This window comes from Pleurotus ostreatus, assembly GCF_014466165.1.
Source record: "Pleurotus ostreatus strain PC9 chromosome Unknown scaffold_7, whole genome shotgun sequence".
Lineage (NCBI taxonomy): Eukaryota > Fungi > Basidiomycota > Agaricomycetes > Agaricales > Pleurotaceae > Pleurotus > Pleurotus ostreatus.
Genome location: NW_023503162.1, coordinates 1 through 134,403, shown reverse-complemented (window position 1 = coordinate 134,403; position 134,403 = coordinate 1). Strand labels below are relative to the sequence as shown.

Below are 134,403 nucleotides of genomic sequence, written 5' to 3'. Positions count from 1 at the left end.
TGCATTGGTTGAAGGCGCCGCCGGAGCACGACGCGCAGTCGGGGTGGCACGGCGTGCATGTGCTTGACGGGGAGGAGAGGGTGTTTGAAGGGCAGGATTGCACACACTTCCCGTCTGAGGTGGCGAACTGGTTGTTCGCGCAGGAGAGACAGAACTTGGGGTCGCCGGCGCAGGAGGTGCACGAAGAGTCGCATGCTATATACGGAAGAAATCGTGAGCATCAGAAGCAAAGATGAAGGGGAATGAGGAGACGTACGAGTGCACGTGAAATTGTCTTGCGAAGAGACAACTGTCCCAGCTGGGCATGCGTCGACGCACTGTCCATTCGATAGGAATGAACCCGGTATGCACGCTGTGCACTGGAGCTTGCTTGCGATCGATGCCTGGTCGAAGTTGGGGATCCGGCAGGCAGAACACTTGGCAGGGCACGCTAAACAACACAAACACGAACCAATCAGCTTCAATCCACCACTGCGAAGCTCCACCTGGTGTGGATGATGGCGAGACACGTACCATCGCACGATCTCTTGTTGTTGTCCGCAATGCGCGTCGAGCCCTCACACACGCCGTCAGAGCTCGCGCGCACGCAGCCGCCGTTGAACGCGAACGTGTCGGGCGCGCAGACGGTACAGTCGTTTGACGTCCCGCCCGTACATGATTGACACGACGGAGAGCAGGGGGAGCAGGTAGCCCCGTTCGCGAAGCTGCCTATACACGAAAGTCAGTGATAGGCCATGGGCATGGAATGAAATGCACGATATACCTTGGGGACAAATAGTGCCGCTGGACGTCGATGTGGGCACCGGTGTGCACTTGGTGCGGTCATTGGCATCTTGTGTGAAGCCCGACTTGCATGCTAGACACACGCCAGTGCCGTCGGCGCATCGATCGCAGCCGAGTTGGCAGACTACGATCTGGATTAGCGGATACATTCAATGAGAGACAGGAGGGAACTTACGTTTGCAATCGCCGGTAGACGTCTGGAAGAACCCGTTGTCGCACTTGGCGCACGCAGTACCGTTGTCCGCCTTCACGAACCCGGCGTTGCACGCGCACTCGCCGTTTGCGCCACAGACGCCGTTGAGACAGTTGCACGTCGCGGGGGCATTCTTCACTGGGGAGTCCAGGCACCTGCCCGACCCCGCGATCCCCTCATCACACGACGTGCACCCAGCCTCACAGCTCTGACACGTCGCACCGAAATGCCCTGGTGCGCAAGTTTCGCATGACGCGCCTGTGAATCCAGGCAGGCACGCGCAGGTGCCCGAAGACGAGCACAGCCCACCCGTGCTCGAACATGCAGGCGAGCAAGATGCTGATTGGATTGCGACGAGCGAGAGGGACGAAGTGTTGCCGAACGGGAGCTCGCGCATGTCGGGCACCGAGTCCCAGAGCACGACGCGGTTGTCAAGGGCGATCCATATGTTAGATGAGAGCGCAATGGATTGGGTCGTGGAAAGTGGCGTCGAAAGGGAGGAGCTTGCGGAGATTGGGAGTGGCGCAAAGGCAGATTGGCCTGCATAAAGAGGCTGAGGGAAGACGGCGATGCCTGGATCCAGCGCAAGGTCCAGCGGGAGGTTGATGTTGGTGGCGTCCCCGAAACCAGGAGACGAAGATAAGGATGATGAACGAGAAGTAAGGATGTTATGGAGGAGTTGGGGGTTTGTCGTAGATGTATATTGTCCGGGCAGCAGCTGTAAGGTTGTCTCCGAAGATGATATCGTGGCGCCGACTTTGAGAAGTGAGCCGTGATACGTTTCCTCGAAGAGAAGAACTTACTGGTAATATTCGAGTACCCTTGAAGGCACTGTCCTGGCGCACAGACTACTACCGGTTGCGACTGTGCATTTGTGAGTTCTGCGAAGTGAGGTTAGCTCTCGGCGTCGTGAAGTATTATGGAAAACATACCGATAAATGTGCAGAGAAACGCTAGGATGCCTGGCGGCAAGAGGTGTAGATTACGGAGCATGGTGATGATGGTGAAGAAGCAAGAAGCGAGGAGTGGCTCGCATGTCGTTGTCGGGGGTCTGACCGTTGCCTTGCCTATTGTTCACAAAGACAATAGAGCGAGCGCGTTGTTGTTGCCTATTTGGCTTCTAAGTTAGGGGGTGGCCAGCAAGCGCCCAGAAGCTCACAAACTTGCAGTAGGACCCCCAATAATGTCTATAAATGTTAGATCCGAAAATGCCCGGTTTTTACCCAAAAGGGGTGGACTAAGAATTGCCTTATTAGGAAGTACGGAGGGGTGGATAAGAACAAACCTCCCAATTAGGAAGCGGAGGGGTGGACAACTAGAACTAACATTGTAGGGCTTAATAAAATCGATAAAAATGAAAGAAAAATGCTAGAGTGTTCGTTCGCATTATATATACTAGTTCTCGCTATTATCTAGCTCCTCTGTATGCTTTCTCCCCATCAGAGTCTTTACAGCCTGTGAGACGAGCCCCTCCCGCATATTCAGGGGCCGAAATACCGAGTTGAAGATTGTAACGTCGAGTTTTATCGAGCTATCCTCCCGTAAAGTGATTGTCTTCGCCATGAGTGCATATAGAAACGCCTTCGAGTGCACAAGTCCGTACTTTGGAAGGCCAGCTTGAGTCAAAGATTTGAATGAGTTTGGGGAGGAAAGGGGCGTCCAAAGCTGCATCGAAATCCACGAAATCGTGCCGACTGATGCGGCGTTCGACACCCAAGAGTGTTTACTAGCCTTTTCCCCCCCCTGTTCATAGAATGTAATAACTAAAGAACAGGTTAAAGACGAAGCAAGGTGATATTGATACTAATACACTCACCCCGCCCAATCATCAGCTTCTTCTCGTAGAGTGCAATTGAGTAGACACCGTTTACAAGCTCAAACAGCGAGTTGATATTCGCGGTTGCTAGTGACTCCGCATGTGGCAGTGCTGCGAAGATCGCCTGGCGGGATTTTATTGCCTAGTATTTATTCAACCGTTAGTTTCTCATTTGATACACGAGTTTGTGACGGCTTACAGCATTAGCACGGGAGGTCGCTGCCCTCTTGGCGTTTGCTGAGTTCCCAGATGTCTCCTTGTCCGCCAATGACATCACATTCACTTGTTTCGTCCATTGTACTTGTCGTGCCAGTCCGGATGTTTCTCCTTTGATATTGACACCAGAGAGCCTCAGGACTTCGTGTATCTTCCTTGTGAGCAATTGGCGAGGGGACTGTTCGACGATGAATGGAATTTGGGTGGGAATGTGTGGTTTAGGACCTCCTTTGGCAGGGGTAGGGGATTGCTTCAGCGGCCGGCATGCATCGCTTGTCTCCTTGCTTTGATGCACTCGTCGTTCGTCCACAAGTATGCTGATGTCGTACTGCGATATGCGGGAAAGAATTGAACTTGAGTCTTCTTCTTCGATGATCGTGTGTGCAGATGGAGGAGCTGCCGCTTCATCTATAAGTTTCTTGACGGCGGCCTCACCTACGGGACCTAGAGCTGAGATCGCTTCTAGGATGGGCTTCAGTGCAGCTTGGATTACTTCCAGTGCCTCTGGATCGTCATCTGGAAGGCGATCACTAACGCAATAGAATATTCAGTGAAAGGTCGAAGCAATCATCGTAAAACTCACAGATATCCAATATCTCGCATGTTGAGTGCCGCTGCAGCTAGTCCGCACTCGTTGATAATCTCAATGGCACCCCCAGGTAGGTCTGGACGTTCTGACGGTGGCAAGGTCGCGAAGGAGGCGATGTGTAACGCTTCATCTAGGAGTTCGCGATCAGATGGTACATCCATCGCTGACTCCTCCTGTGGATCCAGTTCGTCCAGATCGTCTACGTCTACATCGAGATCAAGATTGGCGGTGGCAACAGGGACATGTGAGGCAGACGGTGTCATTGACGAGCTTGTGAAATAGCCTAATACTTCCCAGATCGCGTTGGCTTCCGTCCATGCCAGATGAGCCACTTGTTCGATGACTTCTTGTGGTGGAAAGTACGAAAGGGTGTCTAGAGCAGCTCCACTGCTATCGAAATGGGTGTGAGCATACCCAGCGCCGCCTCGTTGAAGACTTGCTGCGTCGATCTTGCGCCTGCAGGCCGCTAGTAGGCGTACGTCGAGTTTAGGAATCATTTGGAGGGCATCGACGATTGTGAACTCTGGTAATGTGCTGCGAAGAAGGCCGAATATATGTTCATTTACCTCAGTACCATGCGTCCAAGGCAGTAATGGGAATGGATCGAGGTGATCGCGGTGGATGATGATTAAAGCAAGGAGTCCGTTTACCAGAATATCGAGGATATTGTCGGCATCTTGCGAGAGAAAGTGGCGAGAAATGGGGTATCTGTTCTCTGTAAGAAACTGTTTCCAAATCAACTTGAAGAAGAAGGCGAGGAGAACCATGTGGATGCGCTGCGTGTGGGATATTGTTCGGCTTTGGTATGCATCACAGGCTTCTCCGAAAATAAATAGAAAGATTGCCAGACCAGAATGGCCGCATTCAATGGCGTGCTGGATACTTGCCGCTGAGAAGAGTCTAGCTGCCGCACGATCGTCCTGGCGGTCTAGCTTGTCGACGTCGCGGATATAAAGTGGAGAGCGATCTTAATTATATGCCATAGATCGTACCTGCTCGTAGTAGATTAGCTCCCTTCCTAGTACCATCTGCTTGGCGCCAGTAAATAGATTATTGCGACAGGTCTTTCTGAAGTGCTTTGAGTCTTGGATGATGGCAAGGCGACGTGTCCCGATGCAAAGGAGTTCGATCTTCAAGGGCCTCTGCTCTGCTGGATTTGGGTGCGAGATGTGAGCATACTCAACTGCAGCAAAGCCCGATTGAACTAGAATTCTACGAGCCTTGCGCTCGACGATCATACCATCTGATCCAAGAGAGATAATGTTGACAGGAGGAGAGGTGTCGATGAGAAGCAGCTTGAGAAGCCGCTTTTCTATCTCTGCGAGATAATTGGCCGTGTTGCTCTCCGATATTGCCATTATTGCCATAATAAGAGGTGGAATGTCGGGGAGAGGGATCCAGAGAGACCATAAGCGGACCTTTTTGGCCAGAGAGCCTGACACATGTTTAATGAGTTCGTTCAGCTGCTCGATATCAGCGACTACTATTGGCTCTCCTGTTGCACCAAGGAGGAACCAAGTCTTGCTTGAACTGTTGTAGTATGGGCGTAGGGAGGGGTGGAGCTTAGTGTCGTCGACCCCGCAAGCAAGTGGGGCAGTAGATGGGTACTTGTAATCCTCGAGATACTTCGTCACACGGTCGAGCGTAGCTGTGCTAATGCCAAGTGTCAGTTTCGGATGGGATGAGCGAATTTTGAGCATGCTCTGCTCCGTTCGACCACCAAATGTCGATGAGAAGAGTCGATACGCCTCTGGGCGGATGCATTGGAGTTCATGGCAGAATTGATCGAAGTCTGCCGCGTACCGCATATTTTGTAATCCATGGCCTCTGGCCTGACGTTCATGGCGCGCAAACATCACTTTGAGGAGTTCGATGAATGAAGGGTTACCATCAAACACTCCTGAGGCCAGTGCCACGGTGAAGTTGAGGAGAACGTCGCCTTTTTTGCGTATAGTCTGTAATAAGTGCATTCAACAAAGTCCAATAGGGGATAGGGGGCAGGGGCACGTACGTCTTTAACAAACCTGCCCAGTCCCTTATTCTTAGCGTACATCTTCCCTGTTACGATGCTTTGGTAGCGAAATGGTATATATTTCCTCGTATCGTCGGGTGTCACTGGCTTTGTGATCGCCACCAGGAGCTTATGCAGTTTGAGAATGCGCAGGCATTCTGCACAGGCTTGTAGTTCATTAGTGTCGCTCTTGCATTGTACCAGCTTGAGGCATTTGCAAGAGAATACTCGTGCTTCGTCGTGATCCAGTTCCCACTCGCAGCTGGAACGATAGTGGAGGTCTAGCTCGTCTTTCTCTTGTTTAGATAGGGATGGGACCGTCTTGCCAAAGTGTTGGGATGCTAATAACGGTCGACTTGTCCCTCCAGCGTACCGAACCTCAGTACGAGAGGTGTAGATGGGAATACGACTGTCGTTTGCCTCGGTAAGCCCAGGACAAGGCCGCTCAACGAAGTTGTCCACTTTTGGCACGGATGCTGAGCGGTCAAGGTTGAACTTGAAGAAGCCATTGATGGATTGGATGTGAAGGCGGCTGCCCTTCGCCTTACACCTGGAAAGATGTTGTTTGAATTGATACGTATTATATGGCTCCGATTGCTTGACGATCTTTGCGCACGACGAGCAGCGTGCCAGGCGAATATGTTCCGGGCTCTCGTCATAGACCTCAACGTGTGCATCCAGCTGTCAAAGCTTTGCAACATAGTTGTTCCAGCGTTGAGTGCTTTTGACAAGCAAGCCACTCGCTGCCAGCTTATTGTTCTGCTCCTTCGACACCATAGACTTCGATTTACGGATCTTTATTTCCTTCAGTGGTGCTGCGTCGGGCTGATCGTCCATCGGAACGATAGAGGTATCGTCTTCAGGCAAGGGATCACGCCTAGCGAGGTTTGGTACCACGATCACATTCAGGTTCAATTGGCTGCCTCGACGAGGACGTTTAACTGTGATACGAGAAGGGCTAACAGGGGCGGATAGCATAATTGAATTGCTATTGCGACGTTTAGTGGGAGGGCGAGGGGGGCTAACAGGGGTCGATACAGGGTGCGGGGGAGAAACAGGGGTGGTCGCTGATTGTCCAGTTACTGGTAGGAGTGACAACGGTGGAATTAACGGCGCATCGACAGTCTAAACATAATTGTCAGTGCATGAACTCTTGGGTAGCCGTTCGCTTACATTTATGTCCATGCAGAACTCCATGCACGACAAGAATTTGTCGACACGACACTGCTCTCTCGTCTTCTTTGTCCAATAAGGGTCGCCAAAGATTTCGTGCTTGAGCGCATTCACGGCGACAATCCCACAAGAGTAGGAATCATGCTGCGATGCGCAGGGGAAGTGACTGTCGACACTGACAAAACGCTGCGGCATGTAATGTTTGCTCCACAATCTAATCCCTTTCTCCAGCGCCCGGGGAACCTTTTTCTTCATACCATCACCCCATCTTGCTTGTACACGACCACCTGAGATAGTAATCATCAGGAATCCCCAATGGTGTTCGGGCCAGTACGCGACTGTAGCGATGAGCAGGTCCTGCTGAGAAGTCGCGATGAAATTCCCAATATCTGAGAGTGCCGAGCTGCACAGAAGCTGGTCGACGGGGCCAGGCTCTAATCCAAGCGAATGAAGGCGACTAGTGAATATCAAAGTCGGAATCAATGTGATTTGTTTCTCAGACTTGAAGCCTACTTCGTCGTGGTATCTAGCACGAAGACGCAGTAGCATGGCATCGATATGAGACGAGGAGAGCCAAGAGGTCGAGAGAAGCTCCGCCATATGCGAAACATGAGCAGAACATCCAAGTTTAGAGATTAAACCGCTCCATGAGATGGATCGAGTTATTGCGGTGATGCGAGCATGGCAAGAGGCTCTGTTTGGAAGGAGGGCTTTGTTTGCCCATCTCAGCGCCGAGTTCCAGCCTGATTTAGCTTCTACCGTGGTGATTAGCTCGTACCAAAATCCGCAGACTTCGAATGGAAGGTAAACGTTGGGTGCACCCCAATATTTAATTGAGATACATCCGTCGAGCATTGCCTGACCCGCAGCCGCTCGTAGATGCGTCAGAAACTCTCGAGGGGGGAGTGCACGATCGGTAGAGAGCAAATATGATAGTGGTGTGTTTGGGGGGACGTCCGAGAATGAATCCTGTGGGTTAGGAAAGAAGAGAGTCGTTGTTAGAGGTGGTAACTGGGTAGCAAGAAGTTCAGCAATAGTGGAATTGTGGGAGGGAAGCATAGCTCGAGATACGTCAGACAGTGACGTCCTAGCCTTGAGCTCTTGAGATATAGTGTCCGGGATGTTCTTATAGAGCTTGCCAACGCCAATCCATTGGCTTAGATCGACGACTTCGGGTGATAAGGTGAGATCAATGGGGGCTGACATTGTGCTGGTTAATCTACACAGTCGAGCATCCTACTTATACAATGGCGTACTTATCTATCACTTTATCGCTATACTTGCATGCATATGGTAGTATATGCTGTTCTGCATGGACGAGTTACTGAACTCGAACAGTTGAAGTGTTTCAGGGGAGTTCAGGGGGTGCACAGGGTGCGCCGCGGAGTCTCAACGGCTTGAACAATGTGGCCATTTTGTCTTGGCGCTACCAAATCACTAACAGCTATTGTGAGCGGGAATGGGATCCAGTACTGACCAGTTTATACCACTTGACAACACTTTCTGGCACTTGCTGTGGCCGCAACGTACCACAAGTAACATTTTGCTATCCGGGAGGGTTCTCAGGGGTGGATTTAGGATCCGACCTCGCGTGTGGAACTCAAAAAGGGGTGGAAAAAATATCTGACATCGAAATTTTCGCCGAAATATGGGTGGATTATTTGGGCGCTTGATCTAACATTATTACTATATAAGGCAAGCTGAGGGGTGGACTTTGATCTAACATTTATAGACATTACTAGCGGCTAACCCGTGCTACGCACGGTGTAAGAACCAAGTGCTTATGACAGTTATGCATATACAACTAAGTAATAAATGAATATGTGTCGAAAACTGAATAATAGGACATAAGGCGTAAGGGGAAGACCGTGTCTCGTCCGTGTGCGTGCTAATGAGTATGTACGCTCGTAGCCATCGTGCACTCGCTCCTACAACATTGAGGTCAGTTGCATCTATCTCGAGGCTGAACGAACCTATTAGATATCCCCCGTGTAGGCCTTCAGACCCTCAAAGCTCGTAGCCGTGCAAGACCCGATGCTTGCATCAGTTGTCAGCCAGATCATCGTAGTTCATGCAGCGCCGGTGCAGTAGTTGTGCCCAGATTCAAGGATCCGCGCCCAAACGTGAACCAAGTGGTCTGCGTTGTCGCGCTTGTAGCGAGATTCACGCTCGCAAACATGATTATAGCCTGATGGGGCCCTTATCCGTGCTGACCCCGATGCTGCCCGCAGTCGTTGTTATGATCGCACTTACCACATGCGCAAGCTCGTAGTCGAGTACCTGACATCCTTATGCACACGGCCCTAAGCGCATCTGAAATTGAGATATTCGAAGAACCTGAGTAAGACGCACATTGCCAGGCCATAGAGGCGTCCACGATGTGTAGAAGCCGCATAAGCCTGAGTTGACGACCGTGTTCGCAATCATAACCGCGCGGGTGTTAAGCTCTCGTGCTCCTGCCTATTTGATTCCAAACTGTGTCATAGAGATGGGCCACAATACAATGCTCACCCCTCAGAGCAGTTCTCGTGCTCGTGCTCGTGCCCAAGCTGGAGTGAACCCTGCACCACTATCGCGTACCCGGCTGAAGAGAGTGAATTGAGACGGACAGATGACATGAGGCAACACACAACTGTGGCCTATGTTACCAGAGGCGACCATTTCCCATTCTGGTTGACTGTGTCCGGGTAAGGGTCCTGAGCAGCAGCCGGAGGTATTTGGATACGCGCCGAGGATACGCTAGGATAAGCAGCATTGCAAAAATTGCTCGTGGCCACGACCGTTCCCGCGCTGGTGCTCATATTCATGGAACCGCGGATTTCGTACGCCCGTACCGGTCTGCTTACAGTCGCAGTGGTTATCCACTGCACACAGGGCCTTGGAGAGTGTCGGATGTAAATTAAGAATGTGCGCGCGCGATATAAGCAAATCGCACCTAGTAGAAGCCATAAAGGCGTGCGCGTGAGCCAAAGGTCCCGTTCCGTTGACTTTCAATTTGCGAATGGTTGTCTCGAATCGTTGAGCGCGAGAGAAAGTCAAAGGGATAGCCTCCGTGGTTGTTGAGAGATGCTGAGCGCCAGCAGAGAGCCCAGAGACAATGCGGTACTGCGTAGAGTTCCAGAAATTTTGACGTGTCTCAAGATCTCAAGGCACATGATCGCAAGCTGCAAGAGGGCGAGCAAACGGAGATACATCCAAAAGAGGTCAGAAATGGTCTCGCCAGCCAATCAGCGAGCTCCTTTGTCTCCGTGGGAAAAAATGCATGCTTTTTCTTATATAGATTGGGGGTCCTCTTGCAGTGCCATGAATCGCAACGATATATCATGTGATTTGGTCTGTATTGAGGTGGTGAGAAAAATCTCATCTTTGCGTTCTACGTATTGCTGTAGATCAATAATTACAATGACCTTTGTAAAGGTAGACATTTCCTATTTGCGGAGGCGACGAGGGACGTTGGGGGCGACGAGATGCAAAAGGGCACGATCTGCAGCGAGCTAAAGACCTAGACTACGACGGAGGGGCTACTGCATTTCGATCTGTTTGCAGCTACGTGGCTCAGAAAATGAACGGAGGACTGGGACATTCTTGGCGCCAGTCTAGTGATCAAGATTAGTATCTAAGGTTGCGGGATCGCTGGAACCACTATGTCAGACGAGAATGGGAGAAAGACTGTGATAGCTGCTTACTCTTCCAAACTTTGCCGGCATTTCAGCCAACTTTCGTATTCGTGAACGGTCTTGTCAATAGCAAAAGATTAATAGCAAGATGGCCGCAGACTAAAAGATAAATACCGAAACGATGCTCGACGTTTTGTCTCTCTGCGCTTGGAGAAACTCATTTGTGGCCGTCGGGTCCCCTGCGCGTTCCAGTGCCTCCAAATTGTTCCGCATCTTGACTATGTCGTCGCTGTGGAAGAACCGGCCGGTTGAATGATATCCGCAGGCATAACCAGCTCCGATGGAGGAAGTACAATCTATCCCATATTTCCGTAAGTGTCAGTCTTCGCGCCAACTCAGTTGCTTACAATGCGTGTAAGGGATTAACTCTAAGAGCATCGGGTCGGAGCCAGGGAAATCTGTATTCAGGTCCTTTTCAAACACGAGGCTATAGAATGTCACCTAAATAGGGGGACAAGAAGCAAAGATCATAAATGCCTACCCAACTCTCATGCACCGCAGGCAGAGACGCCGTCTGAGACCAAAATCGATTCGATAAATGTTCCTCCTTCCACAGTCCTACAAGGAATATTAGGGCGGCGTCGTGGGCTTTGCGAGTTGAGGTACGTACGTAGCAGTTTGGCGCTCCAAACAGCAAAACAGCATACGCGGGCTCCGATAGGTCTGCTGGGCATCTTAAGCACCCCTCAGCGTTGAGCGCTCCCTTCCACACTGAAATCGACCTCCTCGACAAGAGAAGGCCCCTGAATTCTTTCGAAGTTCGGGACAAGGCGATGATATCTGTTACTCTCAGGCGTGCTAACACCTGTTTGCGAACGCGTGTTGCAGATGCAGAGATGAAGAGAGTAGAGAATACGAACCTCCATTAGAACGTCAAATGGTACCGCAGGAAGGAGGCTGAGGCTTTCCTTGCGACGCGCGGAAGTGACACGTCTTTTGGAAGACACCTCAACCTCAAGCTCTGTACATTTTGCACCTACGCAAAGTCAACAACGGAAGGTGAATGCAGCGACATATAGAGGCAGCGACATACGGTGAGCAGTTTCGTCAACCTTCGAGCATTCCTCTCCACTCAGCTCACTCTGCTCTGATGACTCGGCCTCGCTTGGTTCGCTGGGTATAGGCTTCTGTGGTGCGGCGACTCCAAACGTTCGTTTTCGACCGCTTCGACGCACGCCAGAGCTGGTAGATTGCTGCGCATCGTCCATATGGTAGGTTAGATGTTGACGACCTTGAATCAGTAGTAACTATCGATGAAGGATATCGTAAGCAGGTATGCACTCTGCACGATCAGGGGGAGGCGCATGGGCGCTAATGTAAGTCACAATAGCATGGCGCAGGGATAGAAGAACAGGCGCTAGTTCAACATCGGCCCGTACATTCCTTCCCATTGGTGATGTCCTAAAATCTAATATACCTCTCTTTCATACCACCATAGAGATCAATGTGATAAAAAATCTCATTTCAGACGTAGTACAGTGCGGCTAGTAAGAAACATCACATTCCATGTGCATCGCCCAAGTCCGCAGTAACATATCGTGAACCAGACTATACGTCCGTTGATTACAACCCGCCGCGAAGACGCAGGACAAGATGGAGCGTCGACTCCTTCTGAATGTTGTAGTCGGAAAGAGTGCGCCCATCTTCGAGTTGCTTCCCGGCGAAGATGAGACGCTGTTGGTCGGGAGGGATACCCTCCTTGTCCTGAATCTTCGCCTTCACGTTGTCGATAGTATCGGAGGACTCGACCTCGAGAGTGATCGTCTTGCCGGTCAACGTCTTTACGAAGATCTGCATTCCACCACGAAGGCGGAGAACGAGATGGAGGGTGGATTCCTTCTGGATGTTGTAGTCAGAAAGAGTGCGACCGTCCTCTAGTTGTTTGCCGGCAAAGATGAGACGCTGTTGGTCGGGAGGGATGCCTTCCTTGTCTTGGATCTTAGCCTTTACGTTGTCGATGGTGTCCGAGGACTCGACCTCGAGGGTGATGGTCTTCCCCGTGAGCGTCTTGACAAAGATCTGCATGCCACCGCGAAGACGGAGGACGAGGTGAAGGGTAGACTCCTTCTGAATATTGTAGTCTGAGAGGGTACGTCCGTCCTCAAGCTGCTTTCCGGCGAAGATGAGACGTTGTTGATCGGGAGGGATGCTAGAGATAGAGATCAGTTTCAGCGTCGTATACAAACTTCACTGCGTTGGAAACTGTACTCACCCCTCCTTGTCCTGGATCTTGGCCTTCACGTTATCGATCGTGTCCGAGGACTCCACCTCCAGCGTTATAGTCTTGCCGGTGAGCGTCTTCACGAAGATCTGCATACCGCCACGAAGGCGCAACACCAAGTGAAGGGTCGACTCCTTCTGGATATTGTAGTCGGACAGGGTGCGCCCGTCTTCGAGCTGCTTGCCGGCAAAGATCAGGCGTTGTTGATCGGGCGGGATGCTGTGTTCGCCATGCGCTTAGCCACCGGGTTTGTGAACAGGAAAGAAGAAAAGACTGCGCACCCCTCCTTGTCCTGGATCTTGGCCTTGACGTTGTCGATGGTATCGGACGACTCCACCTCGAGGGTGATGGTCTTTCCGGTGAGGGTTTTGACAAAGATTTGCATGCTACAACAAGGGCTAGAGGTCAGTGAACGCACACGTCGAGAGTTCAGAGGCGGGCGGCTCACGTTGTGTAGCGAGAACTGCGCTGGTGGAAGAGAGATAAGAACAGCCTCAGTCGCGCAGACTCGCAATGTGAGGCGATGTCGGAGTTACCAAGGTTTGAACTCCCGCGCCAGGGGCACAGGGGGATATCTCGCGCTGGGGAACGGCCAGAGGTAGGCGACTGTTCTAGGCATGTTCCCCTTCCCCTACGACTCACGAGAGGGCTGATTCCTCCGACTTTTCATCGACAATGCAGTACTCAAACCCAGTCAATGTGTCCATCACTAATATCATCACCATCTAAATACGTTCACGGCGCAAACACACCTCGGTATGCGTTTTCATCCAATGCGGGATGGTCGTTCGAATTTCGCCAAGTTTGCGACGATGCGCTCAGTCGTTGGTGAGTACCATTCCTCGGTTGAGACGGTAGCAGCTAATAAAGGCGTATTCCTAGGGTCCATGATACTCAATCTGTAGCTATGGATGGCTTTTGCAGCGGTGGATGTCGCTGGTTCGAGGGCGTTTGGGCGGTAATGGTGCCCTAGTCGACTAGGTCCGACGTCTGCAAAGTTCGAACGACCTGAAGGCAAGATCGGCAGTCTTCCCACGACCTTCTCTCTTTCACGCCCGCCATGTCGCTGCTGAAGGTCCCCTTCCTGGTGTCCATCATGGGGTGCATGCACGCCGTAATGACCCCTCCTACGCACACCCCGCCCAAATCCGAGCAACTCCCGCCCGCAGGATTCGAACTCGTCGCCCCTTGGTTTCCGTATATACCCAAGGTGGGACATTGGACGTCAAGAGTCGCGTTTCTTTCTCTTGACTCTCCCAACGCTCCGCTGATGCATTTTTGCTTATAGGCCATCATTCTAGGCCTTTCGATCTGCGAGATCACGACCATTGTCGCCTCCAAACTTCCCAGCGATACCGCGATCCGAATTACGGATCTAGTGGCGTTCTCCACACCTGCGGCGGCTCTCAGCCTCGGTACCACGCCGATCTTCCTCTGCGGATGGGCGCTGAATCTGGCTGGGACCCTCTTCCGCGTCGCGTGCTACCACGCACTGGGCCGGCAGTTCACCTTCGAGCTCAGCATCCGCGAGAACCACAGACTCGTTACCACGGGCCCGTACGCCCTCGTGCGCCACCCATCGTACACTGGGGCCATTCTCTCGGGTATGGGCGCGCTTCTCGCGCATCTGTCGCGCGGGTCGTGGGTGATGGAGTGCCTGAACCTGCATGCGCTCGGGGTGCGGAGACGGTGGATATGCGTTGGCGCGGCGTCCATTGCGGCTCTAGCCCTTGTTCCGAGGATGAACAAAGAGGACCGCATGTTGAAGAAGCACTTTGGAAAGGATTGGGAGGATTGGAAAAGCGCTGTACCATACCGTTTATTCCCTGGAGTCTATTAATAGTCATCATCATCATGCTGCGCGTTGGTAAATTCACTTTGGTCAACAAATCACAGTCCCGCGCGGTGGGGATAGCGGCAGGGGTAGTGGCATTCGCCCAGAGTGAACGGAGTCCAGCTTCGCATCCTTCAGTAGCGCGATGAAGTCCAGCGACAGTTGGATGTGGGGTATATCCGACTATGTACGCGGGGATGGCCATTGTTTTCTTCTTCATTCTGTGGTCCACGCTGGGTATAGAAACATTCTGCAAACACATCAGCGGGTTTGTCGAATTCAGTGTCAAACTTGTATGTTTCCATACACGAAATGTGTGCAAGGATAAGAGCAAGAAGAAGGAAGATTAAATTCGCACACTCGCACCATAAGTTCGTCAAAGATTTCCTCCCCGACTACGTAAAATGAACGAGAACATTCCGCCTATGTGTGCGCAACGCGAAGCTGAATGCCGAACTCTGCCGCTCGGCATACACGCAAGCCAGGACGCGAGTCGTCCACGGTGACTACTGTTGTCTCCTGCTGGCCCCTCACATGGTCCCTAGCGAGTCCATCGGGACTTGCACTATCCATCTCCGGGCGCGTCAATGACACTCAGCGTGCCTGTATGGCGTGCCCTCGATTTCCTGCCCCGTGTATACGGCGGCGGGAGATAATACTTAGAGGGATTTCAATAGCGTCTCTTTCGCCTGTGAAGAACAGCTCCGAGGACTTGACTGCCTCCTTTCTGGCTCGCAGGTCCTCACAGCTCACATACTGCGGCACCAAATGACGGCTGCTGTGTCGATGCACACGATGCGTTACCATAGGGTCAGCGGAACGTCAAACGTAGTGCGGAGCGAGCAACGCGTCATCGTTCAAAGTTAGATCTCGATATAGATATCCATCCGTCCATAATCAACACCAACACTCGGAGCATGAATACAAAAGCACGTCAAGCCTAGTACGGAGAAGTTGGGTACGCCCAATGAACTTGCGCAAAAATCGTCTTCTGCCTCTCTGAGTGTCCCACAATGACCAATTGGCGGAAGTGTGCATTGATCAGCTGTCGGAAGACCTGGGGTCCGGTCATATCGGGGCGCTTCTCCTTTGGAGACACATCAGCGCGTGTCAAATGATGGGGGAACGGGGACGCAGAAACATACTCGGAGAGCGCGCAACATGTTCACTGCGATATGACGCATAAGGGAGGCCTTCGACATCGGTTCACCATGGCACTTGAGTGCCGCAGCCGAGAAGACACGCTCACGAACCCAAGGCAGCAGCTGCCCGTAGCGCACAAGTCAGAACGGTGACATCGAATACAAATAGAATCAACACACCGAGAAGGAATACACGCAGGTGTTGTAGTCTTCCCCGAAGGGCTCACTGAGGGTGACGGTCAGGTAGTCAGAGAAATGCACGATGAGATCCGCGAGAGGCAGCCCCCATTCGGTGGGCGTCCTCGGAAACTGGATCACATGGTGGGACGGCTTGAATTTGGGATCATCGCCGCGATACGGCCAAGGAATCATGCTGCGAATGTCGCCCAAAGCCTGCCAGAGCGTCCGTTAGAAGTTTGAATGCTGAGAGAGCGGGCAAGAGACTCACGGGCTGAGCCCAAATACGAGCAACGGCGTAGTTGCAAGTGTCATTAAGATAAAGGCAGTCCTGGATAGTCGAGTTCGATCATGTAGGCCAGGGGAACAGTAAGCTCAGATACGCACGTCCCCTATGCGCCCATCGGGCAAGCACCTTGAGTCCATACGCAGCTTTTGAAGTTTGGCGTATGTCTCTTCGAAGATGGCCTAAGAATCGCTGAGGAATCGTCTCAAAATGGAAGGCGACGAGGAAACATACCGCCATGCGGGTGTCAACTACTGAGGGGTCTTTGTAGACGAGTACCATTGTGAGTTAACGGTATTAGGAAAACCGGGAAGAGGTTGTTGAGAAGCTGGTGTGAGTTCTCGCCGTGCTTATAAAGACTTAGCGGTGGCCTGTGGCATAATGTCGGGGTGTGGCCTGCGGGTCAAGTGGTGGCCATTTCAGTTTGCGGACCGGCAAACAGTGAAACAGCTCATTTAGCTACCAGCACAGTGGCCATAATTTCTCACTCACCCAAGGTCGCGCAAGGCGTTCCAGCGCTTAGATAGGACTTCTCTAGACTCTAGGACGTGTATGAGATTGAGATTGCTGAATTCAAAGGTCGCCGCGCTATTTAACATGTATATGTGGAAACATCAGCCGGCCTAGCTGTCCCCTTCCATAGGTCCCTACCCATTAGCACGGCGTCCTCCCGTAGATGCGCAAAAGCACGCGATCCGATCCAACATCCAACATCAACCGTGCGGCGTCCGCGTCCGCGTCTGCTCGCCTACCTCAATGGCCCCGCGATGTTTCGATGTGCCCATGGCTTGCACTAGTTCTCGGCCGTAGCGTGATGTAAACTTGACTACGCATAACAAACTCGCGAGAAAGGCGGCGCCGGCACAACGGTATGGTTGCTTCTTGTCGAGAACAGCTTGGCGTACTCCTCACTGAGCTGATCCAGATACCAACGGAGCGTCCTGAACAAATGGGCAATTTTGTAGATGTGCTTTTCGCGTTCGCTGACGAAGGGATAGTAATCGAGGAGGGAATCCGCCACGACGTAGATCATATCTGTGAGCCGCTGCGAGGTGACCCCGTTAGTGCGAACTTTTCGTGTTCGCTGACGAAGCCCTCGATTGGAGTCGAGGAGGATGAGTCCGCCACGAGCCTGTGTACTCATCAGGACGTACTCCTTCGCCGACTCGTACCTCTGTCCTTGCATCGCGTCAATCTTGCGATCTTGCGATCATGTCGCGAATCGGATAGCTGTCTGGGTTGGGTTGTATGCATCATAGGCGTAGGCGGGACGAGGGGACACCATGCGGGCGGCGCGGACCATCCGCGGGGGTCGCCTGCTCTGCTCGTACGGGCTCGCAGATCAAATGCGCAGAGACTCCGTCCTCGGTGTTCAAAGTTCAAATGCTGCTGCAACTCCTGGTGCCGCCTCGACAACACGAACAGGAAGTCCGTCTCCGTCCTCTGGAGAAGCCCACCTATGTGATGCGCGTCCATCGATGCGTATGGCGTCACATCCAATCCCCTCCAACCCTCCAATGTGTGCAGATTCCACCCGGGGAATGCCATATCCAAGCCATCTGCGTTCTGCGACCCAACCCCAGTTTGCGGGGCTGCCGTGGCGGAACGATGGTTACGGCATGGGAAACGAGCTCATCATCGACGCAGGGCAGCTGCGAATGCAGAATCCCGATCGTCAGCGGGTTTCCTGCGCGCGGAACCCCTTCACCAAGAATTCATCTGGCCCGTTCGCCAACGCGATGTGGGGCATCGTCGTCGATGGCCCACGTCGTTTGGAGTGGGCACAGAGAGCGTGGCCTTGTCAATGCGGAGTGTGAGAGAGGGTATTGGGAGGGCAGGCAGCGCTGGTGTCGTGGCAAACACATCCAGCGATTGGAGTTCGCCCGTCGACAGTGGCACCATGTCTGATAATCGCATCATCTGGACGTGGCTGCATGAGGCGGTTTGTATATGGCTTATTCCATTGCTACAGAAAATCCACTAGTCGCTCGATGGAGTTTGGGAAGCTGTTGCGAATCTTTGAGTCTTTGAGTATGTCCAAGTGCGGACAACGTGCCGGATGACGTAATGCGATCAGCTTTCCAGCTGCAACACTTAGCGTCGTTTCTGTTGTCCTGCCACCATGGCTCATATTACCTCTCCTCGAAGACCTCTCACATCTGCTCATAGTTTCATATCAAAACCCTATGGCTCCGACACAGTGTGTAGCGTTTTCCGTGAAGAATTAGCCGGCAAAGTCTCTAAAGATGATTCTCTGTTTTCAAACGCCTCAAAATCGACCTAGCGCCTGATGGATTGGTTGACTCCCTTTTCGACATATCCATCGTTCAACATCGATGTCTCTTCGATGCCCTTCATAATGTCGTGGCAGCAGCGGCAGAAGCCCCTGCCAAAAAGGTTGACCATGACACGCACCTCAAACAACTGGCGAAGGGGGATAGTTGGAAGGTGAAAATGTATCCACCGCTCGTGAGTACACAAATTTATTAACTCTTTTGTAGGTTCGACCATATGCCCTCATTAGCAACAAGTGTGTGACCACATCGTCGATTTCTTGTACCGGAGCGAGCCCAAAGCGACGAGGAGGATCAAGATCGCTGCGAACAGGCGACTCAAGGGTGCAGAATATACGGCCAGCTTTCCAAACGTTGCTCCAGACGGAACTGGATCCCGCGTCCTTGAGTGTGCTTCCTGGCTGGATGTTGACTGGTTCATGGAAATCAAACCCAAGGAAACCCAAGGTGTTGCCGCGAAAGATACAACCATTCCCGAGGTCGTCTGTCAGGCTGCTGATTACGCTCGACTCCATTTATCTTGTCGCCCTTTTCAACTTTTCTCAGTCGGCCTTCTCATCTTCGGGCGCAAGTTCATGGTGGGCATTTTCGATAGGGATGGCGTCTCCCTTTCCCCCATATCCGACTTCTGCGACGGAGGCGAAGGCTTTAAAGCCTTCATCAAAGTGATCTACAGACTCGTCGGCCCGCATCTCTCGGATATTGACCTCGGACACGACCCTACCGCTGCACCTTTAAGCCCCTCGGCTGATCTCCGCGCAGCTCTTCGTGAGCTCGCCATTTCACGACAGCTATCGCCAGATTTCCCGCTATACTTGGTATTATGCCCGAGGGAGCACACGACGAAGGTCCGGGGTGCGACTTTGACAAAGTGTGTCCAGGATACGTGGGTGACAGTTGGCCCTCCCATTTGGGTGTCCCTATCCTTTATTGGCCGAGGCACGAGCATCTGGCCTGTAATTCGGGTTACAATGGAGTCTGGCGAGTGGACCATCGCCAACGGTGCATTGGTCTCGATCCTCAAGAATGCGTGGCGCAACAGCGGACGCACTGGAGAAGCTTTCATCTACGGGAGCCTCAATTCCCCTCCCCCTGGCGTAGCTCGCTTCCTACAAGGAGGCGATGTCCTGTTCGATGTCAAGACCAACATACCGATCTCGGTGCACAATCTGCGTAGTCACTATCCGTACGACGCATTGCTCCATAGAGGCGAGGAGGATGCTAAAGCTAACGCTGCGCCTGCGCCTGGGACTACGACGACAGTCCTCCATCGCCTTATCCTGCAGACCATCGGGCGGCCGTTGTGGCATTTCGTGACCTATCTCGAGTTGTTAAAAGCGTTCCGTGCGGCCATCGTTGGTAGGCACCAGATCTCCTCCATGCCCGCTTGTTCTCAGTACCTCGTTCGATAGGCCATCAGCAGCTCGTTGCTCATGGAATCCTCCATCGAGATATAAGCGCTGGTAATATTATGATATCCGCCTCGAGTAACCCCAGTGCAGGTGAAGACGGGTTCTTGATGGACTTGGAGTTTGCGAGTATTGTTGAAATCGTGCATGTTACGTCGATCAATGGGGTTCCACAGCGTACGACGTGGAGTCCCCCGAGGCGCGGTGTCCAGATGACCGTACGAGTTCAGCTTGTGCTGATTGAGGGGTTTTACTGATATCGAGTCCATTTAGGGCACCGTGCAGTTCATGGCCAGAGACATCTTGCAGTCCCTCGTCAACAAGAAGCCGATTGAACATACAGAATCGCACGATCTTGAATCGTTCGCTTGGGTCTTTGCCTACGTCGTGCTTCGCCGTCTACTTCGCGATTCGGGAGATGAGAGAAAATCGACACTCACAAAGGACGATCGACTCGCTATCAAAACGACGTACGACCAATCATTCGGCGCTCTGAAGCTCGATACCGTGCTGACCCAGCGTCGTTCACTGGGCGTGTTCGACTCGAGAGTAAACAGGATAGAAGGACTTGTCCCGACAGCTATCGCCGACTTCATGGACTGGTTGGGCATGATGGTCGGCGCAAACGATGTAGGCGTTAAGCCCATTCCTCTAAGTGTCGCCGGTGCAGTTCCTCAACGGGTGCAGAAGAAGATGTCACACGTGGATGTCATCCTCATCATCGACGCCACCATCCAAAGCCTCGCCAGCGAGGTGCTGATCGACGGATGATTGCTTTGTGGGTATCAGCGCGACATATTCTGCTGACTGAGGGGACAGACATAAATACAAGAACTATGTAGTAGATATATTGCCTGGGGTTCTCGTCGCATACACCGACCAACTTCAGCACACTACAAGCCGTCGAGTAGCGTCGAAACTCGCCCGGGGCCCAGGGGACGACCATCGTGACCATCGCCGTCACGACTTGTCACCGGGCGATAAGGCGGATGCCCAGACGCCAATGCTGGAAAGGTGTAAACTACACAGCTTTTCCTTGTTCGCGACCGACCGTCGACGCAGGACTGCGTTCGTAAATAGCTCGCATCTGTTACCTGACCTCTAGCCCCCACCAAGACGATGTCTGAGGGCCCTGGAGACGATAGATACATATACGACTCAGTGACTAACAAACTTGCGTCTATGATGGACTTCACGATCCTCATCCACGCTCATCGAGAGGACAAGGGGTGCTTTCCCCAGAATAATGGAAGGTAATGCGATGACCGGTCAATTACGCTGCAAATATAATACGGCACATCCCTCAGTCTCTCGTTCTTGCCGCGATCTATCGAATCCGTGTCCGGATGAAGCAAAGCCATCCGCATACGCTTCAGATATCGTAAGGGCACACAGGAGTATGAAGAGCGCCAGTACATCAAGGAAACATTCGCTCTCAAAGTGCACGACACAACACGGGACACGGTTAGTTGGTCTTGGGGGGATTTGGACTGGTGCTTACAATCTCAGATGACTTCTATTATGGGGAGTCGCGCTCGCGAATACGGCCCTCTGTATCTCTCTGCCCCGCAATCTGTTACACGAGGCTGTTGCTTTTACAGAGGACTCCGCGCCGGCAGCAGAGTTTCGCTTGAGACATGTTCAGATTCAGAGGTCTTGGCCGCAGTATCCTTTGAGGATATCTACAAACTCGCCAACGATCTGCTGCGAGACGCGCCGTGGATGGCTGGCCCATTGACGGTAGATTTCAGGAGCGGCATGTCCTTCTCAATCGAGCTTCATGCTCCTCAGACTCAGACCACCTACCTCCCGTCACAATCTCGACGTGAGTACGGGTTTACGTTGATGAACCAATCTACTATTGGATTTCAGAAACGTCGTCCTCGGAACCACCGCCCGGGGTACATCGCGTGGGATATGGTGGGGCGTATGGGGTTTATGGGGGAGGATACTCTTCTTATGAGGGAAGGCCTTCTGAGTCACACTGGTATTGTATCTTATGCATCGAACTCTCCTTACGACTTCGACTCGACACCTGCGAAAGGAACCCCCTACAACTTTTACAGTGCAGCACCTGTGGATACTGGGAAGATTCTCTACAGCGTCGTAAGACTGAGCCGCTCAATCACTGTTCTCTATAGCCTCGGCGACGATGCGAGCTGCCATGTCGGAGCGGGCTACGATGTTGCATGCAAAAGGCTTCGGTTGACTGCGTACATCAATAATATGAATGAAGTGACCGACGCGTCAATTAGAGACTCTGCACGCGCGTAGTCTTAGAGGTGAGTCCTTACCTAGATATCCCTTTCTCAAATTCCACCGGCGGCGTGATCTCCGTGCCGTTCTCATCTCGAGCCTTTGAGATACGGAGGGTCGAGAATATGGTGGCGATGGCGATCCATAGACTGGCGGTAGCGAGGTGCCGTCCGGGACAAATTCTACATACGAAGTAACACAGCATGATCGTCAGCTCCTGGGGTGTACTCTAATGCATGCCGAGGAGAGGAATACGTGTGGTGCCAACATACCTTCTCCCGTATCCGAATGCCGCGTCGAAAGGCGGCTCGCCGTTCCCGCCTGCTGACTTTGGGAGGAATCGAGCTGGGTTGAACGTGGTCGGGTTGGCGTATATTTTTGGATCGAGTGACATTCCACTAAAACAATTAGACAGGTGAAGCAAGGGAAACAGGAGAAATTAAGTGTACGTTTCGTTGAAGATGATGTATGATCCTTTGGGAATGAACATTCCCCGGTATATGTCGTCGTGGGTTGAGCGATGTGGGATGCCTGATGGAACGAACTTAACGACGTCTGAATATGGATTTTCCGAATACGTACCGAGAGGCGTTACTGGATGCCACCTAATTACAAGAATTTCGTCGTGAGGAACTGATGCTATGAGTATACAGGGAGCAAGGATGGCACATACCTCAAGACTTCCTGTATCACGCAATCAATGTACGGCAGCGAGTCGCGATCATCAAACGTAGGGAGTCTGTCTTTCCCGACCAGGCGATCAACCTCCTCCTGCCCGGTCTCTTGACATTCAGGATGAAGTACCATTGCTAGTAGGAACGTGGAGATCGCGGTCCAAGTCTGCCATTCGTAGTCAGTCGCCTCAAGTACGTGTCTAGAAGCTGACCGCGGGGGGACTGCTTACGGTTTCGGCACCAGCAGCATAGATGATTGCGGCTGTCCCTTTCATATCCTCTATTTCTTCTCCTGTGAGGGCGCGCCCTGCGGCTGCCTCCAGTTGCATTGAGAGGACAGAGGGTTTGGCCAACCCCTCGGCCTGCATCAGTGAAGGTATGTATTTGATTTTGACGAAGAATGACAGGCGACGCACCATCTGTTTTCGAACAGAGTCATATGGGGTGTCGTACAGCCTTCTGATAGCCCACCTCCACGCGCGAGCAGCGTTCGCATAGTGCGTGCCAGGGAACCACGAAGGGAAATGCTGTACTGGATCATCGCGGCGGAAAATACAGATATGAGTACATGAGAGCCGAGGCATGGAAACGTGGAAAAGGGAAGGAATGTTGTAGGGTTGGCGATCCAACCAACGTCGGATATACGGTCTATTGTCAACGAAAGCACTGTACGTTTACTTCCCATTACGACGGCCGGAGCACTCGACACGAGCTGCTGCGCGCCGGCTAGATAAGTATCTGGGTGTCTTTCTTATGTATCCCTTACCTTACATTTACTTACTGAGGAATGCTGATTCCTCGTTTTAAATTACTACTAGCCTCGTGTATTGTTGTATATAAAGCTACGGTACTACGATCATAATAACACAGTTACCTCTCTGCGAGTCCGATTCCGAGTCCACTAGCGCACGCGGCGTTAGTAGGCCTTGTCTCTTTCCGTCCTCTCACGCGTCTCCTCCTCTACGACCTAACGACCTCGTTCCGTCTTTCGGAGCATCTCCCTCCACCCTCGCTTCCACGCTCGTAACCGGCGGCGTACCTACAATTTTGGAGCCCACCGCGAGGGATCCAAAAAGACATCAATTCCATAGGTCAAGAAGGTCACCATTGAGCAAAATCGAGACAGCAGCCCCCGTCTTCGACCAGCGGAGTGGACTTACGACTTTCACGACTATCGCGACGCTACCACACGTTCATCAAGTACGGGATCGGTCGGCCAGATAGCCAGTCCAATTGGATCACCAGCCTCGCCGCACCAGTTCATACCCCTTCCAGAAAGTCCCGGACCCCGCCTTTTCCTTCCCTCTCGGTCGCGTACCTTATCTCCGGAACCCCACAACTCCTTCGATCGATCATTAGAGCCAAATAGATCACTCACCTTCTCTCCACAGCGCGCCTCAACACCAGTAGTCAAGATGCCAGAGTATACGATGCCAGACCCGGGCCAGAGCAGGGCGCCGAGCTACACCGGAGATCCTGAAACACTGGAAAGGTTCTTTGACGAACTAGACCGCCATGCAGAAAGGATACCGGACATAGATGACCGAGCAAAGGTAATGTATGCGTGCCGATACGTTGGAACCACTGAGTATAGGACATGGGCCCGCATCGCAAAGGAGCACCTCGACAACTGGAACGAATTCAAGAACGCCATCTATGAGCAATACCCGGGTTCGCGGGACAGCGAAACAGCAGACCTCTCAGAACTCCTCCAACTCATCGAAGAAACATCCAAGATCGCAGTCATGACGGTCCCGAAGCTAGGTCAATATCAGCGCAAGTTTACTAACCTCGTGGTAACGTTACAGGAATCGGAAACCGTTAGCACCCGCCAAGCGGTCGACTACTTCCTCAGTCCGTTTCCAGAAGACATCGTCGCGAAGGTAGACAACATCCTTCTCGCCTGGGAGCCCAAGAAGGCGCGAAAAGAGGTATACACGCTGCAGAACGTCTACAAGGCGTTACTTTTCATCTACAACGGCGGACTAGGCCTCACGAAAGCATCAACCGTCCGCTCAGGAAGCACACCGCCACCAGCGATAGCCGTCAAAACCGAACCTGATTTCCAGCTCATGATGCGGACTGCAGTCCAAGAAGCGATGTCCCAGTTCGTCTCTCAACTCTCTCAGCAACGAGTAGCGGCGGCACCAGCTACTCCATCGACTTCACAGGCTCCGCAACAAACAGCGACCACGGCACCAGCATTACGACCCCCACGACCATCAGGATGCCTCTTTTGCGGCGGACAAGATCACTATCTGCGATTCTGCAATGAGGCACGTCGGTACGAAAGCGAAGGTCTGATGAAACGAAACGAGAACAATAAGTATGCGACGCCGACAGGAATAGAAATCAACCGCGCCATGCGAGGAACATTCCTCAAAGAACAGATCGACAACTGGCACATCGACAACCCTGGTCACCGAGCAACTTCTACGGCAACGGCGTCATCTAATATTGTTACTGTCAGCCACGTACAAACAGCGGATTCGGACACTGACGCAAAAGTAGCGGAACTAACAAATGCGTACCAGTTATCTAGCTCCGAGGTAGCAAATCTACGGCAAATACTTGCGAACGGCGTCAATCGCACCAAGAAAGAGTCGCGAAACCCGACAGCATCGGCAACAATCACGCAAGACACGGCTACTAACCCTCGTACCTCCCACAGATATCAGTCAAGTATTGAAGACCCGAAGATTGTAGATGCGGTTATTCAACGAGCGCTGCAAGGAACGGTCCAGATGGACATGAAGGAGTTGCTAGCCATAGCCCCCGACGTAGGCAAGGGCATTCGAGAGCAACTGCAGCCCAAGCGAGTCCCCCAGGAGGCAACGGTCACCATCCACACCTGCGAACACTGTAAAGCGCCAGAAACGCAAGACGAAGACGATGACGCCGGCATCGCATCACTCTATCAAGTCGATGACAATGTCAAGGTCCCCGTCGTCCAGTCCTTTCACAATGCTATTGCCTCGGCCCGCTCAATCGAACCCTTGCGAGTAATCTATCCGGTCATCGAAGAAAAGCTGCGCGTAGAGGCCATTGTTGACTCAGGATCTGAGATAGTTGCGATGCGGCGCGGCGTCTGGGAACTCCTTAACATGGGGGTTTCTTTAGACGAAGGATGTACTATGGAATCAGCTAACAGCTCTCGGGATAAGACTTTAGGTTTATTCAAGAATGTTCGGTTCGATGTCGCCGGCATACGGATATACGTACATTTCCAGATCGTCGAAAACGCGCCATACGACATCCTCCTCGGACGACCATTTCACTGTGTATTGTCGGCTATCACCCAGGATTACCCAGACGGACGTAGCGACATCACATTACGAGATCCAACGACAGGACACCGGCAGATGATTCCGACAGGCTTACGACTGAGACGACCCCCAGAGCCAGTTGAACAGTGCGAAGCTTTTCACAAGTCGATGAGCCTTTAAGGGGAGACAACGCACTTCACCAGGTTTCGCAACAGGCAACAGGTAACTTCGCAACGGACTTAAATCCACCACCACCTACCACTCCTTCTGTACATACATTCATTCCATCCACTACCATGACATCCCCCGTCCAATTCCTTTTCCCCGCGCATGACGATAAAGCCCCTACTCAGACGGCCATATCTGAAGGATATGTGCTGATCACCGAGAATGGTGTTACTCGGAGCGGATTTTATACCGAGTTCTCGTGGAATGATGTCGATGCGCTAGCTAACCTTTTTAGTTCTATCTCCACCGAAACCAATGCAGCGACTTTCATTTCGGCAAAGAAGATCTATAAACCGGCAGCCAGACGTGTCAAACCGGTCGCCACGACACTACCTGAAGAATTCCGAATCGTACGCAAGGAACCACCCAACATTCTCGACGATTTCCGACCGCCGCCAAAGAATCCACCAAGGTTCGAGCCAGGATCACGGTATACTCAAGAACGGCACGATAAACAGAATATCGATCCAGAAGGCTGGCTATGGCCAGACGAAGTCAATCTCATCCATCACATCATCCGCGCAAACGAGATGGCGTTCGCTTGGGATGAATCCGAGAAAGGAGCTCTCAAGGATGAATACTTACCCCCCGTACTAATGCCAGTTATAGAACACGTACCATGGGTGTTGAAGAACATGCCCATTCCCCCCGGTCTTTACGAAGAATTCATACGAATCATCAAGGCGAAAATGGCAAGCGGCGTATACGAACCATCAAGCTCATCATATCGGTCGCGGTGGTTTTGCGTTCTCAAGAAGGACGGCAAATCTCTGCGGCTCGTACACGATCTCCAGCCGCTCAACGCAGTAGCTATCAAGGATTCGGCGTCTCTACCACGAGTCGAGCCCTTTGCTGAGTCCTTCGGCGGACGAGGATGCTACGGTCTGTATGATCTATTTGTTGGGTATGACCAACGAAAGCTCGATGAGCGATCACGCGACATGACTACGTTTCAGACGCCGTTAGGCGCATTACGACTGACGAAGATGCCAATGGGATATACTAACTCCCCACAGGTTCAGCAAGGCGACATCACCTTCATCCTCCACGACGAAATCCCTCACGTTACTGACCCATTCATGGACGACATTCCAGTCAAAGGCCCCAAGACACGATACGAGTTACCTACCGGCGGATACGAGGTTCTTCCCGAGAACCCAGGCATTCGACGGTTTGTATACGAGCACCTCACGAACATGGCTCGGATAGCTCATCGGTTGCTCAAGTTCGGTGCCACTATCAGCGGCATCAAGCTTCGAATGTGTTTGCAACGCGCTGACATTGTAGGGCACATATGCACATATAATGGCAGAGAACCGGACGAAACTCGCGTCCAAAAGATTAAGGACTGGCCCCCGTGTACTACGCTAACAGAAGTTCGTGGTTTTCTAGGAACCTTAGGCGTCATCCGCATCTTCATCAAGAACTTTGCTTCATATGCGAAGCCCCTCGTACAGCTCACCAAGAAGGATACGGAGTTCGTATGGGGTCCTGAACAGCAGAACGCGATGGACACGCTGAAGCGACTGGCAATCACCTCCCCCGCAATCCGTGCGATCAATTACAAGAGCGACAACGAAGTCATCCTTGCGGTCGACTCATCAAACATTGCGGTTGGCTACATCCTTTCGCAAATGGGCGACGACGGCCGACGATATCCCTCACGGTTCGGCAGCATCACCTGGAATGATCGCGAAGCTCGTTACTCTCAAGCGAAGCTCGAACTTTATGGACTCTTCCGTGCCCTGAATGCGGTCAAGTTATGGATCATTGGCGTTAAGAATCTTACGGTTGAGGTCGACGCTAAGTATATCAAGGGGATGATCAATAACCCTGACATCCACCCTAACGCGACACTCAATCGCTGGATAGCAGGCATACTGAACTTTGATTTCAAGCTACGCCACGTACCGGCTAAAGATCATGCACCAGCAGATGGACTATCACGACGACCACGAGCTAAAGAAGATCCACCAGCAGATGTAGAAGGGTATATTAGCGAAGCTGACGGTTTTATGTTCGTCATACAGGATCAATCTCTTCCGCCGCCACAATCATGGCGGCAAAACCTCGATATCCCAACCCCTTCGATCTTTTCAACGACACTCCCAGCCGACACGACAACCATTCCCCGAATAAAGCAAGACCTTGAACAGGACCAAAGGATGATCGACGTCGAAGAATTCCTGCGAACTCACCAGTTACCCAAGAAGATATCGACTCCAGTACTCAAGACACGGTTCCTCCGAACGGTCCTCGACTTTTTCATTCGCGAAGGCAAACTCTGGAAGAAGTCAATAGACGGCAAGCATCGGATCTACGTACCTTATGGACGACGACTCGAACTCTTACGGCAAGTACATGACGAGCTAGGACACAAAGGAAAGTTCGTAGTCCGAACGCGGTTACTGGAACGATTCTGGTGGCCAGGACTCGACAGAGACGTGAAATGGTACCTCAATACCTGCCACGAATGCCAAGTTCGCTCCATGGCCAAGTACTTTATTCCACCAACACCAACAATCCCCGCCGGCCTATTCCACCGCGTCCACATCGACACCATGCGCCTCCCCAAGTACAATCAGTATGAACACCTCGTACATGCGCGCTGTTCGCTTACGGGATGGCCTGAATGGCGGCCTCTTCGAAAGGAGACGGCGAGAGCAATAGGATCGTTCATATTCGAGGAAATCCTCTGCAGATGGGGAGCTATCTCCGAGATCGTTACTGACAATGGCACACCTTATGTCGCAGCTCTCGACTGGCTCGCCAAACGCTACGGCATCAACCACATCCGGATATCGCCATACAACTCCAAATCGAACGGCCTCGTTGAACGAAGACATCGGGATGTACGGGAAGCGTTAGCTAAGATGACGAAGCACAACGAACGGAAATGGCTGGACGTCGCACCAGCGGTATTTTGGGCAGAACGAGTAACGATCAACAAAGCAACAGGCTACTCGCCGTACTACATGGTTCATGGGACGGAACCAATCCTCCCACTAGATGTACACGAAGCTACTCACCTTGTTCCCTTACCCTCGCAGGATCTTACTACCAACGAACTCCTTGCTCACCGGGCACGACAGCTACAAAAACGACCCGCCGACATCGAATTAATGAAGCAACGAGTCCTCAAAGCTCGCCTTCGAAGCGTCCAAGAATTCGAGAAGAAGTACGCCGAAGTAATCCGGACATTCAAGTTCAAACCAGGCGATCTCGTCCTCGTCCGAGACGCCGCGCGCGACAAAGACTTGTCGGGAAAATATCGCGCTAGATACTTCGGACCATTGCGCGTCGTTCGCCAAAAAGCAGCCGGCACCTACGAGCTCATGGAACTAGACGGCACCGTTTCCAAACATCGCTACTCCACCAATCGCCTCGTTCCCTACTTTCCACGCAACCCAGATCAATTACCTACCCCCATTCCATCCACCGACGAACTTGATTAATTCGTAAAACCCCTCTTCCCCTTTCCCTTTCTTTTTCTTCGCTCCCCTGTTCTCTCTCATCTACGTACTACATCATCCATCCACCTTTTCTCGCAATCTCTTCGTCTCTTCTCTCCAAACCCCACCTCATTACTTACAAATCAAAAACACCAAAACAATCATATTCTACATAACATAGATATAGTTGTATATGTGTTTCTCCTTGTTCGTACTGGATCCCTTTCTTAATCCTGCCCCCCCTCTTACCTTACATCCATCCTCTTACCCTTCCCTTCTCTTCCTAGGTCACCCCCGTGCCTTGACAGCCGGTATTACACCACGTCAAGACTCCTCTCGCACAAGATCGCGGTCCTTTCAAAACTATGGTCAGGCGCGACTCCGGGAATAACACCACCACCAGTTCACGATGAAGCTAGCCAGCTAGGCTTACGCATCAACGTCGAACGTTCCCAGCCCTCTTACTCGCCTCCACAACGACCGTACTCTTTTCCGAAAGCGACCGCAGCGCAGATCGAACCGACTGCAACCATCACGAGCAGTACCCGAGACGACGGTACTCCGGCTACCACCAAGGACCAGCACGTCGAAAACTGTAGACGTTACTGGTACAGTACCGCTGCCGTCGTCTTCAAACATCATATCCCTCCCTCCCTCCCTCTCACATCACTCGCGGCTCGCATCGCATCATCATATCACGCGAACGCGGTTAACGGGACAACAATGGGATGTTCACGGTATTACACGCTCACGACCACATCACGCATCGGTTCTATACGCGCACACTCCAAACGAGATGGAAGCTCGAACGCTGGTTGAACCTGGTGTTGACCACGGAGGGTCAACTTCTAAAGGACCCCGGGAGATGTAGGGTTGGCGATCCAACCAACGTCGGATATACGGTCTATTGTCAACGAAAGCACTGTACGTTTACTTCCCATTACGACGGCCGGAGCACTCGACACGAGCTGCTGCGCGCCGGCTAGATAAGTATCTGGGTGTCTTTCTTATGTATCCCTTACCTTACATTTACTTACTGAGGAATGCTGATTCCTCGTTTTAAATTACTACTAGCCTCGTGTATTGTTGTATATAAAGCTACGGTACTACGATCATAATAACACAGTTACCTCTCTGCGAGTCCGATTCCGAGTCCACTAGCGCACGCGGCGTTAGTAGGCCTTGTCTCTTTCCGTCCTCTCACGCGTCTCCTCCTCTACGACCTAACGACCTCGTTCCGTCTTTCGGAGCATCTCCCTCCACCCTCGCTTCCACGCTCGTAACCGGCGGCGTACCTACAATGTACATACAGATAGGGAACGCGTCTATGGCTGTTGCTCCCGGTAAGCCCCCCGCACGGACAGCGGTACCCATCGTGTCGAGAATGTCAATGTACTCGTCGTCGTCCGAGACTATTTGATGACCGTACGCGATCCTGATGGCGACGGCGGTGGTGAATCTACAAGCAGGGGCAGGTACTCAGCGCTGCGACCTAATGTGATGCTAACAAAGTCGAACCTAGCTAATAGCTGATTGTGGTTTCCTTCGTTCCTCATGAGCCCATGGACAAGGAGGTGGGCGTTGTGTAACTGCACGGGCTGGAACTGGAGACACGACTTCTGCATAAAGTACGCGTGGAAGAGCTTGCGGTGCTTCCTGAAGCGCTGACCGTACGACATGAAAACAACATCGGGGTCCCATCCCATCCTGCAGGGAAGCAGCATTTCGTGTTAGGAACAACTCAATTTTGATGATACAACAAGAACATACAAGTCGAAGACGAGGAACCTGGGCCTATCGCTGTAGAGTGCGCTCCGCTTTTCCAGAAGATCTATAGCCACTTGGTGGCTATCTAGAACGATGATAGACCGCCCAAGCACGGAGAGGTGGATCACATCACCTAAATCAAGATGAATCAAGATCATCACTGATTACAAAACTCGTCGCCAGAAAAGTAGCTTACCGTACTGCTTCGACCATTCATGGAATACAAGTTCTGGATTTTCTGAGGGAAACCGAAGTAGGTGGCCAATTATAGGGTCTGCTGGGGGACCCGGTGGAAGTGGTATCTTTCTGTTTGATTTGGTGAGATTCCAGGCTAGAAGTGGTATAGATGCTGCGAGAGAAGCGTAGAAGAGGAGACGGCTGTTGACGTCCATCTCTCTGAGTCGTTTGGGGTAGTGGGTATTGGGGGAAATAGGCCATTACTCTTGAGCGCTCCTCTCGTAACGGTACTTACCTTCCCCGTGGGACGAACCGAATAGGTCTTAGATCTTAGGGCCAATAAAATGCTGACGGCGAAAATTAGGTTTGGCCGTGATGGATTATTGTGAGAAAGAGGAGTAAGTAGAGGACCAGCGAACTAAGTACTGGTTGTCCACGCGATGGGGATCTTGCCTTTTATTTATCTAGTTAGTCTCGCAAACATGCGTGTCCGCTAAAGCTCTGCGCCTATCTATGTTTATTTACACTGTTCACGGGTGCGGCACTCTTTATCGATTCACCTTGGTCTGGGCACAGGCTTCAGTGCCTTCGAACTACACAGCTGGAGTTTTGCTGTGCCAGCCACGACGGGGTAACCTCAACCGTCTCCTTTTCCACTCTAGCCCTCGTTCATGGCTCCTTTTTCTGCGCTATTATCCCCCATTGTAGGTGCGAAGTCGTATTCGCTTGTGTGCATGCGAGGACTGGGAATGGGTGGTGTTCCCACCAAAAGCGAAGTGAGAAGGAACGAAACCGAACGCCACGTGACGAACGGAACGGAGAACGGAACGCAACCAAGCAGCGCCGCGTGCGACTGCTGGACTCGACTCAAACGCAACGCAACGGAGGAAAGGGGAAACTTCTTCTTCTTATTATTGTAGGTAGATATGTAGGTACTATATATACTTGTACTACATGTAACTAGACATGCAGAATGCGCATGTGTAAGTAAGTAATCTAGTACCTAACATAGAATGCGGCCGCAGCTGATGACGGACCGAAACAGGAAGTAAACGAAACGATAGTATACGTACAATAAACCATGAATCAAGGCTTGAACAGGGTGCCAACCCTACACCATATTACACGCTTGCATGATGGGCTTACCTCACCAATGCACATGATGAGTACGCGGCCTATAGCCTTTCGACTTTGGCCAGAAAGGGGGGAGAGACATCGTGGTCCCGCCGAGAGTTCGGAGAAGGGAAGGCCACGCACGTTGCTCTCTGCGTCCGTAGTCATGAACTTAGTGCTCGCTTCGCCTCTTCTCCTCTAAGCAGGAATCGGCAATCCTGGCATCGTATTCTCTGGTTCGATTTTCAGCCGGATGGCCAGCTATCCCGAGGGACGCCGAATCTACTTCTCTCGATGCCTGGATGGGGCGTGGAGCATCCACCCAGCATTCGAAAGATTGCCCCTTACCCACTAGGGGAAGTTCGTGGAAGCTTGCATTACCTAGTTCTATCTCATTTATTGGTGCTTCTCGGGGAATGGCGTCGCCAACCGTACGACCTACAATGCACGTCATGGGGAAGAAAAGACGATGTGGAGTTGTTGCGCCTCTGCCGCTGCCTGCATCCGTACAAAAGCTCCTACTCACGAGTCGTTCCGGGTGTGCGCGCCTTTCTCAATTAAGCCTCACAGTGTAACTTCTTCGTCCAGAATTCTTCAGCCTTGTACAAAAATTCAACTAGAAGCCGAGTTGTTCCACTATCATAGAGTTATGTGAAAGATCGCAGGTACAATTGATCGTCAAAAAACGTCCCATTCCCCACGAGAAGAACCAAGGAAGAATAACCAGTGGAGCAGGATGGCGTTTCAGTGCCTACGGGTTCGTAAATAGGATTAGACCTATACCGAGGGGACCTGAGCCCAGGCGGAATGATTGCATAGCTAGAGGGTTCGAAGTCATCGAATGTAAGTGACGTTTCTAGGTGGAATCTGACCCCGCTGCACCTTCTTCTATGGCTATATGGGCAATCTATATGTGCAGAGTTCCAAGTTATGTCTGTACGGATTGGAGGACTGGTCGGTCGTCAACGGATGAAATGTACCTCTGCGCAGTTGTTAATCTTTTTGTCATGAGCACGAACGAGGCTCGGGGGCACGTACGACCTCATGTAAAGGAGTTTTGTAGTTTCTTGATTGCGAGCTCTCAGAGTTTCTTCCTTTGAAATCGGGAACCTAAGAAGTATTCTTCGGTAAGAACAAGAAAACGACAGCCGGGGAATATTTCACTCTGCGCAGAAGATAAGTACCAGAACTTGATTGGCGACAGCGACGACTTGTAACTCATTCCTGATTGCGAACACGGCCAAGTTCACCTTCTTTCGAGTCCCGACGCCTATTGGAATCACTGTGAAGGACCGGCGGACCTCCACTTGATAAGGGAATTCTCACAGTCTATCCAACTTGGTTTCTTTTTCAGCAGGAGAGAAGCATTATGCCGCCTTTGTAAGTTCTTCCACTTCTCGTCACAGAGTCCAGCTGACGCCAACGTGAAAACGTCAACATCACCCTCTATGTGACCACCACGTCTACATATGAATACTGAGTTCAGAGACATATTTGCAGAGATGCGGAGCAGAAGAACGCAGGGAGGAATCAGCCGACGAAGTGGGGTTAGAAATATGTGTTGCATAGCATTATGCGAAGCTTGCGGAAGGGGCGCGGCCGGCATATTTTGTTCCACACCCGGGTTGCCAGGGAGTAAGCACCCTTCAATGTTCTTCAACCCAGCCCGATCGTACTTCAGTCCGTCCTCGAGACACGCGATGATCATACCGATAAGTTAATCGGAAGCGGGGGCCTACGCGATTGCTGTTGAGAATCAAGGGATTAATCTCTTCCTTCTATGATCTGCATGATAAAGTGGCCTGCATTCAATGCAGTATTAAAGTACCTTACCTGCGGTTGAAGTTGAGTGGAAGTAAGGACTCGGTGGAAGGAAGAAGGAAGCTACGTCGGATACGAATGTTTGGATCAACTTCCGCAGCGGCCAAACAACATCGGTGGGCGCTACTTCAACATAAGCCCTCCACCAATACCACGGCCAGTGTCATTGCCCGAACACCCCTTGGCTGTAGAGAACAGAATCGTCGTATAGGGCCGCAGTCCAATTTCCGTGCCTGGTTACTGCTCTCCATCGGAATCTAGCCCAGCGCCGACTATGGTCTGTTTCCTTCCACCGCTCTGAGCCCACCATAGAGTATAGAGGGCTCGACAACGGACAATCGCTTCCACAAGTCCATCACTGCTACGAATCCGAGTCCTCTCATCAGTGTTGATCTACTTCAAGCCTGGGATGTGAATGATGAAGCAGTGTCGGTTATATGGATGTTTTCACACAACAGGCAAGAGTCGCGAATGCCCTCCGGTTGCTGAAAAGAAGGAGAACGGAGAACGAACGACGAAGAAAGAGCAAGGGGAAGCAAGTAAATCATGGGTCCGGGTGAGGGAGAGCTTAGGGACTGCCCTGGGGCTTTGAATCGCTTTTCCGCCCTTGACTGCTGGCGTGGTAGACAGTGAGCAAGCACGACATCGATATCTTCAAGACAACTCGAATATACGAGCCCGGCCGAAGCCGATGTTTCATGGTTTACCAATGTTAAAGTGATGTAGGCAGACAGGTACTTTCCGGGAGCGAGGCGACAAGGTAAGCAGGGAAATAGTATCTACGTTCTGAGGATTTCCAGCACTCACGATATTCGATAGATCTATGCATGCAGTGCTCTACCATCCTCTTGCCGTCTGTGCTGTACATACTACATTCTACATTTGACCTCGGGATCCACTAGCACATCTCGAGCAGGTCCGCTCACAACGACGTAGGTCATAGAACGCTGCTGAGGACGGCTCCTGCGTTGATTTCTGGAACAGAGGCCCTTGAATGCGTGTGTGTGCAGCACGGCTTACTGGTGGCGCATTTTGGACGGTGTCGCGACGGTGAGTAACTCTTCGCTTGACTGATTTGACTTGATTCTAGAGCTTGACGTCTCTTTGTGCCCAGGACTTTGGGGCTCAGCTCGAGGCCCGAGGCTGATAGGCGCCTCTACGAGTCATTGATTACCTCCAGAAAACACTTTAGATGCGGTAGAAAGGCTAGTCTCTCCCGGACAACTCATTGTCGGTGATTGCTTGTCCAACGGCGGGCAATGGCCTCGGTATATTATATTACCACATGCAGTAAGTGGCCAATTGCCACTGGCCAGCCGCGGAGTTGAATTCCACAGTGGCAGAGTTCGTTTGTCCATCCCAGGTCGTCCTCGAAGCCACTTTCCCGTCCTCTCCCTCCTTCGCCCACCCACCATCATATTCCACAATACCCGTGCCCCAGAACATGGCTGCAAGCAACAGAGATTTGCTCCCTCTTGCATCTTCCCCGGTGCCTTCGCTGCCACAGACACCAGCCTCACCAGCGGTGCTCCCCACAGACGTATGGTGCAACGTCCTCTCGCATCTCCCACCCACCGAAGTCATGCGCGTCCGGCGCGTCAACTCCCTGTTCTACGCCGTCGCGCTCGACCACCGGTTCCACCACCTCCAGATCGCGGGCATCGCCGACGACGAGACGCACAAATTCGACGCGCTGGTGCGGTTCGTCGGCGCTGCGATGTAAGTACTCCGCGCGTAAGGCCCGTTGTTGTTGCGCACGCTCACTAACGCGAGAATGTGTACTTTGTACTTGGTTTTGGCAGGTCCCCCGAGCTCGCGGGGCGCATCAGACACATCACGGTCTGCATGGACCAGCTGGAGATGCTGCACACGTTCTACGCGTGCACCGATATGGGCGCCACATCCGCCGGCAACGTCGCGATCCCCTTCGACCGCACGCGCGCGCAGGAGCTCGCCTATGCTTTGTTCTGCGTCGTCGAGCGCGCGCGGGCACTCAGCAAAGTCCGGCTCGTCCTCTGCGGGACGGCGAATCGCTACGACCGCTTCGAGCGCAGATTCACGCAGGGGCTTTGGCACCGCGTGCCCCGCCCGCAATCTGTTATTGCGCTGGAGCTCGAAGTGGACGTCACGAAGCTCGAGGTGCTGCTGGACCTCGCACCCCATGTCGCCGCGCCGTGCGTGAAGGAGCTGTCGATCGTGGTTGTGCGGTATTGGCGCCGCTTCCCGCGCAAGAAGGTCGACTTCAGGAGGATCCACGCGCTGTTCGCGACGCTCGGTCCCGCATTGGAGACATTGACGTTCAGATCCACGATCAAGCGCCTCACGACGTCTGCGTTTGCCAACGATGGTGAGTCGCGCTTGCGATTCTGCGGGGGGGCACAGCGCCGATTCTGACCGTCGAGATAGTCGTCATGCCTGCGCTGCGCACGCTCGCGCTCGACGTGCGGTTCGGGGATCTCAAGCCAGTCGCGTCCATCAACGCCAACTACCCCGCGCTCACGGAGCTGTCGCTGCATGTGTGGATGCCCGCGACGACGGAAGTGGGCGCCCCGTGGTTCAGCTTCCTGCACCTCCCGACCCTGCGCATCCTGCGCGTGGAGCTCCAGGCGACCGCCCACGCCGCCCAAGCTGTACAAGCTGCACAGGCCGACACGGTGTGGGGCGGGACGCTGGACGCGCCGCGGCTGGCGGAGCTGCGCCTCGCCGGGTGCTTCACGCGCCGCGCGACGCCCAGGGACCTCGCGCGGGTGTGCGCCTTCTTCAGGAGCGCGAGCGTGCGGGTTTTGGATATGGAAGTCGCGGAGATTGACGATGCGGCCATCGATGTGCTCGCTGCGGCGTTCCCTGCTGTGCGCGCCCTCCGCGTACGGGCGCTGAGGCGCAGGGGCAGGGTGAGTCTCTTTCTTGTCCTCTTTCTCGTCATCTTGCTCTTGCTCTTGCTCTGTGTGTCTTTACGAGGATGCTGCGTACTGACCCTTACTTTTTCCTTTCCCTTTGCATCTGCTTTTTCCTTTGCATCTGCATTTTCCTTTGCATCTGCCTTTGCGCACAGGAGTGGCCGCACGAGCCCGCGCCAGCGCCGCTGCGCGAGTTCCACGCCGCGTGGGGGATGTACCTGTGCCGGGAGTACTTCCGCGCTGATCTGCGGTGCTGTGAGGCAAGGGTGGCGACTGTTTACTCAGAGGACTCGGACGCAGACTCGGGTTTGGACGCAAAATCGGGCTTGGACGCAAGATCGGACGCGGACCCAAACTCGGGCGCAAACTCGAGTTCGGGCTTGAGCTGTGTATACTAGTAGTGTAGTGTAGTGTGCGGGAATGACGGCGGTGACGAAGACGGTGACGAAGACGGTGGCGTGCCCGGGTTGCGTGGACAAGGTACACGGGACGTGGGGGACGTTGGGCGATTATGTGCGAGGGCTTTGACTTTACGTGTACATTACTTTAACTTTAACTTTATATGTACGATGCTTTGAGTATGTAGTCCCCTGATACAACTCGGATATTGGGTACAGTGCGAGTTTCTCTGGCCTTAATGCCAAATTGGGCAAATGGCGGGACTCGGCCCTCGAATACTCCTTGTTAACGGCGGGGTGGTGCGCCCCCTTGACTGGTAAAGAACAAAGAATCAAAATTCACTCCTACCTAATGAAGGGGACACAGCGGGGCTGTTCTGGGAGGATGTATGGAATATACTGAGTCATTGTCATAACCTGAATGTTTTGCTAATGTGTCGAGCTCAAACGAAACAAGTAAAGTGGGTTCTCAGCAGCCCAATGTTTGCAACTCCAATTATTCCAGGAAGATTAATAGCGCGATGTGTGCGGGTTGCAGCACCGACATGGTGTTCGGAGTCCAAAGGGTGTTCTGCGCCGTTCCCGATCTCTATTACCCAAAGCGGACCCTCGGAATAATGGTCGACCGCGCGGAGTTGTATCAGGGGACTCAAGACTGCGATGCTTTGTATCTATATCTACTAGCAGCTAACCCATGCTACGCACGGAGAAGGTCATTGATCATTGATCATACATCACAGCAAATAGATTGTGCTTGCATAATTACCAAAGTTGTACAAAATAAAATTATAATAAGCTAAAGTACTACTCAGAGGAAGTGTCGGATAATGAATTCAAAGGCCCCGTTATAGGCTTCATGCCACCAAAGAGACTGGAGCCAGTATCACCGGACAATCTGGCCTTTTTGCAAGGAGTCTCCAGGTCTTTCTCGTCGTCGTCGTCATCATCATCATCGTCAAACGAAAACTTGAGTCCTTGCTTGCGTTTGCGACAACTTCCCTCGAATGGAGATTTTCCTGTTGAAATCATTGAGCTGGCTATTGCAAGACTATCACACCATATCAAAAACCACATACCAGGTGTTTCAACGGGAATCTGCGAACACCCCAGGAAAACAACATGATCCACTTCAATGTAGAAGCGATCAGGAATGTTGTTTTTTTTGGTGTATCGCGAGAGAAAGCCGCCTAGGGTCACATAGGTGTTTGGCTTGGGAATGGGCTTTTTCGCGTAGCGGGGTGTGTCGGGAAACATGGCTTCAATAGGCATTGTGGACGGGTGACCCGTGTTGCGGTTGGCATGAGTGAACTGCACAGCGTTCACCTGGAAAGTGCCGCTATCTTTTGAGGGGATAATCGCTGCTCCCGAGACTGAGATCCAAGGCCGGTTACGAAGTTGCTGCTTAGTTGCTGACACACGAATGAGCTGCAACGATGATTTCAGGGAGCGGCCACATGTAGAACACCAGAAGTCGACGTACCCAGATGATGTCCCCAACAACATGATATTCCTCCGGTTTGATATCAAGGCTACCTAATTTTGCGCCTTTCTGAGTTTTGGCGATCTAATTTGGTACATCGTCAGTTCAATTGCATCACAAAATGAAGCTGACTGTTGTTGACGCACCGTCGAGCAAACTACATACTGCCCCATTGGATCGAAATGATCTCCTTTAGCATTGTAGTACCGCAGCTGCGCTACCAGCGTGACATGGGGAGCGAGATAGAATTGTGCATCAAAGACAAATGAGTTGGATTGTTTGGTGTCGTAAAAGCGAGGGTTTTCCAATACAGCAAGCCCAGTGATGGTGGCAGAAGCTTGAGAGGACATGGTGGACACGGAAGGTGAAGAGTTTGAAGCACGACTCAGATGTGCGCAGCGTCCGACCCGCAGCGGTTTTTATCGTTTGGAGAGGTTCTCGAATATTCGGTTGATTGCGATGAGACTGTCGTCATTGTTGAATGTGGTGAGCATCAGCGGAAACAGCGAGAAGGAGAGTGGAAATTTCGAGAATGTTGGCTAAATCGCCGGCGGTCATGGTCAGGAGCAAGCAGTGCTTGCGCCATATCAGGTAACAGCGCCAGACACGCTCTCCAACTCACTCGGTTCTCATCCAATGACTTGCACAATTGTATAGAAGATTCTATATGGAATGACAAAACAATACTCTAATCCATGAGAACTTCAGGATACACAATATTGATTGTTCGCGACTCCATGGCAGTTTCTGCAAGGAGAACCTTCACGCGATGCCGGGATGTGGCGCGGGAGAGGGCCACATAGAGTTGCCCATGCGAGAATACAGGTACTCGCAGATCCAGGCCGACAAATCTGACAGATTGTCCTTGAGCCTTGTTGATGGTCATTGCGAATGCAAGCCTCACAGGAAATTGACGCCGTTTGAGTGAAAACGCAAACTCGGCGTCCTTACCCGAGGGTGTGAGGGTAATTCGAGGGATGAACACAATCTCACCATGAAATTGCCCGCCAATCACTTGAGCCTCCAGTACGCGGTCTCCCGTGCGACGGACGATCATCCGAGAGCCATTGCACAGTCCGCGGTCAGGAGAGAGATTGCGAAGGAGGATGAGAGGGCATCCGGGTTTGATGGAGAGGATGCCCGGAGGAAGCCCTGGTGCCATCAGGGTGCGAAGGTACTCAATCGGGATCTCGTTCACCCGTTCCTCCTGCGAACCGTCTGCATTCTCGATGGAGTCAGCGCTCACGTACGTCCTCGTTACGCCAGCCATCTGTTCAAGTATGGCCTCATTTAGGTCATCAACGTCGGTATTGCGTGCCGCAAGGATCGTGCGCTCGAGAAAATACTCCGGCGGTGGGGTAACTCCATCAATTCCGGGATAAACGAAGTCAGTAAGGTCTTTGATGTCAGCACACCTCATGTCCTCGGGGATTGTGATGGTACCGTCCTCAGCAATCCCATGTCCATGCCCAACCTTCAGAAGCCATTGCGCGAACTCGGCCTCTTCAGCACCAGCATCAAGTCGCATGTTTTGACGCAGTCGGAGTACACGATCAACCTGCTCATCCCGAATGAACCGCCACAGGTATGATCGAGGTAAGGAAGCCGCAATGATTTTCTCCTGAGTACCTTTCGGAACTACTGGAAGTGTCTGCTGAAAATCGCCGCCAAACACCACTGTGATGCCACCAAATGGACGATCACAATTACAAATGTCGCGTAATGAGCGATCGAGGGCCTCGTGGGTGAAACGATGTTGCATCAAGGCCTCATCCCATAGGATCAGTCTTGTAACACGAAGGAGGCCGCCCAGGTGACTCTCCTTGTTGATTGAGCAGACAGAGCCGTCGGTCAAACCTTCAATGGGGATTTTGAAGCGCGAGTAAGCTGTACGGCCTCCAATCATGAGCAAAGCGGCGATGCCGGAAGAAGCAACGCAAAGGACAATCCATCCCTCGCTGCGTATACGATGGCAAAGTGTGTTGTAGATGAACGTTTTGCCCGTACCACCCGGTCCATCGAGAAAAAAAGTCCATCCGTGATCCTGCTCGACTGATTCCATGATGCAATCAAAGGCGACCCGCTGGTCGCCATTAAGCTGCTGGACTCGAGCCTCTGCTTGTAGCTGCTCCTGCTGACGGTTATAATTGAGCTGTTCGGCGATCAATGGGTTATCTGTGAGGCGAGCCCAGTCACCAGTCCAATGTGGCATTGTCTCGAAGTCGCGCATGTAAGGGGACACTCCTATTTTCCCCTTTTCCCCCTGTCCTGTCCCCTTCCTCCTCGTCCCTTTCCTCTTTCTTTCATTCCCTTTCCTTTCCTTTCGTCCCCTTTCCTTTCCGCTTCCCTTCCGTTCACCCCCTTCGCATCCGAGCCTCGTCCGGTGACTCCGAAGTCTTCCCGCGCTTCGGACGCCTCGGACTCGCTCGGACTCGCTCGGACTCGTAGATACACTTCGGGGCTCGTCCGGGCTACCTCTATCCTCCTTTCCCACTTCATTACTCCTTGTCCCCACTCCCCCAGGTCGCTGGCACGGCTCCTGTACATTCCCCTTCCACTTCATTATCACATGCCCCCTCGTACCTTGTGATATTTGTTCGTACCTGTGGCTGGTGTACTGTACAGTTACCCTTCATTCCTCCCACGCTACTACAGTATATACTTCGCTTCCTAGCATGGAGAATCCCCATCCTGTTCTCTTTGGATTCTCCCTCTGCTAGGTGAGCAGCTCTCTCATGTATTGTAGTTAGTCTTATTCATCTCTTTGGATTCTCCCTCTGCTAGGCTTGCACTGTGCGGCCATCTTGAGGTTGCCCTTACAGCGCAGGGAACAGCCGGACTGCTGGAGAATACGGTCAAGGAGGTAGAGGCCATAATCATAAACCTCTTCCTCAGATGCATTCGCCCGTCCAGCCAGAAGCAACCGGTGGCGCAGGTCATCACATATGTCGTGTTGAAATTCATCCCAAAGGCATTCTGGCTGAGTCGGATGGCAGAATAGAAGGAGAGTGGCAAATAGATGTCGAAGCCGAGTTCCAGTTTGCATCACTGCCGCCTCTCGTAGACATGCCCTCCATCCGCCATCGTCCTCCAACAACCCACGCGCAAGACAGGCATCGCGGAAGTTCGGATAAATGATTCCTTCAAATGTTCGAAGGTCTTCAAATGACCTAGGGCCCTTAACAACTGTCAGAAGAGTCCGAAGGTAAAACCGTTCACCGGCAGAAGGCGAGACGAAGTACATGCAACCAATCGCATGGGGGATACCACAGCCCGATTGGGGATCATTGCAGGTCTGAGCTCTAAGCAGCTCAGATCGTTGCAATTCCCAGCGTTTGGCTCGTACTTTCCACACAAAATGCTCTGGAAACTCCTGGTAGGTGTACTTCTGTGCTTCCGCCCCTCGCAGTCCAGGGTCTCGATTGGCAGCAAAAAACTCAGTCAGAGTTGTGCGCTCCTGTGCCGCACGCTCCATCACTGCAGCGACATCCTCGTTCGGATCGTACGTGACCATGTGCTGTCCAGGGAGATGAACCTGGAGGCGAACAACATTTGGCTTCTGTTCATGGATGCTGAAGTGCAGCAGACGCCAAACTGCCTCAGACGCAGCGATGTATCGGCCCTCGATATAAGTCTTGATCTCGTCATTTTCAATTTCAATGGTAGCTCGATCCCCGCCTTTGTGGATGTACTTGAATGGGTATTTGACTGAGCGCAGCATTACAGCACACTCGACATTGATGTGGCAGTCGAACTTAGCTGAGAGGTAAGGGCAGTGCGGGACGATCCAACAATTGTTGACAGGGATCTGATTGTGCCCATCGTTGCGGCGCCGATAAAGGGGAAAGCCATCCTCGTCCATGCGCATAAACGGTTGAAACGCCTTAGGATAAAACTTGGTGCACCGACCATTCTCCATGCACGGCGCACTTGGGTTATGTGGGCCACACGGACCATGGACCATGCATTTGCGGACCGTTGCGAAGAGCTTTGGCTGTGTGACGGGATCGGGCCACTCCGCAGATATGCACGAATCAATGTCTTCCGGAGTGAGGAGCTTATTGTGGTTGGCCAGAAATATGAGGATGTGCATGTGCGGGAGACCGCGTTTTTGGAATTCGATGGTATGAACGTGGGCTACAGTCTTGCCAAATATGCCGTTGCTTTGAATCTCCTCCAATATCGCCCGCTTCTTCAACTGAAAGACACGTGCTACCAAATCAGGTCGGTCGTAAGCCGTCTGACTGGGTAACAGCTCACGCCGGATCTCTTCCCATTCTGGATTTGCGGTGACCGTCATGAAGATGTCGACCTTGCGAAAGCGCCGTGCGATGGCCATGGCATCCTGGAAACGTTGCTGCATGTGTCGCGGACCACCAATGTATGAAGAGGGCAGGATATAGCGCTTCCCTAGCTGGGTCAGATCAGGGTCAGCCTCTTCTCGGACCGCGTCTTCCAGCCCACTGTAAAGAGAAGCTCGAATATCGTCTTGATTTTTGGCAAGGAAACGAAGCCGGGCCTGGTCAGCGCTTGCCCACATGTCTACCAACCATTGCTGGAATAGACGTCCTCCTCGCAGAAGCGTTGAATATTGTCCAGGGCAAACCTGCATGCGGTATGCGGCGAAGCGTGTCTGTGAGATGCGGGAGCGGAGAGATGCACCAGTAGTACGATCAACCATGCGGAGTTCTTCTTGCCACCCAGGCTCACCGAACGGGAACAGCAGGACATAGTGAAGCGGGGAGTATGCAGGGTGGCCCTCATGAATGCAATAGAGGCATGGCCCGTTTACGGCTCGCCTTCGTAAGATGATGTCGCGGTAATCAGTGGTGGTGCCATCGCCGGGTAAGACCATGGCAACCTTGTCAGCAGTGGGTGCGTTGATACGGCGCGGGTGAATGCCACGCGAGGCTTTGTCAACACGAAAGCGGACCTCGAAATCGGGAACATCGCCGTGCTCTCTCATGACTTCGAATGCATGCTTAAACATGGCAGCGTATGGATTGTGCGTAGTGAGCATACTCTGAAGGCTACCCATGGTATCTGCACGAAGTTCATTGTTTCGGTGCATACGCTGCTGCAGCGCAGACTGGGGATCATACAAATACAATTGCGCATAAGATGGAGCTCGGCCAGGCGCAGGCTCTAGCACCCCCAATTTATGACACAGCTGGCCAAGGATACGGAATACATATGTAGGACCACCTCGTATTCTGTGGGAGTTGGTGGGATCCCGGTTGATGCTATCGTCCGTCTTGACACCAAGCGATGTAAACGCAAGGGCAGCATTGTATGCACGGATGTTGGTTCTGAACTCCCGTGCAGCAGCGTCGTCGGCCTCAAGGAGAGCACGAAGAGTTGCAGGAGGATACCGCAGGGGGGGTAGCGCAACCTTGCCGTGATTGCAGCAAGCCCCAAACTCTGGGGTTGCAAAATGACAGCTCTTCGCAGTGCGTTCGGCATCCCAATGCAAAGCCCCGCAGTACGGGCAAGCGATGTTCATACGCCCAAGGTCATGCCGTGCCTCGGGGTCCAGATACGGCTGCCGCGCAGCTGGGAGCAACCTACGCAGAGTGATCCTGGGCCTTGACGCCCGTGCTGCACTTTCGTGATCACCCGATGGCTGTCCAGAGACAGAAGGAGGGTTTCCTGAAGAAATACTTAGTGCGTGAGCCTAGAATACCACAATACGAAGACTCACCGTGCTGCGCTATAGGTGGCGTCGGCTGCTGCGCCCGTGTAACTCTGGGTCTACCCCTGGACCGCAATGTCGCTTGCAGCGTCGGGGACGGGGGCGCAGGAGGCGACGGTTGTACAGCTTGCAAGCTGTGGTTTGCCTCGCGAGAAGCCTGTTCCCGCGCGCGCCTTGCCTGTTGGGCTAAAGACCGGCGATTTGGCGGGGGCATTGACACCGGTGAGTCAGGTCGGAGTTGCAGCACCTGCGTCTGTGGCGGCGTGGGGAGCGCGGAAGGTGGTTCCATGGCAGGCACCTGTTGTACTTCTTGCGGAAGGTGGTTTGTATCGCGAGAAGCGCGTTCCCACGCACGTCTGGCCTGTTGAGCCAAGGACCGGCGATTCGGCGGAGGCTGCGACGCCGGTGCATTGAGTTGGCATTGTTGCGTCGGCGGTGGTGTGGGCTGCTGTGGTCTGTCCGTGCAGACGTGTAAGTCTTTAGCGGCTCGTTCGCGAGCACGCCGTGCTTGTTGCGCCAGAGACCGCCGATTGGGTACGGGGTCAGACTGTGACGGATTGCGGGGTTGGGGAGTTGGTGTCTGCTGGGTGTGGGTATCCTCAGGTTGTGATGGCGTAGTGAATACGCGTTGCGCTGGGGCGGATTCTGTTACGGAAATTTACTTCTTCTTCTGACTATGAAGGCGAGAGAGATGGAAAACATACCGGTGACCTGTGGCACAGATCCGGACAAAAGACGTACTGCCGTCAAGGGTAGCGTTGGTAGGGCATTATATGTGTGGACGGCAGAAAGCGCCGGCGTGTGCGGCTGCAAGATATTGGCACGCTGGGACGGGGTCAAGCATCCTAGGGATGGTAGAAGCTACAGGATGTTAGTTGAGCAGACAGAGGTGATAGAGTACTATGCTTACCGGAGATCCGAACCGCATTGACGCAGGTAAGAACGCGTTAGCGTCACTCTGCGCGTTGCACGTCTCGGATGCGCTGTTGAGCGGCGGCGCGTTCTCATCATGGCGTCGCCGGTGTCGAGGACTTTGTTGGAGGGTGTCTCGTTCAGCTTCAGCGCGAGTGTGCTGGCGGACTTGCTGTTGGTGTCGAGTCGGCGTCATTGGTTGTTGGGCGCCATTATCCCTCCTGTGAGATCGTTAGCACATGAGAGCGTTGTTGATGCTGTTGAGGAGAATTACCTTAATGAATGAGCGTTTGCCATTGGCTGATGGGCACGTCGCGTGTTCGTGGAATGAGACAGTACACACGGACGTTGATTGGTGCTTGCGCGTGCGTGTCAGCTAAACAGGGCAAGCCCGAGATGACCGGTTTGTCTTTGTCTTTATCCCGTGGGAAAAAAGGCCGTCTTTTATAATATAGATATCAATGGACTTGGGCTTGAGGGCCGATGCTAGGAGCACGGCATGTACGAGACCGTCGAAGACTGGGGCATACTCAACACCTGGGCCACATGTATTTGAGTCATGTTCAGAATTCCCAATTGCAACTATCTGAACTTTGGTGCTTCATACCTTGTTTTGTGGCATCTTGCACTGCACAAGGGATGTTGGCAACTATTGTAGGCCATCCTCACAATAATTACTCTCTCTCAAGCTGTTCTAAGTGCTGCATTGCAAATTGGGCCTCATCGCCCAACCTACAGTTGGCCTCATTTGGCCCCTGGTTAGTTTTGGGTGCCCTCTTTATGCCCTTTGCTATCAGGGGCTATAAAGGGGGCTCACATGACCACTTACTTGTAGCGCCCTTGTCGTAAAAAGTCTGGCGATGTTAGGCGCTCACTCCAGCCAATCAAAAGAGAAAGTGCTTTTTTTCGAGCAAATAAAGACAAACATCCAGACAGCCAATAGCGGGCTGAGAAATCCCGGCCGAACCAATGAGATCGCTGTTCCTAGCTCCTCGTTGGACCCTGTCCCAAAGTTTCAGAGCACTTCATACTAACGAGCCTCCATTCCACTCCGGTCTCGTAATTTGGATTTGGATTTGGAGCAATTCGTTTAGATGAGAACCTTCGCTTCGAGGGCTACGAGGGCTGTGTTGTGCGTACTCGATACCTTACCCCACACTACACTACACTCTACCGACTACCATGTGCTGGGCATTGTATACTGGCATTGAATATCTGGATAGGCGGATAGGCGGATAGGTGGATGGACGGATATCTGAATAGGTGGATAGGCGGATGGGCAGCGAAACGTCACCGAAGATGAGAAGGGGGGATGCGCATTGTGTTGTGCGTTGTATCGTATTGTATCGTATTGTGGGTCGAGGATTGAGCATTGAGGATTGAGCATTGGGTGTTCAGGTCTTCGGCTTCAGGTCTTCGGGGCCAGGGCGTCCGACGCACGACGCCCGATTTGACGACGATGGCGATAACACTGGCGCTGGGACAGCCTACGGTCCCAGTCCTAAGATCCTAGTTCTAAGGTCCAATTCCCAGTCCCCAGATCCAAGATCCAAGTCCAAGTCCTGACCACCGAATATAGATACAGATGGGGATCAAGAGCACCGAGAGCACGGGTGTCGAAGGTCGAGAATGGGTGGATGGGTGGATGGATTGGCGGGTCGACGGATGGATGAACTCGTTAGAAGGTGGAAGATATCGCGCCCCAAGCCCCAAGCCCCAAGCCCCAAGCCCGCAGACCGTCCGGCGCCGACGCCGGCGTCGGGGCACGTACCGACCTACGTCCTACAATGCACGATGCACGATCTACACGACAGTCAGCATCTCCTCTGCACCAGCCGCATCCACCGCACGCAATGTAGGCGCCCCGCTCCCCTCCCCCTGCCGTTCTCGTCCTCCCGCAACACTCCCGCTCCTCCCGCTCCCCTCCCTCTTCTCACAATATCGGGAACGGACTGTTTGAGGGAACGGGATGTGTGTGCGTTCCAGAGGAGAACGTCGGGGCGTCGGGAGAACGTCGAGAATAAAGGGGTGGAGAAAGCCGAGATGCGCTCGACAGACCACGGGGGTGCACGGCGGAGTGCACGACGGAGTGCGCGAAAGGGGGTTGGGTTACGAGGTTACGAAGTTACGAAGTTGCGAGGTTACGGGGATACGGGGATACGGGGATACGGGGAATGCACTCACATAATCAAGCTCAAGTATTCAAGCTCAAGTATTCAAGCTCAAGTATTCGAGTATTCAAGTATTCGAGTATTCGAGTATAGTCGGAGGATAGTATCGTTTTATCATTTCATCGTTTCGACGTTGACGTTGATTAATGATTGACGATTGATGATTGACGATTGTGGGCCGTACGCGGGATCCCAGCCCCCGATATCGATATGGGGGCGCTGTGCGTCTCGAGATCACGTTGCGCGTGGTGAAGAGTGTGTGATATATGATATAGTGTGTGGTGCGCTGCTTTAGAATAAACGGGTATGATGTACGCGGGATGCGTATATGCGGTTGTGGGGATGTGGTTGTGAGATGTGGGATGGGGTTGTGGGGATGTGGTATGCGGGATGCGTATATGCGAGCGTTGACGCGTGACGTTGGGTGTGGGCGATTTAAGCCAGACCACCGTGATGTACTGGTAGATTATTGTAGATTACCGGCTGTCGATTGTAGATTGTCGATTGGTCGGCGGGTGAGTGAGATGCCTGGTGAGAGATCGACGCTCTGGGGCCGGTGAATGCAATGCAATGATATGATATGAAACGCAAACGCACGACGCGGGTGGATGAGGGGGGAGAGCAGACACGTGAGGTGAGTCGAAGTACACGGTCGGTAGGCTAACGTTTTAACAGTTAGCGCGAACGACTAGAGGGGACTCACCGGGACCACGAAGACCGCCAAGCCCACCAGCGCCTGCGACCCGAAACGAAACGAAGACACGAAGACGCGCAGGGGCGAAGAACACTGGGTGCCGGTGCACCGGTGATCTCTGATGGATGTGCTCACAATATGGATATATGGCCCTTCAGCGCTGAAGCTATAGGCATCAACGGGGACTCGGGACTCGGAGACCAGTGACAACAATGGCAGAGTGGCAGAGTGGCAGAGGGAGGGAAGAGGTGTTGTTGGCGAGATGTGGGGATGGGGCAGGGTCGACGCAGAGAGCCGGGGGGAGGCGTTCGGAGGCGATGCAAGGAAAGGTGGAGGTAGGAAGAGGGAAGAGGGAAGAAAAGAGGGAAGAGGGGAGAGGGGAGACTGACCGTAACACCGAGTAGATGACAACGCTCTTGCCCACGCAGCGCTCGATGCGCCACGGATAGAGAAGCCTTGGGAGGAAGAGCCTGGGTGCGCGTCATCATCACTAAACGCCCGGACGAGATCCAACTTGGAGAAGACGAGGGATGATATCACCATAGGCTCATAGGCTGAGCTTCGACGAAATTGGGTGACGAGTGACGACATGGCGACGCTGTGACGAGCCCCCAGTCTACTTTCGAGTACTTTTCGTCGACATCGTTGTATCGCGGGAGACGTCCACGCAAAGTCGAACCAACGTCAAACAACGAGTGTTTGGCGCACATCCCTGGGGCAAACAATGTTGAGATAGACAGCTTCCCCTGCGCCACCCCAATCCTCCTTAACGTTTAACCTCCTCAAGCTGCTAAATTTTCAATTTTAAGCCTTACGTGCATACGCGCATACACACATTCCCCATCTCCCATCCCCCGTCCAATAGTCCATGTAGCTATATTATAATACCTTGTGGATTCTCCAGGGAGACACATTAAAATGTGTCTGCTTGTTGAACCCCCTCAGTCCACATTACAATGTCAGAGTCACTAGTACTTACCTGAATTATAATTCCGCCTCCTGGTTCATCTTATAATGTGCGCCTCCCTGCTGTAGGCATTATAATGTATTCTGTCGTTGAATGACAACCCTGGGAAGTCTTCATGATGCCTGTAAATTCTCGGTAGCAGCCTCGTGTTCCGTGTTCTGAAGAAAACAAACATTCAGGTAGAGTTAAAACGGTCTGGCAGCTGCAGCTTGCCGGGGTTCGTCCTGTGAGAGGGTGATGATTACCAAGTAGTTACTGAATATGCTGAAGGTCGCAATCAAGTACAATCCAACCCAACCAGACGCACCTATACCCAATATTTTCTGTTCTGCATGATTTTGGAGGAGGATCAATGAGTGCCATATGGAGTGTAACCATTGATTTATCAAACATTTCGGAGTAGGGTTCAAGAGAACGGACCACGTTGATTGAGAGCAGAATCCTCCAGCGGCAGCCAGTTGGACGGGCGTCAAATGTGCGCTTGGGGGGAAAACCGAACTGATGTGAACATATCTAGGGTAAAGGACAATATAATGCAGATCGGAGAGCTAGAATCATAAGAGAACGATTGGATGACCATGCTAATATAAAAAATCAGCACGATCGTGCTCTCGATGCCACTATTGAAAAGGTCAGACTAATGCGCTAAAAGGCGAAGCATTCAACTCGTGCAATTGGTGCATAATGCCATAAACTCACTTTCAACTCACTTTCAGCGCAGTACAATCTTTTTGCATAATCTTTTAACTGAGTGGACAAGTAGCCTAAACATGTATATATTCATGTGCTACCTGACATTAAGTAGGTGTATGAGGAGCCTGCCGCGGCCTACCTCAAGGCGTAGTGCGACAGTGTGCCTCAAGCACAACCCAGGATTCCCCGTAGTCGGAACCAACTTTAGAACGAGTTGGTTGGTCTTGCACATAGGGTTAGACTATAGGTATCAAGCTTATTAGTAAGAGAAATATGAACCGTGAGCTCAACGAGAGCTACAAATACAAATGGCCTGGGCGGCGGGATCCTGGGAGTTGAACAATGTTGAAGTTCCGAAAGCTGGGGTACAGTTGTTGATATCTGAGTGTCAATGCTTGTTTCTTGTTGCTTCGCTACTTGACTGTTGGCCCAGCAGTCAAGAACAGCAAAGGGCGGAGGAGGGGGGCGTAGCGGGGAAAGTGAGAGTGCTGATCCGAATCATTGAGTGCTCCAGTGTACGATAAGATTAGATGCAATGATTATAGCCACACGATCAATCAATCAAGCATTGCGTCACTGGCTTCGACATTATAATTCACATTATAATACCGCCTACAAACCATCTATCCGCATTACAATACCTCCATGGGGGGTTTTACATAGTGGCACATTATAATACCTATCGCTGGATAATCCACTAGGTATTATAATGGGACTACATGGACACCTCCCCCGTCTCCCATCACCCATCTCCCGCCGTCCGGTGTTCTCCGCCCCTCCGCCCCTCCGCCCCTCACTGTCTTCATTTCGCAGGCTCTGGAGACCTGCGACGTCGGGCCGTGCCGGTGGGTCCCCTCCTTCTACCACTACCACTATCACTATCAATACCAAACTACCAATACCAATACCACTCCCAATTCTTATTTTTTTTTTTTTTTGAATCCTCGTTTAACCTCCGTTGTGGCTTCGCCATATGTGGGAGGGTACACCTGTACAGTACCAATATCTACAATATATCCTACTTCGTCCTAAGTCCGTATCTGCACAGCGGCCTGGTGTCACTTAGTGACAACCTGGCGGTGAGTACCGCAAATAGTAGGCACCCCTCGTGGTGTGCCATGAAGTATGGTGACTATATGATGTTAGAGTATGAAGAAGTGAAAAGAAATGAGATATATCTTGTCTGCTGCCCTTGCCTCCCTATCCTACTCCCCCTGCCCTCTGCCGTTCCCTTCCCCCACGTCCTCCCCCTCCCCCTGTTCCCGTGTGTTCCATCGGATCCTTCCCGTCTCGTCGACATACTTAGCTATTGTTTTGAAGTGCTTCGGGTTGGCTAGCAGTTGGTTGGCGTGTGTTGCTGCTCTCCCTATCTTCGCTATCATCCTGTCCCTTGCTGCGCGATACGCCGTGCACTGTGCCAGGAAGTGTGTGGGGGTTTCGTCGTATAGGCCACATCGCTGACACCTTGGTGATGCTGTTTTCTTGATCTTGTATAGGTATCGCGCGAGGGGGATATGTCCTGTCACCAGTTGCGTGATTATGCTGGCATGCCGTCTTGACATCGTTCCTAGCGCATCCCGCAGTTGTTTCGACGGTCGTGTCAGCCCTACCCTCGCCATCCTGCTGTACCTGGGTGATGCCTCCCATCCCTTTGCCGCCCTCTTTCTCAGCTTCGCATCAAAGGCCTGTAGTGCTGCCGATTTGCTCTTCCTTATGGCATCCTTCGCCTTCAGCACACTCGGTATCCTCGTCAGGTCAATCCCTCTTCCCTTTGCTGCCTCTTTCGCCTCTCGATCTGCCCACTCGTTCCCCTCTACCTCTGTGTGCCCTGGTATCCACCTCACCGTCAGTCGCAGCCCCGTATGTCGCTTCCTCGCTTTGATGAAGACCTCATGGAAATAATCTAGGAGGTAATGGCCTGGGCCTGGTCTCCGGGAACTTAGCGCTCGGATGGCTGCCTGGTTGTCGACATATATGGTGGCCTTCTCAACGTAGACCTGTCTGTGAATCAGCTCCATTCCCATAGCTAGAGCTGCACACTCCCCGTTGTACACTGTGCATCCCTTGACCGAACCCAGCTGTAGGCGTGCTGCCTCCTTGCGTCGCCCGTTTTCGTATATCACCGCCGCTGCTCCAATGCCTCCCTCGTACCCCGATCCATCCGTATACACTCTGAACCGGCTGTGGTCGTTTCGCTCGTCTGCTACTGCCTGCTCCTTCCCGCTTGCGATGTGCCATTGCACCCTTGCTCGCCACCTGGTGTCCCATCGAGTAGCCTGGATCTTTTCGAAGGTCTTGGGTGTTATACGGAAATCATGGAGTAGTGCGTGTAAGGGTGTTCGATGCCGTCGCACGTCTCGCACTGCTGCCCTCTGCACGTGCTTGAAGAGTGGGTGAGTCTGCGGCAGAGTTGCCAGCCGCAGTGCTGCCTTGTATCTGAATCTCTCCACCACCAGATGAAATGGCAGATACCCTGTGATGATCTCCAATACATCGCTGGCTGTTGATCGCATGCCGCCTGTCACCATCAGCATCGCCTGCCGTTGGGATGCCGCAATCTTCCCCACAATCAAGCGCTGTGCTCTCATGCCCTTGGTACGCTGTTGCTCTGTGGGTGCCCTGCGTGGAGGGGTTAGGAATACCTCCGCCCCGTACATGATTCGTGGCAGGGCGATCGCCTTGTACAACTGCCCTGCGTACTTGGCTGTAATCCCTTGAGATGGTCGGGCCAGCCTGGCGAATCTTGATATCCATTCCCTCCCTTTTGCTAGTGCCGCTGCTCCCTGTCTATTCCACCGTAGTTCTCTGTCAAAGAGTATGCCAAGAAAGCGCACCTGTTCCGCCGATATGATGGTGTGTTCGCCTAACTTGAGGTTCATGCGTGGCAAGGGCACCCGTCGGTTAAGCATGAATGTATGCTGTACGCGCTTCCTTGTCATGTCCAAGAGCTGAAACTTGTCGACACCGAACTCGCAGTTGTGATCCTTCGCCCACTTGAATATACCATCATCGCCCATCATGATTTCTCTTAGTCGCTCATGCGTATCCTGGAAGTTTGCACCTGTGACCACGATTGCAGCGTCATCTATGAAGAGGAGCCCTAGCTCTGCCTTCGTTCCCCGAATCGACTTGAGGATCCCGGCATTGTAGAGGATGTATAGGATGACTGATAATGGGTCGCCCTGGTCCAGGCCGTTAATGACTCTGAACGGTGCTGATCTGAAGTCGTCGAACGTAAGTGTCGTACTGCGGTCTTCCAATCGGCGTAAAACCCATATGATGTACTCCTCTGGGATGCCTGCCTCCCGCAGATTGTGTTCTAGACGATCTATGGCCACACTCGGGAACACTCCCTTGACATCCAGGAAGAGTGCTGATGCTACCTCGTTTCGTCGCCACGCGTCCATCACTGTCTTGGTTAGCAGGTGTACGGAGTCCATGGTCGATCGGCCGGGCCGTCCTCCAAAGTGGTTCAGGGGTAGGATCTGGTGCTTTTCCACGTATGCGACTAGGTCATCTGCAAGGCAAGTGTTCAGTACTCGGGCTAGCCCATGCGATAACGTTACCGGTCTCCATGCTCCTGGTATGGTGTAGTCTGGCTTTCCTGGCTTCTGGATGACTACTGTCTCCGTCTCTGCCCACGCCTTTGGGTAGTATTCGAGGGTGAATGTCGCCCTGTAGAGGGGGCCTAAGTGTGGGGTGAGCAAGTCCGCGCAGTGCGTGAATACACTGTTTGGGGGTGTTCCAGGTTTCGTTGCCTTGTATGGCGCTAGACGATAAATGGCGGCCTCAATCTGGTGGTTCGTGATGTTCTTGAATGCCCACTTTGGCTCCGGGTATTCCACGTCTGGTGGTACTGATGATCTGAGTGGTGGCGGTGGGTAGAACAGCTTGTAGAAGGTGTCTGCCTTCTCTGCGTTGCTTGTCAGTCGCCTCTCCATATTCGCTACCTTCACTCTGAGCGCTGGCATTCTGACTGCGCCGCCGTCGCTCCCTGGTCCGTCGACGAATCTCCTGGCCACAAAGACGGTGTTGTTGTCTACTCCTTCTAGGAAGTCCTTCCAGTGTTTGCGCTTCGTCTTCTTAACCGAGTCTGCCAACTTGTTCCTCGCCTTGCGGAACTCCTCGTGAACTGGGTGCCAGGGCTGGTGCCGTTTCTTGCAAGATGCCCTGGATAGTCTCCCGACCACCTTTCGTTGCTCCGCAAGGTCTGCGTTCCACCATCTCTTGCAGAACGGGGTCGGCTGCGATACCGGCACGATGTCGTTGTCTTCAATTACCGCCTGGATGACCTCTTCCAGTTGCACCCGTCTCTGCTCGAACTCCTCTATCGACCTGATTTCCGTCGGCCTCCCCACCTCGTTTAGTGCCTCCTCCAGCTTTTCTCTGAACTTGCCCCAATCTGCCGCTCGGAAATTCTTTCGATTCCTTAGTTCGCGCTTCTCCAGTTCGACATCCAACTCGGTTACGATTGGGAGGTGATCGGTCTTCGCTGGTCTCCGACGTGGTTCAACATCGCACTTAACCACCGCCCCCTGTAGTTCTTCTGAGCACCATACGTTATCGACTCGCGTGTAGTTCCTGGTTCGCGTTGCCTGCAGAGTCGGGGTCCCCTTCGCCAGCTTCATTACCATCCCATACCTGTCGGTCATCTCAATGAGCCGTTCTGCTGCTTCGATGTTCTGTCTGGTAAAGAGGTGTAGGTTCCTCTCTTCGTCCCATGTCCAGTGGTGTCGATTGAAGTCACCCGCCCATATCATTCGCGCCTGTATACCAGCCCTCCCCCTCTGTCTCTCGCTCGTTAAGAACTCGTCAATGGCCCGCATGCTATCATCATGAGTACAGTCGTTGTAGATATTGATGATCCGAATCCAGGTCTCTGGGCTGCATTTGATGTCAATACCAACCACATCTGGTGAGTTGATGGGTAGCTGTACATAGTGATCAGAAGCTATCTGCGTGGAAAGAAAGGTTACCGCTCGGGTTCTGTCTTTCTGAGTATCGCGCGTGATGGGGTAGATTGTATTGAACCGCCGGATCGCCCTCGACCAGCCCTCGCGGTCTATCCATGGTTCCTGTAGTAAAATGATATTGTAGTTAGCGATAGAATTGATGATGAGGTTTTGTCCCGTTTGAGACTTGTTCATATTGAGCTGAAAAATCCGGGGCGTGAACTTCGTCAATTCGTCCTCAGGCATCCGCGGAGTGGTCAGCCCTGGGTGCATCTGTTTCTCCTTCGTTCGCCGTGCTTGTGCCGCTGCTTGCGCCCTCTTGGGAGGGCTGCCCCGCCTGTGCTGTGTGAGATGCCCGGCTCCTCGACCTCGGCGCTGTTGGGATCCCGGTCATGTCGAATCGTAAAGTGCCTCGGTGGTCCCGGTATGTCCGCCTTACCCCTGGCACGAAGCCTCTCTGCCCAGCCATTGGCCGTTCGCCCTCATTTGCGTCCTTCAGCAGCCTTCGTCCGGTCGGGCCCCAGGCTTCTTCAATGAACTCCAGTTCCTCCCATGTCCTGGGGTCCTCATTGTCCAGGAAAAACCTGTACCCTGCCTCCGGGTTCGCCTTTCGCCATGCCTCCAGGCGCTGTTGTCGCGTTTCGCAGCTCCGATCGCCTGCCCCGTGTCCTGGCTGTCTGCAGTTCGCACACCATTTTTGGTGCGGGTGTGGGCACTGCGCCGCCCTGTGCTCCTGTCCGCAATGCCCGCACACGTCTTTCTGTACGACTGTGCAGTTATTAGCGTAGTGGCCGTCCCCGATGGAATGGCACCTGTAACAGATCGGCGGTTCTTGCACGTCCTTTCGTACTGTAATAACCTTGCCGCCAATGAATAAACCATCCCGTATTGCCTTATTGGCCTGGTCGCGGTCCTCGAACTTGATCTTCATATGTGCGTATTGCTGTGTTGGCGAACGGCGCTCGACAGGTCGGATCCACGCTGCAGACTTGATACTCCCCCTCTCCAGGCCGCCCTCTTGCTCGACGCTAAGGATGGCACCCTTCTCTGTTGGATTAAATGACACCGGAACGTACTCCGCCACAACTGTTAGCATAGGTGTCCGCATCTTTGACGTACCATTAAATCCTGCCAGGAATGCTTTCGCGATGTCCGACTTGCTGAACCAATTCCGAGCCTCTGCTGAGTTGAGTATCAGCAGCACGTCGCCGCCTTTCAACTTCCTCGCCCCCAGGAACCTCATCCCCTCTGGGTACCCGTCGATCAGCTGAATGCCTTCCAGCGCGATATTGGCTTTCTCTACCAGCTCCTTCTCGTTTAGTGTTGTGAGGTTGTAGTCCTTGAGTTCAATGCCGTCTGCCTTCTGTATGATGACCTGCCGCGATCGGGTCTCCTGCCTATCCGCTACTGCTGCCACCTTGGCTGGTATTGAGTCCCTCTTGGCGGCGTCTGCGTACGACTTCGGTGGCATGTTGGTGATGGTCGATATGTCCCGTTTGGCGGCCTTGACCGTCTCTGCAACGTCTTGCACCTCCGCCAGTGTTTCCGTTGTTCGCTGTTCCATGTCGGCCGCGCGTCGAACCAGTGTCCGCATCTCCCCTACTATCTCCCTTATATCCTTCGTCACGATCTCTGTGATATCGTCGACCATTCGCTGCTTCGCCATTGCCTCCACCACGTCCGCCAGCGCCTTCAATCCCTCGCTCGCAGCTTTTGGTGTCTTCACATGTGCTGCGATCGTCCTGATTGTCCTGATCACCCATTTTTCGTCGATGGGGTCGCCCTCGGAGCTGTATCCATTCTTAACTAGCAATTCCCTTCCATTCTTTATCGCCTTTCCTATTGCGTTATTCATCAGAACGTTCACCGTCTGCCTCCCTCCCTCTTCTGTGCTTCCTCCCGCTCCTTCAGGCATTCCGCCGTCCCGGTTGCTACGTAGTGTTGCGTCGCTCGTTGATTCCGTTTCGGTGTTGTCGTTGCGTATAATACTCTTCTAATTCTAACTTGTCCAGCGTGCCACCCCCCACCGAACCGTGGGAAAGTTGCTCGTGTTGGTGGTGTGAAAAGAAGAAGAGTCCTCTCCCAATTCTTATTATCGGCTCGGTTCGCTGAAAAGCTCAGAAAAGCCAACCGTGCGACTCGCCACGGGATGAGGCGTATGCGACGCGACTAGGTCTCACCACCTCCTCCACCACCACATCACCACCACCACCACCACCACCACCTCCCTCCTGCTCCTCCTCCTGCTCTTACTCCTGCTCCTCCTCCTACTCCAGCCCCGTCGCGCATGGTGCGTTGGCATGCACGGACACCCCAAATTAAACCATCGATTTCGCGGCAAACTTGCCGATAGCAGCGCATCGCTAGCACTACACTACTCTTCACTTCACACTCCACTTCACGCGCACGCACTACACCCGACGCACTACGAAACGGATACAGATACAGATACAGAGTCTGTCGTACTGCCACATATCGCACATTACACATCCACGAACTCCGCCCCTCCACGCCTTCGTGCATGCGGCTTGCGACTCTGCTCCTTTGGTAAGCAGACGGCGAATACACGGGTACACGAATGGACGAATGGACGAGGTGCTCGGATGCACGAATACTGGGATGCTCGGGGAGAAAATGAGAATACGAGGACGAGAAAATGAGAATGAGAATGAGAATGATAATACGAGCACGAGCACGACAAGCGGTCTACGTGCTCTCACTGCCCATTCGCGCGGGCACTGCAAACTGCGAACTGCAAACTGCAAACGGCGAACTACGAACTGAGAACTGCGAACGGCGACCTGCGAGCGGCCGGTAAGTCTTCCGAGAGTGCGGTGCGTCCCCTCTATTCTGCGCCTACGTCTACGTTTACGTTTACGTTTACGCGCGCCTCTAAATCGTCGACCGCTAAACATCAAATTACAAATTCGGCGGGACATGACCTTCATGGCCTTCATGACCTTAGGTGAGTGAGTGATTGGGTGAGTGAGTGGGTGAGTGAGTGAGTGAGTGAGTGGGTGAGTGGGCGGGGCGATTCGGGGATTCTACCCGGATTCCGGTGCAGATGACGGGCCTGTACACCTACCTATTACAGTACAGTACAGCGTTCCCCGGGGTTACGAATACACGCCTAGATTTCGTGGCAGAAAAATACAAAAGTACGCCCAACATCGACACCGGGGTTGTGAACACAAACGCGGCAAGTCCACGCGCAGGCTTTACACTAGAACGAGAGAAGAAGGAATTACACGAGAGAAGAAGGAATCACACGAGAGAAGAATGGGTGGAATTACACGAGAGAAGAAGTGGTGCAATTACACGAGAGACGACTCTGCCCAGACCACTTCTACGGAAACGACCTTCTCCTTCTTCGCATACCCGGTGGCCACGAGCTCGCGGAGGTGCACGCCCATGAGCATTCTGAAGACCTCGACGTCGGACAGGCCGGGGGTTTTCTCCTGCGGGGGAGGTCAGCACGCTGCGCACACCGACAACACCGACAACATCGACAACACCGACAACACCGGAAAAGAGGGAAAGCGGGAAAGCGGGAAAGCGGGAAAGTGGGAAAGAGGGAAAGAGGGAAAGCGGGAAAGAGGGCGACGTACCCGGACGGCGGAGAACATGCTGACGGCGATGTGGCGCAGGAGGTCGGCCACCGACATCGGTTTCCCGTGGCACTTGAGCGCCACGGCCGCGCAGACGTGGTCGCGGATAAACGGGTTCAGCTGTCGTCGTCGCGCGCGGTCGAGCCAGAACGGTGGTATAAACGGTGGTATAAACGGTTATGGTTAGCTACACAGCAAAACAAAAGGAGAGGGGAGGGAGGGGGAGGGGGGAGGGGGAGGGGGGCGCACCATGAACGTGTAGACACAGGCGTCAAACTCGGTGCTGTACGGCTCGCTGTGGAACTTCGGGGGGAGGACGTCCGGCCAGCGCGCGACGAGCTCGGCGATGGAGACGCCCCAGCTGCGCGGATCGCGCACGAGCTTGACCGCTTTGTGGTGGGCGGGGGCGGGGGCGGGGCGTCTCCGTGGGGATACGGATACGGGCGACTGGGGGGACGGATGTCGCGGAAGGCCTGTGGGAGTGGAAATGGAAATGGAAATGGGCGGTTAGGACTAGGACGTCGGGGAGAGAGACTTGAGGGCACGCAGGGCGCGGGTACTCACCGGCTGACCCCACGCGCGGACGTGCGCGAAGCTGCAGGAGTCGACGAAGAAGACGCATTTCTGGCGGAGGACGTCAATAGGGTTTCTTTCAGTAAGTAAGTAAGTACTAAGCACAGGATGCGCGCGAGCCGCGGTATACGCACATCGCCTACGTGTCCGTTGGACGAGCACCCAGACTCCGCGCGCAGCCTCATCAGCTTGTCGTAGGCCTCCCGACTCATGAACTAGGGATGAGCTCATTAATCATTAGCGGGCGCCCGTGGGGTAGGCGACAAGGACATGGACATACCGCCATCTGCTTTTCGGCCAACGCGGGGTCTCGGCAGACAAGCGCCATAGTGTACATGCTAGTGCTAGTGCTAGTTGTAGTGGGTTCGAAATTTAGAGTTGCTGATTTGGGGGTTGGTTGAGGATGTGGATGTGGATGGATAGCGGGTTTGCGCTGCCTTTATGTGTACGCCTCGCCGTGGCCTGTGGCCTGTGGCAAACGACAAAATGTGGCGACGACAAAAGAAAATGTGGCCTGTGGGTCAAGTGGGCATGCCACGCCAAAACAAGGGATTTGGTGGCCATGTCAGTTGGGAGACGGGCGGACAATGGGATGTCGATGAACCGACTGCTCACAACGGCACGGGCGAGGCTTACATGCACACTGCATACAGAGGCCCCTTCTTGCTTCTTGGCCGGGGAAAAGGGACGTGGAAAAACGTTCACCTGATTTCTGGTGTTCCCCTTCGCTATGAATGAGAGAATGTGAGAAACAACGCATTAACCAGTATATTCTGGATGCTGGAGAACGAAAATCCGCTGACCGTATTTCGTCGGGTGCCAAACTCGGAGAAAAGGTGTCACCGCATCAGCCTCATCAGCCTGCAGTAACTAACAACCTTTACATAATTTTTCTCTGACTTTGGTGTCCGGGAAATGTTGGCCAGAACAGTCATCCTTCATGCATCCTTCATGCCCCTCTGCGCAGATTTCCACCGCCGCACTCCTTGCGCTGCCCAATCCCTCCGAAGCTACGCCATTCCGATATTCGATATTCCGAGCGTGCGCAACGCACAGCCGGACGAGCACAGTACTTCCTACGTTATACGCACGCCTTGAGACTGAATTACGACGCAAGAAGGGTCGGCTGCGGCGCCGCGGCTGCAGAGTTTCGTGACACGAGAGATCTGGAGTGCGAGAAGTACTTTGGTACTTTGGGACTTTGGGAAGAATTCTAGGACCTCGCGACAAGAACACAAGGCGGGAACTGCAACTCTGAGGCCAAGAGCCCGGGGGGCCAGGGGGGGGGCCGGCCGGGGGGGGGCCGGGAGGGGGGCTGAGAACACGACGCCCACAAGGCTCCGTATTTCGTATTTCGTATTTCGTATTTCGTACTTCGATGTGGCCGAGACAGCTGGCGGACATCTCAGACGGGGGGTATTCATGCAGCTATTTTCTCCCGTGCTGGGGTTCGGTCTTTCGGTCTTCTGGTTGGAAGTTCTTAGTTAGGGAGCGCTTCTTCACGATGGGTGCAGGGGATGTGGAGCCGTCGCGAGCAGCGGGGATGGCGCGCGAGGAGGATCGAAGCCCCGAAGCCCCGTGGAATCAGTTGCCACCGAGCGACGACGCGGGGAGCCCGTTCGCAGGGAGGACGATGCGGGGCCAACCTGGCCTCTCACACCACCAGCCCCTTGTGAGCTCCGTATTTCGAGGATTTCGGTGAGCGTCGGTGCCTGGACGGGTAAATGGTCAGATCCCAGGCCGTGGGGGCTTTGTGTCCTTCCCGAGGATGATCACTGATTAATGATCATTCATTAATGGGCCGTTCATCAGACGAGTACTTTCGAGTCGCCCAGGTCCATTGTGGGGACTTCGAGTCCTAAGGCTATCCTAGTATGCGGCCGGCCCAAGTGGGCTGAATCCTGTCTCCATGCTGGTCAACGGTTGACGAAGATCAACAACAGCACGACGTACAGCATTCTCTATGTGTCATATCAGAAAGCAGCAGAATCAGAATCGCGCGGATACGTCGATGGTGTCGCGTACTGGGCACGTCGGGCGCACACGCCAGCTTGGCTAGGACATCCACTCACCGGAGTGCTATTTCTGCGCTGACGACTGAGTACTGGACTCTGAAGGGCCGCCAAATCCGTCCTTTCCCTTGTGCATGCGGTCGCACGAAGTGCCAGGCTGATCGGGGACTCGACAAAACAGAAGGTGAGCGCACGCACACGAGAGCAGAAATAGCATAAGGTGCATCCCATCAAACACTATCAGCTATCAGCTATCAGTTTTGGTGCGAGATTAACCTAGAAGAACGCCCAGTCGCGTTCGGGCTAACCTCCGGGCCACGGTCAGTCATACCTGAATTGCGACTGCTGGCGACGCGGGATACATACTTGTCGCGCGATACAGATGACCCATATTGAGAGAACCAACGAAGATGCTATTCTCGTGGATGAGGACTGTACGTAGTACCTATCAGCGAGCTGACAGCGGTACGCCGGGATAAATCTCCCATCCAGAAGAGGGCGTGGATGAAAGGGCCCACTCACCATAGCTAGTGAAAGCGCCATTTTTCCGGCTTAAAATAGCGCCTAACTGAGCCAGAAGCCGAAGCCACAATCCATGTTTAACTGCGCCGTGATTTGAGAAGTGAGAAGTAAGAGGAATCAGAAACAGGCTGACATCCGTGACTGTGGGAATCTTTGATCAGAGTACTTACTAGTGCTCTCAACCTGCACCGTCTGGTTTCTAGCGGCACTATTCGTTGTGGCGCATAACTGATCGATAGCGAATGGAACGACGTTCTTGCTCGTCCGCGTCATTAAGCGCCCGGCATCTCTCTGTTGCATTGGGATCATCACGCATCACGGTTCAATATTCAATCATGATGGACTCGAAGAAGATCGACTCGGATGCACCCAATTTCGGCTCTGCACCTACTCACGCGCACGGACGGCCAACTCGAGAATAGCAGCTGTAGAATGATCGGACCTCCCCGCGACAGCAGAAGGGCCCCAAATCTTCGACTTCGACTTTGGCCATACATAGATATATCCCGGGCTGGCGTAGGGGTATAAGAAGACGGGTCTGCGGGCACTCTTTCTTCGGCGCTTCGTTCGTACGGAGAGCCATCGATATCACGAATCAAATCCCCAAAGAATGGCGCAGTTGCCTCTCGACAAGACGTTCTTGCTCGCCGCGTGGTTAGAGGTGCGTACAAAATACATCCGTCGCACTATCCAACCTAAGATTCTCTTAGTCTCTCGCCTACGGTCAGTTTCCCAGTTTCCCAGAACCTCTCTCATTGACACCTGCCGCCTGATCCTGACGCACCTACGCACTACCGCCAGGCTTCTTTCTGTGCCTATTCTGCGGCACCATGCTGTTCACCTTCGGCAGCGGCCACCGAAACGACATCCACAGCAGAGTACGCACCCCACATCGGCGATCCCGTGTCGAACTGAACTTCACTCGTTACAGGTCATGGTCGGCATATCCTGCGTGATGTTCTTCATCGCCACGTGGCACCTCGCCATGAATGGGTTCCGCCTCCTCCAGGGCTTCGCTGTGCACGTCGGAGATCCCGGCGGCGCGGTGGGGTACATCGGGAACCTGCGGCGGTGGGACCATGTCATGAAGGACACACTCTACGCGACACAGGAGATCTTGGGCAACGCCGCCGGGGTACGTGTCCGCGTTTTGGTCGCCCTTGTTTCCGCCCTGACACGGTCATCCTCAGATATACCGATGCTTCATACTATGGAACAGCGACTGGAGAATCATCGCGCTGCCGCTCTTCCTCCTTGTCGGAAGCCTCGGTACGTCACCACGCACGCGCGTGCTTCACTATCCCCATCCCGCCTCACGCTGACACCATCGTTATCTTCGGTCGCAAGTGTCCGGCTACACAGTCTGCGCGCTCTTCGTCCAAATCGACCCCACGCAGTCCGTCTTCACGAACAGACTCAACTCGTGGATCCAGGCCTTCTACGCGATCGCCGTCGTGCAAAACATCATCACCACCTCCCTCATGGCCTTCCGCATCTGGCGCACGTCCACGAAGTCGGCGCAGTACAAGACCGAGAACGCCCTGCTGCCCATAGCGCGCATACTGATCGAGTCCGCGGCGTTGCAGCTCGTCGTGGAGATCCTGCTGCTGGCGCTGTACTCGCGGACGGTGAACGCGCAGTACATCTTGCTGGAGCTGGTGACGCCTACGGTGGTAGGCCGTTGATGCTTGCTCGTTGGGCAGTTATAGTGCTAATGGATGCCCAGGGAATCACGTTCAACGCTATCACCATTCGTATCAAGCTGCGCGCCATGAGCAACAGCGCCAACTCCACCGTGTTCTCGCGGTCCGAGCCGGTGCAAACGATTGGGAGCATGCCCATGAAGCGCATCAAAGTCGATATCACAACCCAGATGGAGGACGATGCAGAGGCAAAGCGCAGCTTTCCGGGAGGCGCTGACCACACCCCATCGGATGCTTGATAACTGATCGCAGATGCATCGCGTCTCCGTTCACCGGCCGTATTCTCGGATATTCTCGGATATTCTTACTGTTCCCTGGACCTCGTTTCGCAGTAATTTTCATGTGTGGGCGTCCTGCCTTACTAGTTTCCGAGATCCAGCTTTGTTCTATACCACAATGTATACACGGTTACATGCCCCCTCGCCTCTCTGCATGTCAATAAATGGTCTCAGCACTGGGGTAGGACCCTGCTTCTGAAACAAAATCAAAATCGACATTAGCGCTGAGGTTGTCATTACATAGTCGATAATCCGCATACGTACATATTGAGATGCGCTCACCCAAGAAATACAAACATGAACCAAAATGATTTCCCGTGACTTCTTGACAACTTGCGCATGATATAACGACTTGCCCGACTGGCGATGGTACGAGCAGCGACGTCGGCGATTCCTAGTTCCTGTCGATCAAGTTGTACAGTCTGTCGAACTATACAGCAGGGCGTGTGAGCCAGAGGCCCATACGAGACACAGGACAGCAGATCGACCAGCTCACCGCGTGCAGTATGCCGAGGACCCATACCTTTCGTTGATCGTTATCCACGATCCGCCACCTCGCTTCGAAACATGACGCAGATCCAAGCCAGCAGGTACCATTCAGTGTTATTCATGGTCAATCGCACGAGTCCTGATGCCATCAAGTGATCCGAGCTCATTACGACTCAGGCTCCCCAGTGTTCGCGCTTATCTGCGGTGTAAGGACGGTGTATGATGAAAGCCCCTGAGACAGCATTGATAGGGTCGGGAAAGCGATTTGACGTCCACAGCATCAATTAATTGTTTGATCCATTGTTTACCATCGACGACGATGTGGTGGTGGTAAGTGTGTACATTGTTTGGTATCGGTATGTACCTCCCTGCTACGCTCTTAGTGTTAGGCAACTGAGATCAACGGCAATAGCGCGAGACAGACTCAAGGCTGGGAATGGGTGAGTACCAACCATTATAATTCGTCGTGTGGTCAGCCCTTGATGAGCGATAACCCAAAACCAAAGCCGTAAAGGACGGCGAATCCACTCAAGCGCTCTGCAGAGCCGTGTTTTGAAGCCATCCAACATGCAGGGCGGTATGCACACAGGGAATACTTCGTTCCTCCCGCGATCAACGATCATGAAACCAGCGCTTCGTCTCAAGCTCGAGGCCTCTGGGGGATTCAATTATGTATCTAGCATATAAGGACGGTCGACTTACGTCGAGTCGCTGAATCCCCATCCCAGCTCCTCGTTCGTGCCTTAAGTGCTCTCTCTCTTCCTCGTTCGTCCGGAAGTTGCTTTGTCCAGCTGCCACCCGCATACCATCGTCGACTGAAACCCCTTGGAGGCTGCGATGGCTGTATCAAGACTGATGGATGTGAATTACACTATCGGGGCGCTACAAGTGGCCGTCGGTGAGTAGATTTCAAACGGAACACATGCTCGTATCTGCGTCTCCTCTGACCGCGCCATCCATTTGCGACGTAGGAATTTCGGGATTCTTGCTAGGCTGTTCAACGACGCAAACATACGCGTATTATAAGAACTATCCATATGATCCCCAAGCTACTAAGATCTACGTGCGTCCGCTATTCCTTGCATACGCTTTGTGTCCGTGGCACCGTACTGACGAGACGTCTGGAACTTGACAAGGTTGCAGTATTATGGTGAGTCGCGTCTCGCGTCTCGTCCTTTCTGTGTTCGTGCTCCCGCCAGATCTCGTTCAGCTGATCAGAATCTGCTAGGCTTTTGGAAACCGCACAGCAAGTTGCAGCTATGCACGCCGTATATGCGATGTCTGTGACTGACTGGGGGCACCCATCGGCGCTGCTCCACCCCCCCACCTCGATATCCGTCACATTCCACCTCGGGATCCTCATACCCCCTCTGCTCGAGGTGCGTATCTCAGCCCCCTCCCGCGAGCTCCTACTAATAACTAACTAACAACCACCCCCACCTCCACCCCAACACGCACCGCACGGCCGCAGAGCTTCTACCTCTGGCGTCTGCACAGACTCTTCGGCCGCGCGCTGCCCTGCGCGGCGGGGGCCGTCTTCTGCTGGACGCGCTACGCCGGGTGGCTGCTCTTCGTCGTGCAGGAGACGCAGCTGGGCTACGTGTCGGGCGCGCTGCTGGCGCGGTGGTCCTGGTTGCTGATCACGGTGCTGGCGATGGGCGTGGTGCTCAACGCGGGCATCGCGGCCGCGATGGTGTGCTATTTGCGCGGGCAGAGGGATACGGTGGGCATGCGGTGCGTGCGTCGGATGTGGGGATTGGTGGGGTGGCTGGCTGATGGCTCTGGCTCTGGGTGGTTTGCTTTTAGGACGAAGGTGTTGGTGGATAGGTTGCTGATGTGGACGCTTCGTAAGTATCTTTGCTGTGGTCTCTGGTCTTGATGTCCGGTGCTGATAATCAACGCAGAGACCGGCGTGATCACTGCGTACGCTCTGCCACCCGTTTTGCGTCTAAGCTTCGCTAACCCGTTGTGGTCGTCCGCAGAGTGACTTACTTCATCACACTCATCGTGGTGCGTCCATCGCGCCCTTTCTATGTTGAGACTCACCCGCTGACCGGAGAGTCTGTCTCGTCTATGCAGTTCTTCACGATGAGAGATACCCGTTCGTAGTACCCACTCTCCTCGTGAGAGAGGTTGTATGCTGAAGTTCAGTTCGTATTGGTTCAGTGGTTTGGATGGCGATACTGGCTACTACCACGAAAAGTGCGTCGGCGTCCCACCCCATGCCCCCCGGCGGCGCAGCTGACGACCGTGTCCTTGCCTGCTTTAGTCTTCTCGAACTGTTTACTGTCCTCGTTCGTCCCTTTCTCTTCCAATGCTGGATTCTGAATTCACAACTGAGATCGCTTGGGCCGTCGGATATGGATATGGATATGGATATGAATATTCACAACGATGTAGTTTGAACGCACGTCCACCACAGCTGCCCAGGGATGAGCTACGCGTCGATGCGGCGAGATCCCCTCACACGCAGGCGAGATAACCCCGTCCGTTGTCCCAGTGTCTTTCTTACGATCCTTCCCCTATAGGAACCCCCCCAAAAGTCGATCGTGATCAATATCTCGAGGGAATACACTATATCGTCAACGTCGCCTGCCTGTTCGGAGAATGGTGCGCGGGCAGATCCCGATCCGGTGAGTATTCGTATCCGGCGTGCTGCTGCGATAGGTGACCTTGACCTGATGCTCGTGGTGCGCCTAGTGCAATCTTGGGTGGTGACGGTGGTTTGGTCTCGTGCATCTATGATAGGAACCCCGCTATAGGTTGGGCAGGCCAGCTTTCGGAAACTGCTTATTCGAGTTTCGCGCATTGGACGTAAAGGATTCGCTATTTATGCCCTCTTTTAAGGGTACGTAAATGTAGATGTTCAGTAGAAAGAGAGTTAGTCTACTGCCGGGGGCTGTGGGCCAGTGGGAGCTTTATCATTGCTGGTGTTACGCGACTGATTCTGGTTGCTCAGGCTGAAAAAATGAATACTCGCGGCGATGAATTCGATGTCTGCAATGTCTACGTATACAGGCATACAAAATTATGTGACGATCGCGTGAGTGGCCAAGCTGTGACCAAGACCAAGTCTAAGGCAGACAGATGAATGAGCGTCCAGACCAGAAAGCGGAGGAAATCAGGCTAGCTGCTCACATCGAGTGCAAGTTTACTCGGCGGGGGTCTCCTCAACAGGAGCCTCAACTGGGGGAGCAGTCTTCTTCTTCTTCTTGTCCATGCTGGGGCTAGCAGCGACGAAGACGACGGCGAAGGCGAGGACAATGAGTGCGAAGCGCATTGTGATAGAAGGCTGACTTTAAAGCCTGTCAAGATGGTCTGTTAGGTGTATAAACGCGGTGCTGAGGAGAGGGTGTCTTACTGAGGTGGCTTGATAAGTTGGCTGGAGAAAAACAGTGAACATCGAGGGCCCTTTATACCGTTCGAAAGCCAATGATGTGTGTAATGATGCGTGCGGCCTTCGTCGCTCTGGTTGAGAATCCTACCGGATGTCAAACCTTAAGGCCCCAATCTCAAGCTCAAATCTGACTAGAGGACGATGGGGGCGATGTAATTTCCAATACCTGAATGTTTAGCAGCGAAGCTTTGAGTCCAAGACTACTCAAAGAGCCCTACCATGTTGCTACCGAGGAGTCTAAACGAGGACTAGAAAGGATTAACAGACACGATTCTTGTTTAGACATAAAGATATGATGACAAGTCCTCGACCTTCATTTGGAGCCTGTTTCTGAAGTCGTCCAAAGTTGATCTAGAGAGCACAGTCAAGGATTTGCATCAGTTGGCATGCACTTCGTTGTTAGGGCCGAAATTAAGGGGTACATTGAGGCTGTTCGAACCTGGTGAGCGTATCATTCAACGTAACATCAACACATAGCCGACAGGCGTAATGTCGGAATCTTACGATGTGTGACAGCCAAATCAGCCTTTTAGAGCTACTACACTTCGACTACGCAGGGGTTGGGTTATAACTTTAACGCAATTTTTGAGTGCATACGACGCTACATTCAACCTTAAATCATCGGAGCTGAACGTCAACGCCTAGTGCTGTATCTTAGATTAGCATTTAGCCTGAGCCATCCGCCACTTCTTGAAGGACAGCTTGATTCCGCAGCGCTGACGCTGTTTGGCGGGCCTCAGTTCGACATCCAGATGCTAACACAAAGGTATAAAAAGGCTCGATGTTCACTGTTATTCTCCAGCCAACTTATCAAGCCACCTCAGTAAGACATCCTCTCCTCAGCACCACATTTATACACCTAACAGACCATCTTGACAGGCTTTAAAGTCAGCCTTCTATCACAATGCGCTTCGCACTCATTGTCCTCGCCTTCGCCGTCGTCTTCGTCGCTGCTAGCCCCAGCATGGACAAGAAGAAGAAGAAGACTGCTCCCCCAGTTGAGGCTCCTGTTGAGGAGACCCCCGCCGAGTAAACTTGCACTCGATGTGAGCAGCTAGCCTGATTTCCTCCGCTTTCTGGTCTGGACGCTCATTCACCTGTCTGCCTTAGACTTGGCCTCGGTCACAGCTTGGCCACTCACGCGATCGTCACTTAGTTTGTATGCCTGTATACGTAGACATTGCAGGCATCCAATTCATCGCCGCGAGTATTCAATCCGTATAACCATTGAAAATGAATCACGCCAGTGGACATGCATGATGCAGGTAACAGGTGGTCGTTTGCCTGAAACAGATCTGATGTCCAGTTACGACACTTGCTTATGTGTGAGTTCGCGTATTCCAGTATTTGTATCAATTTCCGTGACTTAGAGTTCACGCGCACGGTTCTGCGAGAAAAACAGATAATGAACTTCTTTACATAATCAAGTCGGGCGATCCTTTCAACCATAGCACTCGCCTAATATGGGGACAGCAGGTCATAAGTACACTGTTTCACGTCGAGTATGGCGCATGGAAGGATGCTGACCGCCTCCTAGGGTGCATCGACACCGGGGGCGCTTCTATATCCATTCCGTGGGTATGGACGGCTACCCTAGCGGGCTTGGAGTGAGATTCATGCGCTCTGTGCCACAGGAGCCGAAGCAATACGCACAATGGGTTGCAGAGCGCCGAAAGTTCCTCGATGATATGCGGGCAGGGGCGCATCCGGACTACGAGATCACGCTCACTCCGATGGTTGATGTCTTCGCCTACGAAATCGACCTCGACCACCACATTTTCCACTACCAGGGCTTCCCGATGTTCCGGCTGGACAACTTACCCCCGGAGAGCTTTTTAGACGATTGGGAAGATATACAAGACCGGGACGTCTTTGGGAACCCGATGCCGAGCCCAGCACTGCCTGAAGAGCACGCGTGCAGGTGGCGAGCGATTCTGCCCCCTAACCCCTACGACGTGGAAGTATATCAGGCCTACAAGGCAACAGGCAAATCCGAGCTCCTGCAAGAGATTCTGGACGGGTACAACACACTCAGTAAAACCCAGGATTGCCGGGTGCGGCTCTACGAGGTAATCACAAACGCATTCGTATATACCAAGGAGCTCTACTCTGCGCTCTGCTCCTCCGAGCTTCAATGCGACGACGCAATCGACGCTGCACCTATCCCGCAGTTCGTCGAAGAGGCCGCGCTCAAGTTCCTCCTAACAGCGTTTCTTCCCATGCACTACGACAGGCACTCGACAAGGGCATCGACATCGACGCGCAGTATGAGAAGAGACGGGCCGAATATCTCTGGATATACTACAACTTGTGCGCAAAAGCGGCGCGCTCCCTAGACCAGGAGCCGGTCCTCCAAGGCGCTGTGGGCGATCTGGTACGGCATATACGTGAGATGGGTAAACAGGGTATAGTGTACGGCGTGCTCTGCTCGCTCTTCCATGTCGTTATCGTCCGCGTCGACATGGCGAACGATGGTACGTTACAGCACACGCCTGCGCTCGCCTTCCTCCCCCCGCGGCGTGCAGCCAACCATCGGTCCCAGGAGACCACCCCGTACCCCCAAGGAATCGACGCGCTGATGAAACTATCCTTCCGCCTCCAAGACGGCATTTTCCACCCCGTCGATACACCTCGCGCAGCGGAAACCACCCACCCGCCCACGTACTTCGACAAGCTCCCGTTCGAAATCATCCAGCACATCTTCGCAGAAATCGAGGACGCGGGGTACACCATAGCCGCCGATGCACTTACGGCCCTTGCGTCACTCAATGAGAATGTGGCGATTGTTGTGGCGCCGCGTGTGTTCCTCCCATCTGTCAACGGGTGCACGCTGAGCGCGGTGTTGGCGACGAAAGACTTGCGGTGTTGGCAACTGTCCGTGATGTTCGAGTGGCATGCGAGGTGCTGCGCCTTCCATCCCGAAGAACGGTGTGGCTTGCGCATGTGGTACCAGAGCTGGGTTCACCGGGTGATTCCGATATTCACAGTTGGAGGGGTGGGCGTGCTGGCTGTCTTAACGGAGCATGAAACACTTGCTACGTTCAGCGGGCGGAAGGATTATTAGGACAGTGCATCTGAGGGCAGTGTAGAATTCTGCGATGAAGAAGTGGAGGACGCACCTTGCAGTGGACTAGCCCGATAGCAGCGAAGGATTCCCAGTGGCATCGCGAAGTGAATTCATAAATAAGTTACAAGCAAGTAATACAGTGGCTGCGTGTACGTACGAAAGGCCACAGACATACAAACATAAAATGTGTAATGGTGACGATGATGGATGTACACTATAATACAAGGAGCATGAGGGTGTGGGGATACGTTGACGTTGATAGAAAATGATAATGGGTATCAAGCGGTGATATATTTCTCGTTCAACTTGTGGACTTCCTTCGCTAGCCACGGCCAGCTGACTGCTCTCGATAGCTCTGCAATGAGCTTCTTCTCATCTTCGCCGGCCCTCTCCTTCGCGAGTTTGATCTCCCATCCGCAAAGGTTATAGAGGAGTCGCATGTTCGGCTGAATGAGAACGCTCAACCTCCTCGACCGTACGATGAGGTACGCGTCTACCAAGGGGAGATGGAGGTGCTTCATCACATAAGCGATCTAATGGGTCGAGGTTAGAAGGGGGGGTTTTCGGGAAGGAGGATGCAAGGACTTACGACCACCGTCGCGCTTCTCGAAACACCGACTCTACAATGGACGAGAACCCGGCCCCCTTCTGCTCTTGCTCTATCTATCCACTCACAGATGGGTTCCAGCTGCGGTTCAAGCGTATCGATGCCGTCGTCGCAGATACCCTTGATATCCAGGACCTTGATCCTCCCTTCCCTCTCTTCCGTCCATAATGATCCCTGTCCGCCATGTCCTTTTCCTGGGACAAAATGGCTGGAGTTGGGGAGCGATGTCTGAGTACAATGGGCATTGTTCTGGTAGTTGTTGAGATGCGGAGGTGGTATCAGAGCGCATTCTCCGACAGAGACGACGTGGGTTATGCCCAGCGCATGTAACATGTATGCATTTGAGGCATGATTCCTGGAAATCAAGAATCAGCGTTGAATCCTATCTTCACCTTCACATGCGGGCACGGGAATGGATGCCGTCGTCGAAATGGGGAAAATTACTCACAAGTTCCCTAAGTATAAGAACGGTAACACGCGACTCGGGAAGCTACCATCGAACCGTGGGTCGTTGAACCAGCTTTGGTGATCCCCAAACAAGCTAGGTAGCCACGGGCTCGTATTTGCTCGAGGGCGACCTTTGATAACTTGACTGTGACCGAAGGTGACGTGTCCGTGTCCGTTCCCGGGTGTATGTTGACCACTGGAAGGGACTGTTGAGGTAGGGGCGGAGGTAGCAGTCGGACCGGCAATCGACGCCGTGGAAGGTCCTGGCGTGGCTATATTGATAGGCGTTATCATCGTCGACGTAACCGAGGAAGGCACCGAATGGTCAGCATCCTCATTATGAGACGTCGGTGTTGAAGACGATGTCGACGTCGTGGTCCCCGACGCAGAGATGGAGGACAGTGTTGGAGGAACGACCAAGCTGTGCGGCGGAGGTAATAGGACTGGGGCCTGAGCGAAGGAGACGGACTTAGCAGCAGGGCGTCTTCCAGCAGCCGCAGCCCCCATCATCCGTCGACTATCGTTTCCTACTGGCGCCTCTTTCACATCTGCTCTTCCCACCACGGCGTTACCATTCGGCGCAGCATGCTTGTCGTCAGCCTGTTTCACATGGGCCGGGCCCTTATCCCTCTTTTCTCTTTCTTCTCTCTGCCTTTCCTGCTGTCTTTCCCGCTCTCGCTCCTCGTCCCTCCGCCGCCTCTCCCTCTCGTGTTCCTCCGTAATCCTCTGTTCAACCTTCCGCAGTATGCCGAGATCGTCGCCGTAGACGAAGAAGCTCCGCCTTTTCGTAACCTGCAGATCTAGGTACGCTTCAGGCAGCTTGAGCCCTTTGAGCTTCATCAAGAGGGAAAGAGCGGCGCCCGACGACTCCGTATATCCGTCATTGGAGTAGATGAGGATTTTCAAAGGTCGCGTAAGCGGAGAATTGGGCGGGGTGGAGAAGGAAAGGGTATGCGCGGAAATAGCGGTCGACGGTGACGGGGAGCATGCTTGTCCTGAGGTGCGTGTGTACTGTGCGTTGGAACTCGTTCCGTGCTGCTCGTGTCTATGGTCGCTCGGGATATGGGGAGTTGGGGGAGAGGTGAAGGATCTATTTCTGGCCGCTGGGACCGGGGTCGCGGCTGCTTGGGTGGTAGGTTCCGAGGTAGACGGAGACGCTGAAGGGAAGAATGAGGACCCAGCAGGCCCGAAGCTCGGGAATATAGAAGAGACAGTCGACCATCGCCTTCCATGACTCTTGGCCCCTGCTGAATCTAAGCCATCAGCGCTCGCACTATCGGCCGTATGGGTAGGTGCGGCTAAAACCACGGGTGTAGTAGGGGGCTGCAGCCATTTCTCTATGAAGTCTAACACCGACATCAGCGAGGACATCCGAGAGCTGTTGAATGGCGGGGAGCTAGGGAAAGGTAAATGTATAACAGCGTTTGCGTTGGGCGGCGGACGTGGTGGGATCGCCTTTCCCGCCTCACTCCGTCTTGACTTCCAATTGGGGTGGGATCTCGACCGCTGGATGCGCGTATTTTCCTTCTCCATACACCGCCTAGCCCACATAACCTCCAGCATCCCCAAATGCTCCTCCGCTGCTCGCAAATGTGCGGGACTAGGGTAAGGCGCGCGATCGTGGCACTCGAAGCAGATATCGTAACCCATGCTTCTACCGGGATCGTTGGTGGGGAGGTAGTTAAAAGGATCGTCTTCAGGTAGGTCTTCTTCTACTCCCTCCGCCTCAGGATCATCTGCGCCGACGCCATACGGTGAAGTCTCGCCATGCATGTCGACGTCCGATTCTGGCGAACTACCACCGAACAGATCCAGCCCATCGCCAGCCAACCCCTTCCTCCCCGGACCTCCACTGTGGAAATGCATCATCGGGCCATCAGGGTTGCGCATCAACGGCACATCGTCGGCGTTGCCTAAGAAAACCTGCCCCAACTCCGGCGACCAAGGTATAGGTCCGTCATCCTTGATAGCTCCGGTACCGCCGGCATGATGCACGGTCAGCGGTTTCCTCGATGTGTGAACACTGATGCCAGGGGCATCGGAAGATGGGTAGACCGTTATAATCTCTGAGGCTCGAGTCAAATCGCGCATCTCCTCCTTCTCCCGCAACGCAAAATCGACCGTGTTGGACAAGAGTCCGTCGATCAAGACCCCTGTTCCGTTCGTGTCGGGGTCGAGAGTGTGGGCGCTGGGCTTGGATGCGGCGTCTTCCACTTCGCAGTCGAAGACATCCATGGCATCAACCCTCCCGTCGCTGCCAATGGTGTGTGCGCCAGCGTCATGATGTCTATCATCCAACACGCTGGTCGTACCGCTGCTTCTCGACGCGGAGTCATCGTGCGTCTTTGCTGTGGTATGAAAGACGCTCAAAGGACATCAAATGGCAAGACGACATCGTACTCACCTTTCTCTGGACTCAAGATGCCCCCAGGAGCGCACACCCTCACGACTAAGTGCGGTAATTCCTTCCTCAAGGCGTCCGCGTCCGCATCTAAAACAAAGACATTATACTCCAGAAACCGGCCCTCGTCATCTTCTCCGTCCCTCGGAATCTCGCCCGACTTCCTGCGCACTTCTTCGGCACGTTCACGCCTCCAAGTCCTCTTCCTCTCTATGGCCTCGGAGAATCGTTTTGCAAGGGCGAGCGCAGCCGGCGATGCTCCCTTTGGTGAGTAGACGACGATGTCGGATAGCGTAGCGTATACGGGCTGTGCGCAACTCAGTAAGTGGATTCTTCAAACCATCGAAGAATGTGTGAAGTCTGAGGAGTCTCGTGCGACGCTGCGCACGTCAATGCACGATCGCCAACATGTCCGACGGACATCATGACCGCGGAGTTGCAAAGGGATGGGCAGAAGTCGGGACATTCTGACACTTGAACAACTCACCACTTGGATGCCAAAGTTTCGCAGCGAGATCCCGTCTGGCACCTTGAGGGGAATAAAATCCCACTTATCAGCGCCCCTACTGCCATTCGTCACGCTCTCCCAGCTGTCTGCGACCCTTTTCAGCAGCTCACTGGGTCTGAAGCTTGATGTCAATAGCGGTGGTGTCCTTGAGCGCTTTGGACGAGAACGTGATGGCGTCTGAGGGATAGATACTGAGGTAGGCAACGATGACTGGGAGGGTTGGGAAGTGAGCGCGTGATGTGATGGAGGTGGCGTGGAAGAGATGGCGTGTGAGGCCAAGGACTGTTGCGAAGACTGAGAAGATGGCGGAGATGTTACAGGAATGCTCAAAGGTGTCGGTATCGCGTCTTCGAAGAGTGACTGAGTGTGTCGGCCTTGCCGTTGCGCAACAGGGTGCATGTGTGTTCCCTCTTCCCTGTTCGCCTCCGTGGGCTTCTTCATGCCCTGAAGTCCAACACCAACAGCGACCACCCCTGAGTCGATGTCCATTTCTACATCAATGTCCATACCATCGTCGCCGTTCCCCGAAAGGGCGCCCAGAACAGGTGATTGGATGGTGGAATTCGACACGGGAGGTAGCGGAGGAGCGCAGGGCATCAGAGGAGTGACTTGCATACCCTCGCTTGACGGGGACGAAGCGTCCGAGTCTTCGTCAGGGTCGGCCTCAGAAACGAGCTTGTCGTCAATCTGCACTTCCCGCACGACCTCTTTCCCGTCCCCACGCAAGTATGCACCCGCTTCCTCGTAGGGAACAACGTCCTCGTCAGCGAACCCTTCGTCGAGGTCGTCGGAGTACAGGGACTCGTCGTCTTCGTCGTCTTCGTAGTCGAGGTCGTCTGATCCAATGAAGTCGTCGTCATCCAAGTCTTCGCTCTCGGACGAGTCTTCTGTCCCCATGATCACGTCACCTCCCTCTCGCCTCTTCTTTGCCTGCTTCGAAGAAGATGCAGGCTCCGATGCGGCGGGGGATTGGGGATCTAAGTTTCTTCGTTTGAACAGCTTGCGTCTTTGATCCGGGGTCAGATCTTCTTCGCAAACCACCCATACGAGCCCTCTATAGCGCGGTACTGGTGTTTCCGACGTCTCTGCATAGCATACAATCAATGTCAACGTTGGCAGTCAGGAAAGAAACGAGAAAGGGAAGTGAGAGAGTTGGCTAGAAACGCACCATCGACACCGAAGAACAGGTTCTGCGCCTCATTGTCCCCCTCCAAACCATGCAAAAACGGGAAAAGCACCGTATCGGGTGGGTGCGCGAGTATGTGCTTGAGATGAAGAGACGCGAATTGCGATGCGGTGAGGGCCCGAATTTTCTTTCGGGTCGGTATACTGGGCTGCTCTGGCACCTGCTCCGCGGTCGATGAAGATGGTGATGATGAAGCAGCGTTGAGGGTGGGTAGAGAATCAAGGAAAGAGGCGTGGTAATCAATGCCATGCGTAGATGTCGCCATGGTCCGGATGCACCAGCGACAGTCGTTTCTGCGGTCGTCGTCGCTGTCGTGGCCGTCGTGCTCGTGATCGTCGATGTCGTGGTATCTCGTCTGGTCTGGTCGTGGTCGTGGTGCAAGAGTTCAGTCTGTGTTTGCCGCTGTTTGGCAGGTCGTATGATAAGCGAGATCGAGGGAAGGCCAGATTCTGGCGCTATGCCGTTTGGGGAATTTGATTTCACCTGCCGCACGCGTGACCAAGACGATCGTCGGGAGATCGAGATCAATGGGGGCGGGGTTCCTACTGCCGCTTTTGTCCATGCACGCAGTCCGATCGCAGCAGTTGCGATGGAGCGCAGGAGCCACCGCCTCTCCAACGCCTCATCTCCGCTCGTTCCCGACAAATGTTCAAGACTTTTCCTGGCCTTTTCGGATATTGATCACACCTCGATTCTCCTGACAAGCTTGTCCTTGACGCGATTTGGGGAAGACATTGCCATCTGGCCTTCGAACGAAGCCTCGCCAGCTGGGGAGTTACTCAGGTTCCGTGCTCCTCGGTGCGAACATAGATCCAACTGCAAACCCGAATATCCATTGCACTGAGAAGAATCAGGTGGTGCATCGCCTGGTTACTGCGGATGGGTGGAGAGGAGCTTATATATGAGCGACCTCTCGCTGTACTGTCCGCACACTCGCGCGATCACGCATCTGCATCTACTTCGTCGCATACTCTCACAAGATGATCTTCGATCGCAAGGAAAAGCCTGAGGAGGCCACCGAGGCGCCCCCGTACACCCAAGCAACCCCGACCCAGCCAGGCCCCGCATTCCGCACCACCTTCGCCTGCATGTCCATGAACTCGACGTGAGCCGTCCATCCACCCCTCTAGACTCACCACGACATCAATATTGACGGGGCAACATACACATCTCGATTCTCCCCAGTGACCTTCTCCGCCTGATCCAATTCCCACCAGAACCCGCGCGCATAGTGCGAAACGGCGAGTCCTTCTGCACACTCAGGCTCTACAGCTTTGACCGGATCGATGGCTGATTATCGACACAGCCATAACGCAGAGCTGGCCTCGTGGCATCAAAGTGAGCTTTGCCTCCCACGTAAACGTAAATCGTCGCGTGCTGATCGTCGAGCACAGGAGGAGCGAGACTACCACGGCGCGCATGAATTCAAGCTCAAAGGGAATCCGTGGTCGGGCCAAGGCAGCGAAGCCGTTCCTTCCCGCATCTTCATGGTACGTCGTGCGCGCAAGTCAGCCGCCCTAGGGCCCTGCCCAGGACACGCCCGCATCATTACACCACGACGCCACACTGACGCCACTCCCAGTGTCAAATTCTCGCTGACCTATACAACGCCGGCTGGGTCCTATTCGCGAGCACCGATATCAGCAAGAATGGTGTACGCTATTTCTCGCCGTATGCGCGATATGCATAGCACGCTGACGGCCTCGAGGATGTGCGACAGATGGACAAAGACTCGTGCTTGTTCCGGTACCAGCAGCCGGCACCGCCTCCGTGCTCCTGGATGTCCATCTCATTCAACCGGGGAGATAGACTGAGGCTGATCGGTGCCCCCCAAGAGATAATTGCTCCCTTTGGTGAGTGCTGAACACCCCGTCCTCGATGCCTCTCCTTCCAACTCTTCCGGCCCTCTGCAGGGCGCGTTATGGGGTCGCTGCTACAAAAAGAAGGTCAGTCCTGGTCTCCTTCGCGCTTTATCAGTCATTCTCACGCCGTCTACAGGACTCATCGAGCATGGCGCATAGTGCGTTCTCGGTGACTGACACTCCATTGCGATTTATTGACCGATCGTTCACGCAGTGAATTCAAATGCAAGGGCTGGCCTTGGTATGCGATGGGCGGGGACACCGTAGCTACTCGCATACTCCTGCTCCGTATGCTCGAGCTCCTGGAGAGCTTCGGCTTCAGTCTCTACGCTTCGATTGACCAAAGCATTGGAGTAAGTCAGTATCATTGCTCTACCGAATACTTCGCTGAGCATCCCGCGTTGACGTTCAGGTTGGTGGAGATGGGACGACCAGCGAGACGGACACCTGGTACTGCTGCAGGCAGCTCAGCTGGACGCCTGGTGCCCCCGTTTTCCACTGAGATGACGGCCGCCGTCGACCTCGGCGTGCAGTCGTAGCACCATAGCGATATATGCGCCATCTCAAGGCTGAGCTTTCCATATGCCCCGTATTTCTCTTGCATTGTACACTTTTCACCTCTGTCCAATACCATCACTTTGACTCCTTGCTCCTTAGTCCGAACAGCATGGGCAGCAGATGGATCGTTCGTTCAAAGATTATTTATGTTGATTGATACTGCCACCACCTGCCCTGTCCTGTACTCGAGTCGCAATTTGTGGCTCGGGAGACTTTCGTTAATCATTACTCATTGAATTGCAGGACGACCTTTCCCCCAGAACTATATCATCGCGCGCCAATCTTCACGAACCCCTTTCGACCGTGGTCATCCATCAAAGAAGGCGTGTTGTTTCACTTTAATCCCCTGGTATCCTGCTTAAAAGTCGAGCGCATCACCTGGGCATCAAAGTGCCCAGAAATATGTAGCCTACAAGCTATAAAGAACAATTTACCAGATATTGTTAAACAATCGCGTCTTATCCTTCACTTCATTTCTTCGGCAGGCCCAATTTCTGTTTCCTCCGTCGTTGCGAGCAACGCCCCATTATGCATTCTTTCTTTAATATCACCTTTAGCGATGTATCAGCGACCATGAAGGATATGACCGCAGTGCTCCACGGAGGTCTCCTAGGTGCACTCCACTAGAACCTCGCGTCGAGTATCCCGTGTAACTTTGCGGTTTTTCTACGTAGGTGCTGTCATCGAGCTTTCCATCGAGGTCCTGCTCGCAGAAGTGCACGCTACCAACGTCGTGGCCCACGCCGGGATCGGGGGAGCGGTCCCCTCCTGCATCACGGGCTTTTCCACCGCTCTGTTTAGCATCGTGTGTGTGTCTCATATGTACGTGCATCGCTTACTACGTAGGGTGATATGTATCCGCGCGATCTGCTGATGCTGCGTATACTAAAGCGCATTTTCGCATTTTCGGTCTTTCGCGAAGACCGTGGTTTTCCAAACCATCTGTCTGCGTGTGTACCACTCAACAGCTCGTTTTTGGCACTCTCTAAATGCTATCACTCTTTATCAGCGATTCTCTGCGTGCTTTGGTTCGCTACTGCCGCACTCACAGCCCTTACGGCGGAGACACTGGGCCCAGAGAGATGTTACTCTGGTACGCCCCCTTCCTTAACGGATTCTGAAGGCCTGCTTCCAACACATCGATCGATGCAGACGACTTATACGTGATATGCGCTAAATTGCCGTGGATTAAGCTGTGCTCCTACGTCAACTGCATCATCCGTATGCCTCCTCCTTCCAGATCCCCTCGAAACTCTGAGCTGAACATCTTTCGCAGTCGCGGTGTACAGTGCCATTTTGCTGGTACTCACATTGCATGCTGAGCATGCGGGGCATCCGAATGTGTGGATGGAATCGACCTTGGCGCTCCCCTACTCCAAGGATGCATATCTTAGCCACAGGTTCAGTGGTGACCCGAGGAATGAGTAGGAAGGGAGCGCTTGAGGTGAATGCCGTGACGAATTAACAGACTTTAAACATCATTTCCGACCGTAATATATCGGAACTGTAGCTATCGATGGTAGGCGCGACTTGGGGCCCAGAAAAATGTCCCCTGAGTAGCTCCTGACAACGGACAATGAAATTTCGGTTCCGCGTCAAGGCCTGTCTACATCGTCGACTAAGTAATCCCTGAGTAAACTATGCCGCGCTCTCCAGTTAAATCTTACATAGGACTCGGCGCCACAGCATACAGCCTACAGCCGCATCCCGCCCGTTCCTGTGCTCCAGTGGCACCTTTGCCATGGGAATCATCGTTGCGCAGTTTACGCCAAGATCTTGCCATCCCGCATCAAATCATCGCGCGGTAATCAGACCGTATACTTATCGTCTTGTCCTGGGCCATTCATTCTCTCGAGAGCTGTGACTGAATGTCGGGCGCATCAACGAAACACCAATTCATCGAGTCATGGTGGATCAATGTACTGCTCGTGCTGAAAGTAGACGTTGAATATTGAATATTGAATATTGAATGCTCAGCGCTCATTGACGACATATATAAATGTCCCTTTACATAACGAATGCACGCAACGGCGTTGCCTATACCATTCCCCCTTCTTTTCTTCTGGCCGGCCTAATACCTTATTTCTCCTGTCGTTGCGAGCACCGACGTATCTATCCACCACCTACTGCTCTACTGCTTCCACCGCTACACCCGGACATTCCCCTTCGACTCACATACACGATGGACTGCAAACGCCATTTCACCCGCCTCCAATCGTGGGTCTTCAGTACGTATACGGGCCCACCCGCAGCGATTCAGCGAAATACTGATATAGACATTCTCCTTTACCTTCACGTCTTGTGATTATCCATATCCATATCCAGGTATTGTCGTCGGCCTTTCGTGCGTCATTATTGTCGCAGAGCTGTACGGCATCGCCGTCATGGCCGCCCTCGGACCCGGCGCGGTCGTCCCAGCCAGCATGGGATTTGCCACCGCCCTCTTCACCGTCTTATCGGTGGGACCTATGTAGGTATACCGACCGACCATACCATCCATTTTTTTTCGTTGATGCATTCCCCGATACTTAGGTCGTATTCACCATCGTCGTCTTTCATAACAACCGTCATGTTCCAGACTGTCTGGCTTTGTTAGCCCACTTCCTGTTCACTGTGCAGGATCTCTGATCGTTCTTCGTTAGCCATCCTCTGCGTCCTCTGGCTCTCCACCGGCGCACTCACACACACCATCAGAGAAACGCTCGCCCCCGACGGGTGTGATGCACTCGCCGGTACGCCGCTGCAATCTCCTCGTCGAGAAGCGCTGTGCTCAACTTATTCGTGCAGGCCACGAGCGGAGTGTGTGCGGGCAATTACCGTTTGTCGAGCTGTACTGCTACATAATAAGTGCCGCCCGTACGTGCCCCCTCCACCACCACCCTTTCTCCCCATATTCTTGTTCTTCGGAATACCCTATCCTATGCCCGGCGTCCACTGCGTCATCCCCCTCATCCCATCCCATCCTCCTTTCTAAGCCTGAGACCTAACTGAACTGACGTCTTTGCCTAGTCCTGATATACACGCTGGCGCTCTCGGCGCTCACGACGAAGGCCGTCGTCGACGGGCACCCCGGCGTGTGGACGGCGTCGGCCTGGGACCTTCCGTACAACAAGGTCCTTCCATACACCAAGGACCCCTCTACCGAGGCTCTACTGTACGAGGAAGTGTAATCCGTTGGCGGTTGGGAAGCTCAGATGCAGATAGACCATATTGTAATAGTAATTATAATTGTAATTTATGAGTGGAAGTGTAATTATTGTATTCGTCTGCGCTGCACCATGTGCTGAAGGGATGTAACGATCAGTGCCCGTTGTGAGTTGTAAGTACGCCAAGAACTAAGGAAATAGGCCACGGCGAAAAAGGTATCCATCAGGGTATGCAGGAGAAACTAGACGGCCGTGTTTTGATTACAAGCATTCAAGTGCAAGAGTCATCTAACTGCGTCTACATGTGACGCAAATAACCAAAGAAATAAGATGAGAATGCCCATATGCCGAACAATCAGAGATTGAAAAGAAGTTCCCCGAGACAGTAGACTCCGTGCTTTCTTGCACTGCAGGCTCAAAGCTGCACACGTTCTTCTCCGTCATCGCCAGTATTAAAGTGGCCTGATAGACAACTTGCGGCGCCCCAGAGATCGAGATGAAATGAAGCTCGAAGGGACCAGAGCCGGAGCCCATCACAGGTATACGGGCGTGTAGGAGACTTTCTGAGGCTTGCGGGTCGGCATCTGCATCGCTGAAGGAACACCGGGCGCTCACCTCTGGCAACGCCAGCGGAGAGAATTGAAGTAGAGAGCTCCTTCGTACCCCCTCTGAGCCCTCCCCACCTCCCCATCCCACCCCTCATCTACCTCATCTACCCAACACGAACGCCAACAATCCGTCGCCAATCCGATCCTCTGAACTCGATCGATACGCGAGCTGATTCCCCGGTCTAGGTGATCCAAGGGAAGGAACCCGATGACGCGCTCAGTCGCTCCAGCTGACGCAGATCTCGCCGACGTCGAAGTCCGCATCATTAGGGGAGGCACGCGGGGGCATCTGAGGGAGTATGTTATCAGTATAAGAGTGAACAAGAGTGACTTGAAAGGGATAGAATGATGGATGTCGGTGAAGGGAGGCCGCGTACCTGTGTTTTCACGGCCAGCCTGGACGGCGTGGGTGTCATCTCCGAATCCGCGTCCAAGGCCGGGAGACCGCCATCAACATCAACACCGTCTGCAGGTCCCCAGGCGACGCGATCCCTGCCCCTCATGGCCTCCGCGTGTTTCCCTTTCAGATCAACGCCAGCCCCGGAGGCTGAAGGCTGGACGAGTCGGATCCCGAGGATGGGATTGCGGATATGCGCTTGCAGGACGCGGCCTTCTGCATTACCCTCTCCATCGTCGCCGTCGCCGTTGACGCCATGGATGTCTACTCCGTATGGGCCGACAATGGTGGGCACTATGTCCTCCGAGAACGCGGCAGCGAGGTAGTCGACGGGTGACGGTGTGAGGATTGGGTCGGTGGATAGCCCAGGCTCCGTGCGTCTGGAAGGATAGTGGTATCTTTCCAGTGATGTGCTGGTGCTCCTGGACGAGCTTGGGCCATACGCTGCGGGTATATGAGTGCGATTGTAGAAGTTGAACGGAAGGGGGTTGGATATGTTGATGAGTCTCCTGCGAAATAGTTGCATGAAGGCAAGGCGCGTGTATACAGTGTAAGTAGAACGTACCCTTCTTTCTCGCGAACCACTGCCGCCCATCTATCTCTCAGGCGTTGCTGGTCGACGATGTCCTGATCTGGCTGGACATCGTCGAGATTTTCGCTGCATTATCTAACGTTAGATACCTTCCATCATACTAAGTAGAAGTTAATCGCATACCTGAGATGTTCATTGTGTATCAGGGAAGTCCGTTCGTTCACGGAATCCTGTCGACAAAGAGAGCATTAACGAACAGTAGGCACGAAGTTTTGAGGCTAGCTTACAAAAGAATCGCGACGCGAACGCGTACAACAGCACAGGAGACCCGAGAATAGGGACATCCTTCAAGACTTGTATGGTTGGTGGATTTCTCTGACAGTGAAGAGGACGAGTTTGTCGTGGTTGCAGAAGAGTCGGATGCGCCGCGCACGAGCCGTCCCGCCCTTGTTTGGATGTGGTCTTGCGGCCAAACAAACCGACTCCTGTCTTCCCGAATCCCCCAACCCTCACCTGTCCTTGCAAGGTCCTTCATGCGTGGCCTAATGATTTCCCTGCTGCCGGCTTACTCGCCACGATAGCGACATTCTTTGCAAATAATAAGGGCTAGCGGAGCTGGCGGTCGACCTCGCATCTGCCTTCGAATAGGAAAACGGCACTGATTCCTGGATTTGTGGGGTTAACCCGGGGAGTGCCCGTTTGAATGCACTGGTAGCAACGGAGACAAAGTGGAGGCTATCCTGAATAGAGGTGGACGAAATTGCTGATGGTCTTGGTTTCTCCTTGTACACGGCCACGCTCTGTAGAGTATATAGGTAAGTAACGATGCAAATATTCTACGTTGGCTACTGTTGCTGAACACTGTTGACTAAGTTGAGCTTGTGAGCGGCTGGAGGAATGTACGCTTGGTATTACTCTGCTGGAGAGCTTGACCACAGCACTGAGACGACGGACGCTCTGCATCTCATTTTATGACCGCAACGGCTCGTATATGCGCGCCCTCAGCCTCATTGCCAGGGACCCGATATATGGAGTCGCCTCCAACCCAATCCTACGTTGTGTCGCCACCATGGAGATTGATTGAACTCGAGGATCCCATTGACTCGTCCCGCGTCAATCACATACACTCGTTTCCATCTTGGCTCTTTGACTGTGCTCCCTACAATACATCACGATCGGCGGGGAAAGTTGGGCGCATCAGCGAAACTATGAAGGTCCTTAGGGCCCGGTCTGCTCGTCGAGATGTCAGTCCCTCGGGCCTGGGGTTGGCGGAGATTGAACTTGACAAAACCTAGCGCTGGAGTCTGCTCAGGGCGCTTGGGAATCGTCACAAATAAGTCACAGACATCATGGTGGGAAAGCGGCAATAGATACAAAGTAAATACATGCAAACTTCTGCTTTCGGTATTTCTTGTATTTCTTGTCGGCGACCTGAAGTATCCCGGCTCAGTAGGTGATATACTAGTCCAAAAGAGTTTAACATGTGGTACGTTGGTTTAGCGGTTTGCGCGCTTGAGTACTACTTTTTAGCACGGAAAGGTTGCGGGTTCGAGCCACGGATTGTCCTTTTTTCACTTCTTCGTCCTGCTATCTCACCACTAACATTCATTAATAAATAAACACCACAAGCTGTAGTACTGTTTATTGGAGGGAATAGATAATGCAGTTGATACAAGGTGCCACCAGGTATATTAACGCTGACATAATAATGTGACAGGAAGGTCCTAACCCACCCGCAAACCCCCTGGTACAGCAGACCAAACTGTCGGTTTGGAGTAGGTTTGGGCCAGGTTTGGTCCAACCGTGGGAGCCAAATTTGGCAGGTAGGGACTAACATCTCGACGAGCAGACCGGGCCCTTATTGGACAAAAATCAAAACGTATGTTGTTCCCACAATATCACTGTCGATCACTCACAATCACGGCATCTCATCCAAGTTAATTGGGAATCACCATAATCCACCGTGAACCATCATTATTGTCATTTTGCTTGAGCATAGTAGATCTCTGCCATGGAATATACACAAACTTTAGCGTCATTGTGAAACAACGTTAATCCTCATGATCACATATGTTTTAGCAAAGATCCCCAATATGTTTAAGCATCTGTCATGAACATTGAGCACATGTATTTGTTATTTGAAACGTAGATTCACGGTGATTCATCATTTCCCTATAGGAAAACTTAAAAGGCTGTTGTCACATTATTACTATGTGCCCCCACCATCATGACCTCTGCCTTGCCTCGACGTGAAGCCTGCGTCCGTTGCAGAGCATGTCTCGCCTACTGCATGCGGGGACCTAATGGATTTCCTGTATATGCAAGTCATTCTCCTGGCGTTAATGCTTGACCACACTAATACCTTGATTAGGACGCATTATCAGTATCTTCTACTTGTATATGTGGATGTCTTTACATTGAGCATGCCGCGCGTCGTCCATCGCCAGATGACCCAAATGCACCACTCTTTCGTGGAGGAGTTCCAGACACCACCTGTGGTGGATTCCATCCGGTGCGCACCTTCTCTGTTGTTTATACCCATGATCTGACCACCAAAGTCACTCAAGATTGGGCCATGGAGCATGGGGGCCAGTTGTCTTTGTGGTCAGCAGTGGCAACAGCACGAGCATGCAGATACTCCACCACGTCCTACGTAGGCTAAGTTCTATATACAATCCCTTCTTTGACACCTTTCTGCGTTAGTACTCAAGCTACAGGCGTGTTAGGGCCTCCCCCATTACCTCCTCACCTGCCCACTGTCACATCCCTTACCAGCCCTGTGGAAGCAGCACATCCAGTTGCACCACGGAACACGCCAATGCCGGCCCCTATTGCTGCCTATAGCGGTATCCGGGCGGCTGGTGCAGGAAGTACCAATGATCGAAGGGTCAATGCATACCAACGGCACGGTGAGTACAGAGCCTGCTCTCACATAACAGGATTAATCACTAATCCTCTCGGCAAGCGGTCGACACTCGTCGACGCCCCAGACACGGCTATCCAACTGGTCCAGCTTCAGGCAGTGCACCTGCAGTGACGTCCCAGCCCTCCTCCCAGCCTAACGATCCTGCAAAATTCTCCATTGATCTTGGTCTATTGCCTGTCGCAGTAAGTTTTTCATCTTTGCCTTTAGAAGCTGCATTACCTGACCTGGTTGTGCACCACAGCTCCCACAAGCGCCCATGTGGTCTGACGAAACGAAACTAGAGCCACCTCCCACACTGAATCTTAACGACCATCAAATTGCTACACTGCAGGAGAAACTTAGGGAGCATAACCTAGTTCTGACGGTAGAGGTACCGCCAAATGGACTTGTCCATGCAGCAGTCAACAAACAAATTGAAGATTTCTGTGTCACGAACCAATTTGCGTTGAAACCTAGGTCTAGCGCCAACCCCAACTCATCTTCCGCTTCAGTCGCCAACTTCAACTGGACCTTTTATGTACCTCTACGCCGAGCAGCCAATCATACACGCAACTTCGGTGCAAAGATTCTAACAGCAGACACTTTCACCGCAGACACTTTACGCCGTGCTCCTTTCGGCAAAAATGTTGCAAACCACACTTCGCCACGGGTGTTTGCTTTCATAGGTAAGTGCTGGTTATCATGTATTGTTTCCCAGCTTTACCTTCTTTACAGGACCCAACTTCGACCACCTTTGGGGTCCTCTACCGGGTGCCCATGACCCAGTTCTGCATCGTTGTTTTTACAAAACGGTCATGGCGTTTTTGCCCCCTTTCCGGGATGACGACCACGAGCCTGTTTGCCTTCAAGGTTGCCCTAGAGGAGAGATCCCCCTTGAAAATGCTATTGCCTCTACATCGAGTCTCAATGTTGATCTTTATCACTCAGACTCAGACTCTGTGGTCGGTTACTATTTTTCACTCAATCTACCACTCATGCTCATGTACATCTAACGTTATAGCCGCCTTCACCCTCAGAGCTGTTCCCCATACACCGTACTACTACCCCCGATCACTTCACTATTCCTTCTTCAACGTCAGTTGTCACAGCCTCACCTAATGCGGGTACCTCATCGACACGGCCATTACTAGTTCATTCAAGGTCTCCATCTCTAGAGGTTAGCATCTCAAGTTCGTCACCAGTATCAGATGTATTCATTTTGCATTAATGCAGCTTGTTGAGGCAATATGCCGACCTGCAAGGCGTCCAAGGATAGGGACCCTCTCAAATTCTGCAGGAGCAGTGCTTGTCCCGTATCCTCAAGTAAGCCGTTATCATTGAAGCACCTCAAATGTTGACTAACTAGACTCCTAGAGCTTAGCCAGCATAGCGAGCCGCCTCCCTGCGCCCGTCCCGTTTAACCGTGTTGATGGGTTGTTTGTTGAAGGATGGATTGAGCGTGTGCGCGATGTTTTGCCACCAAGACCTAGTGGACAAGAAGTGCGCATTTCAGGACCTGATGTGGATGCATGTGCCAAGGTGTTGGTGTTTCTTGTGACGTGGCATTTCCGGCATCCTCCACTTTTAGATTCACAGTGGGACGACATACTTGCTCAAAATTGTCCAGGAGTGCAGTGTGAGCTGGTGTCATTGTCTGCCTTTCTAAACCATCGTCGTTCTTTCTGCGTGTACGTTTTCTTGCCCATGTATTCATGTCATTTCATTCACCGGACATTATATCATCAGTGGCGAAGGTATTGGTTCTGGTCCCGAGCGTGCAGTATTGTCTCGTGCCATTGAGATTGCTTCATCAGATGTTGCGTACTGGCAGCAAGGTGTCGGACACAGCTCATTGTACCAATCAATGCTTCTTTTCCCTTCGACCGATAGTATCCAAACAAGGCGCACAACGTTCGCCACCCATGGATTCCTTTGTCTTATCCATATGTTGAACATTCCTGCCGCTCCATTTCCCATACATCCCTTATTGCTTTATCTTGTGATTGACGGACGCATGGCCTTCACGATCGACCTTCCCTTTCTCCAAGAAATTGATGAAGATCTTGTCAAGACTTTGCGTCCTTGGACGTCGTGGGATCGCCGTTCGAGCCAGCCTTTGCATGGGCAGACTACTGAGCTCCATGGCCTTTTGGCAGCATGTGAGATACCGGTACGTGTCATTGCCACTCAAGTCTGGTTTTGCGCTCATCATCAGCACTCAGACCAACTGTCTAACAGACAACATGGGTGACTCTGAGCTTGATGGCATTGAGCGTAGCATGCTTAGCTATCTTCTCTTTGGCTCGAAAGATATCAGCCATCATCCTGACTACCTCGCTTTCTGCCATGGCTTCAATCTCAAGATTTCTAGAGACGTGTCTGTCCTCGATGTGCGTACATGACACTGACCCACGGGTCTGAGCTGAGTCTAGGTTGAGTCTGACTCAACTCTGACTGAACTCTGAGAGTCTGAGTAGAGTCTAAGTAGAGTCTGTATGAGTCTGACTGGACTCTGACTGGACTCTGGGACTCTGACTACACTCCAAGCAGAGTCTATCTGAGTTGAGTGAGAGTCCACTCAGACTACGGTTGGACTCCACTCATCCAGAGTCAGTTTAGACTCTATCTAGATTGAACCCAAAACTCTATCAAGAATTCAGATAGATTACACTTGTCCTGAATGTGTAAGGGCAACCTCAAGATGGCCAACAGTGCAGGCCTAGCAGAGGGAGAATCCAAAGAGAATAGGATAAGGATTCTCCATGGGGAAAGGAAAGGGAGCAAAGGGGAGCTGTGACAACGGTGTACCTACCTTACATAGAAGTAGTCATCATGGTAGTTATCACTAGATATTAAAAACCCAACAATGTAACACTTTACTCTTACTCCTACGTTACCCCGCGCGTGAACTGACCTTGCCCATCCCCCGAGTGGGTCATCCTCCCCATAGCCTGGGTCACAGGCAATCCCCTTTCCCGAGGCCACGGGACCCTCTCGCTAGGGATACAAGCTCCCCCACTTGAGCGGCTCGACATCTTCTACACGGTCGTTACAGGAACGAAAGGGGATGAAAGGGATGTAAGTAAGAGTCCGTGGGATGAAGGAAGGGAGAAAGGAATGAGGAGGAAGGGAGAGGGACAGGGGAATAGGAGAAAATAGAGGTGTCCCCTTACAGAATGACTCTGTGTGTTAATTCACAATCAAATAGTTCAATAAGTCATGTATGATGTGGTGATTTGAAGTTCTGGTAAATTATTAATAAATTTAAATGCTACTCAGAGTAGTACACTAAATAGACTCAGATTGGATTAGTCACATGGGAGTAAGTTATATAAACTCTTAATCTTATAATCTGATAATATTATGTACCCATTCCAAAGAACACTGAGACTCAGATAGACTCAGATAAGAGTCATTACAAATGCAATTGAACTTGTGATTTGAACAATAGGAATCTACTAATGTACACATGCTTTAGAAGAGAGTCAACAGTTGTGTAATAACCTCTAACTTACTCCATAGAAAAAAAAATAACAATATCTGTGATTGATTTGATATTAGAAGGCTCCATTGCCAAGTAATATGAGAATCAAAATCAGTATAAATTCAACCCAGACTCTTAGCCCAGCTTGCCAAGATTGCCACATTTTATATGGCTGAACTCTGACCTGGCTCTCACTAGACTATGGTTAAACTCCAGCTCCACTCCAGCTCCACTCTGAGTAACTCTGGTAGCCAGAGTGAACCTGGATTTGGATGGAGTCCAACTTGAGTGCAGTCTGAGTCTGGATCAACTCTGAAACTCCAGGTAGAGTCTATATAGAGTCCATTCCACTCCAGATGGTTTTGGCCTGTGAAACATGTCAACTCTGACCTGACTCTGACCTGACTCTGACTTGACTCTCATCTGAGTCCAGAACTCTGACTGGACTCCAACTAGAGTCCATCCTTAACCCGTGGGTCAGTGTCATGTTCTCCTCGATGTAAGTGTCGATTAATAGTCATATTTCCTGCCAGCTACTGACTTTGACGTGAACGCCAGACTTTTATTTGGTCCTCCAAGGGCCTTTTGGCCTATTTGTATAACCGACGTCTCATCTCACCTGACACGCTCTCTGAACACCTTGAACTTGGACGCCAAACATGCATAGACTCCCATACAGCAGCTACCTCTGATCAGTGCAATATTGGAAAGAGGTTCATAGAACACCTCCGACGTTACCTCTTGGGTGTTGGTCATGTTGAGCATGACTGGACACAACCTTTCCTTGATGTGACCGACGTTGCAGCCAAAAAACATGATCTACTTTTGCGCAGTCATCTTTTGCTAGCCACGCTCACCGGTTCAAACAAGATCCCAACAGCAGATAATTGGAGCTTGACAGTGAGCCTCAGACTTGTGTCATGTTCGTTTATGGGCTCATCCGTTCTTTCCAGTTTAACATTTCCTATAAGCCTTTTCTGGACACATTGGAGGTCAAAATGGTGCGGTATCTTCTACTTTCCTCTTCTGAGAATGACTGACATTTTCACGTTTTAGCCACCTCTTATGAGCATTCATGCTTGCTTCCATTCAGCAGATGTTATCGTCGACTCCTCCTTTCGCAAAATCCTTCTAGATGCCTTACCTTCCAACCCAAGGCAGGCAACAGCGTTTGATGCATGGCTCCATTTGCAGCTCATTGGTCCAGACACCTTTGAGATGGTATAGGAGTGGGATGCAAAGCAGTTGGTTTGGACGGTGTAAGGGCCACCCTTCCGAACGTTTCTCATGTCCCTTGGACTTCTCATATATATACATATATAAAGCCTGTGACGTGGGCAGATCTGTAAGGACCAGTTCTCCGACACGTATTATCTGTTCCTTGGACAATCTATTTGTTTACAACGGTTCTTATATTTACATGTGAAGCGTACTTCAAGATTTACTTACAGGCCAACAGAAGTAAAAACAGAATATTTAGATTTTCAACCGCTGACTCTTACTCCCATGAGATTGTACCGTACTCATCCAGAGCCTCAGTACGAGTCCAAGCATCTATCATCTTTTCAACAGCAGACTTTTTTAAGCCAGCCGTTTGTTTCGTTACATTGTCTATCCCAGACTCCCGCTTCCACCTTGCAGATATCTCCTGCGATGCGAATAGACGTTTCAGAATAGCCAAATGGCTTATTTGCTCCGTAGCGAGAGAAAGAGTGACGGTACGAGCTTCTAACGTCTTCCACAAGCAATATGCTTTCTTGGCGAACGTTCGACTGTTCTGGTAAGTCCCGGATTGCAAACCAGCCCACTCATAAAGAAGTTCTTCAGAGACTGGCGTGCCATCAGCCAGGTGACCTTCATGTCGGGAAGACAGAGACATGTTGAGCTGATCCATGATGGTGTCAATGATCCGCACTGTACGTATTTTTGTGTATGCTGTGCCAAAGACTTTGGCGTTGAGTTGTAGGAGGCTAGCCTTCCCCGATGGGTACAAGGAATTGAGACGTTCAGTGATTGCATGGCTTGCATCCTCAAAAGGTTCCGTTGTCACAGGGATGATAGACGGCCCAGCCAGCCAGTTTCGCTGAAGTTGATCTGAGAGGGAAGGCATCTAGTGGACGCCTCAGAGGGTATAACTGAAATAGCATATAAGCACTTACATATACCGTCCGAAAGTAAATATGCAGAACCACCAGTTTTGATTCTGGGTCCATGACACAGAAATTGGTGGTATAAAGCATGGACGTTTCTGGTGCATCCATGGCCGCAAAGCGAAGAGGATAGGAGGAGGAGAATGCCTCAGCCAAACGGCCTAATGGCTGAACACCTTGTCGAAGTCTCAAGGTGTCATCTCCAACCAGAGGAATAGGTATGTGGGACGTGGCGAGGTGTAGATTGATGTCGGGAACATTGCCTTGAAGTTCCTGAAAGATGCCGGGATGCTGATGTCGCACCGCCTGGAGTACCAGATCCAGTGGGATGTTGTCAGTGACAGATGACAAGAGGTTGGGACAGAAAAAGTTGTCGAGCCGATTCGGAGGTAACATGACCGTCAAATAGACTGTTACATTGGCGAAGGGATGAGTTGAGATAGGGACCAACGACTGGCTGGGGCCTTCATCCATGCAAGGCTCAGGCTCAGTAGGAATTGAAAGTGGTGGCGCTTCCTCAGTGGAAGGGTTAGACTCAAGATGCGCTATATACAAATGCATAAGTATTAACGTATTCCGGAATCATTTTTCTGGCATACCCATGATGGTTTCAAGAAGTTCCGCAAGACCTTCATTGATCTCTGGAGTGATGGCGCCCACATCTACAACATTGGCAGTGGTATCATTGGCTTCAGGGCTTGGGCTAGGGGGAACTGGACGTGTTTGAGCCAGAAGCCCTTGTTGACCGTGAAGGGTTGAGACGTACCAGAAGACAGGGGGGATTCAACTAAGCTGAGGACGGAGGACTGCATGGTAGGCAAGTCTGTGGCAAGAATGTCATCTGTTACCATAGACCCCACAGTGGTGTTGTTCTCTTCGATAGTGAGCATCTGAGGTCGACGCTGGCGGCGTGGTTGTATGACTCCGGCAGCAATGTCTTCTCTTCGCTGAGTCCTATTAAGCAATCTACTTTCCCTATCATTGGATGTCATGCCGAAGGGAGGATATCAAGGGGCTGATAATAGGTGTCGGGCAGACGAAGACTGTACCAGTGCAGATTCAAAGGTAGCAGCACAGCCTCCTTGTCGATCACGCAAACAAGTTACGAAGCCAGTGGAAATCCCGAAGTGAGAGGAAGAAGGGGACTTGGCTCAAGCTGCAATCTGTGCCTAAGGTGAGACAAGGACCAATGACACTATAGGTGGGCCAATCACTTACGCAACATGCAGATGAGAAGATCAAGGCTTTCGTTACAGTCATCCAGAGTACCGTAGACTTGAGTTGGCCGGCTTGAGTTTGGTGGAACCTAGATTCAAGTTCCTTGGATTGTGTGAGTGAAGTATGCTGGGTCATGACTTCAAGTCCATGTAAGATCTCAGATTTGTCGAACGTGTTGCGAGAGTATGAGGATTCAAAGGGAGAAACAAGGGGAGCGAGGGACTTTGGCAATGGGGAGAGTGGAGGTGTGAAGGTACGAAAGGGAAAGAATAATTTATCCAAGTTTTCCCCCAGTTACGACGGGAGCTCAGACTGTAGAGGCCGAGCGACCGGGGTACTCACCACGGAGTGAGTGGTGTCATCAGTTTTGGGGCTTTAGTTATATAGCAAACGATCACCTGATTTTGTTGAAAGCAAAGACGCGTCGCGTAGTGAAGAATGAGCCCAGCGATGAGCTGGCAAACCAGGGACACCCCAAGCCTAAGTCCTTACTGAAAGGAATTTTGATTCCGCTTCTGATTCCGGCAGGGTCTTCGAGTTCTGATGCCGAGTAGCGCTCTTCTCTCCCTCATTGTCAATGACCTTCACCTTTGACGCTGGCTGCTATCTCCCCCATGGTACAAGTTTCCCTCATGTTGTTTCATTGTACAGTGGACACAGAAATGTAACACTAACATATTCACATCGGTTCTAGATCACCGAGATCGTCGTTTGCGTATCAACGTGAATTACGACTTGAGCCAATGCCTGGAATCAATGATCAACTGCCCAAGAAAACTGGTAAGTGGCTGTTTATTTGAATGGAATGCGAAGAGATAGCTTACTTCCCTTCCTAGTTTCGTCAACGTCGTGGACGACACATGCGGCGCTCCTTGCTCTTTGGTACGCATCCCTGCTTGTATCTTTCTTTTCGCTTCCTGCTGCCTATTCTTGCTATATTTCCCCGCCATCGTTCGCTTTCTATTTCGTTTTCGTTTGCCTCCCCCTCCTCTTGCGCTCTCCGTTTTCATTATGGCCTTGTTTGACGATTGCGTCCTCACTTACGATTGTGTCCCCCCTCCCGCCCTCGTGTTGACGACGCCTTTCTCCTCCCTTCAATCTTGAACCTTCCATTACCTGATCACACATAACGCGCTGTCCAGGCCCCGTTCTCTTTCTAGCGCTTTGATTTTCGTTTGCGTGCATTGTTCCGCCGTTTACTCGTTTCGCGTTGCGCACTTGGATTGCATCTCCTATCTCCGTCTCCCATCTTCATCATCGTCTTCGCATTCCATTCCACTGTCTCTGTCTTCGCGTTTTTCCCACCTTACCACTCGGTCTTCCCTCGTGCCTTCCGCTTACCGTTCCCATTCCCGCCGCAGTCCCCGTTGTTATCGTTCTAGTTTTACGAGCTTCCTTGCTTGTTCTACCTTCAATCTACGCTGGATCACATTCACGCCGCACACGCACAGACACACGTTCATCTCCACTCGATTAATCTGCATCCCCCATTCAGCTCGACGTTCAGCTCGTCTATCAAGTGCCATCTCGTGCAGGCTTCGAGACGAGAGAAGACGAGATGGGAAACAAGGCGAAACAAAAAGGCGAACGGGAAGCATCGAGGGGATCCATCGCAGGCGACGTGCACGACGCCTAGTCAAACAGGTGACAAGATGCTAGGTAGTCGTCCACTCGCCTCTAGTTGCTCCAGACTCGAGATGCATTCTCCCCCAACGGATATACTGCGCCAACCCGCGTCCCTCCCTCTCTACCTCAATCTCCCTTCATCCCTCTGCTTCCCTCGCCCGCCTCCCTTGCTTCCCTCCTTCCTCAATCCGTCTACGTGTCGTCTCGCTCCATGTCCGCCTCCCTGCCTAAATTTACCCGTCAAGTCAAATGCCGTCTATCGATGGCCTACCTCCCGTTTCGCCGAGAACTCAAGTCCATGAAAATGCGACTCTATCTCCGCCCATCAAGCACTGGGCTTCCATACAGTCGCCGTTGCTTCCACCACATTGGGCGAGGTCTACTTCTACCATCGCGAACCCAAGGATAATACCATCCAACGGTGGGCACAGAACCCACAGACGAACCGTACGATATCAACTTTGCATACCCCCTCAACCTCGACATTCTGCAAACCCCCAAAATCAAGCTCGTCCCTTTCATCCCCTCCGTCCATGCCGTCCCCTTCTACGCCGCCGCGACCAAAACCCCCGAGACGATGCACTTCATCCCCTTCCATTTCACCAAGCTCGATGATTTCCTGGTGAATGTCGTGGGGCCCTTCCAAGCGAGCCCGGACTACCCTCTTCTCACCATCATCGACAAGCTCAAGCTCGAGCAGGGGGCGGAGGAAAAGGATTGCATCGCCGGCGTGATTGGGTACCTTGGGTTGTCGACTATGAGGAGATCTTTGGAGCTGGGGCCGGTAATCGTATTGCCTGAGTACCAGCGCACGCATGTGTCGACGCACGCTATCGAGGCGGCGATGCGGTATATCCTGGAGGTGCCTGCGCAAGGCGGGCTGGGCTGGAGGCGCATGCAGTAGACGGCGAATACGAGCAACGCAGCATCAGTGCGGAGTGCGGAGAGAACGGAGAGAATGGGGATGAAGGTCGAGGCGGCGGCGATGCAATGGAGTTTTTGTCTGCAGGAGGAGAAGCAGGGGATCGTCGTCCCGGCTGAGAGGGGCGGCGGGAAGGGGCGGCATAGCACGCTGCTCGCCGTCTGCTGGGATGACTGGGAGCACGGAGTTCGAGATCATGTAGCGAAACTCATCGCGCGATGATTCAGTGGCTCTCGCACAGGCTGTCGTATGTCTCTTCTCTCTGGACTGGTTTGTGGTATTCTGAAATGAGATGGCCGAAGGAAAGCGCATCGGAATGGAACTCAATGCTTATAACAGCTCGAGCGCAAAGAGGGCCTCAGTGGGATATCGGTACACAACAGTACGTTCGTTCATATACAGCTTACCTTGGGCAGAATATCCTTAAATCAACGGGTTCTTCATAGATTCCTCGTAGACGACGGCTCAGACCTTTACTATGACCCGACACCAATTCTCGAAGCTGTCAAGAAACTCACCGAAGACGAGGCTCCCAAACCCCACGAATCACATAAACCCGTCGGACGCGGAACGCCTCAACCCATGCGAGGGGACCCGGGAGGCCGAGAATTTGCGCCCCAGCATCCTCATGGGATGCCGCATGATGGTGGCGTCGTGGGTACCCCTCAGCACCAGCGACACCAGCGACACCCCGGCGTACAGGCGTACCCTCCGTACGGCGTCGGTGTGGGGATGTCTCCAGCGGGCGCCAACCACAGCAGCAGCAGTACGCTTCTGGCCCGCCTCCCGGCGGTGTTGGGCCCTTCAACCCTGTTCAGGCGGGCCAGTTCTACAACCCGTCGCCCATGCGTGGCATGGGCATGGGCATGGGTGGGGGCATGGGTGCTGTAGGGATGGACCAGGTCGGCGTTCATCCTGGAGTGCCAGGTGTGAATCCGATGCAGCAGCACTCAGGTATGCATGGCGGCATGGGTGGTGGGATGGGGATGGTAGGTATGCCTCCCGGTGGCGGCATGCCGATGCATATCTCGCCGCTCACGACCATCACGACCAAGATTTCTCAGTTGCACCATCACGCCCCGTTGTCATGTGTCTGTGCTGTGCCGCCGGCCTCTTCGACAGTGGATTGATTCACAATGGTAAACGTTAGCGCGAACGGCGCCCCGACGTCTGGCATCCCCGTCTTGCTGTCTGCGTGTGCGTCAGTGTTCGCGCGCTGTGCCATCGTGGATCCATATCCCGTCACATTCACCACGCGCACGCGCAGACACACCTTCGTCTGCATCCCCACGTCCAGCTTGACGTTCAGCTCGACTATTAGGTGCCATCTCGTGCATTCAATGACAAGAAGGGGAGTGCAAGAGAGGGACGGAGGGTTGCGTACGCCGTTGATTATGTTCGACGCCTCCACGACAAAGCTCTCGTGCAGCCCATCGCGCCTATACGCTGCTTCCTGGCGAGACTGTAGACAACTCCTGCCTACGCTCGAATGGCCGCCGCCGGGAGATGAGATGGCGTGCAGCCAACGGACGAACTCTAGCGCCGCAGCTTGCTATCACCCCTTGTGGTACGTCTCCCAGCCTCCTTTCCTTTCGTCGAGCATCGTACGAGCTGCTCCGAATTACAGGTCGACTCAACCAGTCCCAAACTCACGCCCCCGTGCCCGACGTTTTCGATCCTCGAGCTTTGAATATCACCACCAGCACGCCTCTCGAACATCGTCATCTCGCGAGCATCAAATAAGCGCCTGTCTGTGCCGCGCCGCCAGCCTCTTCGACAGTGGATTCACGATGATAAACGCATGCGCGCACCCCCCCCGCCGTCTGGCATCCCCGTCTTGCTGTCTGTGCGCGCGTCAGTGTTCGCTCGCTGTGCCATCCTGTCCCGTCTTCCTTGTGAATGCCATCACTGCATTCTGGGTGTCCCCCTCAATCGAACGAACGTGAACTAACATTGTTCATCTTGGCATAATCATTCTCGCAAATAACTGCATGCCTATCAGGCCTGATGGAGCCAACTCGAACGCATTGATTGCATCTACGAGGACGTCGTTACCGTGTCCAACCAACCAACCAAAGGTGCGTACCATGTATTGATCGTCCTTGTTTTCCCATCCCTGCATTCTTTTGTGCCGCGCTCCGTGTCGAGCGCTGGTTTCTTCTTTGAATCCCCACTTCGTCTCTCTTCATCGTTCGCTCTAACTCGTTCTCCCTCTAGCTCCACCCTTGTCACGATCAACGCCGTTGCTGCTAACGACGGTTATCTGGAACGACGAGCAATGCAGGTAAGTCCCTCCACACGTACACACAAAGACACGCTTACCTCCCCAACGCAGGACGTCGCTCAGCTCCTCTCGCGGCCTCGATACTTCTCAAATCCCTTCTTTTCGATGGAGCCTATTGTGGACGTTGCCGTGGCTGCCCGACCAATGAGCAATGGCTTCTCCGTGTTCCAAGTGATCTTCCCTCCAGCCCACATCCTCCGCGTGAACAGCTCGGGTGGGCAGAATTCTGCGTCGGTTCCGTCTTTGTGCAGATTAGCCTCGGCATTGCGGGGGTAGAAGAAAGCGAGGTGGTGCTCGTAACCTAGTGGTGCACTGTCTTTAGGCTCGGTCCACTGACGCCTTGTACCATCGCGGGTTGATAAAGTGATGTACAGGTCCGAGACGTGTTCCCGATGAAATGTATCTCGCATAACTAGGTGCTTGGGGGACGCTATCTCCTCCGTGTGGGTCGTGCTGAATGTTGCTTCTCTAGTTCTTGCTCAGTGTTGGAAAAGTAAGGTGATGATGAAAGTGGGAGGATGGGGGCAGGGTGCAAGACCCATCGTCAGCCTACCCTTTCCCACATAGCTGTTGAGTTCTGCGACACTCACCCAGCCGCACACACATTGGAGCACCTGTGTTCGATGGTAGGTGGCTTGTGAACAGCGCTAGAAAAGTGAGAATAATAATGTGATTCATTCTGCCGGTTATCATCTGAGGAGGATTCTGTGTCACTCAAAGGGGTATTACAGTAGTTGGCAATTTGGTAATTCAGAGGCCTGTCCCACTCACCGTCGTCTAGGAAGGGTGGCAGTGCTGTGAGAACCAGGAAGTAGCACGTACCTAAACTGGCAGTTGGTTGAACTCTCACTTCTACCGCCACTTTCAAGGCATTGAACACCTGTAAGAGAGATCTACTCCATCTGTTGCAAAGAACTCATTCAATATAGTAGACCAATGCCCTCTGAACCTCTTTTTGTTGTCACAAATGAGGATCCTGAGCTAGATCTCGCAGATCGCTCATGGATTAGACAAGAACCGCTGTTAAGCTTATTCCGATGGATCCATGAAGTGGATGAGGAAGAGCGGGCTCAAGGTTATGCTGACTGGAAGATCTCCGTAGCTGCCAAGATTTTGAGCAAACATCAGCAGTTGGTGAGTGAGCAATCTTCAGACCGTGTATTTTGAAGCTCAAATAATTCATCCAGGCTGAGCGTATCACAGACTGGCTCTCCTTCTGCCTGAATGGCAGCTCTATGCCGACTGAGCATTCAGTGAATGCTTTCATTGACATTTTTGTCCTTCTGGCCCTGGAGAAAGATACTGAGGCCCGAGGTAGGCTCAATGAAGCACTGAGGGAGTGCATGTCCTTCCCTGTGAGTGTCCATCTGCCATTTTCTAGTTCTGCTTGTTGATGTTCTCTATCAGCTGTCAAAGTCCAACATGCTGGTGGGAGGTGCTAGTGATGATGAAGATGACGAAGAGGGAGACAGTGATGAAGAAGTGGATGGGATGAGGGTTTTGGAGACATTTTGGGAGGCCAAGCTTCCAGTCGAGTGGAAGGCCATGATATGTACAGACCCTAGTCTACAGCTCCAGGTCTGCCAGCTTTGGGCTGAAGCTTTGCAGCACTTCTTTGATACACCTGATGTGAGTTACCACTCTCTGCGAGATATTTAATATACTCACACAATGGACAGAAACTAACTACCAGCATCCGTCGGGGAGCCATTCAGGCTCTTCAACAGATGCGGAAGATTACTGTCACTACATGGAGACAGGAGACCTGGCGGACTGCAGTTAAGGTATGTTATTGGTGTATTTTGATGGGAGTGTTCTCTAAAATAGCACAGGAGTCAGGATTGGCCAAGGCTATGACCACCATCTGTGATAGTGGATACTTATTCAGTGTTGAGTCCCCACATGTTCTTGAGACCTACCGCTACAATGTTTGGCGTGAAACCTTGGGTGAAATCCTGCTTCGCTGGATGCCACCAGGGGCTATTGATGCTGAAGAGGATGCCACAGAGAAGGTAAGTACAGTGGCAGAATTATGAGAGGGGGGGACTAACGTGACTAGACCCAGGCTGATGAATCCCCTAACAACTTACCTTGCACTGCTGAAAATGTGCTCAAGGTGATGTGTGAGCATGTGGAGACCATTCCACGGGTATCTCATCCTTGCTCGGTGTTCTTTCTGGTTAGCCAGGAGAACTTTATCCATGCATGGGAAGTCTGGCTGGAGGGTGCTCTCAAGCACCGTGGTATTCAGGTATGTCTAGGAAATAACTCTCAGATATTGTTGTTTGACTGGTGATTCACTGCTAGACCAGGAATGTCAACCTCTCAATGTTGCACCGCCATCTGAGGGGGATGAATCTTAAAGCTTTTGAAAGGACCCATGAGATACCAGAGGTGTTGAGGGTGATTCTCGAGGAAACTCAAGCTCTTGTTTCCAAGAACAAGGACACCGAGTACAGTAACTTCCGATTGAAGAAACGAAACTTGGAAGAGAAGGCAGTGCCACGGCCAAAGAAGAAGACACCAAAGAGACGTCGAAAGCATCTGGAATTAGATGGTGCAACTTCCTTGTCTCCTTTACCCTTGGCTGCCCCTTCCCCTGCTTCATCGGCTGCCCCTTCCCCTGCTTCATCAGTTGCCCCTTCCCCTTCCCCTTCCCCTTCTCCTACCCCACATCCAGAAAGCCCAGTGGATCCTAGTGTATCAGCACCCAACCTTCAGCCCCATCGTATTGTCAACTCTTCCAATATTCCTACTCAGCCACTGGTCGACCTGCCCAATGCTCCGTTGTTCGATTCTGAGGAGTTCAGGATGCCTGATGAATTCACCAACAGTTGTGTGAATTGCAATACTCTGACAGAGGATGAGTGGTGCATTCGTAGGTTTGCGGTGGATGAGTTGGAGGGGTATGAGCAGTATGAGGGATGTGTCATCACCACTGCTCCTCCAGAGGATCGTTTGCCCCCTATGGTGAGTCCCCTACATGTGTCATTGATATGCCAAATAACATAAAGATGATCAGCTGGTCAAGGGGAGCAAGAAGAGTGAAGAGCCCCATTACTACCACCCTGATGACCTCAAACTCCGCCAAATCAAGGCTCGCTCAGAGGTGTACAAGCGATGTACCAAAGATGTCACCCTTCTGGTTAATGATGGCCTTCTGGTAAGTGTCATTATATTATGAAGGCCATACTCTGACATTGCTGTAGGTTGGTGCGGTGCAATACCAGGCATTTACTCAAGAAACACTTGATGAAATGTCACAGCATAAGAAGATGACTGATAAGCTCAGCAGTGTCAAACGAGGTGCGGGTTTTCGAGCTTTTGCATGGGGGAGCATGAAGGCCCTCGGATCACGCCTGCCCCAGGGAGGCAATCCCGCCAGTGGATATGGCCCCTACAAGGACATGATGGCCAAGGAGGTAGAGGAGATCCATGCCTTGTTTGGCCACGCAAAGGTAACAGTCCTTTAAATCTAGATGAATTTGTGTTGATGAATCATGATAGGTTGCTGACACCTTGGTGACAACAGGGCAGTCTGTTTACTCCCCAGTCACCAAGGCTCTTGGAAAGCACTTTGTTGCTCATGGTGTGGACCCCCTTGGCAGTGCAGGTGGCAACCTGTTCATCTGTCATAACTACTGCAGCCCCATGCATTTGGACCGTGATAAGACAATGTCAACGTGCATGCAGCTTGGAAAGCGGTGCAAGGAAGGGGAGTGGAACATTGTGTTTCTCAGATGGGGGGTTTACCTTGACAATGGGCCCAACACATTGTGGTGAGTTGATTTAAAATTTGTATTTGTAGAAGCTGATTCTCTTCAGGCTTTTCAATGGAAATGACATGCATGGCAGCACCATGCCTAGCAAATCAACCATGGCAGAGGCTCAAGGCCAAAGGAGTGGAGGTAGTACTGGTGGACATAATGTTGTTGCTGGTGGAGCAGCAGGAGACCAAGTCCACTTGGGGAATCATGCTAACGCGCCACCTCTTGCCTATCCAGGTGGTCTGATGTGGGTTGTGGTTGGTCCAGGTGAAGCCTCAACTGGGTACCATAACTCAGTGCGAAGCATAGATGTGGCCCGGGCTTCACACTATCAAAGAGTTCGCAGACAACTCCCAGCAGTTCAGAGATACTGGAACTAGCAGTTGTAATAGTACTATTATGTAAACAAGAGAGTGTTAAATTAAAAGCCATCATACATTCTATAACAAGTGGCCAAAGCATCTACCCAAAGAAGTCTGCGAGTGTTCATATTACGTGACATAACATCATGCCGGGAATGAAGCTCCTGGGTGAGTGCTCGAAACTGTGAGAGCGGCATCACCGGCGGCTCGCAGTCTACCTTATTCAGATTTGATGGTGTGGTTGCTGGAGCAAAGGGATTGTCGTTGTCCCAGTCCTCTGGATTGTTTTCAAGAAGGTGGGTCATGAGCTGTGTGTCATCAAGGACCTCCCAGTCAACACCATATCCAATGATGTCCTCCGCTGCCAGATCTTCTGCAACAGGTTCCAGAAACCGCTCAATTCCTCGTGCGCCTTCCTGAAGCATTCCAAAGATATACATGTCACGGGGACTGCGGGCACGCTCACCACGGATGCTGATCTTGTGGGAATTCCAAGCCTCGACCCACTCCTGGGCATCCTCGTTAATGGCCTCAAGGAACAGGTAATGGAGAAGCCAAATGTGGCCAGGGCGCTGAGGGTCGAGGCCATGGTTGCACTCAAGATCATGGAAGAAGTCCTTCCACTTGAGGCCAAACCCATGAGTTAGGTCGTACCATAGCCGTTCAATTCGGGTGTTGTGAACACTTCTGAGAATCATCATGAGCTTGAGGCAAAGGAGAAAAGTTAACAACAAACCGTCCCCAGATGTATGATCCCCGTTCTATTCCAAAATACTCCTCCATCCAAGCTGCCACAGCTAGGTTCTCCACACCATGGTCCCCTCGAACACGGCTTGGGTCACCATGCATCTCACGAGCATCATGGAAGAGTTCCAGCACAGTCAATGCACGGTTGTTGTTATGGGCTCGCAAACCGGTGATGAAGCGGGAGAATCCATCAATGAAGCAATGGATGACAATCTTGTAACATATAAGACCTGAGAGTGTTCAGAAGATTTGTTGAGAAGGAGAATGAAACAGAGCCGACCATGCTGTCCATCATGATGCCACAAAGAGTTTGGGCCGGGAACAGAATAGCGGCGGCGAGCAATATGTCGGTTTCCAAAGATTGCAGGTGTGCCGTGAACACGGAGGTAGGACATGGTGACACGTTCACGTGGGAGACGATGGCCAGAGGCACGGAGATGTCCATCAATCATACGGCGTCCAGCATTTGGAAAGCTTTCCAAAATGGAGCGGATATGTTGGTCAAGCTCTTCGTCATTCAGAGTGGAGACAGGAGCCGACGTAGATGTGTACTGGGCGACTTGCTCACCGTCGACCTCAACGATGTTGCGAACGGGCGCAGCAGGTAGGGCAATGCCGAGCTCCAGAGCGCGTCGACGAACAGATCTTGCAGAACAATTGAAGACCTCAGCAAGATGGGTAGTGCCACGAAGCTCTAGAGCAGACTCCAAGAATGTTGGGTCAATGTGTACTCGTGGACGTCCTCTTCCTCCGGTATGAACACGCTGAGCAACGACCAATGTCGGTCCATGGGGCGGATCCAAAGAGCGATGGCAGGCAGCATCAAGGTCGTTAGCCATCACCGTGCAATTGGCTTGCAGTGTTGCATATTCAGCGGCAGAAAATGATTGCAGGTGCTGGACAGAGGCATTGAGAACAGCTTTGGTATATGACACATGACGTACCTGCTCTGCAGCTGAGGAGAGACTGAGAACTTGGTCTCGCACCTCAGACAGCTGTTGGACTGCCCCTACCTGTGTGCGAAGTGCAGTGGTGACACGTTGTTCAAGGACGGCATAACTAGCACGAAATTGGTCAACAGGGGTGGTCATGGTAAGACGACTTTGACTGAACTTTGAGCAATGACTTCAAGCCGAACGTTGACAGACAGTGAATCACAGTTTTCCTAGAAAGGCTTATGTTTATGGAATCCTGCTCTGCATAACATAGGCTTAGGCCGTCACCAGTGGTACAGCTTATGCATATGCCTAACTACTCACCATTCCGTGATCCATGAGGATTTGTTGTGAATTTGCATGTTTAGGCAAAGTGGTATTTACTGCTGCATATGATTTGACCGTAGTGATTCATCATGATAAACAGTGATTCATTGTGCACAATGCCGGTACATATGTATATCTGTAAAGAAAATCATACCCATTGCGTGAAAAGCAATGATACCTGAGGATAGTTCAGAATCCTTCGTGAACTCGGGTGATTCAGGGTTCAGAGCGCTTATGCATTGCTTTTTGTCCGATAAGGTCCCTCAAACGAAACGCTAGGTCATAATTGATAAACGCCGACCAAGGACAACTGCATGACATTGTGCGTTCGTCCACAGATTATAAAGACATCTGACGGTTATCTAAAATGAAGAGTAAACCCGTCTCCCCCCTCGTCTCCATTTTGCTCTCGTTTGTCAACCCTCTGCTCAGTTTTCTTCGCCGTTGCAGGCAGCGCCACATCCACTCATTCACTCCCATCCCCTTTCAAACACATAACCCAACACGATGCGATACTTAAAATTCTACAATCACCGATTTATGCATCTGCAATCTTCCGTTTTCGGTGCGTATACAATCGGCTTTGGTGGAGTACGAGGATCTCACCACAAAGCTGCGTATGTAGGTTCGCTCGTCGGATCGTCGTGCGTGTTCTTCCTCATAGAGCTGTATACCACCGCCGTCTTCGTGTACGTCGGAGCTGACGCGGCAATCCCCAGCATGGGCCTCCTCACCGCCCTCTTCACCGTCGTCTCTGTTCAACCTATGTAAGTGCGCCCATCGCGCCTCCTATTCAATCAACCATTCGCTTTTTGTTTATACCCTCATTGTGTCGTAGGCAGTCCTCGCTCCCGGATTCGTTCATGAAGACGGTGGTGTTCCAGACCATCTGGTCGTGTATGCTCCCTGTCCTATCATCCGTAGACCTCCTCTGATCTCTCCCTTTCTCTCCCTTACTCTACCCCCAGATATTCTATTGGTGCTCTGGCTCATTACCGCCGCGTCGCAACACAGCCTGTGGACGACCCTGGCCCCGGGCGGATGCGATACCTTGCCTGACGGATTCACCGGTACGTACTACGGGTTCGAAGCGAGTACTCGCCTTGTACTCATATTCCACGGGTGTAGTCCATCTGCACAACGCGTGCGACCGCATCGGATTTCTCCAGCTGGTCGCCTACCTGAACTCCATTTTCCGTACGTGTTGCTTCCGCCTGCGCCCCCAACATACGATCGATCCGATCTCGCTTTTCTTCAGTTGTGGTTTATATTATTCCTCTATCCATGCTCACGGTGAAGACCCTCGACGCGCGACACCCCAACGTGTGGATGGCATCGACGTGGGAGCTTCCCCACCCCGATTGTCCATGCAGACAACTCAAATCTCAATGGCCCCCATGGTGTGCATACTGCGCCAACAGCCCCGATACCGCCTCCCGCCTGTGACTCTAGCGCAATGTAAATCGCAGCATCGATCGATGTCGTCCGTCCCTACCCCATCGTGCGTGCATGCGGTCGCTTTATCAGCGTTAGTAGACCTCATGAATCTAATCATAGCCGCGTATACCCTCGTTGTCTGATTACCAGATTAGAATCCCCCTGTGTATGTTCGCTTACGAGGCCATTGCGATTTGTCGGGGTCGTCCTGAGTTGACAACCCCAGCTACTAGAGAAGCTTTGAAGTACCACATCGCCTGACGGAGCGCTAGACGAGGACGTGGTTGGTGGTGATTCGTGATTTACAATGAATGGTTCGACAATGTTTGGCCACTAGCTCAAGAGCTCTTTACCAAACAAACGGCGTTAAGTCAATGTCTGAGTCTCCATCCCATCCTCTCTCTTCCTGACTTACTCTGATCTCGATTTTCCGCAAGTTTGGGATAGGACGCTGGGAAGGCCTGGCCTGGCATCGCGTGATGAGCGATGTACATTCCTTCCCTGCGCAACGAAGAATCTGCCTGCTTTAGCACCGATGACCATCGTCACCACCATAGGCTAGCAATGCAACAACGGCACAGTTAACCTTCAGGTCATAAGACGCGATATGGCCTCGTGGGGTTCTACCCACATCTGTGCTTGCTACTAGCTGCGCTGCGAGGCCTTGAAAAGCTGGTCTGTGCGTGATTCCGTCGTAGAACAAGCATATCCATTGATTTTCGGCGATGAAGGTGCATTTGATGCCTCCTACCTCCCCCTCGTCTCACTCCGTTGAGAGCGATTCTGTTCTAGCAATTGCGCGCCAAGGTACCACGGCCGCTACATTAAGCAATCACCCAAGCGTCGACTTCTCAGACCATTTCCTGCTCGTTTTCTTGGATCTTCATTATCACGACGACTTTCTTCGTCTCACCACGATCTTGCTGTTAATCGTAAAGGCTCTCCGCGGCAGGTTTGCGCTCGCTATCCTCGCGTTGTTTGTCATTTTCCCTGCCTGACTGCCTGATGGACGCAGCGGCATCTGCGGGGAGCGTGGCGCTTTCTGTGACAGGGTTCTTACGTCCCGCTACCACAACGCCTATCAAAGGCCGAATCCTGGTGCGTAATCATTGTTCCCACCATGCCGATTGTACAGATGGAAGTCTGTATCATTCCCTCAGAGCAAACACATCGCGGCTGCGCGCACTTTTTTGCGGCTGAAAGAGATGTTGCGACCCTCTCACACGTCCGCGGCGATTTATTGCTTCCACCTTCTCACTTACGCTTGCTCGAATTTACAGACAGGTGCAGCTCTTCTTTGCAATTTCGAAGAATAATCGAAGCGATTCCAGAATGTGTTCAACGCGACGATATCGTATCGCTATACATGTCAGTATCAGTTTCCAATATGCCTATATGCTTCGCTCATCGATAACTTGCCACATACTTGCTCATGCTCACCCGGAAGACAATGGCTTCGCCGCGGTGCCACACTCGGCCGTGGACAGCAGTAGCTTATATGAATCATAGCCGCCTTGGCTCGTAGGATGGCATCCACGCTCTCCATCCATCATACAATGTACCCTCTCGAAAATTTTACCCAGACCAACGCACTCGCCATTCTGACCGCGGTGTTCTACTACAAATCCCTCACTCTGCCAAATGCACCCATCCCGAATGTGCAACTCATGAACAAGAGTTGGTTCGAGCGGTCGATATGGTTCCGCACGACCTCCTCTAAGGTACGTCCGCACTATATCCTTGTTCTTCTACGAATACCTACTAACTCAACGTTTAGGGCGTTGTATGCGCCATGTCCTTCCTGGACGTCGCAAGTGCCCTCCGCCTCTCCAGGGACCCCGATTCCTGCACCGCATCTCTCGGTTTCTCCACCACACCAGTCGTTGCCATCATCGGCGCTGCGACGACTATAGTCGCCGGGCTCCTCCGTGTCTGGTGCTTCGCCGAGCTCGGAACCCTCTTCGACTTCGCCTTCAACATCAAGGCTGATCACCGCCTAGTGACTACCGGTCCGTACGCGTACGTTCGCCACCCGAGCTACACGGGATGCTTCGCAGCGTACATCGGCGCCACGATCTTCATGTACGCCCCGGGGCAGTGGCTGTCGGAATGCGGGTCAGGGAGTGTCGTAGGGTTGGCAGTGAGCTGTGTGTGGTTTTGGAACCTTGTGGTTTGCTTTTACGGGCTGGGAAGACGCATGGGGGCGGAGGATGAGGGACTCAGGCGCCGGTTCGGGAAGGAGTGGGACGAGTTTGCGCAGAGAGTTCCTCGCCGCTTGATCCCAGGTATATACTGATACCTGGCACTGGGCTCTCGAGCGCCTGAAACGAGTTTCCCTCACATGTAATGCAGCGCCAATGCATCGGAAATGTACTTTTCACCCTCTCTCCTTGGTCTCGTTTCAGCACTCGCAGAACTCGCGGCTTTACCAACTAAACCGGCCTTCCAGGTGCTCCGCACAGGCGTCATGAAATACTCAAAGAATTCCCATCCATTACGATCGCGCTAGAATCTCGCATCTCGCGCCTGCCACGTAACCTTGCGGATTCAAGAAGTCAGGCCCATCAAATGGCAATGGAACCTCAAATCGCTACGTACAAGGTACATTATTAGAGCATCTACGCCGTCCTCTCGTTTTCTCTCAGTCATACTCTACGTCGTCACCTTTTCCGTACCCTCGGTCAAAGCTCTCCATGCAGGACATCCAATGTGTGGCTGGCACCCGACGGCAGGAAATCTCGATGGCAGTTCAACGACCAAACGAACTCTATGAAGCGCGGTAGCATAACACGGTGTGATACATTCCTTCTAGAACTCGCCTTGATATATATAAGGCGCACTGTAACTTCTGCGATCAGGTTGCGTGCGGTTCTGCGCCCTTCGAGATGTGTCTCTTGGGGCTTGTTTGGGACCCCTACCCACCACGACTCCTATCTAGTACAATCCCCCATATCACTGCCCTGCGAACGTTGGAGAATACATGTTCGCCTACTGCATGTCAATGCCCGCCATGGTCAGCTAGAAGCTTGTCTGTGGGCTATAAACATCTTCGAACACTGATATGGATTATCATTGCAATCTTGTAGTCGTACTGATGGAACTCTGTCGTTCTCTCACAGCGACAAGAATACCTCGTAGATAGCCGGTAACTAGCTAGAAGAAGGTGGGCGACGCCACTGCTCGCGACAATTCTGCGGCGAACGCGACTCTAATGCGAAGGCAATCAACACCGATATGGAAAACACTACAACCTCCCTCTCATCACTGGCCTAGATGCGATCCCCATTGTCCTTGGTACTCGGTACAGCGACTCCAGACCAAATTCGTCGACGATCCCACGTCCGTGGTATACCTACAGCAGCTTCTGATCTTGAGCTCCCGCTTTACAACCGACAGTGCTCCCAATGACAGGCGAATGCATCTCTTCCTTCCAATGCTACATCTTTCGATGAGAAAGATTGCACATAGAGAGCAAAGAAGCCTTCGCAAAATGAGTCCAGCATGCGTTCAACTCGATTTTATCCCACCGATGACAGGTGCAATTTACGCCGTATGTTTCTCTCCGATGTTCTGCCTACCAAGCCTGCGCAGAAGACAGACCATGAATCGGCCGTAATGTCGGCCTTGTGCGAGGTTCATGAATCGCTTTAAAGCTTCGCATCAGGATTTCGGTTCCTATCCACGACACGACGTCCAAGCCATGGACCGCGTCCTCAATCTGAACAATGCACTCGCTATCGCAACTGCGGCGTTCTTCTACAAATCACTGACGCAGCCCAATACCCCCCTCCCACGTAAGGAATGGATAGACAGCAACTGGTTCGAGAGGACGATACAGATTCGCACAATCATATCCAAGGTAAGGCTGCATCATCATCATCTCGCCGCTGCGAATCCGTGCTAACAGACCGTACAGGGCATAGTATGCACCATGTCCCTGATGGTCATCGCGACCTCGTTCCGTCTATTTGGAGACCACGGTTCCTGCGCTGCAACCATCGTGCTGCCCACCACACCGCCTACCATGGCCGTCCTTGGCGCCTCCGTCACCGTCCTCGCGGGGCTGCTCCGATGGTGGTGCTTCTCCGAGCTCGGACGCCTCTTCGACTTCCAATTCAACATCAAGCCCGACCACCAGCTCGTCACCAGCGGCCCGTACTCATTCGTGCGCCACCCTAGCTATACGGGAATCTTCGCGTCGTTCATCGGCGCCACGATCTATATGTACTCGCCAGGACATTGGCTCAGAGCATGCGGGTCGTCCAGCACCGTAGGGATGGCGGTGAGCGTCCTGTGGGGTTTGAACTTCGCGATATGTTTTTATGGCCTGGGAACACGCATGGGAGCGGAGGACGAAGGTCTCCGGCGCAGATTCGGGAAGGAATGGGACGAATTTGCGCAAAGGGTTCCTTTCCGCTTGATCCCAGGTATATACTAGATTGCCGAATCCCTGTAGTATGACTGGTTTCACATCGATTGTTAACCAAAGCTCTGGCCAGTGCGGGGGCACTTGGTGCCCCTGTGTAATCTAGCGCCGAGCGTTTATTTCCCTCGTCTCTCTGTCCTCTTCCAGTGTCTACGGTTTCCTCTAGATGAGTACGACTTTCAATTGCTATACACCAACCATAAGAAAAGGAAGGAAGGGTCTCTTTGCTACAACCACGCCAACGATTACCGGTCCTTCACGCGCCGGCACAATTTGGCTACGAGGGTATCAATTAAGGCAGAGCCGGCTTTCGACGATATCTACTTGTCAACGAACAGCCAGGAAATAATGTATCTGCTGGAGATCACTAGGATAGCCATTCTGAGACGTCGCGCGCATCAAATGAACTTCAAATTGCCAAGTCCTAATGCCAATAAGTATATCGCGCTAACGGAATTTAAAGCTTCCTCTGGTGCGGTTTCTTCTTCACCTCTCCCTTTTCTTTTCGCAGGTCGATTATCTCGCTGTCTAGCTGCTTCGTAAAACCATCCTTGAAAACTTTAATATTGAACCCAAATCGTATCACGATGCACAATTCCGTTACGCTTCTGCTAGCACGATGTTTTGTTTTCGGTGTGTACATTATCGGCTCGAGTTGAATATGGATTTTCACTCTACTTGCTTAGGCGGAGTCATCGGGATTACTCTCGTCCTTATTGAAGCGGAAGGATACGCTGCCAACGTTTTAGCCAACACCGAAGGAGCAGTGATATCGCGGATCGGCCTCGCCACGTCACAGTTAACTGTTGTGTCCATCTCAGCTATGTATGTAAAAAGACTCCTTCAAGCTTGCGTGCTTCGTTGACACCATCTCGACAGGGCATTTTCATCGACGGGTTCTTTCCTGAACTCTATACTTTTCGAGATTATCTGGCTTGGTTCGTTCCATAAACATATCAGCACGTTCATCGCAAAGCTAATAGTATCTTTCGTTCTTCATCTAGCTATCCTTTCGATGCTCTGGCTTGCCGCCGCGGCACTTACGTCCAACCGATTGCTACTACTTCAGCAAACACTGGGCGCAGACGGATGTTACGCACTCAACGGTTCGTAGCCTCTCTTTTTTGTCGTAGTATCAGCTCCCAAGTTATCTTTGCAGGCGATTTCCAGAGCGTGTGCTTGGACTTGCTGGCCATTAAGGCGCTCGCTTATATCACCGCCCTCCTTCGTATGTATCCCATCACATATACCTTCATGACGACGGGCAATTTCAACCTGTCCTCTCTGTTTCCGTTATGATCGAACCTAATATCTTTCCTTAGTCATGCTTTATATCGTAATTCTCTCCACATTCGCGTCGAAGGCCATTGAAAAAGGACAGCGGGGCGCGTGCTTAGACGACTTTAGGGATGTTCCTCGCTCCAAAGTTGAAGACATGGACGTTTACCGGCACCTCGACCAAGATTTTTTCCCTTTGGGGTCCAATCATCCAAGACGCTGTGATACATGTAGTAGCTCAAATGACATGTTGCGCGCTGATGGCCTACTCTAGGTTCCGGTCCGTTCGGGGGATAGCGAACTGGTCCTGGCGACGGTTAAGCCACCTTGTTTCGCGTCCTAATGATCCTGTATCCCATCATTCCACGGTCCGTCGTCCAATCCAATCCCACAACTGTAGCACGAATGGGCACGCGCCCATATACACGTCCAATCAAAACTCTAACACCACTATCATTCTCAACTCCAGTTGCAATGTTTCAGTGAAACTTCGGCAACTTTGTAGGATTCCGTACCGACGTCTACGCGAATGGATTGAACTCAGAGCCCGGGACTGATACCACCGGGCGAAATACCATAGGTATGGAACCACCACCCATTCACAGCCATACTTTCCCGTGCTGTAATCGCCACTTTATCGTCGTGGGAGTTGATTGAAATCTACGTCGTGGGGTGCTTATCATCGACGAACCTTTTTTTAGCTAGGTAATTGACTCAAGAAACTCAAGGGATTGTAACGTTCCTTCCTAGAGATGAACGTGTCGATGTTGAAGAGTTGGGCGCATCAAGGCATATTGCAGCAATATCGGCGTATCGCGTATTCCTTGAAGGAATATATAGCTCTTTAGTAGGCGAGGGACGGACACTGCAGCAAGCAGCTGTTTCCCCTCCTCCTTTCGTTCAAAGTTCTTTCAGCAGGCCTGACAATACCATTTTTGTTGTCATTGCAAGCGACGACGCGTGGATATTCACGCCCATCGATTTGTTGATTTTGCACTCATAACTCCCCCTCAAAATGGCCCGTTTTGCCGCCCCGCGATTGATCGTCTTCGGTACGCTATCTATATTGAAATCGTATCCTACACATTGGCTTATATTCAGCTGATTCAGTTCTAATCACCGTACTCGCGCTCGCCATGCTAAGCGTTGATGCGCATTACACTCATGTCCTGATCAAAGTACAGGGTATGACCTTTATTGAGGGATTAGGCCTCGCTGGCGCCTTTCTCACCATTGTCTCTATGCCCATTATGTGCGTTGTCCACTCAGCAACCATGATGTCGACTCGATCGCGCTAAGTTGTGGTCTTTCAGCATATTCTCGCCAGCGGGATCCTTCCCGGCGTCGGTTTTGTTTGAGACTGTCTGGCTCTGTACGTATCATACAGCAATATCTTGCGAGTTCTTATTGATGGTCTTCGTTAGCTAACCTGTGGGTGTTTTGGCTCCTTACGGCAGCGATCGCATCTAGTACCCGAGCATCATTCATGGAGCCGCTTGGCTCGAGGGGATGTTCCCAACTCAACGGTATGCCATTCTCAGTCCCAATATCCAGTCGCGATAAATTCCTCCAGGGGAACTGTTCACTTTATGTGTGGAACTTCCAGCCATAGAGGGCCTCGCCTATGCAGTCTGGGTCTTGAGTGCGTATGTTCTTTCGGCCTCAATTCTTCCCATTCCCCACTTTTCTACAACTCCCGTGCCATGATCCCACCCAATCACGGCGTTCGATATATTCACACCTTCCTCGGTTGTTTTGTTTCCGTTGTGATCTTTTCTGATTGCATCCATTAGTGATGGCATACAGCGTAGCACTGTACACGTTCTCGTACAAGGCAATCAGCGGAGGACACCCCAGCATTTGGTCAGCTTCAGCTAGCCAATTCCCCTATACCAGGCGCTATAACATCGATCTGACTTCCGACGGTCCAATGTACAGCAACAAGCTCCCATAGTTTTTAATATTCTGAGACACGGCTCAGTGAGTTCAGACCGTGCGTGATTAACGTTCTTAGTATCTTCGAACGCATTGCTGCAGCAGATGAGGCTACTCCGTTGCGTATTGTGTTCCGGCACCATATGAGGTGTTCGTTCACGACTTATTCCCTTTGTATTCTTGCATACTTAATTCATCTGATACCTCATTCTTTTGCCAACGCCACTGCCTTCAAAATATAACCCCCAGAAGGCTATCCATCCGTACGTCTTGGGCGTTGATGACTATTCGAAACCGGCTCCTCCCCCAATCGCGAACAATATAATCGTTGTAGATGGAATCTGTATGGCACATTTTCTTTGGTGCGGGGATAACTGACGAATATGCAATTGTTCTTTCGTTCATGTACTCGCTCTCTTTGGGACTATGCAGATCGTCATCGCGTCGGGAGTCCGTGCCCTCGATGTTGTGGCCAACTCTGGCACTGTACGCGACGCCGTTGCCGCCGGGCTGTCGTCCTATGCGTATCAAAGCTTAAGAAGTGTATATGATTCATGGATCTCCAAATCGTGCTCGGCGCGGTGACGGCCTATTGATCTAGGTTACGGGAAATCCAAAAATAACTAGTCTTTCCTCTGACCGACTTACTGCCTTGCCCTTGTCCGTCGTCGTCATGTGCGGACTGGTCTGTTTGCAATTATCTGCCTCTACCCGCGCTGTCGACGATATCCTCCCGGTTTCCTCTCACTGCTCTTCGCTAACTGTTCTCTGTATACTTTAGCTTTTCACCGCAGCACTCTCGTCGAGTATACAGGCTCTAATCGGGAGTCGGGACCTCTATTGGCTGCAGGAAGTGCACCGAAATTCGTCATATGCCGATGTCCTTGACTTTGGCGTTGAACAATGATATAAATCCTCAATACAACCCATCAGGTGATGCCATGGCCGTGTGTGTGTATCTCCCGGCGGTTCATTGTCCTTTGATCATTTCATCCATCTGTAATATCTTCTTTTGATATCTTCTTCGTCGTCTTCCCGTAGTCTTCAAATCAGACTCCCAGCTCGAAACGCTCAGCAACACCCTATAAATTGCTTACCACTTGTTTGGAACCTAGCGGTTGAGGAGAAATGGGATTAATTCTCGAAATCGTTGCCAACATGGCTCACACCCTAATCACCCCTGATGCTCTGACATTAGGTTCTTTCCGCTGAATGTAAGTGACTTTTGCAAGGCGTTCGTCCAATTTTTAGTTGGTCAAATCCAATCAAGAAGTACGGGACTATGACCACCGGGGAGAAACCATGGGTACAAATTACGCGCCCCTTTGTCGCAATTGATTGCGACAAGTACCATCTATACCTGTGCGCAAGTCGCAACCCTTGACATTGTGGGAATTGTTTTCCGCCTTGAACCGTCTCAACCTGATTCAAATTCTTGAGCGCCTATCAGACATGCACCCGTTCTCTATTCGTTCGTTCACCAAACTCGAGGCACTGTCAGGTTGCTTCTTAGTGATGACCGCGTCGTAGTTGAGAACTCGGGCGCATCAAACCAGGCGATGCTCTAGCGATATTGACATATCATAGATTTTTTCTGACATGATATAAAGCATCTACTACAGAACGAAATCGCGACCCACTTGAGCAAGCAGCGCGTCCCATCCTTCATTTCATCCATCCATTTTTTTTGGCAGGCCTAGTGTCTCACTTCTTCCGTCGTTGCGAGCAACGACACGTTTATTTCGCATTCATCCATTGCCACATTTTTCCGCTCAACCCCACTCATCTTGCACTACTATGGCCGGTTTCGCGATTCCACGGCTTGTTATCTTCGGTTCGTTCATAACTTCAATTTCACGCCCAAGGTAACTGACGGTCAATCAGGTCTGGTCACCATATTTGCGTTTGCCGTGCTCGGTGTAGACGCGCATGTCACCAGCATCTTCGCAAAATCCGGGACCACGATCCCCATTGAGGGCATGGGCCTGGCCACTGCCCTGTTCACCATCTTGTCCCTCCCAGCTATGTGCGCCTTCCTATCTTATTAACTTTATTTTCTCTATCTCTATCTAATAAACTGTTAGCGTATTCTCTCCGAAAGGATCTTTCCCAACGACAGTTTTGTTCGAGAGTATATGGCTCTGTATGTCTATGCAACCCCCAATATCCTTCTCTCATCGCTTTTCATAAGTTATCCTCTGGGTCTTTTGGCTCACCACCGCCGCGCTCGCATCCAACCTGCGGATCACGGTCATGAAGGAGCTCGGTCCGAAGGGGTGTAGTCAACTCCGTGGTATGTAGACCTCCCAACTACTGATATCTGCATCCAACACGCCTTTTCCTTCCAGATGATGGCTTGGCTGTATGTATGGAACTCCCAGCAATCGAAGGCATCTCCTATGTAAACTGGCTCTTGCGTGCGTATATTCCCTTCACCTCAAATCCTCCCACATCCCACCTTCCACTACCGCCTTCTTGCAGAGAAGCGGTCACGCGCCCGAACCCAGAGTTCGATGACATATCCGCCTCATTCCGTTATGATCCTATCTAATGGCATCCCTTAGTCATGTTCTACACCGTCGCCCTCTGCGTATTTTTGTTCATGGCACGCAACGGTGGTCATCCCAACGTATGGTCGGCCTCAGCCAGCGAATTCCCATATTCGACGCGCTCAAATGCCGACTCGACTTCCGGTAGCACGGCTTACAAGCACGAACTTCCATCAAGCGCCAGCGTTTAATGCACGCAAACAGCCTGGGGCGAGTTCCAAGGGTCGGTGGGGAATGTGAACCCGCGGACCGATTCCTGCGGCGCAGGTGAAGGAGGTCACCGAGTATCTCTATCTCCTCCTCGTTCCCGTCCCGACCCCCCACGGCTAGGAAATACTCTATTGTGCTATACTTATCTGCTCTTAATCATGTGGGTTCTAGAATGAATGGAGAACACGTTCTTGCCGGGTCTATTCAATTAGAAGGCTTCTATTGTTTTTAGACATGACTAGGACGACCACAGACAGAACTCGATGCCGGTTCCGGACCCAGCACGCTAATTTCATCGGCGATAGTGTTGCCCAAGTTGTGATGGGTAGTCAGCAAGTAGGTTCAGCCGCACCACTAGCGTGTACACACTCGGAACATAAATATAGTATGACCCACTCCGCGATTCCGAAGTCCCCTATTCCCTGTACACATTGCGCGTCTTCCTCCGCAAACACTGGTCATCATCATCATGCGGCACTTTCTGGAACAAGTTTACAGCGTTCCGCGTCATGTTGACGCGGGTACTGGCACGCGGGGCGGTTTAGCTCAAGGTTCAGCCAAGAATAAGTGCTACTATGGGACATGAATGATTCATTGTAGGTTCGTTCGCTTGGAGTCTTGATGATATCCCGTCGTGTAGGTGCTCCAGCCCCCCAGACTGCATCGAGGCCAACTTATGAATTCCTGCAGCCGCCTAATGTCCTATCAAGACCGTGGTTACCCTTGGTTGCATCCTGGATTACGGAGCGATGAAGAGAAGGATCGAGAAGAGTTCCGCGATTCTCGCGTGACGTGATTCCGCTTCGGCTGGCTCTGCCTGTAGGCCCCTGACCATATTTAAGGAGGCTCCCAACCTTCGGATAGCGTCAGCATCCCCAGCTCTGCCAGCCTCCCATCGGATATCCGTAGGTCGAATCCTATATAAGGTGTACAGTCAACTGACCTCCTTCATCCAGAAATCCTCCACTTCACATACTTCATCCAATCGCAATGGCATTCTTTGGCGTTTTCAGATGGTTTATCCTCAGTATGTGTTTCATTTCGCGCTCATGCATGCGATACTTATTATGCCACAGCCCTCGTCCTCATGTTGGCCATCTCGACGCTCGGAGTGGCTGGGCACTTCACCCATCTTTTCCATCGAAGCGGCGGGTACATTCCTCTTGAGGGATTAGCACTCGCTACCGCCGCGCTTACGGTTTTGACGCTGCCCATCATGTAAGTTGTGCTCCTCATGCGCCAACGTTTCCAAACTCACGCACCCCAGGCTCCTTTCTGACTTGATTGCACGACGGGCCTTCTTTTCTCGAGTCAATTGGGACCTCTTGTGGTTGTGTAAGCTTTCACCATATCTCGCCCTGTATCACACGGCCTCATTCCGCCCGTAGTTGTCCTATGGGCTCTGTGGTTGTCATCCGCCGCCCTTGCCACCCACAACCGTCTTGACCGCTTCTCAGGAAGTTGCCGCTTCCTCGGTAAGTTTTGTATATTGATATGATCTCCAGCGACTCATGTTCCCCCAGCTTTCTCTGGCTCGACGATCTGCAGAGAGTTGCGAGCCATCGAAGGCCTTTCGTACGCCAGTTGGATTTTGCGTGAGTCTTCCTTCCGTCACACAAGTGACAAATTCATCTAATCATTTCTCTCCAGTCATGCTTTATACCTTCGCCGTCTTCGTCTCCGCCATTACCTCGCACTCTCGCGGACATCGCGGTGTTTGGCAATCCGCCTCGCGTGGTCTTCCATACACTTCCGAGTTCGATGGTCGTCAACGCGGCAACGTCGCCACGACGGCACCCACCACTGGTGCTCCTCCAATGACCCAAACCCAGCCAGTCGTTTAAATGCCTGTAGACGTCACATAACGATGCAGCACACTCAAACACGCCAATTTTTTACTTCATGATGCCTCTGAATGTACCACATTTATTTTCAGCATTTCACGCCTTGCCTCTATGTCGTTCATGTTCTATCATATACATTTTTATAATATAATTCGACGACCAACATAACATCGGCCAGTGAGCCAGATATTAATAGCACAAAAGCTTTGAAAGGACAGTCAAAGGATATGTGGCTAGCGCAAGTTAAAAGAAAAATATCGACTGAGACCAATCACTAAGTAGCTAGCGGCGTACTGAAGAGCGTAGTCCAAAATGCCATCGCCTTCGAATGAATCTCTGGCTTCACTTCAGGCTCGTGGCTATACACAATGAGGAACGCAGGTCGAATGGCATCATTGTCATAAACGACTGTCTCTTCGTAATTCAGATCTGCCCCTGGGAGTCCAACCACCTGGGCCATCCCATCGGTCAGTAAGAACGTAGTACCGATGAATAGGGAGGAGATAGAGTACTCACGGAATGGTAACCAGGGGGAGGTTCGGTGAGATGTATTGCGTTCGTTTTGCGTATACATGGGTTCCCAAGGATGACACGGTTGACCAGCATGACGCGGTAGTGCGAGTTGCTCGCGATGTTAGAGACGTAGTCATCCGCTTCTGAGGGATGTGTCAAAGACGTCCGCTAAGCACAGGGAACGAGGAGTTGTACGTACTAGATGAACACGAGGACGTGTAGATCCCAGTACCGAATCTAGACGACCTATGAGAAGGGAGTCACGGAGGGAAGGTCGACGTATATACCTCTTGAACCTGTTCTTCGAGCCTGGCAACGCGAGTTAGTGGTAAGTACGAGCGCAGAAGAGATGCCGACATACCACACTTCGCGATGTCGTAAGATCCTCTCAGGACGGAACAAAGAAAGCATTCCGGCAACGAGCATAACATGATATTCCCCTTCTCATCCCCGATCTGACACCGTCTATTCGTTCCGTGGAACATAAGACTCTCATTCCCTGGTAGAGGCTTGAGGGTAGTACTTGTCAGCTGCGAATCGATAAGTGTACTGCAGTGATATTATCCGTCCGTCAGCGAGGTAATTACACGCGGGATTGCTTGGAGGAAGAAGAGACGACGAGAAGGTGCTCACCGGTATTCCCGGAAGGGCTGGAGAGATTGCTCTGGGAAGACGACTTTGAATATGCGGTGGACCTCCGGCTTTGGCTTATTGGGATGTTTCCAGCCCGTATGGAAATACCGCTCCACTACAGAGATTCGGTGGCAATGAGAATCTCATATACGGTACAAATGTATACAACTTACAATGGGCGTATGTATGATCCCCCTCCTTCATGGCAACCAAGCGAGTTCGTTTGTTCGACGAACCCATGAAAGCGCGGTTCGCTTTGAGTTCGTCGAATGCATTGAAGAATTCGTCAACTTCGTCGAAGAGTTCATCGAACATGGGGATGATGATGGATCACGGTCGTAGTAGTGATGATCGCGAGAGTGGAATATTGGTGAGAAGAGACATTTGTCCAGCGCTATGAAGATATATAGCGGGCCTCATGTTGTCGGGCATGGCGCGACCTGCAGTGCGCTGTGTAGCACCAGCCGGCTTGATGAGTAACAGGGTTGGCCCTGTAACGTGTAATTCAGCCTCGCGGCAAAAGCGTTGTGATCGCAAAGGGCACATACTAGTAAATGAACCGTCGAAACGAACGTTTCAAAGACAGGCGGGGCCATTAGACGACCAGCTTGTTGCAGTGTGAAGCGATGAAGCTGTGAACGCTTGAAGTCCGAAGTCACGCGCATGACTCCTAATGCCCCTGCCTCTCCTCAGTACCAAGTCGGCATGAATGATGCATGGCTTAACAATGGAGATGTTGTAATGTTTAGTAACTTTCCTCCCAACGAGGGATATGGGTGTCGTATCGGAAGAAGTACATTTATAAGTATGGGATATTCTTCGTGGCATTCGAATTGAACGGCCTTCATCCGTTGTCCAGGTAGCTCTTTGTTGCGAACAATAAGCAAAAAAAAGCCATATTGCGTCGATTCATATGTAACGACCTCTTCGTAGTTCAGATCAACACTAGGCACTGCAGCCAGCTATAGAATTCCAATTGGAGAACTCAGCGTCCTCTAAATCGTACAAGGGATGAGACTTACGGAATCATTCCACATGAGCCGTAGACACAACGTGGTCATGATGTGCACGCTCCGCCAAAATGCGCAGCGCAAGTACCTCGTAAAGCTGTTGTTAGTGCAGGGGTCTGTAAGCAGTCGGTAGTACACGCTGGATCAACGTACTGTATTTTCCAATATAGAAGGATTCCTCTTGGGATACGACACAAGAAACATGTACGAAACGGACAGAGTACAGGGTTGTACTAGTCGTCCCCGATTCGACACAGTAGCTTCGTGAAGCACAAGACTCTTGAGTGATGGCGGTCCCAACCTGCGGTCAATGGGAAGCATAGGCCGTACTTACCGCTTGTTTACAGCCGGCGCAAAAGTGGGTAACCGCTGGGAATGGCAGGACCTACCGTCATCGTAGCAGTAGTCTCCCTTTCCTAAGGCAAACAACAAGCGCGTTTGGTGCCCGTATGATTTGCTTTCGCTTTAGATAAGTCGCCCATGGCGAGGCGTGGTGATCTAGCAAGCAGGCATTAGCAATTTATTTATCGGTCTGAAGATAAAGGCGAAGTCTTATCGCCCTGAATGACATGGGGATACATTGAGCGTTATGTGCATTGCACTTTGGAGGGTACGTTCGCATACACATGCCCTCAACAACATCAGACCCTCGATCTCCTGAGTCGTGGAAGCAGGAATAGATTAGCGCCCAATAGGCTTCCGAGTAACGATCACAACATATCCAAGCCCAAACTTCATGTCCTCTCCGCTTGCAGGAGGTCGAAAAGGATTCCTGTATCTGATACACCGTCTCGTCTCCTGATTAGAAATGCATTGTGCACGAGGACGACTCACCCCAGATCGCCCCATCAGCCTCGTGTTCGTTTTGACAGCAGTATAACATTCTCCTCGCTTCGCCCAGCATCCAGTAGAATCGTCTTTCCGACCTGCACAGCGTTCCAAATATCTCCCGATACCTGACCCTTGCGCTATGTCCCATTCGGTGAAAATGCCTATCGCCATCATCACCTCGCCCGCTGGCGCCACAGCGGCTCTGCCCCAGATGCAAACGATCTTGTCGCCAACTTCATCCAAATCAAATCAAACATTCCAATATCGCGTTGAGGAGCGCAGAAGGACCGTGTTCATCAAGAGCGATACGCCACCCAGTCAGTGGGACGCCGGAACCGTTCAAGAGATCATCAAACTAGCCGATATTCAGGAAGGGGAGGCGGTACACGTCCAAGAACAGCAGCAGGGCCGGCTTTCACCCCCAAATCCATCACGACGCACCCAGAGCATGACAGATAAGGAGTATTTGATATACGAAGAGGAAGCAAGCCCACAGCAAACTCGGAGTGAAGGTGAAAAGGACGTTCGGAAGTCGACGTATCTTAGACGCCCGGGGCCGAAGAGTGAGTCGGCGTTGCGCGGTTCAGTCTTCATGCGGTCGGATAGCCCATCCAGCAACTCGTCCAAGAGAAGATCGCGTCCTCGCATCCTCTTCTATCACAAGCAAGACCCTCATTACGGGTTCACGAATTTCTCTGCCCATCCGGTGATGTACGAGGGAAAGAAGTACCCCACGAGCGAGCACCTCTTCCAGTCTTTCAAAGTACGTCTCATTTCTTTTCCATCCTACGCCCCGACTGATTTGGCCTCAGTTCCAAGGCCATAGACCTGGACTTGCTGAGCATATCCGGACGTGCTCCGAGCGACCGAGCGTTGCATTCTCTGAAGCCCGTAGATTTCAACCAGAAGCTAGACGCGACTGGCTGAAGGTCAACATCGAGATGGTAACTTTTCTTCCCCCCCTTCTCCTCCACCCCAAGCTAAGTTCCGGCGGTTGATTAGATGGACAGGGCTATCTTCCACAAATTCATGCAACATGAGGATCTGAAGCAGGAACTTCTTTCAACAGGCGATGCTGAGCTTGTCGAGGTAAGCCTCAATCGATCTCAATACCCTTTCTTCAAGTTTGATGTCTTTGATATAGGACTCCGATAAAGATGCTTTCTGGGGAGTGGGCGCAGATGGTCGAGGCCGCAATGAGCTCGGTAAGGCGTTGGAGAGGCTACGAGACAAACTCCGCTCGATGAAGGCGTGTTGAGCATCGCCATCCATCCATCCATCCATCCCAGTATCTGATCGTCCGGAAAGGATCACACGGTTGCACCAGTTGTATTGTACACCTTTGTTTTGATAATCTATCATCGTTTCGTCGCCTCGAGGATTGTTGATTGATGTCATGCTTTCCTAGGGTATCTTTCAAAGTTTGATCCTTAATAGGCCTCTCACGCCGGCCATGTGTGAGGCGTACCATGAACTTGACGTGAGGCCGGTCATTGTATCCATCCAGCCTCATGTTGGATCGTGAAACCCTAACACGATGCTCACCTATAAAGGCCCTCCTTTCGTTAGCTTATCACCGAATCGCAGATACAATATTTCTCGTCGACAAGAATGGCTACCCGCATGAACACCACTAAGCCTGCCCCGAACACGACCAACGCAGCAAATTCTCTGTGCGATGTACGTTTTATGTTTGCCTCTGCTACGATTCCACCTGATCCCACCGCCAACTAGTATTGCCGCCAGAAGCCCAAGTTCGGAGGATATCAATATTGCTCCAAGACTTGCGCTAAGCAAATCGCGACGCTATGCAATGTAATATGTATCGCTCATCTTACTCTTATCGTCGCTGATCCTGGTCTATAGCAATGCCATAAGAAACCCAAGTTCGCGAACTTCGAGTATTGTGGAAAGAATTGCGCCGCTGCCGCCGCCACCAACGGGCCCGTTCCTACTCGCAACACTCTCACTACTGCCGGTCCTGGAAGCTTTCCGTCGAAGGGAGGGAAGCCTTCTGCGAAGGGCCCACCGAACTCGTCGAATGCAGCTATCACCATCAACCCCGCCCAAATCGCCCGTACGTCCTATCTCCAGGCTGTTGGGATCAGACTCCTTACCCTCCTTCTCCCCCTACTAGAACTTGTCGCGCAGCAGATGCCCCAGGTTCAAGCTTTGTTGGCTACTGCCGCTGCTGGAGCTGCTGGCGCTGCTTTAGCCTCTGCTGTTGGTGTTGGCGGTGGACCGGGGCCTAGACCCGCCCCGCGACCAAGCAACGTTCCGGTAGCGCAATCTCAGCCTCAAGGCAACCAACCGATCCCTTCTGTGCCTGCAGCTGCGGCACCTCGCGCTCCGGCCAAAGCCTCTGTCAACAATCCTTTTATCAACAATCCCAACACCAAAGCTTCAGCTATGCCTACCATGCCTGCTCTCGATCCAGATGATGAAGACTCTGACTCTGATATGGATCCGGATGAGATGGATGACCTTCCTGAATGCCTTCTACCGGGATGCGAGAAGCCCGTTCACGTGGATGCCAACGGTGCGAAAGCAAGTGAATACTGTTCAAAGAAGCACAGGGAGTGAGTTACTGTGCTTCGTCGAGATTTCTACAGCGGCTAACCCATTTCACAGGGAGGCGGTAGCTGATGGTCTCGTCCCAGGATGTATCATGTGTCTTACGAAGCCCCAGAGTGGCGCCGACTATTTTTGTAGCAGGGCTTGCAAGGAAGAGGCGATGAACAAGGCTGCCGGACTGAGCACCTGATATACCCGTAACTCATATCTCACAACTCCGTAGACTCCTTACGATGTAAACGAACTTATTTATGAATTCCCTCAGCCGTTGTTTGAGGAGAGGCACGCAGGCGCTTATTTGCAACCTTCGCAAGAACTCTTCACTCTAATTTGCAGTCGCTCGAGATGTTTTGTTGTGACAACTGGCCTCACGCTGTATATTCACTTTAATTTCGGAACTACGTGCTTCTCGACGCTTCTTGAAGACGAAAGCCTAGCGAAATGACCGGCAGCTTGTCCAGGGCGCGTGCTACAAGTGCTGCCAGCATCCACGCTTACCATGCTCGTTGCTCGCAGTGCGACATGATGTTACAACGCAGGTAAGCAAGATAGAAGTAAGGGATACGTACGTATCTCTCCATTTCATCCCCAGCTCCATCTATCGTCTTTTGCTCTCATATCTGTCGTTTCGCAATGACCGCAACTCGAAGCGCACGCTTTTCAAAAGCCGCTTCTGGGGCCACCGCCTGTATTATCGCCATCCTGGCAATTTTATATCTCTGTGCAGTATACTGGTCGTACAGGCTGCTGCTTCGGGCTCCAAGACCTTTGAACAAGGCTATCGGAGTGAAATTACAACGTTATGCGCCAGGCGAGTCCTCCCATCGCGGTATTATTGCCTTGTAGTGCCTATAGCTGACAATGCTCAAATAGTGGCGTACGGATTTCTGGTATTCTCCAGTCTAGCGGAGGTATTCCGACCGTATTATTTGAAATGATTGAGTGCGAAGCCCAAGCGAATCCTCTTTAGCTAGGCGTGTCAAGCTGGCTCTTGTCGCAATACAAGTTCAACAACAACGCACCAAACGATACCATAGTGACAGGCCTCGGTCTCTTAATGTACGCCAGACTCATCCTAACATACCACGTTCTGATTCTACCATTTCCGCAGATTCTGCTCCTGCTGGACAGCCATCACCGGAGCCGCCTTTACGGTGCTGTTCATACACCCAGTCTGGTCCACGACTCCGTGGGCCTCTCTAGGAGTACAAGGCCTCTGGGTCATAACAACTTGGGCGTTTTGGGTTGCCGGGGCCGCCATAACCAACACGTCCTTCCCCGCCCTCTTTTCTCGGGGTATTTGCTACGGCCTCGTGTATTGTAAGCACATTCAAACACTTTTCGGTGAGTGGCTCAGCATGTATGTGCCATCCAATCTAGTTGACAGCTTTGTAGCGTTATCTGTCTTGGAGCTGTAAGTGACGCGTTTCACCTGTTCAACACGAGTTAACGAAATGTGTTAGCCTCGTGCTGGCGTCCGGTATGGTTGTCGTCATGTGGTTAGCCTGGCATTCTACCCGCCAGATTTTACTTTCGGCTCCTGTTAGTTGATGAGGTTCATCGTTTTCATGGCCCTTGCTTTCGAACATTGAGTGTTTGTAGCAACATGCCTTCCATTGACAATCTTCTACTATGCACTCCCTTCTACAATACGATCCTACATGTCTTTGAAAGGACGGATAAATAATCAAGGCTCCCAAGATCCGTAGTCGGCGGGAGTAAATATATGGGGATTCATTCAGGATATAAATACAATAGTTTAGGGCTCGTACATGACGAGGAAAGACGGACGGATGGCATCATTCGTATAGACGACCAGTTCGTCGTAGTTCAGACTACCACCCTTCTCCGCCAATACCTGTCGTATAGATAAGAATAAAGAGCAGGAGAGGATGGAACGACGCACCGAATCGAAGCCAGCTGGAGGTGCTTGCAAGGATGTGTTGTCATGCAGCATCTTGCAGCCTTTCCCGACGACAACTTTGTTCAAAAGCATGGCTTTCAAGCTTGACTTGCAATCGTTAGAAGAGTAGTCGTTGGACCTATGATATAATCCATTAGATGAAAAGAAGAAATCGGCAAGCTCCACCATACTTAGAAGACGTCGAAGATGTATAAATTCCCCTTCCGAACCTTAATAAACTCGTTCAGAAACGAGTAAACAATCCAGTAAACAGGAGTATACCTTCCCCATCCCGTCTTCTTGCCAAACAAGCGCAATTCATACGAGGTCCTAACGATGCAGCACAAAGAACAGGTAGTCGACGAGCAAAAAGCAGTCTGTCCCGGGTCGCCAAGATTGCACTCTCGACGCGTCCCGTGCCAGCGGCGGTTCTCATTACCAGCGGATCTTCCCGAGGCCACGAATTGTCCACGAGTCTCCACACCTGCACTGCGAAATGGAAGCACAGGTTTGAGGGCACAAATTAGACAAGGAAAGACGGTTATCCATACCGATAAGCGTTGTAGTTCGCAAGGGACGCGGGGGTCGACATGATCTTATACACATGTTTGACAGGTGGGCAGGAAGTGCCAGCATGTCGCCACGATGTTTTGAATTGCTCAGCGACTATATCACGATCTCATCAGTATACAATTCAATCCGGCCTGAGGTAAAACGTACCGCTCTTGAAGGTGACGTGTCCTTGAGGTACCTCGAGAATGATAGGTCCTTGCGACTCAGCATCATCACTACAGGTCTTGCTGCAGAAGTGAGACCCAGGTTGTTTCGGAGCTTGGAGGCAAAGAATGCATATCGTCTCCACTAGCCTGAAATAACCGATCAATTCGCGATTCGTATCGTTCAGACAGGAGGTACTGCGTACGTCTTATGCGCTAGAGAGCAGAACTCGCTCTGAGTACCATTCGAAGTAGTATAAGTAGGCTTCTGACAGCCTGGCGCCCGACAAATACCTGGGAAAGTGATTGAATAAGCATGGTCTTCCTCAACGAACAAACGGACTTTTACCGCCACCACCATTGGCCTTCTTCGCACAGGCTTTGCCGCAGAACGGGTGCGTCTTGGTCCCGTCGTTGTACTTCGGTCGAATATGGCACACCTGATGAATTGCTCATGAATCAATGTACAGAACATCAGACAAGGTCTTTCAGCGACGTACGTCACAGTTCGCAGAGCCTGCGTGGTTTCCGTTGTTTCCGTTGTTTTGGCCATTCGTCCCATTGTTCGTGCTGCGATTGTTCTTGGATTTGTTGGCGCACCCTTTGCTGCAGTAAGGATGTGTCTTCGTGCCGTCGTTATACTTCGGTTTGATATGACACGTCTAGACGGGGGGATTACGAGAAGCCTCCATCAGCACATAGATCGACTTACTTCGCAAAAGTTAGATGTACTATTGTGAGGTGGCGTAGTGGCGATTCCAGTATTGCCGTTTGTCGAGGCCGGTGGCGCTGGGATATTGACGGGAGCAGAGGGCGTGGAGCTAGGGGCGGAAGTCTGAGTGCCACTGGACGCCATGGATGTGAACGACGGAAGAGACTGCTGAAGACTATGCAAGCCGGGGTGGGTAGAGGCCATCGTAGACAACAGTGACACGGCCAGAGGGATTGCTGAGGCCATTAAGATTCGGACAAAAAGCCCTCGATCCTCGTGGGGGGTATAGAAAATGATAATAGTTATGGACTGGAGGAACGAATATCACAGCCTGCACTGGAATTCAATTCTTATATCGGTGGCGAGAACCCCGTTCTTGTGGGGCAGGGGTAGGCGTGTTGGCCTCGTGCTCATCACGTCTAGGGTAGAGCTTTGAGTGATGGTGACCATTTACCGCGAGGCGGAGGCTATAAACGTGGAGACGAAACACTTGCCTGCCTTTCGGTATTTACACCTTGACCTTTATAGCGGCCCCATCCTTGCCTTTCTCTTCATGCCTTCTTTCGTAAAGAACCTCGTCCACTGGAATATCCAGAAAGTCCAGATGCCTATCCAACCGCCCGACGACCTATGTGAAGTATGTATCTGCGCTTCGATTATCGCCTGATATTGGACGATGAACGCTAACGTGCTTGAGAGTAGATATGTGGAATTAAGCCCAAGTTCGTGGAAGGGGAAGTCAAACATCCGTATTGCAGCAGGAGCTGCGCACGGAATGGGGGGCAAGGTCCGAGCTTGAGTGCATGTGCCCTTCATTCTTGCCGTGCGACAGGCAAGCCGGCCTTCATGGGTTTCTGTTCAGAAAAGCATGCTAGGTGAGCGAAGCCTTCGAAAGCCAACTTTTGTTTATACTGAGGGTGTCTCCGTTGAAGGGATGGTGTACGTGCGGGTCAAGTGAAAGCGTGTGATTCGTGTCAGATACAACCGAGGAGCGCTGCAAGCAGTCTGTGCATTGGATGTGAAAGACATTCTCGCTCGGGCCCGCGAATGAAGGAACTGGCGTTAGATAGTCAGGCCTTCAAGACTCGTGAGTTGTCCATAGTCTGACATTGGTCTCGACGGCTAGCTGACGATTCATAGTGAGAGACCATTTCACCGGGTCGTGGTCGTCTAGAGAAGCGGCGTCGCTGTCCGTTGAGAAGGTGTACGAAATCACCGCTAGTAGGGATGTACGCACCAGGCATGACACTTATCGGTGAGCGGCCAGTAGAGAGTGAGATGAACGACTGATAACATCGGGGGCAAAAGAACTTCGCATCCTGTCTCCGAACAGATCCGAGTCTATCATAGTAGCCAGTGTATCTGCGACCTTGGTACGAAGGGTCCTGTACTCTGCGATTTCCGGTCGTGTGGAATATGCAACATCATCAAATCGTCCTTCAAGACGTTGGCTTTCGGTGTCGCTTGCAATAATGGCAGGTATGTCCAAATTACACCTCGCGCTTCTGTCTGCTGGCCCTAAGCGTTTTTCGCAGGTTCGGTGACGGGATATACTCCTACAGAAATTCGAGTTTAGCGGACCATTTTTCCACAAGTTGCACGACGTCTCCATACCGCGTGATGATCGCTTGCGACGTGGTTATCGAGCCAGGACAGTCTCCCGGTGGTTCGCAGTTGGTGAGTCTTTCGTTTCCCCTTGCTGCGAGATAGCCAATTGATTCGTAAAACATCCCAGAGTCCGAACGAGGAATCCATTTTCGTGACTTCGGCTGATGCCATCATCCCGAGATACGTCGTGATGTATGTCAAACATTGAATAACAGCAGCAACTGTATGTCTAGTCGTGCGCATGCTTTATTACCCTAAAACGTTATTTATCTTGTCGAGGAGAGGTGTTTCAGTCAGGAAACGTTGGAATATGTCTCGGAAATGAAACGAGATCGTGCACATTCTAGCCGCAGTAGTCTGAATGATTGATGATCGACGGAGAGACACTTTGAGAGTCCTCGATTAACGCAGCAAACAGCCTGTTGAGCGCGCGATGTTCAACGTGCCTACTCCTATACTCCCGCGGCCGAACACAGCGAAAATATACGGAAAGCTCGATGGTAGAATAGCTGGGGATGTCTTTGGAGGGGTCCTAGAAATTAAGGAATAAACTAGCAATTATAACCGTTCAAGTGTTCATAACCTATCAAGCCTTCGTCGGTCTCGACCCGAAAATCCCGGTTCCGACTCTGACAACATCGCTTCCTGCCCGAATGGCCACTTCGAAGTCGCTCGACATCCCCATGCTCAGCAGCAACTTGCCCCCGGAGCCCCATTGTGCACCCTCTTCCTCACGACTGAATTCAGCCACCAACAATCGCTCTAAGACATCCCTTGTCTCCTTCAGCCGTTCGAAGTCATTGTTGCCTTCATCGTCCTTTGACGACTCGGTGATCGAGCCGATTGTCATGAGCCCAATCAGATTGAGCCTCGGGCAGTTCCTAATGACGTGCGAAGCAAGTTTGTAGAGTTCCGCAGGTTGAATTGCGGGTGGCGCTGAAGCGACGAGAGGGGATAATCCCGACTTGGAATCCTCTCCCGACGTGTTGACTTGTAGCATCACATTGAGTAGAGGGAGTTCCTCAGGTCGATTGGTGCTAAGCATCGTCGCGCATCTTATCGAGGAGAGGGTCTGTAGGCAATATAGATTCGGGATTGCTGGATAACGACATTGATCAGAAGTCCGCACGACCGGAATACCGAAAACTCACCTGCGAGAATCTTCGCTTTATTCGACTGCAGCGTGCCAATGAAGTGCCATCGAATGTCCAGCGGTAACTAGAATAGCGCGGCCGTCGGGCGTTAGTAAACCAATCCCATGACAAGTGTGGTTTGAACTTTGTATGTGTGTGAAATAGAAGTGAAGAGGATTGATCGTGGACGCAAACAATCATAACATCACACCTAAATCCAGTCTCGTGCCATCCATTTACCACTAACAACGGTGGAAAAGCAAAAAAAGCACAAAAGCCGCCGCTACGAGGAAGAAAACTCACTTTCTTCGCTTTCTCCGCTAACTCCTGCACGTAGTTCTCCCCGAAATCTCGCTGACCTGCGTTATAGCAACCAGCGATATCTTCTGCGGGCTTGTATTTCGAGACGGCGACCAGGACTGGCTGTGGCTGATTCTTGGTACTGGAAGTCTGTGATCGGAGGATCCGCTGTCGAACGTTTTTCAACGAGAGCTGCAATTCCGTCTCTCGCTCCTTATTCGGCCCAGGAATAATAGTAGGTATTGTCGTTTGGGCTAGGATAGTCATAGTGAGTTTTAGCGGTGAAACGGCGTCCACTCGCGCTGGTTGGGCAAATGTGTGAGTCAATCGGTGCAGCGACAAGAATCTGCGGTGAAGGTTGCGGAGCATGTAACGGTTCGAACTTTGCAGACGACCCGGAGTTATAGGGTCAGGGTACGTGCCCAGGCACCGATGGCCGGAGGCGGAACTATGCGGTCGTCCCGCCGCTTCATTGCTCCTTATACGTGAGGGAAAACACCGAGCGCTGCGTACGAACGGCGGGAACTTGTTTCTTGTTGGTGTGGAATTATGAATATATATGGGTACTGGATATAATGAACGATGCGAAGTGGTAGCGATAGGAAAACGATGACGACGACAATGACTACGGCCAGGTGTTCGGTGTTCGATGATAACGGTTTGTATGTAGTTAACAAGAAAGGCGCGGGCATGGTCAAACTGGATAAAGAAAGAAAAGGTGGTTGAGGAAGCGCAGGCCGATGGATTATTGGGTTACATGAAGACGAAGATAGCGAGGCGACAGAAAGAAAGAAGGAAAGGGAGAAGGCAGAATAATGCGAAAACCTACATGCACAAAACGCAGGTACGCTCCAGAATGGCTAAAAAGTGTTCGCGACAGCACACATCCAGCGGTGACCACGAAACCTCGGCGACAGCGCCATCACCGACACAGTCATAATCATCAGAACCCATATCAATCCGTCGTCCGTCCATCTTGATGCGCGCGGCAGCGAGCAAAATCAACCACGTTCCATTCTATACGGAGCATGTATACACCACGAAGAAAGCAGAGCGGAGAACGCGTACTACAAGGGAAAGTGAAGGTGATGGTGATCACTGTCCACCGTAGCCATTGTAAGCAGCGCCGCCGTAAGCCTGGGCGGGGCCTGGTGACCGTCTGCCAAATGGATCACCGCCATAGGCGACGCCAGGCCCTGGGCTCAGGCGACCTGCAGCTACGCCGGGCGCGGGTGACGCCCGCCCGGTGTTGTTATACGCCATACCCATGCCAGGGGCGGGACTCCGTGCTCGGCCAGCACCAGCCATCTGGGTCATCGGAATAGCTTCACCGCCCTCCCATGGTCCTCCACCAGGAGCGACTGTGGCGGTTGGCGGCCCATCAGGGTCATGCAGAGCCTGGGGTACGGGTCCGCGATATGGGTCGTAAAACGCTCCAGAGTGAGCAGGATCATCGTGATATGGTTGATTAGGGTTCAAGTGAGGTAACGGCGGAACGGCGTAAGGGTCTTGATAAAGGTCTGGCGTGGAGGTGTTATAGACGTTTGAGTATTGGGAAGGAGCCGACGAGAATGTTGTCGGCGCAGCGGATGATGTTGATGGTGCGCGAGAGAGGCCAGCGCCGCCGGTTTCAAAACCTGCGCGGCCAGTGTTGTGGGTAGGGAGAGGGTGGGTATCTGCGCCTTCCTTGTGGGCGTTGAGTTCGGGCCATTTGATAGCTTCGTCTGTTTCACGTTAGCTGGGGCGTAATTTCTAAACAAGCGGAATACTCACTGTCGTCGAAATCGCTAAATCCTCTCTTCCTGGTGACCTTCCAAATGATGAAGGCGACGATGCCAATGACTGCCACACCTCCTGCCACGGATAACCCGATAATAGATCCCGTGCCGAGTCCTCCGCCATCACCTCCGTTCGAACCATCACTCGTGGGTGAAGGAGACACAGAGGAAGAAGTTGGTGTGCTACTTGCGGGCATCGTAACGGTGACCTCCACGACAGAGCCAGCCAGGTCGGTAGACGAAACGACGGTCTCCACAGAAGATGGCGGAGGCGGTGCAGAAGTGGGCGGCGCCTCCGTTGTCGTAGGTGTGGTGACCGGTGGTGTCGTCGTCGGCGTGCTCACAGGAGTTGTGGTCGTTGTATCAGACGTCGTCGTGGTTGGTGTCGGTGGAGAGACCACTGGAGGCGCTGATGTGCTCGGTGGAGTTGCTGGGGTGGTCGGTGGAGTCGGGGTAGGAGGCGTTGATACTGCGGGACTTGCTGGCGACGCCGCACCCCCGCCTGCACCTCCCGCACCTCCTCCTCCTCCTGCACCTGGAATAATGGACTGCCGGGGGTAGAACGTCGCTCGCGGCGCCAGTGTCAGTGTCGCAGACACATCTATCGCTGTCGCTACTGGTAGTAGTCCATTTGAAGAAGCGAAAACGAGGAAAGTTAGAAAAATGAGCGGGTTCATGAGGCCCCCCGTTTCAATAAAGCAAGTATTAAGAAACGGCGAGGAAAGGTGATGGCTGAGGTTGAGCCGTTTTGAAGAGGAGGGAAGGCGGTCGTCGAGCGAAAAGAGTGTGAGAACAACTTTGATGGGTTTCCAGTGGCGATGCTACTACACTCGGCGCTAATTCTATCACCTGGTCGTTTCCGCAGTCACAAGTCCGTTCAAATTCTCTCAGCTTCAAGCTGCTGCAAAAATTGTACTCGAAGATATTCAATGTTCGCTAGAAATCCAATCGAAGTCTGATTCGGGAGTCTGGGTTTGTTTCGTAGAGTGTCTCGGCTAATTCCCAGCATCCTATAGAGCGACCGAAATCTCTGCATAGCCCGTAACAAATACATCGTCCACCGGGTGCTCCATTCCAAACAACTGGACTTGCAGCAATGGGCATGTCGGAATGATCCGTCGCTATGGCCGCCCAGGGATCTGCAGGATGGCCATGAAGACGATGGAGGTATTTAGCCACTCTTGTGATGCGTCGGTGCTCCCTTCGACAGCCTTTGATATTTTCAGTTCACGGCCGAAAATGGCCTGAGCTGCTGAGTATGTCGATTTATTTTGACTATATGCGACACGGTATTCATACTGCATCATTAATCAGGCTCATGAGCGCTGATGCGAGAAGTTGGCTGTTGGCTGTCGTTACGATAGTAGTACAAGAAGGTACCGTTGCTTTGCTAACAAATTACGAGCGACACTGATCGTGTCTTTCGAATGGAAGCCAACTCGAGTATTTGCTGGATAGACAAAATGTGTCGCTAAGAAGCCGATTATCCTTCGCGTCTTCATCTTTACTTCGAATGAGGTCGACGAGGCCAACTTCGTCGCGTCACCTTCCTACTCGTCGCCTCCAACTTCTCGCTTTCCCTCCGTTGATCATCCGGCCATTACGTGGCACAAGGAGCGTGAGCTCCGGGTTGTCGTTGATGTAATCATACAACAGTGCGCGTGTATTTCTTGCTCGAGTAAGGTATGCGCTCAAGGATGCGCTTCTCAAACAGAACAAGGCATGGATGGGTAGACTCAAGAAACTCCACGCAACCTGATATATTATACCTCCATACTTACATCCTACAGTCGCTATCCAAACTTCACCTGTACTATCATCGTTGCGCGGACTACGAGGTTAATACAGGGACGATAGGTTCAAGACAGTTTCTTGGGAGGATATTCGGGCTCCATCACTGTACTGGGAACACGACGCGGTGAGTGACGAGTTTACTGTTCGACGGCGCGATTCTGAGAACTGATAATACCTTCAATGAAAAGCACTTCAACGTCGGCGGCTATACCTCTAGGCATCCCTTGTGCCCTTCAAGTTGTAATCCCGGAGCATACATCCCATATGCAGGGGTTTCAGCACTCCGGGTGGGGAGAGACGGCGATGGCCCATTGAAAGACGCGATGCCATTCACCCTACCCTCGTACTCGGTGCGCGTGAAGATACCACGTTGCTGCTCTTCGTCATAGCGGGGTTGAAGGTCCTCTGTGGACCACCTATGTACGAGTACTACGCGCAATGGGTATACTGTGAAATGATGTCGAAAGTGGCAAAGCTGTAGTCCGGATTGATTCAGGCAGGCCCTACGCTAGCAGGTATGTACGCGCTCTTCTCCTTATGGTGGGATTCCCGTACCAGGGCTGTGGACCGGCGTCCGTCTCTTTCCTTCTTTGTTGTGGCATTTTGTTCCGCAGTCCGCAAGTCAGCGTCTCGTTTTCCTTCCCCCTTTTCGTTGCCGCTACAGAGGCATCTTACTGCGTGACGTCGTTGGGCAACTGGGCGGGGTGCGTTTGCAGTCCCGGGAGCGAAGAGATGGCGCAACGTGCGGGAAGGCGCTGTTTCGGACATCGGGATTGGCTAGGTTTGCTGCCTGTGCGCTGGGCAAGCAATACACTAGTGTGCTGTTCCTTATCCACGCACGTGAAGTGTTGCTCACCTTGCGCTGCTGGTTACGATTGACCTTGTTCCCTTCGCGAGCATCCGACCATCCTCTCCCCTCCGTCGCTAAGCCCGCCCGTCCCTCCTTTGACGCGCCGCTACCAGAAGAGCATTGACCCTGTTAACGGGATGACTGGGTTAGGGTTAGGGTTAGGGTTAGGGTTAGGGTTAGGGTTAGGGTTAGGGTTAGGGTTAGGGTTAGGGTTAGGGTTAGGGTTAGGGTTAGGGTTAGGGTTAGGGTTAGGGTTAGGGTTAGGGTTAGGGTTAGGGTTAGGGTTAGGGTTAGGGTTAGGGTTAGGGTT

General features: G+C 52.3%; 42 protein-coding genes across 42 annotated transcripts in view; 24 read left to right on the top strand and 18 right to left on the bottom strand.

Annotated features, from left to right (window-relative positions):
* PC9H_009245 (uncharacterized protein) overlaps positions 1-1,969 on the bottom strand; it is a gene marked incomplete at both ends in the record, with an annotated part of 3,039 nt that extends 1,070 nt beyond the window's left edge. The window contains 6 exons of the mRNA XM_036778752.1: positions 1-195; positions 257-430; positions 514-708; positions 764-907; positions 959-1,732; positions 1,909-1,969. The exon at positions 1-195 is cut by the window's left edge and continues 1,070 nt beyond it. Coding sequence (XP_036628141.1) covers positions 1-195; positions 257-430; positions 514-708; positions 764-907; positions 959-1,732; positions 1,909-1,969 — 1,543 coding nt within the window. The remainder of the gene's footprint in view (positions 196-256; positions 431-513; positions 709-763; positions 908-958; positions 1,733-1,908) is intronic.
* Positions 1,970-2,371: 402 nt separating this feature from the next.
* On the bottom strand, positions 2,372-7,987 carry PC9H_009244 (uncharacterized protein; the record flags this gene model as incomplete). The annotated part of the gene is given in 8 exon segments (XM_036778751.1): positions 2,372-2,739; positions 2,793-2,934; positions 2,992-3,538; positions 3,592-4,529; positions 4,590-5,552; positions 5,609-6,289; positions 6,308-6,733; positions 6,782-7,987. 8 exon segments carry the CDS (start codon positions 7,985-7,987, stop codon positions 2,372-2,374), a joined length of 5,271 nt encoding a protein of 1,756 aa, XP_036628140.1.
* A 2,390-nt stretch (positions 7,988-10,377) lies between these two features.
* Positions 10,378-11,666, bottom strand: PC9H_009243 (uncharacterized protein; the record flags this gene model as incomplete). The annotated part of the gene is made up of 8 exons (XM_036778750.1): positions 10,378-10,414; positions 10,468-10,517; positions 10,573-10,754; positions 10,806-10,885; positions 10,940-11,016; positions 11,069-11,121; positions 11,171-11,434; positions 11,492-11,666. 8 exons carry the CDS (start codon positions 11,664-11,666, stop codon positions 10,378-10,380), a joined length of 918 nt encoding a protein of 305 aa, XP_036628139.1.
* A 2,073-nt stretch (positions 11,667-13,739) lies between these two features.
* On the top strand, positions 13,740-14,519 carry PC9H_009242 (uncharacterized protein; the record flags this gene model as incomplete). Its single annotated transcript, XM_036778749.1, has 2 exons — positions 13,740-13,910; positions 13,968-14,519. The coding sequence occupies 2 exons, from the start codon at positions 13,740-13,742 to the stop codon at positions 14,517-14,519; spliced, it is 723 nt and encodes a 240-aa protein (XP_036628138.1).
* A 934-nt stretch (positions 14,520-15,453) lies between these two features.
* Positions 15,454-16,400, bottom strand: PC9H_009241 (uncharacterized protein; the record flags this gene model as incomplete). The annotated part of the gene is made up of 6 exons (XM_036778748.1): positions 15,454-15,600; positions 15,659-15,778; positions 15,836-16,048; positions 16,104-16,163; positions 16,220-16,300; positions 16,353-16,400. 6 exons carry the CDS (start codon positions 16,398-16,400, stop codon positions 15,454-15,456), a joined length of 669 nt encoding a protein of 222 aa, XP_036628137.1.
* Positions 16,401-18,240: 1,840 nt separating this feature from the next.
* Positions 18,241-20,592, top strand: PC9H_009240 (uncharacterized protein; the record flags this gene model as incomplete). The annotated part of the gene is made up of 5 exons (XM_036778747.1): positions 18,241-18,322; positions 18,403-18,587; positions 18,643-19,725; positions 19,776-20,039; positions 20,095-20,592. 5 exons carry the CDS (start codon positions 18,241-18,243, stop codon positions 20,590-20,592), a joined length of 2,112 nt encoding a protein of 703 aa, XP_036628136.1.
* Positions 20,593-21,942: 1,350 nt separating this feature from the next.
* Positions 21,943-23,335, bottom strand: PC9H_009239 (uncharacterized protein; the record flags this gene model as incomplete). The annotated part of the gene is made up of 8 exons (XM_036778746.1): positions 21,943-22,030; positions 22,116-22,259; positions 22,350-22,475; positions 22,527-22,608; positions 22,660-22,682; positions 22,751-22,917; positions 22,982-23,113; positions 23,168-23,335. 8 exons carry the CDS (start codon positions 23,333-23,335, stop codon positions 21,943-21,945), a joined length of 930 nt encoding a protein of 309 aa, XP_036628135.1.
* An 831-nt stretch (positions 23,336-24,166) lies between these two features.
* On the top strand, positions 24,167-26,197 carry PC9H_009238 (uncharacterized protein; the record flags this gene model as incomplete). Its single annotated transcript, XM_036778745.1, has 1 exon — positions 24,167-26,197. One exon carries the CDS (start codon positions 24,167-24,169, stop codon positions 26,195-26,197), a length of 2,031 nt encoding a protein of 676 aa, XP_036628134.1.
* A 4,598-nt stretch (positions 26,198-30,795) lies between these two features.
* PC9H_009237 (uncharacterized protein) lies at positions 30,796-31,856 on the bottom strand (the record flags this gene model as incomplete). The annotated part of the gene is made up of 5 exons (XM_036778744.1): positions 30,796-30,854; positions 31,008-31,156; positions 31,216-31,404; positions 31,468-31,597; positions 31,661-31,856. 5 exons carry the CDS (start codon positions 31,854-31,856, stop codon positions 30,796-30,798), a joined length of 723 nt encoding a protein of 240 aa, XP_036628133.1.
* Positions 31,857-34,990: 3,134 nt separating this feature from the next.
* PC9H_009236 (uncharacterized protein) lies at positions 34,991-37,878 on the top strand (the record flags this gene model as incomplete). Its single annotated transcript, XM_036778743.1, has 8 exons — positions 34,991-35,114; positions 35,512-35,625; positions 35,756-35,865; positions 36,017-36,294; positions 36,378-36,922; positions 36,982-37,466; positions 37,628-37,722; positions 37,773-37,878. The coding sequence occupies 8 exons, from the start codon at positions 34,991-34,993 to the stop codon at positions 37,876-37,878; spliced, it is 1,857 nt and encodes a 618-aa protein (XP_036628132.1).
* Positions 37,879-38,674: 796 nt separating this feature from the next.
* On the bottom strand, positions 38,675-39,700 carry PC9H_009235 (uncharacterized protein; the record flags this gene model as incomplete). The annotated part of the gene is made up of 4 exons (XM_036778742.1): positions 38,675-38,886; positions 38,947-39,295; positions 39,351-39,434; positions 39,497-39,700. 4 exons carry the CDS (start codon positions 39,698-39,700, stop codon positions 38,675-38,677), a joined length of 849 nt encoding a protein of 282 aa, XP_036628131.1.
* Positions 39,701-40,815: 1,115 nt separating this feature from the next.
* PC9H_009234 (uncharacterized protein) lies at positions 40,816-41,580 on the top strand (the record flags this gene model as incomplete). The annotated part of the gene is made up of 2 exons (XM_036778741.1): positions 40,816-40,935; positions 41,476-41,580. Coding segments are annotated over 2 exons (225 nt in total), but the record flags the coding sequence as incomplete, so codon positions are not given.
* A 7,011-nt stretch (positions 41,581-48,591) lies between these two features.
* Positions 48,592-49,410, bottom strand: PC9H_009233 (uncharacterized protein; the record flags this gene model as incomplete). Its single annotated transcript, XM_036778740.1, has 3 exons — positions 48,592-48,672; positions 48,723-48,785; positions 48,829-49,410. The coding sequence occupies 3 exons, from the start codon at positions 49,408-49,410 to the stop codon at positions 48,592-48,594; spliced, it is 726 nt and encodes a 241-aa protein (XP_036628129.1).
* A 9,335-nt stretch (positions 49,411-58,745) lies between these two features.
* Positions 58,746-59,096, bottom strand: PC9H_009232 (uncharacterized protein; the record flags this gene model as incomplete). The annotated part of the gene is made up of 2 exons (XM_036778739.1): positions 58,746-58,889; positions 59,040-59,096. The coding sequence occupies 2 exons, from the start codon at positions 59,094-59,096 to the stop codon at positions 58,746-58,748; spliced, it is 201 nt and encodes a 66-aa protein (XP_036628128.1).
* Positions 59,097-59,222: 126 nt separating this feature from the next.
* PC9H_009231 (uncharacterized protein) lies at positions 59,223-59,949 on the bottom strand (the record flags this gene model as incomplete). Its single annotated transcript, XM_036778738.1, has 5 exons — positions 59,223-59,226; positions 59,289-59,512; positions 59,604-59,663; positions 59,747-59,827; positions 59,893-59,949. The coding sequence occupies 5 exons, from the start codon at positions 59,947-59,949 to the stop codon at positions 59,223-59,225; spliced, it is 426 nt and encodes a 141-aa protein (XP_036628127.1).
* A 2,807-nt stretch (positions 59,950-62,756) lies between these two features.
* On the top strand, positions 62,757-64,088 carry PC9H_009230 (uncharacterized protein; the record flags this gene model as incomplete). The annotated part of the gene is made up of 7 exons (XM_036778737.1): positions 62,757-62,807; positions 62,857-62,869; positions 62,948-63,024; positions 63,078-63,281; positions 63,337-63,415; positions 63,494-63,819; positions 63,873-64,088. The coding sequence occupies 7 exons, from the start codon at positions 62,757-62,759 to the stop codon at positions 64,086-64,088; spliced, it is 966 nt and encodes a 321-aa protein (XP_036628126.1).
* A 1,365-nt stretch (positions 64,089-65,453) lies between these two features.
* Positions 65,454-67,021, top strand: PC9H_009229 (uncharacterized protein; the record flags this gene model as incomplete). The annotated part of the gene is made up of 8 exons (XM_036778736.1): positions 65,454-65,514; positions 65,588-65,683; positions 65,835-65,995; positions 66,088-66,350; positions 66,423-66,463; positions 66,521-66,539; positions 66,783-66,818; positions 66,886-67,021. The coding sequence occupies 8 exons, from the start codon at positions 65,454-65,456 to the stop codon at positions 67,019-67,021; spliced, it is 813 nt and encodes a 270-aa protein (XP_036628125.1).
* Positions 67,022-67,644: 623 nt separating this feature from the next.
* Positions 67,645-67,896, bottom strand: PC9H_009228 (uncharacterized protein; the record flags this gene model as incomplete). The annotated part of the gene is made up of 2 exons (XM_036778735.1): positions 67,645-67,690; positions 67,772-67,896. The coding sequence occupies 2 exons, from the start codon at positions 67,894-67,896 to the stop codon at positions 67,645-67,647; spliced, it is 171 nt and encodes a 56-aa protein (XP_036628124.1).
* An 898-nt stretch (positions 67,897-68,794) lies between these two features.
* On the top strand, positions 68,795-71,077 carry PC9H_009227 (uncharacterized protein; the record flags this gene model as incomplete). Its single annotated transcript, XM_036778734.1, has 4 exons — positions 68,795-68,836; positions 68,906-69,042; positions 69,551-70,187; positions 70,247-71,077. The coding sequence occupies 4 exons, from the start codon at positions 68,795-68,797 to the stop codon at positions 71,075-71,077; spliced, it is 1,647 nt and encodes a 548-aa protein (XP_036628123.1).
* Positions 71,078-71,358: 281 nt separating this feature from the next.
* PPS1 (tyrosine/serine/threonine protein phosphatase pps1) lies at positions 71,359-76,494 on the bottom strand (the record flags this gene model as incomplete). The annotated part of the gene is made up of 6 exons (XM_036778733.1): positions 71,359-71,613; positions 71,670-72,042; positions 72,136-74,482; positions 74,539-74,842; positions 75,023-76,128; positions 76,212-76,494. The coding sequence occupies 6 exons, from the start codon at positions 76,492-76,494 to the stop codon at positions 71,359-71,361; spliced, it is 4,668 nt and encodes a 1,555-aa protein (XP_036628122.1).
* Positions 76,495-77,209: 715 nt separating this feature from the next.
* On the top strand, positions 77,210-78,630 carry PC9H_009225 (uncharacterized protein; the record flags this gene model as incomplete). Its single annotated transcript, XM_036778732.1, has 9 exons — positions 77,210-77,334; positions 77,415-77,470; positions 77,536-77,567; positions 77,624-77,719; positions 77,812-77,883; positions 77,950-78,082; positions 78,143-78,175; positions 78,228-78,249; positions 78,306-78,630. 9 exons carry the CDS (start codon positions 77,210-77,212, stop codon positions 78,628-78,630), a joined length of 894 nt encoding a protein of 297 aa, XP_036628121.1.
* A 592-nt stretch (positions 78,631-79,222) lies between these two features.
* On the top strand, positions 79,223-80,077 carry PC9H_009224 (uncharacterized protein; the record flags this gene model as incomplete). The annotated part of the gene is made up of 6 exons (XM_036778731.1): positions 79,223-79,262; positions 79,324-79,471; positions 79,541-79,599; positions 79,659-79,742; positions 79,802-79,870; positions 79,926-80,077. 6 exons carry the CDS (start codon positions 79,223-79,225, stop codon positions 80,075-80,077), a joined length of 552 nt encoding a protein of 183 aa, XP_036628120.1.
* A 754-nt stretch (positions 80,078-80,831) lies between these two features.
* Positions 80,832-81,819, top strand: PC9H_009223 (uncharacterized protein; the record flags this gene model as incomplete). Its single annotated transcript, XM_036778730.1, has 6 exons — positions 80,832-80,877; positions 80,975-81,119; positions 81,182-81,240; positions 81,292-81,381; positions 81,437-81,505; positions 81,659-81,819. 6 exons carry the CDS (start codon positions 80,832-80,834, stop codon positions 81,817-81,819), a joined length of 570 nt encoding a protein of 189 aa, XP_036628119.1.
* An 801-nt stretch (positions 81,820-82,620) lies between these two features.
* On the bottom strand, positions 82,621-83,676 carry PC9H_009222 (uncharacterized protein; the record flags this gene model as incomplete). The annotated part of the gene is made up of 5 exons (XM_036778729.1): positions 82,621-82,692; positions 82,781-83,309; positions 83,366-83,458; positions 83,516-83,562; positions 83,620-83,676. The coding sequence occupies 5 exons, from the start codon at positions 83,674-83,676 to the stop codon at positions 82,621-82,623; spliced, it is 798 nt and encodes a 265-aa protein (XP_036628118.1).
* Positions 83,677-85,674: 1,998 nt separating this feature from the next.
* Positions 85,675-90,948, top strand: PC9H_009221 (uncharacterized protein; the record flags this gene model as incomplete). Its single annotated transcript, XM_036778728.1, has 15 exons — positions 85,675-85,844; positions 85,900-85,985; positions 86,059-86,241; positions 86,298-86,440; positions 86,500-86,923; positions 86,973-87,199; positions 87,259-87,414; positions 87,471-87,560; positions 87,612-87,925; positions 87,984-88,407; positions 88,460-88,627; positions 90,239-90,317; positions 90,389-90,621; positions 90,675-90,722; positions 90,778-90,948. 15 exons carry the CDS (start codon positions 85,675-85,677, stop codon positions 90,946-90,948), a joined length of 2,916 nt encoding a protein of 971 aa, XP_036628117.1.
* Positions 90,949-91,219: 271 nt separating this feature from the next.
* Positions 91,220-92,761, bottom strand: PC9H_009220 (uncharacterized protein; the record flags this gene model as incomplete). Its single annotated transcript, XM_036778727.1, has 4 exons — positions 91,220-91,831; positions 91,881-92,416; positions 92,471-92,584; positions 92,638-92,761. 4 exons carry the CDS (start codon positions 92,759-92,761, stop codon positions 91,220-91,222), a joined length of 1,386 nt encoding a protein of 461 aa, XP_036628116.1.
* Positions 92,762-94,926: 2,165 nt separating this feature from the next.
* On the top strand, positions 94,927-95,859 carry PC9H_009219 (uncharacterized protein; the record flags this gene model as incomplete). Its single annotated transcript, XM_036778726.1, has 3 exons — positions 94,927-94,954; positions 95,147-95,615; positions 95,664-95,859. 3 exons carry the CDS (start codon positions 94,927-94,929, stop codon positions 95,857-95,859), a joined length of 693 nt encoding a protein of 230 aa, XP_036628115.1.
* An 8,707-nt stretch (positions 95,860-104,566) lies between these two features.
* On the top strand, positions 104,567-105,505 carry PC9H_009218 (uncharacterized protein; the record flags this gene model as incomplete). Its single annotated transcript, XM_036778725.1, has 6 exons — positions 104,567-104,624; positions 104,685-104,826; positions 104,898-104,956; positions 105,028-105,129; positions 105,188-105,256; positions 105,318-105,505. The coding sequence occupies 6 exons, from the start codon at positions 104,567-104,569 to the stop codon at positions 105,503-105,505; spliced, it is 618 nt and encodes a 205-aa protein (XP_036628114.1).
* Positions 105,506-107,052: 1,547 nt separating this feature from the next.
* Positions 107,053-107,792, top strand: PC9H_009217 (uncharacterized protein; the record flags this gene model as incomplete). The annotated part of the gene is made up of 2 exons (XM_036778724.1): positions 107,053-107,217; positions 107,274-107,792. The coding sequence occupies 2 exons, from the start codon at positions 107,053-107,055 to the stop codon at positions 107,790-107,792; spliced, it is 684 nt and encodes a 227-aa protein (XP_036628113.1).
* Positions 107,793-109,196: 1,404 nt separating this feature from the next.
* PC9H_009216 (uncharacterized protein) lies at positions 109,197-109,934 on the top strand (the record flags this gene model as incomplete). Its single annotated transcript, XM_036778723.1, has 2 exons — positions 109,197-109,355; positions 109,413-109,934. The coding sequence occupies 2 exons, from the start codon at positions 109,197-109,199 to the stop codon at positions 109,932-109,934; spliced, it is 681 nt and encodes a 226-aa protein (XP_036628112.1).
* Positions 109,935-110,509: 575 nt separating this feature from the next.
* On the top strand, positions 110,510-111,036 carry PC9H_009215 (uncharacterized protein; the record flags this gene model as incomplete). Its single annotated transcript, XM_036778722.1, has 4 exons — positions 110,510-110,555; positions 110,609-110,747; positions 110,802-110,860; positions 110,927-111,036. 4 exons carry the CDS (start codon positions 110,510-110,512, stop codon positions 111,034-111,036), a joined length of 354 nt encoding a protein of 117 aa, XP_036628111.1.
* Positions 111,037-112,215: 1,179 nt separating this feature from the next.
* On the top strand, positions 112,216-112,907 carry PC9H_009214 (uncharacterized protein; the record flags this gene model as incomplete). Its single annotated transcript, XM_036778721.1, has 5 exons — positions 112,216-112,252; positions 112,311-112,452; positions 112,514-112,572; positions 112,625-112,726; positions 112,774-112,907. 5 exons carry the CDS (start codon positions 112,216-112,218, stop codon positions 112,905-112,907), a joined length of 474 nt encoding a protein of 157 aa, XP_036628110.1.
* Positions 112,908-114,932: 2,025 nt separating this feature from the next.
* Positions 114,933-115,875, top strand: PC9H_009213 (uncharacterized protein; the record flags this gene model as incomplete). Its single annotated transcript, XM_036778720.1, has 6 exons — positions 114,933-114,969; positions 115,020-115,161; positions 115,220-115,278; positions 115,327-115,428; positions 115,484-115,552; positions 115,700-115,875. The coding sequence occupies 6 exons, from the start codon at positions 114,933-114,935 to the stop codon at positions 115,873-115,875; spliced, it is 585 nt and encodes a 194-aa protein (XP_036628109.1).
* Positions 115,876-116,884: 1,009 nt separating this feature from the next.
* Positions 116,885-117,738, top strand: PC9H_009212 (uncharacterized protein; the record flags this gene model as incomplete). The annotated part of the gene is made up of 6 exons (XM_036778719.1): positions 116,885-116,921; positions 116,971-117,112; positions 117,162-117,229; positions 117,283-117,369; positions 117,418-117,489; positions 117,545-117,738. The coding sequence occupies 6 exons, from the start codon at positions 116,885-116,887 to the stop codon at positions 117,736-117,738; spliced, it is 600 nt and encodes a 199-aa protein (XP_036628108.1).
* Positions 117,739-118,012: 274 nt separating this feature from the next.
* Positions 118,013-119,199, bottom strand: PC9H_009211 (uncharacterized protein; the record flags this gene model as incomplete). Its single annotated transcript, XM_036778718.1, has 7 exons — positions 118,013-118,189; positions 118,255-118,394; positions 118,451-118,488; positions 118,539-118,560; positions 118,613-118,800; positions 118,885-118,999; positions 119,058-119,199. The coding sequence occupies 7 exons, from the start codon at positions 119,197-119,199 to the stop codon at positions 118,013-118,015; spliced, it is 822 nt and encodes a 273-aa protein (XP_036628107.1).
* A 1,665-nt stretch (positions 119,200-120,864) lies between these two features.
* On the top strand, positions 120,865-121,983 carry PC9H_009210 (uncharacterized protein; the record flags this gene model as incomplete). Its single annotated transcript, XM_036778717.1, has 4 exons — positions 120,865-121,488; positions 121,538-121,669; positions 121,728-121,814; positions 121,870-121,983. The coding sequence occupies 4 exons, from the start codon at positions 120,865-120,867 to the stop codon at positions 121,981-121,983; spliced, it is 957 nt and encodes a 318-aa protein (XP_036628106.1).
* A 353-nt stretch (positions 121,984-122,336) lies between these two features.
* PC9H_009209 (uncharacterized protein) lies at positions 122,337-123,489 on the top strand (the record flags this gene model as incomplete). Its single annotated transcript, XM_036778716.1, has 5 exons — positions 122,337-122,405; positions 122,460-122,540; positions 122,592-122,802; positions 122,863-123,304; positions 123,357-123,489. The coding sequence occupies 5 exons, from the start codon at positions 122,337-122,339 to the stop codon at positions 123,487-123,489; spliced, it is 936 nt and encodes a 311-aa protein (XP_036628105.1).
* Positions 123,490-123,932: 443 nt separating this feature from the next.
* PC9H_009208 (uncharacterized protein) lies at positions 123,933-124,850 on the top strand (the record flags this gene model as incomplete). Its single annotated transcript, XM_036778715.1, has 5 exons — positions 123,933-124,128; positions 124,173-124,210; positions 124,270-124,358; positions 124,411-124,713; positions 124,763-124,850. The coding sequence occupies 5 exons, from the start codon at positions 123,933-123,935 to the stop codon at positions 124,848-124,850; spliced, it is 714 nt and encodes a 237-aa protein (XP_036628104.1).
* Positions 124,851-125,058: 208 nt separating this feature from the next.
* PC9H_009207 (uncharacterized protein) lies at positions 125,059-126,774 on the bottom strand (the record flags this gene model as incomplete). Its single annotated transcript, XM_036778714.1, has 10 exons — positions 125,059-125,157; positions 125,206-125,341; positions 125,394-125,432; positions 125,485-125,691; positions 125,754-125,868; positions 125,923-126,068; positions 126,125-126,212; positions 126,262-126,358; positions 126,419-126,580; positions 126,631-126,774. 10 exons carry the CDS (start codon positions 126,772-126,774, stop codon positions 125,059-125,061), a joined length of 1,233 nt encoding a protein of 410 aa, XP_036628103.1.
* A 409-nt stretch (positions 126,775-127,183) lies between these two features.
* On the top strand, positions 127,184-128,446 carry PC9H_009206 (uncharacterized protein; the record flags this gene model as incomplete). The annotated part of the gene is made up of 7 exons (XM_036778713.1): positions 127,184-127,267; positions 127,333-127,505; positions 127,563-127,717; positions 127,771-127,885; positions 127,939-128,109; positions 128,166-128,307; positions 128,366-128,446. The coding sequence occupies 7 exons, from the start codon at positions 127,184-127,186 to the stop codon at positions 128,444-128,446; spliced, it is 921 nt and encodes a 306-aa protein (XP_036628102.1).
* A 378-nt stretch (positions 128,447-128,824) lies between these two features.
* PC9H_009205 (uncharacterized protein) lies at positions 128,825-129,938 on the bottom strand (the record flags this gene model as incomplete). The annotated part of the gene is made up of 3 exons (XM_036778712.1): positions 128,825-129,336; positions 129,390-129,456; positions 129,675-129,938. The coding sequence occupies 3 exons, from the start codon at positions 129,936-129,938 to the stop codon at positions 128,825-128,827; spliced, it is 843 nt and encodes a 280-aa protein (XP_036628101.1).
* Positions 129,939-130,766: 828 nt separating this feature from the next.
* On the bottom strand, positions 130,767-132,553 carry PC9H_009204 (uncharacterized protein; the record flags this gene model as incomplete). The annotated part of the gene is made up of 3 exons (XM_036778711.1): positions 130,767-131,395; positions 131,445-132,056; positions 132,502-132,553. The coding sequence occupies 3 exons, from the start codon at positions 132,551-132,553 to the stop codon at positions 130,767-130,769; spliced, it is 1,293 nt and encodes a 430-aa protein (XP_036628100.1).
* Between the last annotated feature and the right edge of the window lie 1,850 nt (positions 132,554-134,403).